This window comes from Mus caroli, unplaced genomic scaffold (genome assembly GCF_978045245.1).
Source record: "Mus caroli unplaced genomic scaffold, Mus_caroli_1 scaffold_11, whole genome shotgun sequence".
Taxonomy (NCBI): Eukaryota; Metazoa; Chordata; class Mammalia; order Rodentia; family Muridae; genus Mus; species Mus caroli.
The window spans coordinates 8093692-8237870 of NW_028227266.1; positions in this window are offsets into that span (position 1 = coordinate 8093692).

Genomic DNA, 144179 nt, shown 5'->3' on the forward strand with positions numbered 1-144179 from the left:
TTTTTCCTGGGAGATTTTGATAATTGAAACAGGAATATCTTTCCAATACATTGATAATGTTGTGGGTTCTACTTGTACTGCTTTTCATTTTAAGTCAAAAGACTGACACTAGAGGTTTGCTGTTCTTGCTCTAAGAGCCCCCTCTAATAGAGAGCTGTCAAACACCAAACTGTAGCCAGTCACATCCTTCTAAGGTGAGAGAAGAGACTGTTCTCAGTAAAAGTGCTAAAATCAAACAGTGTCTTTATTTTTCCATTTCAAAACTGAGAGCAAATGTGGATCATGGCAGGGGCCAAGAGGATGAACACACATGACTCATCAGGGAAAAAAGAAAGAACTTCTCAAAGTACTCATGTTGGTAAAATCACACACAGCCTTGAGTGACTTCAAGGAAGAATATTAACACAATTAAGTTATGTTACATTAACATTGATTGAAATATTCCAAGAAAAAGGAGAGGAAAATGTTTTATGTTCTTTAGTTAACAAAGGCTGTTTTTATATTAAGAAGACACAATAAAAGTGAACTTAAAAAATGAACACCAAGAAATATATTCATGTAGAGAGAAAAGATTGTATTAGATAAAAATACCTTTGGTGCAAGATGAAGTTAAGAATACTGCACTCCTGCATGGGAGCCCTCTGACTTAGGAGCAGGGAGTGCCATCTTGGTTCCGGGACTCCCCCGAACTTAGGAACTTAGTCTGCACAGGTGAGAGTGTGCACCACAGAGGCAGACAGCTTCTGGGACAGGCAGCGCCACAGAGCCGCTGAGGCAGCACCCTTTTCAGGCTGCAGACATCCGGCACAATCCCAGCCAGAGGATAGTGCTCCGCCCTGCATGGGAGCCCTCTACCTCAGGAGCAGGGAGCGCCATCTTGGTTCCGGGACTCCACCGAACTTAGGAACGTAGTCTGCACAGGTGAGAGTGTGCACCACAGAAGCTGACAGCTTCTGTGACCCGCAAAAGCAACACAGCATCTGGGAAAGGTCCTGTTTTGGGCCTTCTTCTTCAGACAGGAGGAGGTCCAAACACCAGATATCTGTGCACCTTCCCTGTAAGAGGAGAGCTTGCCAGCAGAGAGTGCTCTAACCACTGAAACTCAGAGGAGAGAGCCTGTCTCCCAGGTCTGCTGATAGACAGTAATCAGAATCACCAGAAGAACAATCTCTAAACAGAGACAACTATAACAACTAACTCCAGAGATTACCAGATGGCAAAAGGTAAACATAAGAATCTTACTAACAGAAACCAAGACCACTCACCATCATCAGAACCCAGCACTCCCACTTCACCCAGTCCAGGGCACCCCAACACACCCGAAAAGCTAGACCTGGATTTAAAAGCATATCTCAGGATGATGGTAGAGGACATCAAGAAGGACTTTAATGACTCACTTAAAGAATTACAGGAGAACATTGCTAAAGATTTACAAGTCCTTAAAGAAAAACAGTATAACACAATCAAACAGGTAGAAGTCCTTAAAGAAAAACAGGAAAAGACAACCAAACAGGTAGAAGTCCTTAAAGAAAAACAGGAAAACACATCCAAACAGGTGATGGAAATGAACAAAACCATACTAGGCCTAAAAAGGGAAGTAGACACAATAAAGAAAACCCAAAATGAGGAAACACTGGAGATAGAAACCCTAGGAAAGAAATCTGGAACCATAGATGCAAGCATCAGCAACAGAATACAAGAGATGGAAGAGTGAATCTCAGGTGCAAAAGATTCCATAGAGAACATCGGCACAACAATCAAAGAAAATGGAAAATGTAAAAAGATCTTAACGCAAAACATCCAGGATATCCAGGACACAATGAGAAGACCAAACCTACGGATAATAGGAGTGGATGAGAATGAAGATTTTCAACTCAAAGGACCAGCAAACATCTTCAACAAAATTATAGAAGAAAACTTCCCAAATCTAAAGAAAGAGGTGCCCATGAACATACAAGAAGCCTACAGAACTCCAAATAGACAGGACCAGAAAAGAAATACCTCCAACACATAATAATCAGAACAACAAATGCACTAAATAAAGATAGAATACTAAAAGCAGTAAGAGAAAAAGGCCAAGTAACACATAAAGGCAAGCCTATCAGAATTACACAAGATTTTTCACCAGAGACTATGAAAGCCAGAAGATCCTGGACAGATGTTATACAGACACTAAAAGAACACAAATTCCAGCCCAGGCTACTATACCCAGCCAAACTCTCAATTAACATAGATGGAGAAACCAAAGTATTCCACGACAAAACCAAATTCACACATTATCTTTCCCCGAATCCAGCCCTTCAAAGGATAATAACAGAAAAAAACAATACAAGGATGCGAACCACGCCCTAGAAAAAAAAAAGACCATAATCCCTCAACAAACCTAAAAGAAGACAGCCACAAGAACAGAATGCCAACTTTAACAACAAAAATAACAGGAAACAACAATTACTTTTCCTTAATATCTCTTAATATCAATGGACTCAACTCCCCGATAAAAAGACATAGACTAACAAACTGGCTACACAAACAAGACCCAAAATTTTGCTGCTTACAGGAAACTCATCTGAGAGAAAAAGATAGACACTACCTCAGAATGAAAGGCTGGAAAACAATTCTCCAAGCAAATGGTAGGAAGAAACAAACTGGAGTAGCCATTCTAATATCTGATAAGATTGACTACCAACCCAAAGTCATCAAAAAAGACAGGGAGGGGCACTTCATACTCATCAAAGGTAAAATCCTCCAAGAGGAACTATCAATTCTGAATATCTATGCTCCAAATACAAAGGCAGCCACATTCATTAAAGAAACTTTAGTAAAGCTCAAAGCACACATTGCACCTCACACAATAATAGTGGGAGACTTCAACACACCACTTTCACCAATGGACAGATCATGGAAACAGAAACTAAACAGGGACACAGTGAAACTAACAGAAGTTATGAATCAAATGGATCTGGCAGATATCTACAGAACATTCTATCCTAAAACAAAAGGATATAACTTCTTCTCAGCACCTCGTGGTACCTTCTCCAAAATTGACCACATAATTGGTCACAAAACAGGCCTCAACATATACAAAAATATTGAAATTGTCCCATGCATCCTATCAGATCACCATGGACTAAGGCTGATCTTCAATAACAAAATAAATAATAGAAAGCCAACATTCACGTGGAAACTGAACAACACTCTTCTCAATGATACCTTGGTCAAGGAAGGAATAAAGAAAGAAATTAAGGACTTTTTAGAGTTCAATGAAAATGAAGCCACAACATACCCAAACTTATGGGACGCAATGAAAGCATTTCTAAGAGGAAAACTCATAGCTCTGAGTGCCTGCAAAAGGAAACTAGAGAGAGCTGGTCACCATGCTGGACCTAAAGCTTTACTACAGAGCAATTGTGATAAAAACTGCATGGTACTGGTATAGTGACAGACAAGTAGACCAATGGAATAGAATTGAAGACCCAGAAATGAAGCCACACACCTATGTTCACTTGATCTTCGACAAGGGAGCTAAAACCATCCAGTGGAAGAAAGACAGTATTTTCAACAAATGGTGCTGGCAGAACTGGTTTTTATCACGTAGAAGAATGCGAATTGATCCATTCCTTTGTCCTTGTATTAAGGTCAAATCTAAGTGGATCAAGGAACTTCACATAAAACCAGAGACACTGAAACTTATAGAGGAGAAAGTGGGGAAAAGCCTTGAAGATATGGGCACAGGGGAAATATTCTTGAATAGAACAGCAATGGCTTGTGCTGTAAGATCGAGAATTGACAAGTGGGACCTCATGAAACTGCAAAGCTTCTGCAAGGCAAAAGACACCATCAATAAGACAAAAAGACCACCAAGAGATTGGGAAAGGATCTTTACCTATCCTAAATCAGATAAGGGACTAATATCCAATATATATAAAGAACTCAAGAAGGTGGACTCCAGAAAATCAAATAACCCCATTAAAAAATGGGGCTCAGAACTGAACAAAGAATTCTCACCTGAGGAATACCGAATGGCAGAGCAGCACCTGAAAAAATGTTCAACATCTTTAATCATCAGGGAAATGCAAATCAAAACAACCCTGAGATTCCACCACACACCAGTCAGAATGGCTAAGATCAAAAATTCAGGTTACAGCAGATGCTGGTGAGGATGTGGAAACGAGGAACACTCCTCCATTGTTGGTGGGATTGCAAGCTTGTACAACCACTCTGGAAATCAGTCTGGCGGTTCCTCAGAAAATTCGACATAGTACTACCGGAGGTTCCAGCAATACCTCTCCTGGGCATATATCCAGAAGATGTCCCACCCGGTAAGAAGCACACATACTCCCCTATGTTCATAGCTGCCTTATTTATAATAGCCAAAAGCTGGAAAGAACCCAGATGCCCCTCAACAGAGAAATGGATACAGAAAATATGGTACATTTACACAATGGAGTACTACTCAGCTATTAAAAAGAATGAATTTATGAAATTCCTAGCCAAATGGATGGACCTGGAGGGCATCATCTTGAGTGAGGTAACACAATCACAAAGGAACTCACACAATATGTATTCACTGATAAGTGGATATTAGCCCAAAACTTAGAATACCCAAGATATAAGATACAATTTGCTAAACGCATGAAACTCAAAAAGAATGAAGACCAAAGTGTGGACAGTATGCCCCTTCTTAGAATTGGGAACAAAACACCCATGGAAGGAGTTACAGAGACAAAGTTTGGAGCTGTGATGAAAGGATGGACCGTCTAGAGACTGCCATATCCAGGGATCCATCCCATAATCAGCTTCCAAACGCTGACACCATTGCATACACTAGCAAGATTTTGCTGAAAGGACCCAGATATAGCTGTCTCTTGTGAGACTATGCCGGGGCCTAGCAAACACAGAAGTGGATGCTCACAGTCAGCTATTGGATGGATCACAGGGCTCCCAATGGAGAAGCTAGAGAAAGTACCCAAGGAGTTAAAGGGATCTGCAACCCTATAGGGGGAACAACATGATGAACTAACCTGTACCCCGGAGCTCTTGTCTCTAGCTGCATATGTATCGAAAGATGGCCTAGTCGGCCATCACTGGAAAGAGAGGCCCATTGGACTTGCAAACTTTATATGCCCCAATATAGGGGAATGCCAGGGCTAAAAGAATGGGAATGGGTGGGTAGGGAAGTGGGGGGGGTATGGGGGACTTTTGGGATAGCATTGGAAATGTAATTGAAGAAAATACATAATAAAAAAAATTGTGAAAAAAAAAATAAGAAAGCACGGCCAGGCATGGTAGTGCACACCTCTTATCCTCTCACTTGGGAGGCAGAGAAGAGTGGGTCTCTGAGTTCAAGGCCAGCCTGGTTTTCAAATTAAGTTCTAAGCTACCCCAAAATATCCTGTCCAAAAGAAAGGAAGAAAGAGAGAAAGAGAGAAAGAGAGAAAGAGAGAAAGAGAAGAAAGAAAGAAAGAAAGAAAGAAAGAAAGAAAGAAAGAAAGAAAGAAAGGAAGAAAGAAAGGAGGGAGGGAAGAGAGAATGAAGGGGAAAGGAGGGGGAAAGAAAAAGAGAAAAGAAAAAAAAATACTGCACTCATTTCTATGTAACTTAAATGTTGCTACATTTTAAAGGCCTCTTCTAAAAATTGCTCTAATATATATTTTTGTTTTTATTTTTTAATACTATAATACAGTTATAAAATTTCACACATATATGATTTTCCTGACTGATCACTAAATGCAGGCAGGGAACTCAACTCATAAAAAGGCAGAGATCAAGTGACATTGTGGTGCTCATTTATAGCTTTTCCATTTATACAGCACATCTACTGGACATGAGGACTTCATGGAAGAAGATGCAGAAAGTTTATCAAAGCCAGAGGAACAAGACACTTGCTGTGAGTTTGTCTATTTGAAATGTCAGGGAAGCTATGAATTATAGTCAAGATGACTTCCTGCAGAAGAACTGTATGAGGATGATTTCAACAGACATGCTATTTGGAAGAGGAAGGCTCATAGGTTCTCAGACTTACAAAAAGAACTGCGGGCAACTAAGGAATTCTGAGAGCGGGAAAAATAGTATTCTCTAGGAAAGAAGACCCAATAGTTATCCTTTTGGGAACTTCTATGCACATAATAGATTACTGCCATGAATTGTATACTTTATTGTAGGTTTGTAACAACAATCAAATGTAAGGAAGTTGCTAAATTTGAATCATTATAATGATAGGTAAATAAACAAAGCACTTCTCATATGGCTACTGAAAAGGAACTAAACACAGTTAAGTAGTTAGCAGTATTTAACCCTCAAGCATAAAATCAAATCAAGTCTAAAATTCACAACATCAAGGCCCTAGCAAAACAGAAAGTCTTTAATGGTAGAAACTAGTTTCTTAAGATGATGGTGGTACACATGTTATCATGATTAATGATAAAATTTCAGTGCTTTCATTAAATATTGATGCCATTGCTGTTGCCATCATCACGATTGGCAGAACTAGGGATTGCATCTAGGGCTTCTTGCATAATAGTATAGATCCTATTAGTGAACATCAGCCCCATCCAATTGTAATTTAGTAGTTAACTAGCTGAGGCAGTTTTGCAGGACATAAATTAACCATTGGTTTGAAGATGTCAGCTCAGGAACTTTGGAAAATTTCACCAGACCCCTCCCCTCCTAGAAGAGAACCCCTCAGGAAGGGAGAGGCTAATTAACATTCCTCATACTACAATGGGGAACCTACCATCAGCCATCTGCAGGTGGGGGAGGTACAGAACAAGTAGACACATTCCACAGGACAGACAGACCATTGGCCACCTACAGACAAGGAAAGTCCTTGCCACCTCATTTCCTAAAAACCAATCTGTTTATAAAGTTACCCTGTTCTGCCAATCCCATTGTGGCTAGTGGTTGCTGCTCTGAAAACTGTATAAAAAGCTCACCATATGAACTGTGTGGGTCACCACTTCTCCTTCCGGTATAGGATGACCCCAGCACATTGGAACAATATATTCCTCTTGCTTTTTGCATCAATTCCAGGCTCCATGTCATTCACTCAGGGGGTCCCCGGTAAGCTAAGGCTCACCAGAGACTTGTGAAAGAAACCAATAGTTCCCTTGTGAAACCTGCTGGTAAAGGAATATATGGAGTTTTAGAGAAGTGTGGTATGAGGGATGACCTAGGAGTTTGAATGGCATGATTTGCATGATAAATGAAATAAGAAAGTTACAGAAGAATTTGGCTGTTTTTGTTTCTGTGAAGAAGGCATGTGTAAAATCAAATTTGGCAAAGCACACATGTAGTAACCCATACAGACAGGTATACACTCGTCCAGTTTCAAACCATACAAATTCAAATGGAATCTAGACAAAGTTTACTTTACATTATCCAGCATGATTTGTCATGGACATTTATAACATATCTACTGTTTTTTTTTTATTAAGGCTATTAAAATCATTAACATGACATTTCTAAAACAAATAACATTTCTTCCTGGTCACTGTGGTGCCATGATCAGAACAGGGATCTAAGTAGGCGGTGCTTGGCTGGTCCTCTAACATCCAGATTGGCTTTGTTATTTTAGCATCTATTCTAAAAATAAATATATATTTATTTGAGTTATTACATTGTAAAATTACTGCTCCAGGTTTACACCTTTCTTTTATAAGTCAGAGTCTCATCATATAACCCTGAGTGGTTTGGAACTTACAGAGCCTACCTCTGCCATCCAAGTGCTAGGATTAAACCACACTCAGACCTGCTAGAGCTACAGCTTTTATTTCAAATTTCTATGGAAGTTTTGAAACATAAGGCTCAGTTATAAACAGTTTATGCTATAAATATTATTCCTGAGTTCCTTAAAGTGAAGTTAGTTGAAACTATAAAGAGGTACAGTCAAGAATCATGAGATTGGGGTATGTGGTTTATAAAATAATAGGTATAGATTATTATTTTTCAATTACAGTAAATATGTGGCCTTAAAGTTCTTTAATAAGATAGATTAATTCTATTATCCCAGGGTAAAAGTTTTCTCTCTCTCTCTCTCTCTCTCTGTATATATATTAAACCTGAAAACAAAGGAGATCAATGGTCAGTTCCAGATTTTGGATGGTGATATTTTAAAAAACTGATTAAATAATTTTTGATGAGATCAAGAGGCAAAACAAAAAATCAATTACTTGGAGATAAAACACTAAATAATTGAACATCACCAGTTATCAGTGTGGCCTCCTTTCCAACAGACACAGAGGCAATGCTTACATTTTGGAGAGGTCCCATTTGCGCATCATTGTGATAAGTCAGCCATCTTTCACATTTTCTTAAACCCACCTTGAATTTCAATCTCTGCCTTGATGAGTGCAATGTTTGAAGACTCAGCTTTGCATGTCCAGTCTCTGAGGGAGATCCTCTGCAAGTATCTCAAGCATAGTTTCCCTCCAGGCAACATTTTCTTAACTGTGTCATTATAATTTGTCAATTTTTTTTTCATTATAAATCTAAATGACCCTTGGATGCAGAGACATTTACAGCCTTAGTTGCCATTAGAATGAGACAATGGAAAATTAGCAAGAAAAAAATGGAAAATTAGAGTTTACAGTGAAAAGTATTTATTCTACATTAGCTTTGCAAAGTTATACAAAGGCATTGGAACACACATCAAAATGATTGTAAAGTAGACACATATTCATGATCACATTCAATAGTCTTTTGTAAAAAAACTATTTATAAATAAATAATGAAAAATAATATTCAACAGTGCATATTACTGTCCAGCTAAAATTATTTAATTTTTTAAAAAAATTAGCATTTTCTAGAAATTCACATTAAAATCAAAGTGGGTTTTCAACTAGATACTGTCACTGTTACAAATAAATAAATTGAACAAGGAAATAAATAAAAAATAAATATAAAACAAATGAGTAAATTTTAAGTCCCTTTCCTGACATAGAGTTTATTTAAATCCCAAGTCTACCTCTTAGGAAAATGAAAACAGTAGCAAGAATCAATGAGAGGTTCAGAAGCCAAAGTCAATGAAGAAATAATTTGTTGTTTTCAAAGCCCAAGATACCAATTATCATCAAGGTGAGAACATTTCCCACGTACTGAAAATTATTTGAACCTAGATTCCCTATTAGGTGTCACTGAAATGCATATTAGTTGACTCGAAAATCAGAGGCAATTGAAGAAAGAAAGGTGCCTTAATTATAAAGCCTCCCACTCTGGGATCTTGGAAATAATCAAAACTTCTAACTTCCCACTTGACTGCACTGCACATATACAGCTCATTTTTCTCATTTGTCTTCGTTTTGATGAGTTTAGAATCGTGTTGAGGTATTTGTCACACCTGTTACTATTTCATTATGAAGGAAATAAGTCACAGGAAAACGCATTCAAGTAGACAGAAATAGAGTTGAATATTTCTCTGTACCACATAAATCAATATTGATTGTCTATGCCTAAAAGTGCACTTTATCATGAACAACCAGAGCAGTTTCTAAAGGATCATTTTACATTGAGTATAGAAATCCTAAATTTCCAAAAATTTCCAAGGTGATCAGGTGTTGAAGTTGCTGACTTAAGGATTAGTCTGTAAGAAATAAGGCAAGATTCCTTTGTTTTGTTGTTCTCTGCTTTTAACCACTGAGTTATATCCCCAGCCATTCAACCTCAATTAAAGACACAGGATCCATCATTGACCAAAACACTCAGTGGTTCAGCTATTGTTGTAGGGTACCCAGTCCCAAGGAGTCACCTGTCTTTACCTCCACAACAGTGGGACAGTAGGTGTGTACTTCTACTGTGCACTCAGTCCCGGGCACTCTCCTCTCTTCACTGCAACAACAATGGGGACAGTAGGCATGTATTGCTGCTGGGCATATCAATCTTTATGTGGGTATTATATCATGATGCTTTTATAGAAAGCACCTTATTATCAACCACCATGTTGATCCTTATTCTTAATATTAAAGATATTACTTTGAAAATGTCATAATTGAACAATATTGTTTTCTTCACCTATTCATTTTGTTTTGTAATTCTTTGTTTAAAATTTGGGTTTGGGGCCTCATTTAGTCCAGGCTACCCTCAAGTTCTCTAGGCATTCAGTACTAAACTTGAACTTCTGGTCCTCTGCTTTTACTTCCTGAAAGTTGAGTAAATAAGCATGTAAAAGCAAAGTTATTTCTTCAAGGATCAAACCTAAGATGTGCTTAGTGGTAGATGAACACCTTTATCAAGTGAGCTACAGCCATATTCCTAGGCAGCTATACATCTTTTAGACAGGGTCTCACTATTTATCATTGATTGACCTGAAATTTTCCAGGTAGATCAGGTTCCTTAAACTCACTCAGATCACCTTAAACTCACAGAGATTCTCCTGCCTCTGTCTCCTCACTGCTGATATTAAAGTTACTTACATGCCACCAGGCCTAGTTCAGCTACATATTTTTAATGACACTTTTCAAATAGATTAGGATAGTCTCTTTCAAGTTGTAATTGGAGAATTATATCTTACATAAACTTATGCCTATTTTTTTCAAGTGATTATGTATTATATTTTCACATTTATTATCTTGAGAGTTTGTTCTCTGATAAATCAGTCACATGCTCTTAAAAATATTTGTCATTAAATTAGGTACTTGGTTACCTAATTTGGATCATTCATTTATAAAGTAATGGGATAGTACTATCTAATTCACTATCATGCGTGATTATCCACAAGCTAAGCATCTACTATCATGGAGAGTTCAGCTGTGCTCTCCTCTGCAAAAGATCATCCCAGCTGGAGACCTTGACAGTGGGCAACCCCTCAAGAGCAGTGGAGTAAAATGGACCCACATCTGAGAACCAAACTTCTCTGTACCACCTGCACCCTGCACAAGGTCTGGAGTGTATAGAACACTAGAGGATAGGGAGGGTGTCTACCAGGAAGCCTTCCTAGGTTGTGGGTCAGGCTTTCAAAGGCAGACTTTTTGGACAGCCATCATAAATAGCAGCTCACCTAGGCTTTGAAAAAGAAGCCCAACAAGTTAATTGGTATCCAGAGTGAATGGTAGTGAGAATGGGCCTCAGTTTGTTCAGTCATTTTGAGAATTTTTTAAATTCCTTGGGAATTTCTTATTAACATATCATTAAGAAAATATTTTCTGGATCTTCATTATATCAGCACTATTGTAAGCCATGCTTATTCCTTAGCATTATAGTTTAATGGCATTATTATACTCAAGTTTGGTTACAGTGATTCTCATTTCTTGACATTAGTTGTGATTTTTATGCATTTTAAAGATTTAAGTTTTCTGTGCATAAGTGTATGCAAACAGTGTACCATGTGCATGCACTTGTCTTGCTGAGCAGGCCTGAAAACCATATGAGAATCCCTGGAATAGGAATTAAAGGCAGTTGTGAGCCTCTTAAAGTAGAAGCCTAGGAGCAAACTCCAGTCTGCTGAAAGAGCAGTAAGTACTCTTACCCACTGAGTCATCTTTTCAGCTCCATGAATGAAATACAAAACCAGCAGATTTTGTCATTATCAGCTTGAAGGGGTTGGAATTGAGCAGGAGCTGAGAAGGGAATGGTGAATTTCACATAGGCATTACTCGGGGTGGTAATGATTAAATGTGGGCTAGTGGTACCAATTCTCTTCGCAAAAGTAAATTTACTTCCTAGATCCCTATCTACATCTTCCCCTGACTTTCATGCCTCTGCCCTCCCTTGTTCCCCCATCTCCCTTTCTTGAAGAACCTGTTATTAAGATAGCTGTCTCCTATGACTGGATGGCTTTCTGAGCCTGATGCAAAACAACAAACTTCCTTTCTTAGCAATAATTCCCAGCTTCTGCTTGTCTTTGTGTAGAGAGTGTCCCTGAACACAGGTGGCTGATCATTGGTGACCTTATCTGAAAAGTGTTCTCTTACAGAGCTCTCTGCTAGGCTGCATAACACACACATCCCCCTGTGTTTCCACCTACATAGTTAAGTGCTATATAAGAACCAATTAGCGCTTCCTGCTTGCTTCATATATTGTAAGTGTGTGTGTGTGTGTGTGTGTGTATCTATCTGTCTGTGTGTGTGTGTGTGTAGTGTATATATACAATAAAGTAGACTCATCTTGCTTCAGCAGTTCCCGGAGGTAGTTCAGTGCATACTCACAGCCTTCAGTCTGAACTCTGCTCTCTGTCTCTGCCGACTTTATCACTTCAGGCTGCTAGCTAATAGCCTCCTGGGAGAAAAGAGGGCTATACTTCTTAACAAACAAACAAACAAAATGCAAAAGCTGATTCTGGTTGAAGCTCCTTCTTTTGTTGAATTCCAAACAGTTGATGCTTTCTGGATATTTAAATAGTACTGGCTCCAAAAGTGCCATTTTCTGTTGGTCATCTATTGCAGGGTAAAACAAAGAGGCTTTGAGGGACAATAATAACATAACATAAAATGAAATAAAATAAAATATAGAAGAAGAAAAAAAGATTAAAAGATAGAATTTCACAGAACAAATAGAAAAGAGTCTCAAATAAGGCACAGGAAACAGACCCCACTAGTCTGCACATTCAGGAATCCTATAAAAACACTAAACGGGAATACATAAAGGACCTTTTGTGGGCATCAGGACACTCCAAATCTATGTTGCCCAGACAACAGACACCATATTCCCAGAGTCCATTTGGCCTACCTCCCAACTTTACTTGTGTTACATCATTTTCCATATAAAGAAGGAGAATGTCCCTTCCTTGCTCTCTCTTTCTTCTCTTTCTCCTTTGTCTACCCCTCTTCTCTGACACTCTGTCTCTCCCTTTCAATAAAACCTTTTCCACGTGGAACTGCTTTGGCCTAGAGTGCTGCTGTGGCACCACCTGCCATTCTAACACATCACATTTATTATTAAAAGATAGAATATTCATAAATAAACAAGATACTAGAATATAATAAGTTAAATTCAAATAACAACAACAATAATAGTAATAGTAATAATTTAAAAAGCAAAAAGGGAAATCCCTAACAAGACAGTCAAAAAAGAACCTTGAAAGATAATGTTAAGTTCATTTTCCACTTTATACTTACTGCTGGGCATGTAGAAGGTAAAAATCTAAGTTTTTATTTGCAAACAGTAACCAGTTATAATAGTGTCCACATCTCCTTTAAGCTCATAGACTATCTGATACAGACCCTGTGCATGCTGATTCAGTCCCTGTGAGTTCATACGTGCCTCAATTATGTTGAGGCCTTAGTTTCCTTGGTGTCCTCCATCCGTTCTGATTTAATATTCTTTCTACTTCTTCACTGGTGTTCTCTGGGCCTTGAGTGAAGTGATTTGACTGAGACATCCCCTTTCTTTAACTCACTGCACACTGTCTGGATATAAGTCTCTGTATTTGTTCCCAATGTCTCTTTTCTTTTTTTCTTCTTCTTTACTAGTTGTGTTTGTTTTTACCCTGGGTCCATTGACTATCTACTCTCAGGTTCTTTGTCACTCCAGTATTGTCAGGTGGGTTTCATTTTGGAGGAGGTCTTCTATTGGTTGGTTACTCCCACAAGATTTATGCAACATTTACCCTAGCATAATTTCCAGGCATTGCAAGTCAAAGAATTTGTAGCTGGGTTGTTTTTTACATTTCTTCCTTGGTAGCTTTCAGAGTACATTCCTGTAACAAAGATGTTATCCCCTATGGGTAAAGGCTCTATGTAGGCACCTGCTCAACTTCTCCATGTTCAATGAGTTGTGTAGGTGTTGACTTCAGTAATACAGCTTTTTTGTCAGCTTTACAGAGCAATATTTTGTGTTGGTAAACACCTGGGTTGCTTGAGGGTTTATATAGTTCCTCTTTAGTGAACAACTTAATTACATGTAATCCAATGTCAGGATTTGGAGCTTCATTTGATGACAAAGAATGGTGAGTTTCATCCTATTATTTGGCAATGTATATTTTGTAGTAGATTTTGTCTGTATGAACTTTCCATACTATCCCTCAGATGGCCCTTGCTTTTAGCTGTCTCTGAGCAATCCCTCTTTCAACCTCCATATCCACACCATTCCTTTCTTATCTCTATGTGATCTTCCTATTCTAGGCCCCCATCATCACAGCTATTTATTCTATTTTACTTTCCTGGGGTGATCTTTTTAGTCCTTTACTCTATACCTAACTTCATTTGTTCAACAGATTGTAGATTCATTATCATTGACCAAGAAGCTAATAAGAGACAGATAGGAAGTGTTTCTGAATAGTAGCAGAATTGTTGAAAGGCAAAATGGGATAAATGGAGTGAGGGAAGTCTGGTATCAGCATATATTTTGTAAGAAAAGAATTGACTTTCAGTAAAAGAGGAAATTAGCACTGTTTTGGGTGACTCTGATTACCTGGACATGGCATGTCTATGTGCATAATAATATTCTTTCTAATTTTTGATGAGTAGGATAACTCATAACACTATGAGATGTTTGTCAATGTTCACATTTTTAATAGTTTGGGTTTTTTTCATGAATATGTATTTTCCCAGTTAGAAACTTTACCACCTGCTGGTAAAAAGACATTTAATCCCCATATTAGGAACATCTGTATCTTTAGTGTCTTTTGAAACTATGATGTGGTTGGATTTATTACTGACAGCTACTTTAATTCTTCAAGTTTTTTTTGCTTGATATACATTGATTTGTGGCTTTTTATTTCTTGGTTTTATTTAAATATGGAGTTTTATTAATAAGATATGAAATGATACTTTGTATTTAATCTAGGCTTAAAACAGCATGGTACTATGAAATTAAGGTCTCTTGCCTTTTGCCTCTCCTGGCATACTGTTTATTTTATCAGCTCTAGCCAGTGTGTTTTGTTCTTCTTTCTTCTCTTCCTTGCTCTTTCACTGTTTTTAAAAACCATAGTCTTATTATAGAAGATATGAAAGTTTTTACCTTTGTGTAACACTCCCAAAGTTTGGGGCTCTTATTAGTGTCTCCTTGATGTTAACAGGTCCTTAACCACTCACTATGTTTTAGAAAAATTAATCATTTAAAAGTTTTTATAAAGTAAACATTATTGTTATGTCACCAAGTTGGAATTGTGTCTGTCTTAGTCAGGGTTTCTATTCCTGCACAAACATCATGACCAGGAAACAAGTTGGGGAGGAAAGGGTTTATTCAGCTTACACTTCCATACTGCTGTTCATCACCAAAGGAAGTCAGGACTGGAACTCAAGCAGGTCAGGAAGCAGGAGCTGATGAAGAGGTCATGGAGGAATGTTCTTTACTGGCTTGCTCAGCCTGCTCTCTTATAGAACCCAAGACTTCCAGGCCAGAGATGGTCCCACCTGTAGGCTCCTCCAGCTTGAAGCCAGCTGGTACAGACCAGTCTGCCAATGCAGCTTTCCAACTTGGCTGGCTTCTTTTGACTGGCTCCTTTTTGAAGTGACAACTGCCCTGCTCTTCTGCCACCTGCTGAGAGGCTGAACCTGTTTTCCTGAGAGATTCCTGAATAAACCACCAGCCTGGGGTCGAGTGCTGAAGAAATGGCTCCAGGCATCAATTGTGGAACTGTGGGAATAGTGCTAACAACTTGACAGCGAGGGGATGGGCCTTCCCCCTTATAAGCATGGTCTCTTAATAAACTCGAGAGTCTTGATCAGAACATTTGTCTTGGCTCCATTATTTCTCTCGACCGTCTAGTTTCTCTCTTTTCAGCCCCAGCCTGCCTCCCAGGAGTACAGACCTGGCTGCCAATGCAGCTTTCTGACTTGGCTGGCTTCTTTTGACTTGTAAGCCACAGGCAGGCTTGCTACACCCATCTACAAGAGGCCTTTCCCCTTTGAGTTGGATCTCATGGAGGCATTTCCTCAACTGAAGCTCCTTTCTCTGTGATAACTCCAGTTGTGTCAAGTTGACACAAAACTAGCCAGTACAGTGTCACAATGAATTTTGATGAGCAGTTACCACACACTAAATTTCTTCTTTCAGTGTGAAATATAAAATTAAATAAAAGCCTAGCTTTCATAGAGAGAAAATGCAGGTAGACAAGGTTGTGTAGAGCAGGTCCATAGGGTAGGAATGAGCTTTTACTCTCTTGCTATTGAATCCTTTCCGGTACTCCCAACAATGGTCTAGTTTATACAACAATGTGGACAATAATGCAGCTTTGTTTTTACGACAGTGAAAACAATGATTTTCGGCCCCAGACTATTGGCCCCAATTCCTTAATGTTAACATTCCCAAGCATCTTTTATTGTTGTCTTATGACCCATATTCTTTCTCCCTTTTATGTATTCTTAAACAGTCAAGGGTCTGCATCACTGACAGGAAATTTGATGTATTTGTCTGAGTCCATATGCACAGGAAAAAATGGTCATTGCTGACTGTCATTTGCTTTTTGAGATAAAGTCTCTTTCTGATTTAGAGCTCACAGGTTCATCCAGACTGGTCAGGTATGGACCTGTGACGTCCTGAATTCAATTCACAGTGTTAAGATTAGGGACATACATAAAATTCTAGGTAGGATTTTACATGAGTGCTAGGATCCTGTATTTTGATGTTTCACAGAAAACATTTTATTCAAGTTGTTTCCAGTTCATTCAAACTAATTTTGGGGTGAATTTGTTAATTATAAAAGAAGGTAGACTTGTTAAATATTTTTCCATTTCCACTGGAATGATCATATATTTACATTCTTAATCCTTTCTATGTCCTGTGTTACATTTATGGATTTGTGTATTTTATTTTCAGTATTTATGAATTTTCATATTATAGACTGCTATGAATTCTTGTGGTAACTTTGACTTAATAGTTCATGGATCTTTATAAATGTATAACCCAAAACAATTTCCTAATATTTCACTAGACATTTCTTTATACACTTATATCCAATAACCATTTTGTAATGTAATTTTCTTTTCTTTAGTTTTGATATTAGAGTAATTTGAACTTTACATAAGAAACTTGTATGGATTGTTTTTGTTTGTCTTTATTCACAATGGGTTTTTAAGTATTACTTCCTGGCTCAGCATTAATGGGTTTTGCTTATTTAAAATTTCACCTATTCTTCTGTGTTACATAATATGATGTCACATGTATATTATGACCCTTTTAAATTCTATGGTATCAGTTATCATACCCTTCTTTCAAATTTTCTTGTAATATTTCTGGTTTTTTGTGTAATTGTACTAATTTTGCCTATTTTCATTTAGAAAAATTCTATTTTGCATGATTATTCTGCAGTTTGTCTATGTACAATCAAAATTTTAATAACACTTGATAAAATTATTCTAGTTTTAGTTTTTGTTGCCTTCTTACTGGTTTGAAATTTAATATTAACCTTTGAAGTCTTTGTGTTTTTCCAATCTAGTCGTTTATTATATATTTTTCTTGTAGAATTTCTATTGACATGACCACAATTTTGATGGCTCTCTGGGATCTTTTAAATATTTGTCTTAAGATGTTTACATTTATCTTTTTTTTTATTGATTTTTTTTTTCAGAAAAATGATGTAGGAATTTCTATGCTCCTAGGAATTTTCTAAGTTTATTTCTGTTATTGATTTCTAGTCCATTGCCATTATTGTTAGAAAAGAGACTTGACCCAATGCCACTCTCATTTATTTGCTAAGACTTGGTTTCTAGCCTTAAAAGCATGTGGAGTGTTCCAGGTATGGCTGAACAAAATGTTGATCTTGCTTTTACTAGAAGACAAGTCTACATTTGTCTGTGCATGCATTAAGTTTGAAACCTCAAATCCAAGATCTCAGCAAATTCCTATTTAGACTATCACTATCACTTCAAGTGATATAGCCTACTCAATATTTCAGTTTTTCCATTCTTTTTATATTTAGTAACATTTGATGCATAGATTTAGGTTTCACAGTGTTAGGTTGGTATGTGTTTATATCTTTTCAATTAATGGGCTTCTGTGTGGCTATTTAACAACTGTGGGATTAATGTAGAGTATGTTACATTTATATTTTGTAATTAAGCCAAATTAAGCCAATCTAAATAATTTTTATTTCCATTTTTAAAAAATCACCTTTTAAATTTCCTCACCTTTGATCCATATGTGCCCTTGAAATGAGGTTTTTCCAAGCTACAAATCATTGATATACTTCTTGTCCATTCAGGTGCCACATACCTTATGATTGGAAAACATAATCTACTCATGTAAAGGTAGCTATTGATAGGTAGAAACATCCTACTGCTCTTTTAGTTTTCTGGTTTTATTATAGATTTTGTGTTCTTTTATTTCCTTTTTAAGTCATCTTCTTATGTACTTAGATTTTTCTGCATTAGCACATATGATTATAATTTGAAACCTTATTTTCTTAATTCCTTAGGAATTTTGTGTAATTTTTAACATATCTTCTTTAATTTCTATCTATTAAAAACTACATGAGTAGTACAAACACTATAGTTTTTAAAAATAAACTATGTATTTATTACACTTCAGTTTTATAGTTACTATTAAGCTTACTTAAGACAACACATAATTATAAAAGGCTGTTTTACTCTGATTAAAGAAAATATTCTTTTTAAAGAAAACATTTTAATGACATTAAAGAAAACCTCATACCTTAACTTCATGAACTTCATTTTATATTGTATGCCAAAATTGAAATATTTTACACTTTAGCTATCTTAAAATTTATAGCTATATTTAATAACCTTTTGTTTCAAGGGTTATAGCATTGACAAATATAACTTTCAAACTTCCATGATTCACTAATTTCTTTTACTAATGAGTAGGTTGTTCTTATACTGTATGCCTTGCAGCCCATCATACTTCTGCCTACAGTTTTGAGTAAGGAAAAATGCTCATGTACTGAACCTGGAATTGATCATGGAAGAAGATAAGGGATGATGGCGCTGCTTTCTGAGTTTCAGGTTGCTAATTGCACTGGGTACCAGTGTACTATCATCCTTGCTGCTGAATGGGCAATTATAAGCCAAATGTGAGTGCTTATGAAGCAATAGGTAAACAGGAGATAAGACAAGCTATAGTGGCTCTACAGAGCCCAGCTTAGCTCTTTGTAGTAGTTAGTGGCAACACGCACCCTGTTGCAACCTGTCACAGTCAGATATATTTTTAATAGATGATACATATGCTAATGTATGTTGTCCTGGTGGATGTTTGAGGTGTGATAGCAAATAGTACATATTTCACATAAAAAAATAATGATAGCTGCAGTATTTGTGGATGTATTCCACAGATAAGCACCATGGCAGCTTAGCTGGAGAATAGGGCTTGGAAATAAGTAGAGACACTACACTGTAAAGATATGAGGTGGATTGCCACTATGATGGCTCTTTTCTAAAGCATGGATTGCTGAGGAATAGCCCTGGGAATGAACACCTGCACATGGGCACTTGTAGAGGATTGCATAAGGAGTGGGAGAGGTGATAGTTCAAGTCTGAAACTTATCCCGCTCTAACTGATTCTTGCTGGGTTGGACTTGCAGCAAAAAGTAACTCTTTGATCTTTCCAGGCAAACATGGCATTTGACTCTCTCAGTTTCCAACATTCTGATAGTACTGTTCTTTTCAGAGTACTCACACGGAATTTGGGTATGGTGCACTATGATTGATGTTAGCAGCTACTAGACTCTACTCTACCTCCCTGTATTGTGGGGTTTCCATTATGTCTATGACCTACTGTGTATATATATATATATATATATATATATATATATATACATACATACATATATATACAATGTCCTTCTCTTCATTTTCTTCTTTACTGTGTTAGAATAAATTTGGTATCTGTCCTCTCTTACCTTGCTTGCCATCCTTACTTCATCACATGTTGTTTTCTCTTTATCAATGATAGGTCTCTCTGTCTCAGACTTAGGGCTTGGATTATTTTGATGCTGTGAAAAAGTAAGATGAAGATTGTCAAACCTATTAGCCACTGCTGATGAATTTTGTTATAGAATCTATTTGATCTAGGAAGATGGGATGAGGTGATGAGACAGAAATGACATTCTCTTGTTCATTGATAAAATGCCTTTCAGAAGTTACTTTAGTTTTGCAACATGCATAAAGGTAAGAAATACTGCCTCATACAATGACACAGTTTAATTGCATGATGCCAGGATTGCAGAAAGATAATTAAAGCCCAAAGATGCATTACACCTCACTGCTAGGCCACAGGATATAGGAGGTACTGGCAAAATATGAATTGAAAGGGAATTACATTTTTCATCATTATCAGTTCCTTAAATATTTTCTCACTGTCATGACTTTTATTCCCCAATGTCAATAAATGCTAGTATCAAAATTATAATTTGCACTCAGTACCTCCAAATAATGCACATAACGCCAGAAAAATGGTTCAGTGTGTAAACACACTCACTAACAACCCTGAAGACCAAAGTTTGATCCCAAGGACTCGTGTTGCAATATGTTCTCTGACCCTTACTTGAAGGCCATTGCAGATATAAACCTACAAACTTAAACATCACACACACACACATATTCATTACATACATATAATAAATTACAGGGCATATATAAACGTATGTACACTTTGTATACATTTTAATGACTTTTAACAAAAACAAATTAAGAATAACATGAAGGACTCTAATAAACAGTTCTTCACTTCATATTCTTCCATGCACAAGAAAGAAGGAGACAGATGTCACAAGGATTAAATACAAAACATTCCAGATGGCCAGCAAAATTTTCACAATTCATAATTTCCAATTTATATAAACATAATAACATTGAAATGAAACTGAAGGAGCAGACATTAATTTATTTGATTGATAGACACATGAAGCATATGCTCTTCTCATTTGCATTTTGAAGGCATAGGAGGAATCAGCAATGCCAAATGAAAACCCCATCACCTTCAGCTTCCCTTACTCTGAAAACACATGTTACTCCTACTTCCCGAATATGATTTGCTACAGACTTTCTATGCCAGCCCTTTCCTGGTGAGATTTCCCATCCACACTACCCAATAGTGGGAAATGAATTCTAAAACAATACTGATTTAACAAGAGCCTCTTATTTGTTATTTTTATTGCTTAGCATACCAAACAATAAATTTAGTTATGATATGTCATGTAGCTATACATAAAATTATAGCACATTCTTAGCATTTCACCACCATGCCCTATGTCTAGTACTGCCTTATTTCCCGTCATTTTCTCCCATGCACATAGACATCTTTTGGCTCATGTATGAAGGCATGTGTTTGCAATGTATTTTTATTACATGTGTCTATACACATCCTAGTTTTCACTGTCAACTTGACATAGCCTGGAATCACTTGGAAAAACTAAGTGTCAAGAGAATAAATATCAGGTTGTCTGTGTATGTTGATGTGAGATTGTCTTGATTATCTTAGTTTCAGTATGAAGTCACCACCCACTGCAAGGACTTCATGCATAGGATTCAGGGTAGAACATGAGTATAGGAACATGGAGTAAGGGGCCATATAGAAACACTCACCCTACATTACTCACAGGTTTTCTCTTTGCTAACTTTGTCATACACTGCAGGACTCCATCTTTGAAGCAAAAGATCTATAAGGAGAAAATGTTCCAACAAAATACTACAGGAGAAAGAAATAATGAAAGATAGATGATAGAAAGATAGAGAAAATAGATTTCCTAAATATACTGTTGAGTTTGTTTTGTGTTAACATGTGCTGCTGAGCATGAGGGCTGCTCAAAATTATGGTGTGTACGCCCAAAAGAACTTCATCAGAAAAAAAATTCATTTCCCTTTGCAAGTGGTCAATCTTCAAGACATCTTCTGTGTTAGTAAGTGGGGCTTCTGTTCACTTCAACTCTAAGAGTTGGGACCTAATCTAGTTTAGACCTGTGCAGACTCTGTGCATATTGTCCCTGACTGAGTTTATAAGTATGCCAGGCCTTTTGTATTTGGGAAATCTTGCTTCCTTAATGTTCTCTCTCCCCTCTGGCTATGATGATCTCTCCACTATAGAATTCCCAAATGTCCAATTTAAGACTGAGTGTTCTATAGTCTCTTACTCTCTGTACTTTGTCCAGTTGTGGATCTCTACATTTGTTCCCATCTGCTACAGGAGGATGCTTTCCTGTGGAAGGCTGAAAAAAGCCACTGATCTATACTCATTGCAGTCATTTTATTGCTATGTTTTCTTTTAGCAGTATTTGGTTTTTGCCTTGGTCCACTGCCTCAAGTTCTTAACCTCCTGAGCTACCTCAGGCATGGGTTCTATTGTTGTGTCTACTCTCAACAAGCAAGAATGACACGACACAGTTGGATTCTTCTCAACAGCCTTTATTGCAGGAATGCCTCGATGCTTCTACGGGGACTCCGGGTCCCCAGGGAGCCCTGCTTATATGCACTCAGCCCCCATCCTCTCATGGCAGGCCATGTCACCTCACCAGGCACACAGCTTCAGCCAATCAGGGTGGCAGGGGCACGTCTCCACCAAATATGGACTTGTTTACACTCCCAGCATCATGGTGCATCTGTGCAGCTCTCAGGATGGTCTTGGCTTATTTTCAGGTGTATGAGGAAGTCAGGTGCAAGTCATAAGACTTAGCTGCAGTCCCTGGCTCAATCTTGGGACTGCTGCCATACCTGCTCCTCACATCTCCCCCTTTTTTCTTTTTTGGCAGAGAGAATGTCTGTCTTAGATTGCTCCCTGTGGCAATGCCCCTTACCCATCCTTGGGAGACAAACAGCATTGGTTTGATCCCTGTCTTAGGTTGGTGACATGCCCAGGGAGTCTTATCTGTCACTGACTACTTCTCTAGCATGCCAAGCCACACATGGGGAGATTGTCCTGTCTGCATGCGGCAGGTGCACCAGAAGGCCAGGACGCTGATTAATCTATAGCCCAATTTTGATTGCTGCAAGCAAGCCTCATGGGTGAAGGTAGAGGTCTGATCCCCAGTGTGCAAGCATAGGGGCCCTACACAAAACCATCCCTTGGGCTCATCACCCAAAGAGGTCTTGGCCAGCTCCTATGTCGTTTTTCCTGGGGGAAGGGAACTAGGACACTGAACCTTCATGCAATCAGACGTACCTTCCACAGGATGCCAACAGCAAGCTATCCTCTGTGCAGTGCTTAGCCTCGCAACCCATGGCATAATGCAGCATTATTTCTTTAGAGCAGCAAGCCAAATCTGAGGAGATTGTCCTGCCTCCACTGCTGCAAAGACCTGCGCTACCATGGCGTAAATGCGGGCCTGTATACGCTGCACCCAACACATACACCAAACACACAATACAAACACTATTACAAGCATACATCCCAGGGCTCCCATCAGCCCTGAGGCAAGGAATCTTATAAACAATAAACACAAAAGGAGGCCACATACAAACAGGCATAGCCTGAAAAGAAACATTACTTCCTCCAGCAAATTGAAATAAAGAAGTTTCAAACACATTAGAACCATTCCAATAAAATTTGCATTATCCCAGGCTCATCCCGCCACCTGGCTTAAGTGGGAAAGATCAGTGCAACTACAATTCACCCCACATAACAACCATACATATAAGGGGCACTGCCCAAGGTGGAAGGGAATCAGGAACACTCCTACAAAAAGGAAGGGGGGCCCATCTAGGTTGGGAGGGTATAGTGCCACTGCCCTTGGATATACTGGCAGGCCACACCCCTCGAATCCAGGTAGCATTAGCTTTAGTAGATACAGATGAACACAATTACTCATCTGTGAAATATTTTGAATCATCTGAAAACACAATACCTTTTGCTGAAGCAGCATAGAATAAAGGCAATTGTAGCGAAGCATTAGATGGAAAGAATAGAGGAAACACTTGAATGCATCAACGGCATGGGTTTCAGGAACACAGATATAATTCCCCAATGTAGCTCTTCAGTTCTCACTAGCGGGAGGATTCCCAGCCACAGGAACATCCATGTCCTCATAGCTCTGCTTGTTTTGAATTGCTCTGGTCAGCCATTCTGGGACCCACAGCTGTTGTTGGTGATCCTGGGGAAACAAACAAACAGACCCTCTTGCCCACGTCAACACTGTCAACACCGGTGGGCAATGATTTCCACGCCCTTATGGCAATCTGATTCACCTGCTCAAACACCTGCACTGGATATCCTGTCTGTTGTTGTGCAAATCGACCTTGACCAAGCAGCATACCCCATTCTCATGCTGGATTTCCTGCAGCAGCCTTAGCAGTTGCCTGTTCATTTGCAAATTCAACAAGGAAGGCTTTCCAATCTAAATACTGCCCAGGTGAAAGGCATTCCTTTACTGAGACTGCCCAATCAGACATCGTCATGCAGTGTTTATTCAAGTCCTCTACTTGAGCCACAGTATAGGAGGCAGTTAGGCCATACGTCCGCACGGACTCAGCCAAATTCTTGATTACTTTGAAATCTAGAGACTCATGATATCTCTGACCTGCTTGGTCAAATAGGACATCCCAGCAAGGAGAATCTAACCTCTCTCTAAACCTCCGGACAGAAGGTCTGTCTATAGGCGGCTGCTGAGGAGGCATAGGGAGGGGGCAAGGAAGCAAATTCACCTTCCTCTTCCGCCTTGGCTCTTTTATTTTGTCCTTTCTGTCCACCTGATAACAGTGTCTCCTTTCTTTTCCTTTTTTTCTTTTTAAGACCTTCTCCTCTTCTGACATACTCTCTTGTTGCTCTGTAAGGATTTTCTGACCTGTCTTGACTGCCTCTACACACAGTTTCAAACAGTAACAGAGTCCATATATCAGAACAAACAAGACCAAAACTATCAGACCTACCCACAAAGGGTCAATGGGAGAAAAACGCATAACTCATGAACCTTAACTTATCCCAAAGCCGGGAACCTTAACTTGTCCCAAAGCCGAGAACCTTAACTTGTCCCAAAGCCAGGAAACTTATCATCTCAATCCTTTCTTTCCTTCCCTTCTCTCCTTCCCTTCTCTTCTTCCTTCCTTTCCTTTCCTTTCCTTTCCTTTCCTTTCCTTTCCTTTCCCTTTTCCTTTTCCTTTCCTTCACTATTTCCTTTTCTTTATCACTGATTCCTTTTATTTTTCCTCCCTTTTCTTTTCCTTTTTCTTAAAAAACATATCCCCCTTTAACCCAGGGATCAATTTGGGAGACTTACCGGTACCACCGTTCCTCAGCTGAAGAGTTCTGAGTCCAAGAGATCATCCTTGGGTTCCCGTACAGGCTACCATATGTCGCATCTGCTCTCAACCAGCAAGAAGGACAGCCTTTATTGCAGGAACGCCTCTATGCTTCTACGGGGATTCCGGGAGCCCAGGGAGCCCTGCTTATATGCACTCAGCCCCCATCCACTCATGGCAGGCCATGTCACCTCACCAGGCACACAGCTTCAGCCAATCAGGGCAGCAGGGGCACATCTCCACCAAATATGCATTTGTTTACACTGCCAGCATCATGGTGCACCTGCACAGCTCTCATGATGGTCGTAGCTTATTTTCAGGTGTATGAGGAAGTCAGGTGCAAGTCATAAGACTTAGCTGCAGTCCCTGGATCAATCTTGGGACTGCTGCCACACCCGCTCCTCACATTCCATTTAATGAAGAAGGCCTTATATCCAGTCAGAGGGTTGATAAATTGTTTGCCACTATTTCACTTGTGTATCTTGCAGGCAGATACACTATTGCAGATCTCAGGGTTTAGGGCTGAGTTGGTATCTTCCATTCTTCTCTAATAGGATTGAAAGTTCCTTCCAGTATTGTAAAAAGAAAGAGTGAAGAATGGTCAGTAGTGGTAAAGGCTCTAGATAGGAACCTGCTCAACTTATCTAATAGCCATCATTAAATTGGGTATATCATAATTTGCTTTTGTCAACTTGATACAATCTAGATGTATTTGTACAGAGAGAATCTTAATTGTGGAATTGACTACATCAGATTAGCTGTAGATTCCAGTTGAGTTGCTGACATAACTTTCCAAAATGGTAGGCAGAATCCTGTAACTCAAGTGTATACTTTCCTATAACAAAGATGGTTGGGTCTGTGTTCTATCACAACATAATCTACATATAAATTCATCTGCCTATTAATTTTATTGAATGATGATTTTTGGATTTGAATTTTTGCCAATTATTTTCAGAATCTGTGTATTAACCCTGCATGAGATTTGTAACTGGAAAACCACTTTTACATTCAATGAGTTATTTCTTTTATTCTGCTAATCCCTTCATTAACCTGAACATAAGCATTTTAATTCTATGTAGTCCCATTTGTCAGTTTTGTTTATTCCCTGTGCTAGTAGGCTGTTTTTTGTACATTTCTTACTTGTGCTTACTTATGAGAAAATTCCCCTACATTTTAAACAAGAAACTTTGGATGTCTAGGTCTTATATCAAGAACATTGTGGCATTTTAAACAGTTTTTATTGTTTTTTTGTCCATGGTGATTTATGAACCAAATATTACTCTTCCATAAGTTGATTCCAATGACTATTTATTAAAAGGGAGATATTATACCTTTGACAATTCCTAGGTGACTCTTGCCATGTGTATTAATTTATAGCTGCTCCATTCTGTTCTATTGTTTTGTGACTGTTTTTGTTATAGTACCACAATGTTGTTGTTACAGTGTCTCTGTAGTACAACTTGAGATCTAGTATTATGATAAGTCTAGCATGGCCCTTTCCACTTAGAATTGCCATTGACAATTAAGGTGTTTTGTATTTCTATATAAAACTTATACTGCTTTTTCTAGCTCTGAGGAGAATGCTGAGATTATGGCATGCTGGGGAGATGGCTCAGTGGTTAAGAGCACTGTCCCTTTTTCCTGAAGTCCTGAGTTCAATTCCCAGCAAAGCACATGGTGGCTTACAACCATCTGTAATTGGATCTGATGCCCTCTTCAGGTATGTCTGAAGACAGCTACATTGTAGTCATATACATAAAATAAATAAAAACATTATGTTTTTAAAAATGTTTGAAACATTTTCACTTCTAGGTATGTTCAGTTATATGTGAAAAATAAAATATTTTCCACCCTGAAGAATGTTGGGGATCAGTAGAAAGAAAAATAAAAAATTATAGGTCTTTATTCTGTCATTAGCCTATGGTCACTCAACAGTCATTGATTTCCACCAGGCACCGAGAATTCAAACATCATTCTAGATTTGATTAGCTCAGATATCTATTGTGTACATTTTAATACATTTCATTTTATGTACACATGTGTATATGGCAGTCAGAAGACAGCTTATAGGAAATGATTCTCTCTGTTTAACATGTGGGGCAAAGGAAGTAAACAATGGCCATCCAGCTTCCTGTCAGGTAGTTTTCCCTGCTGAGCTGGCTAGCTGATCCCCATTGTGATTTTAGTTTGGTTTGATTTGTTTTCACATGTGAGTAGGCAGGACAGGGCAGTGGTTCCTCCATTTGTATTCTTCCTGAGGCCATTTTAGATTTAACTAGACTTTGATCTCCTTGATGGAGAAGTCCATGGAAAATCACCCAGCTATATTCTAGGGACCAAAAGTCGGGATGTGCTAGCTAATTTAGCTTCTGTTAAATCATCTCTTTGTGTGGAACTCCTCCAGCTAACTGCTTATCTGAGCTTTTGTTAAAGTTGCCTGCTTCAAACCACTTGCTTTTGCAAAGCCCTCTGAGCCTCCTGACAGCTGCCTAGAGAGAAACCCTTTCATGGTTTCTGCCTTTAAAAACCGTGTTCTGGACATTCAGGCCACTGCTCGGTCCCTGAATACGTGGGTATGATCCAGCTAGCTGAAATAAAGACTTTCCATTGTCTACACACTGTGTTCCAGTGCCTACTGCTGATGAACTCCCTGTAATATATAAAAATTAGTTAATCTTAACTGTGCACCCAATTGCTTTTTTTTCAATCAGAAATAAAATAAAAACCCAAGATACTTAGATAATAAAAGCAAGTAAAAGAGAAATAGAACACCTTGACTGCATAAGCAGACAGAAACAGAGAAATATTTCATAAATTGCTCTCCTCTGTCAGCTTTGATAATAAAACAGCAACAACCCAAAGCCCTGTTGCTCTCTCAAGCTCCTTAGCTGAAGTCATTTCCGTCAAGCACGTTGTACCAGATTTTAAACTCAGAAACCTCAGTGGGAATGCAAATTTACAATTTGATTAAAAACACTCAGGGTCCCTGTTTGGCAAAATTTGATTTACCTCTGGCCAATTCATATCCTGTCATTCCAAGAACTCACTTTGATATTGAATTGGAAAGTTTAATTTTCATTTTGTAAGATGGCTTTCTATGGGTGGCGTTGAGCTGCATGCAGTTAGCTCACCATGCCCATGCTGAGTGTTAAAGATGAAATTTTAAATGAAAAACAGTTCATAAGTCAACAGTCTGTACTTTATGAAGGGAAGGGAAAGAAACTTTTGATACTAGCAGGGATTGAAATGTAAGAATTCCATAAAAATGGTCCTTTTCAATATGAAAACTAAACTTTCTAGTTGCTGTTCCTTTGCTTTCTGTTGTGAAAAAACCTTTGCTCTCTCTACACTGTACCTATACTGAAATGGAATCTTCCACACTGTACTATAGCCTTTCTTCTGTCTACACAGGCACATGCAAATATGACTTACACGTTAAAAATACAAAGAGATAAGTGAGCTTTGGGGAGACAATCAATAATAACAGCTTTAGAGTGAGTATTAAATACAGTAGTTCATCTATTTTAAACAGTACAAATGCTTCACACTGTAGATGGCTGAAGACATCTTAGAGTTGTTGTTGAATGAATATCTGTAATGTCATCACATTTACACTAATAACATAACCAAATGGTTGAATCTACAGAAATGTTATTAACTTATTTAAGAGCCAATTTTACAGTATAGAAGGTCCCTGGGTAATTATAGAAGTTGTTAAGTATATTCTGGACAAAATGATAAATATCCTGTGTCATAGGCTATAAAATGGTAGATACTAAGCACTGCTCATAGGAGTGTGTACACATTGTCATTTGTTACACATTGGAAATACAAAATTTTAAGAAAGCATTAAGTAAAAAACAATACAAAAGGTTTTAGTACTGTTCTCTTATTAAATGTTAGCATGATACAATTGTTTATGAGTTTGGCTAGATATGATCATATAAAAATGATGTCATATGACATGCGTCTTAGTCAGGGTTTCTATTCCTGCACAAACATCACGACCAAGAAGCAAGATGGGGAGGAAAGGGTTTATTTGGCTGACACTTCCATACCGCTGTTCATCACCAAAGAAGTCAGGACTGGAACTTAAGTAGGTCAGAAAGCAGGAGCTGATGCAGAGCCCATGGAGGGATGTTCATTACTGGCTTGCTCAGCCCGCTTTCTTATAGAACCAAGACTACCAGTCCAGAGATGGTTCCACCCATAAGGGGCTTTTCCCCCTTGATCATTAATTGAGAAAATGCCTTACAGTTGGATCTCATGGAGGCATTTCCTCAACTGAAGCTCTTTCTCTGTGATAACTTCAGCTGTGTCAAGTTGACACAAAACTAGCCAGTACAATTGACTGTTTGTCAACTTGACACACAAACACATCATTAGTAAGTCTCAACCTTTACATTCTTATTCATCCCCAAGGTCTAAATAACTTTAAATGTCCCACAGTCTTTACATATTCTTAAAATTTCAATCTCTTTAAAATATCCATCTCTTTTAAAATCCAAAGTCTTTTTACAATTAAAAGTCTCTTAACTGTGGGCTCCACTAAAATAGCTTCTTCCTTCAAGAGGGAAAATATCAGGGCACACTGACAATCAAAAGCAAAAATCAATCTCCAACAGTCCAATGTCTGGTATCCAACTCGCGATCTTCTGGGCTCCTCCAAGGGCTTGGGTCACTTCTCCAGCCATGCCCTTTGTAGCACATGCATCGTCCTCTATGCTCCAGATTTCTGTACTTCACTGCTGCTGCTGCTCTTGGTGGTCATATCATGGTGCTGGAATCTCCAAAACACTTCATGACCCCTTCAGTCCTGGCCCGTCAATTGTAACTGAGGCTGCACCTTCACCAATGGCCTTCCATGACCTCTCACAGTGCTGAGCCTTAGCTGCTCTGCCTGATCCCTTCATGCCTTCAAAACCAGTACCACCTGGATGACCCTTATATATTACTAAGTCCCGCTGCAGCAGGAGTACAACCTTCGCTATCTCTGGAACACAGCCTCTTTGTGCTTTCAGAAAACACTTCCCAGAAGATGTCACCTCAATGACGCTGGTCTCTTCTTAATCACCACTAATTTCTTAGCTCCAGCTAACTAGCATCAATAGTCCCAGTAATGCAAAGTTTTTACTTTAGTAGTTCTGGTATCTTGTTAATCACAGCTGATTATTCAGCCCCAGCAAACCAGAACTACAGAATCTTCACAATCAAAATAGCAATGGCCCTGAAAAGAGTCTTTAATTTCCCCTCTGAAATTTCACTAGCCAGACCTCCATATTCTGAACTGTTCTCAACATTATCTTCCAAGCTCCTACACAACATATGGCAGAGCTCTTAACAACGAATGGATCTTCAAGCCCAAAGTTCCAAAGTCCTTCCACAGTCCTCCCCAAAACATGGTCAGGTTATCACAGGAATACCCCACTATGCTGGTACCAATTTGTATTAGTCGGGGTTTCTATTCCTGCACAAACATCACAACCAAGAAGCAAGTTGGGGAGGAAAGGGTTTATTTGGCTTACACTTCCATACTGCTGTTATCACCAAGGACATCAGGACTGGAACTCAAGCAGGTCAGAAAGCAGGAGCTGATGCAGAGCCCATGGAGGGATGTTCATTACTGGCTTGCTCAGCCTGCTCTCTTATAGGACCAAGACTACCAGTCCAGATATAGTTCCACCGACAAGAGGCCTTTCTCCCTTGATCACTAATTGAGAAAATGCCTTACAGTTGGATCTCATGGAGGCATTTCCTCAACTGAAGCTCCTTTTTCTGTGATAACTCCAGCTGTGTCACGTTGACACAAAACTAGCCAGTACAACATGTTTTCAAGGTCATATGCAGCTTTAAGAAAGCTCATCATCACTAGTGGGGACTCACATTATAAATCTACACTATTATGCTACCTTAGACAAGCCATATGGTCAGAAAATGATACTAAAATGAGAATGTAGACACTGATCAAATTTTATCAAATAATAATTCTGAAGTTTCCAAATATGACAGGATACACATTTATCAAGTTATTTTGTTTGTGGATGTATGCAGGGTTTATGGAACTGTCAGTCATTATGTAAATCTATCTGCCATATATTTTAAAAATTAATTAAAAATAGTAATTTCTTTCCTTATATAGCATCTTTAACTACCTTTCTGCTTCCTGTACATTCCTTCAGTATGTATAAATATGCAAATATGTAATGAACATCAACAATAAAATACAACCAGGTAATTACTTAACCGGTTTATTTCCCTAGGTCTTAGGCAATGCTGCAATTATTTCATGGCTTGTAATGGGACAATATTTTACCAAGGAAATTCACCTTCCCATTTATAAAATTCATGTGGATAAGGAATGTATCTCAAATAAATTATATGAAACTTTTATTGGTTATCTTCATAAAACATCTTGGTACTTCATAGGTAGAGTTTAAAAGAGATTTTATATGAGTATGAAGTGAAGATTTTGCTAAGTGTTCAGGTCAGAAATATGACTCCATGAGATCTAGAGAGATGATTCAGTGCTAGTCCCTCTGAGAAGACCTGAGCTCAGTTTCCAGCATTCAAATGGCAGCTGTCTACAACTCTAGTGCCAGGGGATACAATACCCTCACACAGACATATACATGCAGGCAAAATACCAATGCCCAGAAAATGAACAAGTTAGAAATATGAGTTTGTAGAGTTTATAATGCAAAAAGTAATAAGATTACTATCAAAAATGAGTCAATAAGTCAGTAAATATACATTTGTTGACAACATTGTTCAGGACTGACACTGCTTTAGGTAAAGTTAATATTAAGATGGAAAATAATTTTATTTATTTCCTTTGTCAGCTTTATATTACAAAGAGAAATAAGCATACAAATACATAAAATAATATGCTTAGTATTATATATATACTAGTATTTATACTTTATATGATGTATATATAGTATAAATATCATGTTATATGGAAAAATACATGAGAAATAATTGAACATCCTTAATAAATATTTTGTTTCAACATGTGATAAATTCAATGATGTCCAAATATAGCAATGCCTCTTAAAATTTTTCATACTGGCCAGGCATTGGTAGTGCACACCTTTAATTTGAGCACTTGGGAGGCAGAGGCAGGTAAATTTCTGAGTTTGAGGCCAGCCTTGTCTACAGAGTAAGTTCCAGGACAGCCAGGGCTTCACAGAGAAACCCTGACTCGAAAAACAAACAAACAAAAAATTCATACTGGTTCCTTCAGGCAAACATAGGACATGTTGTTGACCTAAAGTCTGTTGCTTCAAAGCCTTGACATTGTGTGATCACATGTCAGAGGAAAGAGTACCAACAACAACATTCTCTTGTGTTGTGCTGTGTTGTATTAGGAGGCCTAATGTTAACTCAGCCTTTCTTTCACTATGAGTTCTTAAAAATATTAGCTGTACTTTGTAGTCTACTTCAAATCAATGGTTCAGAAAGAAGATAGTTTGGTAGATAATTTGGTGGTAGGATTCCTGTGAAAGAATTTTAAAAGGAATTGTCCTCTGATGTGTTCTGTCTGAATGTTCACTGCCACTGTTTTAGTTAAATGGGTTTTCAGAAAGTGGGGACAGCAAACAATAAAAACATTTAAATTATTTTCTTCCTGAGGAAAAGTACCTTGAAGCAGTAGAATCAAGCTGATAAAGACATTTTTGAGAAAATTCATGAATTGTGGGTAGGGAATCTTATTGTATCAACAGTTTATTGCTTACTTGATAAGAACTGTCAAAATTTGAAGCTGAAAAATAGGATATGAAGTGATAATTCTTGGTAGATTCTAGGAACATCTGTGATAGAGACTAACATCATGACAATGGTTTTAATTTCATTAACATAGAAACAATTTTACATGAATCAAATGTAAATGAACTTTCACTGGTCAAATGTAAAGAAGACAGTTGGTATCTTTTGGCCAAGACTATGACTGCTACAAGAATCCTCTTGGAAAATATAGGTCTCCTTCTTTAGCTGAGGCTGGCCCTTGTGTCTTGTGCCATGTCATATGGGCTCACAACGGAAGGCAAAGTTTCCCAGTCAATACTAGGCTGTGACTGTCTTCTCTGAAGAAATAAAGTCTTCAACATTCTCTACCTGGTGCAGTTTGAAAGGTCTTTTGAACTATATTGACAAGAGCTTTGCTAGGTGCTGCTGTCTTGACAGCCCTTGCCAATTTCTTCCTGTCACCTTGTGAGAGGAGAATGTGGAATGATTAGATTGTTGCTACTTTGTTACAAAAAATGAGTTGAGACAGGAGTGAAATTCATTGTAACATTTTTATGGGCCCTTGAGATGGCTTATATAGTTGGCTGTGTGACCTCAAACTTGAACTAAGGAAAATATAGAGTACAGGAATTTTGCTGCCAACTTGAGTTTTATAAACAAAGAACACAGTCTCAAGACAGGATAGAGTTGTTTGAAAATTAAAAAGCATGTCTTTTTATTAATTCCATGATAAAAACCAAGCCACTAGAAGCCATATGCATATGTATGTATATACATTGTTACATATGGGCCAATATTAAATAAACCCTAACAATACAAGCTAATTATCTTCATTTCTAAATGAGAAAATATGGCTATACAAGTTTGGCTGTGGTAACATAGTAACCTACATTAACATCTTTCATTTAGGCTTCAGCCATTATTTTTCCTGGCATCCCAGAGTTTAAGGAAGATGAAAAGAGGAATGATTAAAATTTTCTCAATTTTAATCATTTGAGCCATATTCCTCAATATGGCTGTTGTAAAGCAGAAAAGATGCAATCTTACTTGTTAAACTTTCCAGACTGATGCTTTTAACAACAAAGTAGAATACAGTTGAATAAAGTAGTGTTGGGAGGGTTTAGACAGTTTATTGGAGATTATTTACAGACTGAAACAAGAGAAGTAAAAACCTCAAGTATAAACCCCTTCTGTAAAGATTGCCTATCATAAAGATAGATCAATTGTTGGAGCTGTCCAAAATAATGGGATGGGAAATACACTATAAGATCAGAGAATTATTGCCTGTTGGTGCAAATATGGTAAAGAAAATGATTTAAAGAACGGGAATAGTTTTCAGAGCTGTGTGTGTGTGTGTGTGTGTGTGTGTGTGTGTATGCACATGTGCCTGCACATATGTGTGTTATACATCTGTATATACAGGTAAATGAGTATATGTGGTTTACTACTTTGTATGTATGAGTTTATGTGATATACTCCTGGATTAATGTGAGAGTATGCCTATGTACACATGAATATGTATGTGTCTTTTTGTGATTGTTTTTTCCACCTGTGATTATAGAGCTCAGAGATCAATATCTGGTATCTTCTTCTGCCACCTCCTATGTTAGTTTCTGTTGTTGTCTCAGAAATCAGTACAATTTTAATCTTTAAATAGGATTTTAATCTTACTTAAAATGTGCGGCTTCAAAAGTTATATAGTGTATTCTCAAAATGCCCCATCACAATCTGTGTGGAGAAATCAGATGCATGCCACAATAAAATAACAAGTTTATTTTAGACATAATTTTCTTGAAGAGAAAGGCACCACCCATTCAGAAAGTACAATTGCAGAGTAATTGTCTGTCACTAAATTGCATAGTCAGAAGGAAGGATCACATTTATCAATGAACAAAAGTGGCTGATAAATTGAAGAAATATTTACATGGGGTAAATATATGATGTCTGAAAAGAGAACTAGGTAAGATGGTTAAATGCTTATTTCAGAGAATGTGGACTTATTACTTATGTTCATGAGATGGGAGGAAATTACAAAGGCTGGGCTTAGATATGGTTGCAAGCAGAAAAAAAATATGTTTTTTCAGTAGAAAAGTTAATGGTAAGTTCCACTAGCATGTCAGCCACATATTCTTTATGTTGGGTGCTTTAATGAAAGCATCAAAATGTTAATGTAAGTCAGACACAGTAAAAACAATGACAAGTCATCACTTGGACACTACTGTGCATTGATTGAAACAAAAATAAGAAGGAGGCCTCTCAGGGCTTCAGAAGCCAGGCTGGTGCAAATTTCTGTGAGAACATGAGGTATTTTCATGGCTAGTATATGAATATTTGTGGATTCCTGATGACACTGTCATCTAAGGATTGCATGTATACCTCCCTGATATACAGAAGATTTTATCTGGGGTAAATACATGAAAGCAATTATTTAAGACTATGAGAGAAAGTAGTTGTGAACTTCATGTAAGATTTCTAATTCTGCCATAATGCTGTTATGGTGTCTCAACAACATCATGGGGACAATAAGTATGTAATCGGTTTTCTTGAGGAATTGTCTTTTACTACACAGTCTATTAAAATAATGTGTTGGTTTACATTATATGTTTTCCAAATATTTTTTTTAAAGTCATCCAATCCTTTCTTCTGTAGGTGAATGCAGGGCCAGAAAGCCAAGGTCAAAGGTTGTATGAGGGCCAAGCAATTGATGAGTTCACTCCTAGCACTTGCCTGGCTTAAGCACAGAATTTGTTTTTAATTAGTCAAAGGAAAAAAATGAATAATCACCTGTAAACAAGTTTCTCAATGTGCTTTTTATGTCTCCTGCCCTTTGTATGTCTAGGAAGGACCTGAGTGACTTTGCTGGAGACACTGGAGTAATGGAAACAAGAAACTGCTGACATTTAACTTTCCACCCCCTTTCTTCTGCTTTTCCACCTGTGTGCAAGGGAAGTAGAAGCACTACCTTAGAAAATGTGTACCTCATGGCATCCTTGTTTTTAATAGCTGAATAGCTGTCCATTATTCAAATGAATCACATTTTATGTATCTATTCTTTGGTTAAGGTATATCTGTGTTGCTACCAGTTCCGGGCTATTATGAATGGAACTAGAAAATATCATTTTGAGTGAGGTAAGCCCTACCCAAAAGGACATGAATGATAGGTACTCACTAATAAGTGGATATCAGCTAAAAGATAGAAAATACTCATGATACCCCACACAGACCCAAAGAAGTCACACAAGAAGGAAGGCCCAAGTGAGTATGCTTAAATTTCACATAGAAGGGGGAACACATTACTCATGGGAGGCAGAGGGAGAGAAGGATATGGGTTGGAGAGGGTAAAGGAGAGGCAAGATCAGGTGTGTATGTTGAGGGGCATTGGGGGGACAAAAGAAAGGCCCAGAGGTCCAGGAAAATGAATGGATATATGATACTGTAGGGAGAGGGCAGGGGGAACCTCCAGAAAGTCCCAAAGACCTGAGATGGGGGAGGCTCCCAGGATTCAATGTGGGTGATGTTAGCTGAAATGCCCAACATTGGCGAGCTGGAACCTGAAGGGACTACTTCTAGAAGTTACACAAGGCCCCAGCTAGAGAGATGGGGCCGCCAATCCATCTTGGAATTTTTTGACCCAAAATTTTTCCTTTCTAAAAGAAATGAAGGGGAAAACCTGTAGCTGAGCTTGAGAGAATGGCTGCCTGTTGTCTGGCCTAACTTGGAATCCATCCCTTAGGTCAGTATCAATGTTGTGCCTGTAGACAAGAGTCTAGAATGGCTATCCTCAGAGATGCTCTACCAGCAGCTGACTGAAACAGATGTAGATACTCACAACCAAACATTGGATGAAGGCCAAGAATACTTATGGAAGAGTTAGGGGATGAATTGAAGGAACTGAAGGGGATGACAACCCTATAAGATAACCAAAAGTGTCAACTAACCCATGGGAGCTCCCAGAGACTGAGCTACCAACTAAAAAACACCTGATCCGAGGCCCGCAGCGCTTATGTAGCAGAGGGCTGCCTAGTCTGGTCTAAGTGAGAAAGGAGGCACCTAATCCTCTAGGGACTTAATACCCCAGGGTAGCAGAATACAGGGGTCGGTTACCCTCTTAGAGGCAAAGGGGAGAGCAGGGAAGGTATAACTCTGTAGGGGGAACCAAAAGGTGGGCAACATTTGGGATGTAAAGAAATAAAATAATTAATTAATTTTCAAAAGTGTATACCTCATCCCTTACCCTACTTATGCTTCACCTCCTGACATAGCTTTGGCAGTGGGCATATGATTTCATGTATGTGGACCGGGAGCTGTACCATGTCAAACTTTCATCCATACAATATCTAAGATTAAGCCTGTAACAATTTTATCTTTTTTTGTATAACTTTGTTTTTCTGAAGCCAAATTATAATTATATTCTTCATCTCCTTTGCATTCCTTTTCTCTGTCCTCCCCATATACCTCTACTCTGTGTCAAACACATATACCCAACTTCATTAATTGTTGCCTCATATTTGTAATTATATATATATAATTACACATATTCAAACCTGCTCAGTATCTTTAATGTTACTTCTATGTCTATGACTTCAGGGCTGGCCACATGATGTTGGAAAGCAACTTCAGAGCTCTCCTCTATGTGCAAGTATATCTAAGTGTAAGTATGTGTGGTTTATCAGGAAACCTAGTCCTCAGAAGTCTTTCGAGTAAGAGCCAGTTTCAAAATTCAGAGTCCTATGTACAAAACTTATGATGTCTTTAAAAATAGGTACTTATCTTCTACTTGAGGAGGAACACAAGGGCAATTTTTGAGGAATCTCTTAGAAACAGAGATCCCTGATCAACAGTTCAAAGGGAGACTTCTCATTTCTTTCATTAGGCTTTTTGTTACATGGTCTTTGGCTCTTGAGTCATTGTCAGCCCAGATGGATCATTCAATTGAAAGTATATATGTATATTTATATTCAAATATGCATTTATTGTATTTAATTTTAGGTAGACAAATAATAAACATTTTTTACTTTTTCGGACAACATTGCTTTTTCATTCTTGCCCCTTCCTTCTATGTTAAACTTTCCCCCCTTATAAAGGCTACCCATTTTTTACATGTCTACACTGAAATCAGTTTTACCCAGCTGTTCCTCTCCCCCATGGTACCTTTTTACTTCTTTGGGCTTACTGAACATTCAGGAAGTATGTAATGCATTAACGTTTGTAGAAAAGTGCTATTATTTTCAGGGTATTGTGTTAAATGACTAATTGACTAAGTGCCATTGTACAGTTGTGGCAAATTTTAATTAAATTTGATTATTGTACTACATGTATTAGTGAGTAAAATATCTTTACACTAAATGAGGAGCTTTCAGGATTCAGCAAGTTCTAGCAATGGCCTCATTTACATTTTGTGCATCTTCAACTTCCATGCCTTATCCATTATGAAATAATTTTTAAAAAGAACAATATCTTTTGTTTAACAAGTAACCTAATCATAATTTTGTACTTAGCATTATAATAAAGTCATACATTAATGTTTTGTTGTCTTTCTATTTATCATTTATTGCATGCTGTCTTAGTTTGCTCAAAGAGTAAGCCTGTTTTGTCAGCTTTCCTGATGTATGCTGGGAGGGAGAAACAGAGACTGTTAAAGTATGCCTATGAATATAACTGCCTAGGGAAGGAGAAGTTAAAGTCAAACCACATGTCAGATGTCTGATGGAAGGTTATTTATCTCAGAGATATGCTGTTTGAGCAAAAGTGAAGATGTATACAGAGTAATCAACAAACCCATTGAAAGGGGTTCTCTAAAATACTCCATGTAAATGAGGAAGAGCACTGCTTGACCACCCTTTGAGTACAAAGGTTCTGTGTCCTTGGCCTCTAGATAGCAGAGACTTACAGTTGCTGATGGTATGCTCAGAAGTCTGTTTTCCTAGGCCTTTAGTATCAGCAGTCTCATATTTAGTGATCAGTGATCCATGGTTCAAAGCAGCTGTTAACAGCTGCAGGTACTGCTCAGTCTAATATCTCCCATGCCTTTTGTCCTGGGAAACTTGGTTCTAAACAGAGATATTCTTATACGCTCTGAGTGTTGGGATCGTGGGCCCTTATGACATGCAGCTAGCTTCCTGGAGCTCCTCTAATGGCAAGCATCCTGTGGGGCTGGTTTATGATCTCTTATCAACACTTCAGTTCTGTTATCTGTGAATCTTTTCACTGCTTCCTGCTTCACCCCCTCTAAAGATCAAAAGAAAGCAAGAAAAGACAGCTTATAAGTGGCTTTGATCAAAACTTATGTGGAAAAAGTCATTAGAAAGTGTGTTCTCGTTATGCAAAACTTTTAAAGGAACACCCTTATTATTAGGCCAGAGAGAGACATGATGTAGATATATAGATATAAATAAGGGTTGTAACTCACAGTTTTCATAGGACATCTTGCAGTTTCATCTTCCAGTCATAGCTGTTTGCAGGCACAAACTTTCCATGAGTAAATCATAGATTAAACTCTCAGTCTCTAGGGACATGTTCTTTGTCCCTCAGGCCTGCTCGGTGATGACCATTGAAAGGTAAGCTTCAACCCTCTGGAACAGCAGTTACAGAGGATTTCCTATGAAATTGAGAGGCTAGCCATGCCTAGAATGTAGGATCCTGGCCTTGGTACAGGGTGGGAACCAAACAGTCTCCATGAAGCAGCAGTGAAATATGAACGGATTATATTGTCCCATGAAATTGGAGTGTCACTTAATTCTAGAGAATTCTCTGAACAAGGCTACCAGGCATAGCTGGCGGTGTGGTCTGTTCAATAATCCACTCCCTGTAGTTTTCTTTAGTCATAGGAAAACATGAAACTGCTTACAGAAACAAAACTAACAAAGTCATAACTAACAGCACTATAGTATTTAATAGTATTCAGCAGAGTATGAAGGGCCTGAGACTGTCCCTAACCCTAGACAGAACTGGATGCCTCAGAGCTGTCTCAGTTATGGTATAAATTAAAAGTCTTATTTTAATTAGAGGCCCAGAAACACAGAGCATAATGGCCAAGTTTCCTAAATGAAGACACTATTTCTTTGCACAAAATATTTATAATCTGGTCTCAATTAGACAACTACACTAAGTTATAAAGAGAAGACATTAGAACAAGCTAAATACAGTTTCAAAATTGTCCAATGAATCATTGAAAAAAGTTATCAACAACCAAGGAGGAGTATAGCAGTTAATGAATTTGTCAATTAATTAATCCATTAAACTAGGTAAACATTTTAATTAGAGATAAATTGAATTTTGAAGGACATATCAATTTCATTGTTACTAAATAACAGTTCATATAATCTAATCAAAACACTGAAGCTACACAATTAAAAATATATTATAGAAATTATTTTAAGGAAGCTAATAAAGAACTTAATGAAAATGTAATTCTACCCCTTTAATTAAATTCATGTCCATAAACTACTTTTTGACCTATTATGATCACATTTCACATTTTCAGTTAGGTAAAATTTTTGGTTTAGTAAATGCTAGGTTATAGATTTAGTGTGATAGTAAAATATGCATACATATAAATGATATATACCTTTAATATCAATAAATGCAGTATTTTATAAACAAATGACTCTTTATATTCAGGAAAAGTTTAAAACTGTTTCCTGATATTAGTTAAATTGTAGATGACAAATGAACTATTTAAATTTCTATACTTTTTGTCTTCTATGCTGCCTCCTTTCTTCTCATCCACAGGAATGGGCACCCACTCTGATCCTTCCATTGTTGTTTCTAGGTTCAGGCACTAATGATTCACAGATTCCAAGCCAATGGCTCTCGTTTGTATGCACTCAAGAATCATGAATATTACTCAGGTCTAGGAATAAATACTATGATTTTAACTTGTTTAAATTGCAATTTTATATAGTAAAAATTTTGAATACTCAGGCATACAGAACTTCATATGCCACATGATTGAAGGGTCCATAATGGACTTAAAAATTCTGAGATTAGAAATTACAAGCAAGGCAGCTTAAAACTAGATTTTCATTGAAAATAATTTTCCATACAAAAACATTCTTATAATGGTTTCAGCAGACTCTTTCCACTCACTCATCCAAAGTGCATATCTTCTTTCTCTCTTTAGAAAAAAATAGGCATCTAAAAGCAGTCAAGCAAGCAAAAAAAAAAAAAGAAAGAAAGAAAAAAAGCAGTAAAGAAAGGAAGAAAGAAGGAAAGAAAGAAATAAAGGAAGGAAGGAAGGAAGGAAGGAAGGAAGGAAGGAAGAGAGAGAGAGAGCGAGAGAGAGAGAGAGAAAGAAAACAGGGAAAAAGAAAAATCATAAGAAACCCATATACACAAACGCAGAAGCACATGGAAACACATACAAACACACACACACACAAAACCTGTAAAAATACAAAATTAAAAACCATAGTATATAACCAAAATACCAATAAAGTAGAAAATACCTAAATAATAAATTGTTAGGTCAAAAAAAAATCTCTAAAACTTCCACTGAGTTTATTTTTTCTTGGTCATCAAATGAATGTGGTTTGTATATACCGGGAGACTCCATTGGAGAAAACAAAATTTTCCTTTCCAATAGTTTGTACCTTCGTGAAAGAGTCTGGATTAGAAATAAGGACTTGTATACAGTTCAATGCTCAGCTCTAGGATCCCATATGACTTGAACTTTATAGTTTGCCACAGTCTCTGTAAATTCATATATGTGTCAGTCTTGTGTCAAGAAGGTCCTGTTCTTTGGTGTCTTCTATCCTCATTGGTTCTTAATGTTTTTCTGCTTCCTTGTCCGCACATGTCTCTGAGACCTGAGGGAAGGGTTTGATGAAGACATCCTATTTAGAATAGAATGTTTCTTGGTCTCTCAGTCTCATCACTTTAAGAAGTGAGTCTCTATTTGTTCCCATCTACTGTGGCAGCTTCTATGATACTGGCTGAACAAGTAACTGTTATATGAGTAGAACAGAATGCTACTACATATCATTTTATTGCCACATTAATTTTGCAGAATAAAGTAATTTGGTTTTCCTTTAGTCTCTCCTAGTACCATGAGCACAAGTTAGTAGAGATTAAGGCTCTAGTTAAGTGACAGCATAAGTTTTCTATGTCCAATTAGATATGTAGGTCTGTCATCAACAATAGTGCCATACCATCTATTTTTGCACAGCACACAATAATAGCCATGGTAATCATCAGTCATTGGGGGCTGCCCTTTAGGGGAACACTTTTGTCACTAGAGATTTGACTTGGTGATAAGACCTGTCTTGTTGAGATTTTGCTTCTCCTGTTCTTTGGTGATTTTATTTATATTGTTTTCATATATATATATATATATATATATATATATATATATATATATATGTGTGTGTGTGTGTGTGTGTGTGTGTGTGTGTGTGTGTATATATGTGTGTGTGTGTGTGTGTGTTGTATGACATCTCAAGTGGCTCTTAATCTTGGCTGTTACCACCTTTCTTTCCTTGTTTACCCTCATCTTCCTTAACACTCTCTATTCAATCCTCCCATTCAGGTCTTCTCTGTGTCCCTCCATAACTATACATTCCATACATTCCATTTCCCCTTCCACGGAAAAGGGAAACACAATCCCCAACCATAGCCCATAAAGTGATATCTAACTTCTGTGGTTATATGGACTATGCATCCCCATTGAATGTTTAAATCTGACATACACATATAAAAGCATACATAGCATATTTGTTTTTGGGTGTTTTGTTTTGTTTTGTTTTTTAGAAAGGTGTTAGGATTCATGCCACATTCAGAATAATTTCTTTTTCTAGTTCCATCCATTTGCCTTCAATTTAGCACATTTTCCTGATACCTTCCTCTGTTCATGGATATCAGGATATTTCCAATTTGGGGGTATTGTAGCCTCCCATAAGCCTGAAGTAGGCTGAGCCAGAACTTGACCTTGTTGCCACTAAGGAGATTATCTAGGGCGGAGCCTTCCTCCCTAGATCACTCTATTGTTGAGCCACAGTTGCTGTTCCTCTTCAAGATACTGCTACCTGCTGAGAGGCCCCAGAGCTATTCTGGAAATTAAACCCTATCCAGCAAATCATCACCTGCAGCTGGTTCCAGGCACCAAGAATGAATTGGCAGGAATAGACTCCCCCCCCCTCTTTTATAAAGCATGTCCACCATTAAAAATTTGAACCTTGAGCATACTAGTTGTCTTGGTTCCATTATTTCTCAACCCACCTAGGCTCCCTCTTTTCTTCCAGATTCCATGATGCCTTCCAGGCTCGAGCCCAGACATGAGAGCTGCAAGCCGGCCACAACAGGGTATTCTGAATAGAACAACAAACTTGAATAAGAAAGTGTCTCTGTAGTAGGATACAGAGTCCTTTCAGTATATTCCCCAAAGTAGTATAGCTACATCTTGAGGTAGATCTATTCTCATCTTTCTAGGAACTGCCTCACAGATTTCCATAGTAGCTGTGCAAGTTTGTACTTTCATCAGCAATGGATAAGTGTCTCCCTTATTCTACATCCTGTAGGCTGTCATTTGTTTTACTGATCTTGACCATTTGACTGGTGAAAGATGAAATCTTGAAGTAGTTTTCATTTTGCATTTCCCTAATGACTAACAATGTAGAACATTTCTTTAAGTTTTTTCTAAGCCATTTATGTTTTGTCTTTTGAGAACTCTTAAAACCTTCAAAGGCTTACTTTTCAGGAGACAATCTTCAAACTCTTTATTGCTGCTCAGAAAAAATGTCCTGCCACAGACTTTCCTCAGTCGGCCCCCCTCAATCCATGAGAGAAATCAGGGTCCCAGTCAGGTGGGCAGGAGTCAGCAAGAAATGACAAACAAATATAGACACAAGGGAGTGTGCTGTATCTGAATGTAATTTTTCAAATTGAGCATTAAACATTTAATACAGAAGAAAATAGGGAAGTTAGGTGACACATCGGCAAGGTACAATGATGTTACCGGATGCTTAATGACTCATACAGAACAGAGGAATGCATACATAAAGACTAGCAGGAACTGGGCAATAAAACTATTGAGACAAAGTCAGCTCTATCTAAGGTCAACCATACTTAGAAGCCAGGTATGAGGTCTTTACACTCCCAAGGCAAGGGCTTTCATGCCCAAGCCATAGTTCTAATTAGGGAGTTCTGCTCTAGCTAACCTCATGAATAATGCAATATTCTAGTTCCTCCTCAAATCACAGCCTGATCTACTTCCTAAACCACTGTAAATTGTTGTATATGGGAGTGACTTGGCTTTTATTCTAAGTGATAATGTGGGAGGACTTTCCAGTAATAAGAAATGTAGTCTGCCATACATAACTATAATAAGAATTCTAAATTTAATTTGCTAAGTTTGCCCTGAGATTTCTAATCCTACTTAGTAGATAGTAATGCTTGATTTCTTTCACTATCTCTCTTACAATACTAGCGGCAATTCTGAATGTCACTGAATAGGCTACATTCTTACTGAATTCCAAGCCCAGGATTGGCTCAAGGACTACCTAGGGCATTGGTGAAGGCCAGGAAGCAAAGTTCAATTTTGCTTAGGTATTGGGCAAGTCATTGCTTGGAGGCACCTATAATAAAACAATACTGAAAAAAAGCACACAGACACATTTACAAACAAGTTTGGAGCATTCATTATATGGAATGCCACAGTTCCAGAAGGCTAAGTTTCTGTGAAACACTTTGCCTCAGGACTGCTTCCAGGTTTCTAGGCCTGTCATTTGAGTCACTACTGGAGTAGATGTAGCAATGTCCCAGAAAAACATCTCAGGAATGTTAAATGACAAGTGTAAAATTAGTCTATCCTAGTGGCATTAAATTATTTTAATGTCAGCTTTAAGTATGAGTGAATATCATAAGATATCCCCAGTCTCAAAAACCCACCCTTGATTTTGTGAAACATGAGCAATATTTAACTGACTGTAAATTTTCAGCCAAGAGTAGTAGATAGAATGCATGTATTTCTTCCAGAACTGGTACAAAAAGTCAGTTGGTTTTGTGTCCATAGCTCCAGTCATCCTGGGCAAAATGTAGTTTTCATTCATGTTTCAACAAAAGCTACAGTACATCTCAGGATGGACAACTGTTTTGTTCAAAGTCCAGTTCTCTCTCCATGCTTTCTCCCTAAAGATCTACCTGAATTCCAGTTTTGTTTCTTTGAAAATATGCCTTCTATTATGGTCTAGAAAAGTGATTTCAGTTCTTCTTTACTCCATACAACTTCACCAAATTCCCTGGCTTTCCAGAACTTTCCATGACTTTGCTTACATATAGAGTCTTACAAAAAGGAATTTATGGAGGTATGTATTTTTTAAAGCTTTTCCTGTAGTAGATTTGTGGATATCTCAACTGGCCCTTAGTCTTAGCTCAAAAGAAATTATTGAAAGTTCATTACTGGAGCTCTTGTATGGAAACAGAAATGATAATCACAGGGAACAGACCATCAGAAAATAGGATGAGAAGATTTTCAAAAGTGCTGCTTTTTAGTATGTTTTACTGAACTGTCAGAACAAAAGCAAATATTATTAAAGCTGACATATTTAAATGATTGTTTGTAATGGATCTGCTCTAATTAATGAGTGAATGCAAGTAAATTATGGAATTTTTTTAGTGACCAGCACTCAAATATATGTCAGTGTACTGGGCATTCATCTAAGTATTATACACAGAGATACACATGCACACACATGCACACACATACAGACATCAATATGAATACAAATGTAGGCAAAAGATACACACAGAGAGACACACATAAAGACACAGGTGCACTCTTGCACTGATGTAACTTATGTACCTTTGTTTTGACTTCTGGGTTCACATGTTCTTTTGTGTTAGAGTCAGAAAACAGAAGTACACAGTATGTCTCCTTGTTTATTAGTTCATGCAGTGCTCAGAGTAGAAAGGGCCTTGACCACCTGGCCTGTGATGGATGCAAAAGTCATCTTACATGCTTATGCTATTCAACATCCTTTGAAAGACACATGGAGAAATTGATGTTTGTGTGATGGATTGACTGTTTAATAAGTGCCAATTTTTTATAGAACTGAAGAACCCAGCAAAACTAGTAAATGTTAGACAAATAAATAAATACAATTAACGAAAGTGTAAAGAATAAACAAAATGGCAATACAGAATAATTAAAAAAGAAAAAAAGAAGAAAACATGACTACTGGTCAACTCATACAACATACAACACTGACCACATTTGTGCTGTCATGACCTGGACTGTACTTTTTATTATGTTCATGAATGCTACTCTTCTTATCTGGCTTTGTTCATAAAATTTAATCCCCCACAGGTTTAAGTTGTATTTCCTATGAGCAGTTATGACAGAAAACAAAATAAAACAAAACCAAACAACTAAAACTCTAAAACCAGAAACATAATTAGTAGGTTTTTTATTAACTTCTGTAGGAAGACTCTGGCAAGCTTCCTGTTCTTTCTTTTCTTTCTCCTTCTTCTTCTCTTCCTCTTCTTCCTCCTTTTTCCTTTCTAGTTCTCTTTTCCATCTTTCTTCTCCTTCTCCCATCCTTCCTTCCCTTCTCTATGTATAGCTGTGATAATCTGTGTTTCATGGGTAAAGCCTTCCCAAACACTCACAGATAACTACACATATGTCAACAGGCATACACACAGGCACACTCCAGACAACTACAGATACAAATTTTTTTTAAAGATTTCAATAAACATTGCATATGTTTTGGAAACATCTAACCGTGTTATATAATAAAAATTACGTAAGAATAAAGAGACTGTCTAGCTAATCAAATGCTGGAAACATTTTATATTCTCTAGAAAGTATTGCTTTGAAATGCTAAGTAGAGAAACAATGTAAATACATTTAAATACTCTTAAATAAGAGTCATTAATCTCAATTAGCTTCATTTTCCACCAGAAAGTTTTTCATATGACCTCACCTGTTCAAATTAGTCCTAATTACTTTCTGTAAAAGATCTTCATTCAATTACCTGCAATCTTGGAGTCTGGCCAGTGAATTTTGTCTCAAATACTTCAAACTTGGAAGTTCATTTAACATCTCTTTCAACAAAATGCCCCTGATGGCAGCTGATAGCCACAGAACTCCGGCATCTTTTAATTTGTGATTTACTGCACTCTGGTTTATCCAGATATCTTCATCATGGCTTTCTTCCAGCTAAAATTCTATAATCCAAGACCTTCCTGAGATAACAGCACAACTTCATTTCAAAAAGAAGAAATAATAACCTGAAAGAAATAGGTGTAAATATTTGTGAAAGAAAATAACCCTTTTGCATTTAACAATCCAGTGTTCTTGGTATTTTTTTTTTCCAGTGTTTGGTCAAGGGAAAGGTTTCTGTATTTCTGTCTGTCTGTCTGTCTGTCTGTCTGTCTCTCTATCTCTGTCTCTGTCTCTGTCTCTCTCTTTCTCTCTCATTCTGTGTTCACTATCTCAATGACTTGTAACATTTCAACCTTAATTTTCTCAAACTTGAACTTGAGACTATCATGGTATATAATATTCTATCAGACTCCAATGGGTGATTCATGGGAGTGTTTTTAGCACAGTATTTCATGGAGGGAGTGTTCAAGTAACATAATCTATTATTATAGCTATTTGATAATGCAATTTCTAGATCAGCACATAGTTGATCTTGCCCTGTGAAACTCATCTTGAAACATCATGGAGTTTGAGCACAAAGTTCAAAAACCCATAGAACATGTATTAGTGCCCTTCAGGACTCAGATGAAATGAAACTATTCCAAAGAGGCAAATGCCTCTTAATTCTTTTAAAAAGTGGATTTGTGTGTGTGTGGGGGGGGGGGGGGGGATATTAACAGTTTTCCTTCTAACATTTTATGATCTATTTGACATGGAAAGTCTGGAGGCTTCCCTCATATCTGTCACCCTTGTAGCTGCTAAAAAGGTGTGGAACAGATGCCTATGTTTCATGAATAGTTTAGATTTCAGTTTCCTAAAATAAACCTGTCATTGAATATGGACACATTGGCAACGGTTTAGAAGAGGCCACACTATTTTAGATAAAACTGAAATTGCAGCTCGAAGACCCTCTAATGTTAAGAATATTAGTGTGTTCTTTCCTGAGACAGGGTAATATCCAAATTGGTTTATCCTCCATAGCAAATGAAGTCTTATGGTGACTTTGATGCCATTCAGTAACTTACTGTAACAGTAAGAAAATTCAACATGCCACAAAAGATGTACTTCTCTGAATTCCACAAACTTGAAGCTCTGCAGTCATTGGCATTCTGCAATTGTAATTAAAGTTGGAGACATGAAAACAGTAAGAATATTCCACTGGGTCATAAGTAATAACATGATCTTTTAAAATTTAAAAGCTTCCATATCCATAAACCCAGTATAAAGGGTACAAAGGGAAGATAAGAGATATTCGAAGCTCAAGAAGCACTTGAGATTTTAGTAGTACTTAGGAGAAGAAAAAGATAAAATAGACCCAAGAATGAGGGTGGCATTGGGAGCATGGACATTGGGTTTAAATACCTAGGGCAATGAATCCTGGACCTTAAAACCACATGGTAGTAATTTCTTCCTCTACCACACATGTTTGCAAAGGGTTTATGCACACTGTCTAGGAAGAAACACAGACCTGGAGGGTGTTTTTTTTTTTAATTTCTTCATTATGAAACTTTAAAAAGATTAACAGTGGGGTGATTTCCCACCCATGCTGCAAGCTGCACAATGGGAGACTGAAAATGGATGTTAGCTTAAACACACAATCTGTGGTCATTTGTTATCATAACAACAGGAGATTCAGCTTACTTACTGTATTTCCTCCTTTTCAGCTTCCTTGATGCTGAGATTTATGAAGCTTTTGAGATGTGCCACCTCAACAAACACCAAACTGAGATATTGATTAGCACAAACAAAGCACTCAGGCAGATCCAGCTCCCTAAAAAGCCATTTCCTCTGCATCCCCAGAGCTAGCCAATTACGTTAATTCTTCTGGGAGAAGAATCTTCACTAACTAAGGCTAGAAAATAGTTGTCATCACAAGACAGTGGCAACTGGGACTCCCGAGTCCAATTTAAAAACAAACAAGCAAACACCTCTCAACCCTCAAGTTTGGTAAATTTGTGCACTACCTAGTATCTCTCTCTAAGCATCATCTCCAGAGTTCATTATCCTAGTCCACTAAACTACTTAACCTCTAAGTCTTCCTCAAATTTACTATTCTGTGTGAAAGGTATGCATGGATCCTACTTTGGTTCTTCGACTTCACATGCAAAGATACATTCACACATGCAAAGTGAATAAAATTAAAACATTTTTTCTTTAATCACTAATGGTATATATGGTATAAGAACAAACAACTAAGGAATTCTTCAATCTGATATCACTTATATGTAAGGAGGAGTGTAGAGGCTTCCATTTTTCTTTTATAACTGCCATAATGGATTTTGCTTTGTAAAATACTTAAAGCAATTTTCATTTTTTTTTCTAAAATGTCTTATACACAGTTACTATCTGCATATTACCTTTACAGCATTTTAAGCAACTTAGCACTTTGAGATATGGTGTGGATCTAAACCACAATACACACTTATATAATGAGAGCCTACATTTTTAAAGAAGGGCCGAGGCTTCTTAGATCAAATAGGATTCATTAAAGGTTATGGGGTTGTAAGTAGTTGCACACATCATGATAGACACCTACTTAGGTGATGCTGTGTCTGGCTTGTTGGGAAAAGAAAGAGAATAGCTCACAAAGAACAGTGCAAAAGTCACAATTTGGGACATGTATGTCTTTTGAGAAAATACATCAGTCAAAACTACAGTTTCTGGTGGCACCTGGATGATAGGGTTATAAAAATGTCACCAAAGAACATAGTTAAGATATTTTCAATGTCCTGATCCAAGGATTCTGAGATGTATAGAATTTGTGTTGTTTTAAAATGCTATGCTATTGGTAATAACCATAATAATGTGCTTCTACTGATCATATGAAACAATGCTTCTCTCTGCTTCTCTGAAGAGATTACAGGTACAGAATTTCCAGAGTCTCTCCTCCGTACTTCATTCCTGTATTTCATTTAGACCATCCAGAGACTGCTCCACCTGGGGATCTATCCCATATACAGACACCAAACCTAGACAGTATAGTGTGGGAACTAAAAAGTGGGCCCTGGGGAAGAGAAGGAAGGGGGGAAGGCCCACACCCTGACAGAGTTCCACCTATTCTTTGGTCAGGTGGGAATGAGAGGGCTGCCACACTCTTTCCACTCAGCCTTGGGTGGTCATCCAAGCCTCTGGCCCACTCTTCGGTGGGTGGACAAGGGACAGCCCAAACTGGGAGCCCCAGGGCTACTCTCTAAAGCTCCGGGGTTATGGGAGAGAGGGATGAGGAATGAGAAGGTCCAACACCAGCAAAAGTGAGCGCAGTGGATCTTGACTGGAGCACAGGAAGGCCTTCCATCAGAGATTAGAAAGGGCTCATTAGGAGACAGCTTATCCCATCTTCCATGCGCAGTGGGCCTTGATGAGCAGAGACATTCTATGGTTTTAGAGGTTTATTGTAGAAAGGCAGGGAGAAAGAGAAGTTAGAAAGGAGACACACACACACACACACACACACACAGAGAGAGAGAGAGAGAGAGAGAGAGAGAGAGAGAGAGAGAATGCTAGATAAGAGGAGAGAGGAGAGGAGAGGAAAGGAGAGGAGAGGAGAGGAGAGGAGAGGAGAAGACAAAGAGAGAGGAGAGAGAAGTGAGAGGTAAGAGAACAAAGGAGTGAGAGAAGTGAGAGAGGAGAGAAGACAAAGAGAGACGAGTGAGAAGATGAGAGAGAGGAGTAAGAGAGAGGTGAGGAGGGGCCTCTTATGATCTTTACTGTTGCTAGGTAACTGGGGTGGAGTTTGGGGCCTCTTATGATCTTTACTGTTGCTATGTAACCGGGGTGGAGTTTAGCCTGAAGGACAGAAGCTTGGGACATTGCCTGCATGACTTCTAGCCATGCTTCTCTTGTGGCTGTTGTGGGGTGGGTGGTAACTTAGGCAGGAGCCAGAGTTCCAGGAGCATGAGGGAATGCCTACCTTGTCATGTAGGTGAATTATCACCCTTACGGGGTTCAGACCTCAGCTCAACTGGAGACCAGCCTGTCTGTGCAAAATCCAATGCCCCACACTATAGCTGATGCCAAGAAGTGCTTGCTGCCAGGAGCCAGGTATAACTGTCTCCTAAGAGAGTCTACCAGAACCTGACAAATACATATGTGGATGATTGCAACCAACCATTAGACTGAGCACAGGGACCTCAATGGAAGAGTTAGGGAAAGGGCTGAGGGGCTGAAGGGTTTTGCAACCCTGTAAGAAGAATAACAGTATCAACCAACCAGACCCCACAGAGTCCCCAGGACTAAACCATCCACCAAGGAGCACACACTGAGGAACCTGTCTCCAGCTGCATATGTAGCAGACAATGGTCTTACCTGGCATCAATGGGAGGAGAGGACCTTGGTCCTGTGAAGACTCGATTTCCCAGTGTAGAGGAATGCCAGGGCATTGAGGTGGAAGTGGGTAGGTTGGTGGGTGGGGGAGCACCCTCATAGAATCAGGGGTAGGGGAGATGGGATGGGGCTTTGCAGAGGAGAAATTGGGAAAGAGGATAGCATTTTAAATTTAAATAAAATATCCAATAAAAAAAGAGGAAGAAAACCTAAAACCAAACAAAACAACAACCAAAAAAATAAATAAAAATTATCCAGCGTCACCCACAAAGAAAATTAGTAATCCCACTGTGAATTTCTACAACAGCTCAGAGTCAACTCTTCCAACTATTGTTCCATGGGGAATATTTGTATTTCCTTGGCATGTAATGTAGTAATTATTCATGAAATACAGTTCTATTAAGGGTTTGTTTTAAGTTCTACTAAGTTTTGAGATAACCTTCAGGGCACGATGTGTAAGTTTAACTCTGTTTCCAAAATTCAAAGAAGTTGCCTTGTTAAGTAACTGAGAGTCATGAGTAGATGATGTAAAGCCAAAGATCACCTACAGAAAGAAAGAGACAGATCAATAGACAAGGACCATGACATCTTGAGAAAACACATGTAATGATAGATTTTTACATACAACTGTATGTACTTGCTGTGATTCCATTATATTCTCACAGTGATTTATCATTATTTTAGAAATCACTGAAGACCCTGGTTTTATAAAAGGAATATCGGGAGGCTAATACACAATTAGGCAGGAAGATATTACATTTCATTTTCATCTATGCAGTGCTTAACAAGTAATGACATTTAGAGTGAGACATTATTAGTAGTGTGAATTCGTGTAAAGAAGAGTTGACACTGAGCAGTGCCTCTGCCATTTAGAGGCTTGTATACAGACCAATCTAGACCTGCACTACATCCTCCTGTCTCAGCTTCTACAGAACTGAATTATAGGTATATTACACCACACCCAGCCCAGTTCATAGTGGTTATGTAAGATATCTTTGAGATTAATAAAACTATCATAATATATTTCTTGACATACTATTACAAGATGAAATATGAAGAAAAGAAACACATTTACTAATCGACATCAATGTAATCCATTATTGGTATTCTCAGAATTTGTTAAAATTCATACTGAATTAAAATTAGAATTAAACATTTGCCACTGCATTGTTGTTGCTGGTTATAATACAAAATAATATGGCTAAGAAACAATGTTATTCTATAAACTCTCAAAGGAGATGTAATTCAAGCATTACTATACATTGTAGATTTTGAAAATGAAATACTGTTAATTTATATCAAAACACTGAAATTTTCAGATAAAATAAGCATAAAACTAGAAACTTTAGTAATTGCTACAACTTAAGATTTAAAAGTCAGTTTCTATATAGAAAAATAGTATTTGTTGTAAACACAAGATGGGGCACAAGTATACTTTGTTGCTAATTTATTTTACATTTATCTTTCATATTTTATTCAGTAATGGCACTCAAGATGAAGAATAAACATTAATTGTGGCTTTCCCTTTAGGACATCTTGGTGAAAAATATAATACATTAAACAGAGTAAAGAAAATAATGTGGAACCACCAAGACACTTTTGGTGTTACACATGCTGATGCCAGACAGTCTTTATGACATAGTAGCAGGCTTTGAAAATACAGGCAGCATACATGCTCATTTCTGTTGCTTCCTACACCACTAAAAGGGGCCATAGAATGGAAAGTGAGCCAAAGTAAGATCAAGGAGGAAGACATGAAGTGATGTAACATCCTCAAGGTTATCAGAACATTTAATTTAATCTAACTTTCACAGTAGAAAGAGTAAGGCACAAATACATATCCCCTGAAAAGAAGGAAATCTTCCAGATAGAAACTATTTCAAGTATCAGTGCTTTCTGTTCAGATTATTGCATTCTGCTTCTATACACTCATTTTAATGGAAATAGAATTATTTAAAACTTCCAATATTCACTCATGATATTGGAAATAAATAAGAAGCCATCTCTTAATAAATTGTGAAAACAATTTAATCTGGTAGATGGAATCTTGTGTGAAATCAGAGATAAACTAATGTGTATGTTAGAGAATATTCAAAATAAAATTGCCCCCATCTCACGTAGCAAAGAATATAAGCAGTTACATCACCACATCCATTCATTGCCATGATATTGTCCTGACCAAAAAAATAGAAAATTAGAAATATAGGATATCGGTAATTGGGATTCACGTGAAAGGGGGAATAAACGGCTGACAGCACTGTGAATGAGCATCATTGCTGTTTCAATAAAGACAAGAACTGTTGGTGTCAAACAGATGTCACAGGCTGATTATGGTCAGAGTTGTACAACTGTGTCCTGAGTGAACACTCATTAAATATCTGTTAAATGAACAGATATCATTATATGTATGTGGTATATTGCCATAGCTACTTGAAAATAGAAGCCGTTCAGTATCTTTTCTGCAGAGTTAAAGAAACAAACGTCCATTCCCAGTATCACCTAATTAGAATACTTGAGGGAACTAAAGGGGTGAAGGAAAGGAAGGGGAAGGTAGGATACCCCGGGCCCTGCCAGAGTTCCTCCTATGCTCTGGGCAGGTGGACTCGGGTGCGCTGACAAACAGTTTCCACTCGGCCCGGGTGGGCACCTAAGCCACTGACCCCACTCGGGGGGGGGGGTGGGATGGTTGGTGAACAAAGGGCAGCCCCCAACCAGGGCCCTGGGAAAACACCCTGTAGCCCCAGGATTATGTGAGAGAGCGCATAGGGAGAGAAGTTCCCACACAGGTGAGAGTCTGTGCAGTGGGCTTTGAATAGAGATAGTCTATGGTTTTAGAGCTTTATTGTAGAAAAGCAGGGTAAAAGGAGAGAAGGTAGAAAGAGAGAGAGAGAGAGAGAGAGAGAGAGAGAGAGAGAGAGAGAGAGAGAGAGAGACCAACCATAGCCAAGAGGTGACAAAGTGGAAAGGGAGAGAGAGAAGAAAGGCTAGAGAGTAAGAAAGAGAGTGAGAGGAAGAGAGTGAGAGGAGAGGAAAAAGGAAAGTAAGGGGAGTAACGGGAGTAAGAGCAAGAGAGCAAGAGAGTGAGGAGGGGCCAAACAGCTCTTTTTATGACTTTACTGTTGCTAGGTAAGTGGGGAGGAGTCTAGCCTGAAGGTCAGATGCTTAGGATATTGCCTATGTGACTACTAATCATGCTTTTCTTGTAGGGGCTGAGAGGGCGGTAACTTTTTTGTTTGTTTTTTGTTTTTTGTTTTTTCTGAGTGCAGTAACTTTGACAGGAACCAGAGTTCCTGAAGACATGAGAGAACTCCTTCGGTCCCATGTAGGTGAATTATCACCACCAGTCCCAGTTCAGACCTCAGCTCGACTGGAGACCAGACTGTATGTACATAGCCCAATGCTCCACAAATACTGATCTATTATGAGAGTTTTATAATATCTAAAATGTTACAATTGTAAGAATCCATTTTTGCCATACTTGCATTGATTTTTCCTTCCTTCATAGACATTGGACTTGCTTTTCTGTACTGAGATTTTCTTTGTTTCCTGGTACCTTGAATTTAAGGCTTACATTGAAAGGAATGTGTTCTCAGCAGTTTTATGGTATTGTAAGTTTATCATGTGTTATTTGGTATATCTTTGGCATTTAAGAATTAAATTGGGAAGCCCATGGGATTCAAAGTCTTTTTCATATTCCTAAGATGCAACAGTTGTCCATTTTTAATATATCTACATGTCTGTCTGTCTCTGTGTTATTGAAAATCATTTCTTCTTGAAATGCATGTTGGTTTGGCATTCCCGTGTCTTCTCTTTTTATTTGTGAAATATCAAGGCCCCTTTGTAGTGTGACATTTAAATTGAATTATCCATTTCTGGAAAGTGTTCTGTGTTCTGTGTCTTTAGTTTAGATCATATTATTTTGGTCCTTTTATTTTATTGGCTGATAGTTTAAGAGGATGTGGATTCTCTGGTTTTTAATCACAATAATTCTACCCTTGGGCCTAGAAAAAGTTCTCAAGAGGCTATTTTTGGGGGGTTCTCAGAGGAAAAGCCAGCTGATCTCACCTACCACACTTTCTGTTGTCTGATGGACCCTGGGGAACTGTGTCATCATTCAGAATGTCCTTGTGCAAAGATTGGAAGTTATCTATATGTGGATGCTGAATGCTTAGCCCCATGCACTGCCTTCATTCTGCTCAGCTGCCACAGAGTAGTCTGTTTTTTTGTGTTTTTGTTTGTTATCATTGCTCAGTATATTGTAAAACTCTGGCAAGCCTTAGCTTACCGGGGATCTCCTGAGTGAACGACAAGGAGCTGGGAATCAATACAAAAAGCAAGATAAATTTATTGTTCCAACTCACTGGGGTTGTCCTATACCTAAAGTAGAAGTGTCAAGCCAGAGCAGCTTTTACACAGTTTTCAGAGCAGCAACCACCTGCTGGAAGTTGATGGTAGGTACCTCACTGTGGTCTGAGGAATGTTAATTAGCCTCTCCCTTCTGGAGGGGTTCTCTTCCAGGAGGGGAGAGGTCTGGTAGAATTTTCCAAAGTTCTCTTCAGTATCCATTACTCTTAGCAGGGCTCTGTCTTTATAGACTGTTAAAGAGCTCAGAGCATGAAGAAACATATGTTGTTCCCTTCATTTCGGGTGAACCAAGCATTATATAGTTTTAAGAAAGGGGTTAAGAATATTCACAGTGGGCAAAAGTCGTAGGCTATAGGTTATGGTACAGAGATGCCTCATTAGCATTAGCATAGGGAGGAACTCCATAAATCTCAGGTACAGGGCTACATGACTTTTCTCAGGTAGGGAGTATAGTGGCCAGGATCCCCCAGAAAGAGAAAAGATAGTCCCACTGAAGAAGGGAGTCTGCTATTTTGCACTAAGAGCAGAGCTTTAGGCAATGTCAGACTTTGATCAGCAGGGTTTCAGTCAGGAACCAGTACCCTGGAGCTCTTGTCTCTAGCTGCATATGTATCGAAGGATGGCCTGGTCGGCCATCACTGGAAAGAGAGGCCCATTGGACTTGCAAACTTTATATGCCCCAATACAGGGGAATGCCAGGGCCAAAAGAATGGGAATGGGTGGGTAGGGAAGTGGGGGGTGTGTGTGGGACTTTTGGAATAGCATTGGAAATGTAATTGAGGAAAATACGTAATAAAAAAAAAATAAATACATAAAAGGAATTTCTTCTAGTTAAAGTCCCAGTCTACCAAGTCCAGATAGCTGTTCTGAGGGAACACAACACAAAATGGAGGACTCCCTTTAACAGTAGGGCTTCCATTTTTCTGTCCTTGTCTGGGGAGCCTGAACCCCCACCCTCTTTACCTGGGGAAGGTCGTGTGGTCCTTGACAGACTTATAGGTTCAACGCTTTTCCCCAAATCCCACACCCCCCATATAAGAACCTTCTGAACAAGTCCTTGAGATTCCTTGAGTGCTTCTTTATACAAATGAAGCATTCCCAGTGTTGTGTTTATAAAAATAAGGAGAAGGGGAAATGTTTGCTGGAAGTCTAGTCAGGTATAGGGGAATGGGTGCATCCATGGATCAATGCTGAGGCATCCCTTCCATGTGAGGTAGAGACAGAGAGAGAGAGAGAGAGAGAGAGAGAGAGAGAGAGAGAGAGAGAGAGAGAGAGAGAGAGAGAGAGAGAGAAAGGGAATGTAGAGAGGGGGAAAGGGAAGAGAGGACAGAGTGAGACCAAGAAGGCAAGAGAGCAAGAGAGAGAGAAGGGGGCAGGCATCCCCTTTTATAGTTAGTCAGACACACCTGGCTATTGCCAGGTAACTGTGGGGCAGAGCTTAGACAAAATGTTAACACCAAGTACTAGACCCAGAGATTTTACCACTACCCTGAAATCTCCTTCCCACTCTCCAAGATTTATATATAGCCTTTGCCTATCCGGAATAAAGTATAGGAGCATAAGTTGTTTCACTGAAGGTCTAAGAAAGCTGTTTGATTAAATATTGCCTAAAAGAGCTTTAATGTTAAAATCCTCAGAGAAGACTCCCCCAAGCCTCCTTTCCCCACACTCAACAGCCATCCCTGTTTCAGACTGTACTTCATCCTCACAGTCTGATGTGCAGTGGAGCCTGGATGAGGATAGAGAAGTTCCCAACAATCCAACAGACTCTTATGGCCTCTGTCAGACCCTCATATGCTTGCACACACACACACATCCCACATTAAATAAATAAATAGAAAATATCTTGTAAAGGTGGAACTCTTAAAAATGTGATCTGGAAAACATTTTCTTAGGTGTGCTATAGGAAGCAATATCCACCATTTGTCATTTGTCAAGAACAATACTAAACTTTCTTTCCTAGCAGATTTTTCTGGACTATTACTCCATGCTCCCTTACAGTCTAGCACTCATGTCTGCAGTGAGGCCTTTGCCTGGGAAATGTGATGCCAAGACAGATTAAGCTAAGAAGTGTGGTAGAAGCAGGTGATGCTGCAGGAAACTTAGGCCTTGACGTATCAGAGACTGGTCATAAGCACTTGCTTTTATCACTGCTGTTTTTTTTTTTTTATTGTTCGTTTTTGTTTTGGAAAATGGTATGACTAAAAATGAGAGTGATGAAGAGAGCATCATCAATCATATTTAGGGAAAATGCAATTTTTCAATGACAATGAAATTTTTTCAGATTTATTTTAATTTTCTTATCATCATCATGTTTGAATGATGTGAAAGCAGTATTTGTAGATGTCCATTTGTGTTTCTGTGCATGTATATGAAGAGGCCTATCTATATCAAAAGTTTATGTCAGATATCTTTTTCAACCAATCTCTACCCTAGCTTTTGAGCCAGGTTTGGTGCTCCCTGTTTATCTAGGCTGACTAGACAGGGATTCTTATGTCTCTACTTTCCCAAAACGTGGGTTTTAGCAGCACAGCACGGCACTTGACTTTTATGTGTGTTAAATGTCCAACTTAGGCATCATGCGTCTGTAGCAATCAATTTACAGAGTTAGCCGCTTCCCTAGGTTTTTCCTTTTCAAACTTGTTATTTTGTAGATGACATGCAATTCATCTCAAATGATCAGAGTAAAATAAAGTTGCTGAATTGTTGATGTGTACACAGATAAATGAAACCATCACTGTAATCATTGAGATCAAATTACAGAGAATTCCACCATCCACATCAAAGTCTTTGTGTTCTTTTGAAATTCCTTTCAATCTTCAGTTGTTTTGACCCCGAATAGCAAATTCCTAACAATGAGCTTGGATCTCATGTTCTGGATTGCTATTTCAATAGCACTGCATACCAGAAACACTTTTTTTTTTTTAAATCACATCTTTTGTTCAAACTTCATAGTTTTGAAATGCATTCAGTCCTTGCATCTCTCTATATTATGTTGCTTTTCATTGTTGAGTATAGTCTAAATCCAAAATTTATTTCTGAATACACAGCACCAGTATTATCCCTATTCTTGGAAACAGTAAGTCATCTGTAAGGATGGACATCCTTTGCATCCTTTGGCAAACACATAGGAGCCGAGGGACTTGGAGGATCTTTCTGTGCCAAATCTTGTCAAGCTGGATGGTTTGATGATATAATTTCTGCTCACTTCTTGGAAAACCTTCCTAGCATCAGTCTTTTCGAACTTATTCAGTAATTGGATATGGTTTTCCTTCATATTCACTGGTATTAATCATTACTTAACATTCATTAATTGGTCGGTCGGTATACTGACTCATTCATGTCCTTAATAATGGAAGTGGTATTTAAGTTTATTACTGCTTACTATATGATTTCAATAAACTATATTTCAAGAAAATTGTCAAATTTGTTTGCATGAATTTGTTTATAACTTTCAGTATTTTATGGTAATTGGACTGCCAAGAATTAAGGCTTGCATTTTTGAAATTCTAGCATGTCGTTTTGTTTTATTTTATCAGGAGAACTACAAGTTTCTTAACATTAGAAACTCATCAAAGTATCAGTTTGTCTCTGATTAATTTCTGTTCTCAGTTAGTTTATATCATGTCCAAAATCTGCTCCTAAAATTTACTATTTTTACTGTCATTATTTGTCTTTGTTTCTCCCTTCTTTTCTAGATTAAGGTTCAAATTTGAGTTTTGATATTAGACTTTATATTTGTTCCCTAATATGAATATTTAAAACTGTAACTTTCCTCCTGTTACTGAATTAACATTTTATGTTATACATACACTTTAGCATTATTTTTTTCAATGTCCCTTGTGACTTCATCTTTGATTCATTAATTATTTAAATGTGTTTTCAATAACTTGCCATTTTAAAAGCAATTTAACAATTATGATTTCATTTTGTTTTCATTTGATATGCACAATTTTTCATGCATTCTGACTTTTTCGTAGCATGGTCCATACACTTCCCCAGTGACACTAAGATGTACATAGGAAAGAAATGGGTATTCATTTATTCTGGATGCAGTTTCCTCTAAAGGTCAATTAGGTCAAAGTGATTGATTGTGTGTATCTTGATGTTGGGACAACAGAGACAAGTAACTTACACAAATGACATTCACTTCTCACAGCTCTGCATGCTGGGAAGGTGGGGCACACGATACCAGAGTTGTTGGTGTGCTGAACATATTAGAAGTCAATTGAAACAGTCCATCTTGTCTTTGTATTCAGAAGTAAATTCCCTAATACTTTGATTTGGTGTAATAATTCTATCATAAATACCCTACCTTGATGAGCTCATGTAAATTGATTCTTATGCATATCTTATCAAATAGAAGATCTTGTGTTTTACCTGCACATACACACATACACACACATCAGTTTGGTGGTATTGTTTTTATTTTGGGGGCAAAGAAAAAGAGCGTAAAGTTGGTGGGTAGGGAGGGAATATTTGAGAGAAACTGGTGGTAGAGAAAGAATATAATCAAAATATGTTGTATGAAAAATTTTAAAAATGTAAAAACTAGAAAAAAGTGGTTAACATTAGCATATGTGAAGTGTGTTTATGCTCCCAACATCCAGAAATCAATCCATTCCTTCCACCACATTACTGAGATTCTAGGGACTCTCCTTGCTGAGATCTTTAACAATGTACAGCCAAGAATGTCAGAAACCAGTCTGTGTTTATTCAGAGATGATGCACCAAACCGTTAAGCGACTAGAGCACCCAGGGAGGTTAGAGGTCATGTGGGGTGGGGAGTGGGGACATCCACATGGAGACAGGGGGCTGGGGAGGAGATATGGCATGTGGAACAGTTGGAGGGTGGGCAGGGGGATGAGAATAAAATATGGAGTGTAAAACAATTAATCAATTAAGAATGTCAAGAACAAATAAATTAACAGGATGATGCTGAAGTGAAACAGTTTCTTACTCTTTTTTTAAAGTTTGTATACCATTTCTTTCATTAAGTTAGAGAAAAATATTTATAACATGTTTAGTATATCTCAGACAGTCTCAGATTTGGATGTTTTTAAATTTCATTTGCACTGAAGTCATTTGATTGTTTACTATCCTGTCATAAGCTGAAGAGATTTGTAATGGGCATGCAGTCCTGGCCCCCTCTTTGGACATGAAGGCCTGGCATGCTCTGTGGTTATGGGAAAACTGATCTCTTTCCTGATTCGCATCCAGGGACTAGACAGCAATAAACTGAGCTAATTCATTATATGCATTTGCCATCTTAGTTCATTTTGACAGAGGACAATCTGACCAACTAAAACCAAGTCAGCCAGGTTTGTGGCCAATTAGAAATCTTGAGGATTCTTTTGAGATAATAGTATTGTCCAGGGATGCCTTATTCTGGAATGAATGTCTCAATTACTCTGTTTAGTTTCAGAGACTGTCCTGGTTTATATTTTATCAAACTGATTCTTTTTCCTAAATGAAATTGAGAAGACTTCTGCTTCAGTCACCATAGTGCCAGAATTGCTCTCAACTAGAAAACCAAATTAAATAACTGATCTAACTCCATCAAATACTGAACATCACAACAGATAAAGCAGGTTTGTGATCCCTGAGGGAAGTAAGCAAATGAGATACAAGCTATCATTGTCCATAGTCATTTTCTAGAGGCAGTTTGGAGTCACAGAGCAAGAAAGGACAGTCAAAATTAGCTGTTTCAATGGATATTGGAGATCACTGGACGCTAAGAGAGCTAAAGAGCTCAATTTTGATATGAGCACTGGACTAAAGAAAAGAATACTTTCACAGAGAACTTTAGAGATCCTTGTGGCAATGAAGGTATTTCTTTATAGTCATAATGGGTATACTGATCTGAGTGTGTGAAGTGAAACTTTTTAGTGCTGTGAAAGTAACACAAGAAATCAGAAACATACCATATCTTTCAAATAGCTAATACCGAGACAGGAATAGGTTAGGTGTCCTTCTCCCATCTTCCAGACTCAAAGAACTTTATTGTCCTATGGCAGAAGAGTTGGGGACTTGAAAAAACAAGCATGGAATTTATTTTATTTTATTTTTTTTAGATTTTTTTATTTACATTTCAAATGTTATCCCTTATCCTAGCACCCCCCAAACTCCCTATCCCCTCCCTCTGCTCAACAACCCACCCACAGAATTCCCTGGGACTGAACTACCAACTAAAGAAAATACATGGTGGGACTTATGGCTCTAGCTGCATATGTAACATGAATTTCATATCTTCTGGGATGTGGATATGACTCAGTGGGTAAAGGTAATTGACAGCAAGCCTGGTGATCTGTATTTTATTTGGGAATTAACGTGGTAGACAATGATATCTAACTCTTAAAGGTTTTCCTTTTATTTCTATATGTACACTCAGGTATCCATGACCCTGCACACACACACACACACACACACACACACAGAGAGAGAGAGAGAGAGAGAGAGAGAGAGAGAGAGACAGAGACAGAGACAGAGACAGAGAAAGAGAGACAGAGAGACAGAGACAGATAGAGACAGAGTCTTGATTAACAAATTAACATAAATAATGAAATGAATACAGTAACATATGCAAAAGTCAATTAGCAGAGAAAGAGTGAATGTCCTTCCCAACCTGGGCTTCATAGAAAAAAAATGTACAAAAGAAAGTCCTTGGTGTATTAGAATGACAGGTAGTCATGATTTCAGTAGCCTGGAGAGACTCATGCATTGAGTGGTCCTGTACTCAGTCATGAGCTGTGCTCTTTACTCACTCCTAGTCTTTAGAATGTTCTCCCTTTTTTAATAAATAGCCTCTAGTTCTATATCTATTCATCTGTATCCTATCCAACACTTCCTGGAATACAAGAGCCTGGAAAATGTATCAGACATGGTGGGGCCTTTAACAAATTGTGAGTATATTCTTCAGAATGTTCACACCTTGAAATAGGGGTTAAATTCACTCTACAGTAAATGCTACATCATATCTAGTTTTACAAAGCAAACTTCAATTTGAGAAAACTACAATCCAGTTAAGCATGAGTGAGATTAAGTCCAATAAGCATTAAATGCTACCTTTAGTCCTAGGTTCCAGGAACAGCAACATCTAGACATCCAGGAGCCATTCGGAGTATAATATGTCAAATCTCTAGAGCTAAATGCAGGAGAGATTTTCAGAAAATAACATAGCTGTATATGATTTTCTGTAAATGTAACATATAATTTAACAAATGGTTTAACAGGTGCCAATGTATATTGCATTTTATGGGTAGATGCTTAGGAATAATAAAAGAATAAATTGTTACAAGCAAATTATAGGTGGCAAAATAAAAATCTGTTTTAACAGAAGAAAGGCAAAGAGAATCTAGGATATAAAAATTAAAACAAAAGGGCTGGTGAGATGGCTCAGTGGGTAAGAGCACCCGACTGCTTTTCCGAAGGTCCAGAGTTCAAATCCCAGCAACCACATGGTGGCTCACAACCACCCGAAATGAGATCTGATGCCCTCTTCTGGTGTGTCTGAAGACAGCTACAGTGTACTTACATATAATAAATAAATAAATTAATTAATTAATTAAAACAAAAACAGAAAACAATAAGATTGTGGACATAAACCTAATTAAGTTTAGACAAAGAAAAATTCTAATGAATAATGTTTATATTCAGATTACAGAGCCTCAAATCCAAACTAAAGAAAAAAAAATTCAGAACAAGTGAATAAAGCAACTGACACAAAACATATTTTCAACATAAGAAGAGGAAATGTTCATTGGCTGGGGAAATGGCTCTCAATGGATAAGCTGCTCAGTGAAAACCTCTTGGCAAGCAGGAAGAAGTCAAAATAGGATGTCTGTAGCCCGCTTAGGAGCTTGGCCAAATGGAGATTTCTTTTCTTTTCTTTTCTTTTCTTTTCTTTTCTTTTCTTTTCTTTTCTTTTCTTTTCTTTTCTTTTCTCTTCTCTTCTCTTCTCTTCTCTTCTCTTCTCTTCTTTTCTTTTCTTTTCTTTACTTTTCTATTATATTCTTTCTTACTTTTTCTTCTTTTTTTCTTTTTTTTTTTGAGAAAGGGTTTCTCTGTGTAGCCCTGGCTATCCTGGAACTAACACTGTAGACCAGTTTGGCCTTGAACTCAGAAATTCACCTGCCTCTGACTCCCAAGTGCTGGGATGCTTATAACCCCAGAAATCAGGTGTGTGGGCATGAAGGCTAGGGAAAGCAGCTAGAATCGGCAAGTTTTGAATTCATAAAAATTCTTCAACAGAAAGTGAGGGTAGAAGCAAGAAAAGTGATATAATTTTGTTAAAACTAAAACATATTAAAAACAAATATAACACAGTAGTAAATGGATAAGCTAGGAAAAGTTGTAGACTATACAAATAGGAAGAAAAAAAACATCTGTTGAAAGAACAGCTGTGTTAAGTACAGCCCAAGAGGACACAATGGCAGATGAAGGAAAAGCAACACTTCAAGGAAAAGCATCTGGTAACCTATCAGTTGAGAAAATCCCCATCACCTGTAATGAAAATTTCACATGTGTAACACATGTGCAATGTAACACAGAAACAAAATCTCAGCTGTGAGAAACACACATTAGCATATGCCAAAAAATCCTGTATTTCTTTGTCATTGCTGAATGCTCTAACATACCTCAAAGGTTGTAGAGCAAGTCCACATCCTATTTTGAATTTATACCTTACCTCTAAGACAATAGAAGAAGCAATATTTGATTGCAAACCAATAACATTGAAACAGAAGTAGATGCTCACAGTCAGCTATTGGATGGATCACAGGGCTCCCAATGGAGGAGCTAGAGAAAGTATCCAAGGAGCTAAAGAGATCTGCAACCCTGTAGGTGCAACAACATTATGAACTAACCAGTACCCCAGAGCTCTTGACTCTAGCTGCATATGTATCAAAAGATGGCCTAGTCGGCCATCACTAGAAAGAGAGGCCCATTGGACATGCAAACTTTATATGCCCCAGTACAGGGGAACGCCAGGGCCAAAAAATCGGAATGGGTGGTTAGGGAAGTAGGGGGGAGGGTATGGAGGACTTTTGGGATAGCATTGGAAATGTAATTGAGGAAAATACGTAATAAAAAAAATTACCTAAAATTATGATACAAAAGGTAAACAAAGCCTATTTGCATAGCACAGGAGAGTTATATGTTTAATATTGTTATGTAAGTATAAAATGCATGTACTATTCATAAAATTTGAGCATTTTTATTACAGATGAACTTAATAAATTGTTTACAATTATTAAAAAAAAAAAAAAAAGAAAGAGCAGAATTAATCTACTTGACCATGCTGGCACATATGCACATTCTTTGAAGTGAAACCTAAAATTTCTTCTTACATGAACAAAGAATATACATTAAAAACAGATTGTATTCATTACTTTCTCTGTTCTGATGAGCAAATACTTGTCAAAAAAAAAAAAAAAAAGCAAGCTCAGGAGGAAAGATTGTGCTCTGGATCATTATTGGAGAGAATGCAGTTCATCATGGCAGAAAAACCATGGCAACAGGAAAGAAAGTCCTCCTCACTTTGCAACTCCAATCAGGTGAAGAGTAGACAGGAAATAGAGTCCAATGATCAAACCATTAACCTTGAACCTGTGACTCACTTCTTCTATCAGGTTAATTCTGATTGAATGTTCTATCTTCTTCCAATATACCCTCATTAGCTGACAACAAGATGTACAAATATATTTGTATCTGGGAGACATTTCATACTCAAACCACAACAGGGGCACATAGTCAATATGTGTTTACAGAATAGATTCTTGCAAACTTTCAGAGCTCAGAATCTAGCTTATCTTTTCTGAGTTGAAATCAAAACTAAAAAGAAAGTGATTTTTCTTCAAATTGCTAATTTGGCTGTGCACCAGCTCACAGGTCAATGCTGAAAACCAAAATAATAATGGGCCAAAATAACAGTGGAAATACATCCAAAACTTCTAGAATGGAAATCAGTTTTCTTAAGGGCTGTTGTACATGTCAGACAATCTCTCCTGAAGAGTCCAACTAAGAATTCAAGGGAGAAAAGAAACAAAAGCTAATTGTACAAGGATTCTGAAAAATAAATAAAAGCCTCAGGTTCCAAAGTTGAAACAATTGGACAGGCTTAAGACTATCAGAAATTTTAGCTATCTGAAGAATATTTTTCAGAATGATATACAAAGAAAAACATTAAATATACAATTATTTAAATATCTATCCCAAATAGATATTTCTTTATTTATAGTAGACTTCTTTGTGATTCTACTTGTAACTATATTAGCATCATCTACAGTTTATACATAAATGCAACACTTAGGGCAATGGTCACATGAAAGTTAGGAAAGAAACCCCAAAAGAAGTGTTCTGCATCTTCTGTGAGGTGGCACACAATTTATAGGTGACCATTAACAAACTTGTTATTATATAATGCAATCATATAAGTGCTAAAAACTTACAGAAAATCTTGATTGATGGTAGTAAAATATGATTGGAATAGCTTTTAGAATTACAAACTTTTGACCCCTCATAACATCTTTTGCACTAATTGTTAACATCAAAGTGAGAAACTAACAATGTTTAAGGAGTCCAAAGGGGGTCAAGAAAGGAAGAGTAAGTGAATGTAAACTAGAAAGTTAAGTCGTAAGTGAAAACTAAAACAGTACAGTTCAAAAGCAGACCTTTACCCTGTTTCCTTAAGTGCTAACTATATAAACATCACCTACTAAAATCCAGATATTATAAAGTGAGAAAAAAACAACAGATTTCTGTTTTAAGTAAATGATAACAATTAAAGCAAAAAATACAGGTTGCAAGAAAACATAGAAAAGTAAAGTCCTTTGTATATTAAGTGTATAGAGATGGATGGTTTTGTTAGCATTTAGATAATAGATTTCAAATAAAAACAGATAATAAAGATCGATAGTCTTACAGCATTAGAAAAACACAAGATTATAATAGAAATCCTTAGTAATAATTGAAAAATTAAACACATGAAGAAAGTTTAAAAAATAGATATGTATAATTTAATAACAATTTTAAGAAACTTAATACATCCTCTCATGAATAACAAACACCCAAAATATCAATAAATCTGGTGAGAATATTAACAGCCTTACTCTATTTTTAGATTAATTAGTATTTTTAGAACATTCTTTTCAACATTCAAAGAAACAGACATTCCTCTGAATACATGGAACTGATACTACAGAGCATTTTGGCTCATACAACATTTTCTGATGAAAGTTAAACCCAACTGAAGTGACGTATTACTTGGCTGCTGTAGCCTAATGAATAAGTGCCCAAACAACAAGATCTCACACACTGTAGTTTTTCATCTTTAAAGTATGTTTTGTTTGTGCAGACATATTTCTACATGGTGTAATGAATTCACATTTTCAAAATAATGATCATAATAAACTTTTAAAACCAATTTCTAGCTTTATGGGTAAAGTTTGTACATACTTCTTTCTTACTTAATCATAGTTGACTTTTGGAAATTACACTGCAAAGTAAATGGTAAAACAACTCCGATCTTTAATATATTTTCCTTATTAGATTTCATTGCCCCTTTTACTATCAAATATATCTATGTTTCCATAACAGACAATTTTGGTTTTTAATATAGATCATGGATTTTGTAACTGGAAGAATCTGGAATTTGATAAGTTCATGAAATGTGCTAGGAATGTGTTAAGCTCCTTTGGATGTGGTTCAGCAAGGACTTGGAACTTTTTGTAGTTGTACTATAGCAATAGAGTGTCAAACAAAATTGGTCTCCTCTAGGAGTAAATAAATCATGGTATGCTAAAAAAAAAAAAAAAGAAAATTACCTATAGTATACTCTCTTAACAAGAGGACCTTAAAAGTGCATGTGATAACAGAGTGCACAGGAAGCCTCAAACATTATGTTAACCCTGTCCTGGTGTGTCATAAATGGGAAGGGTGGCCATTTTGTTGGACATATACATCAGTGTTAGAAAGTTATCATGATTTACTTGAAACATTATTCTAGTTACAGATTTGTGATAACAATTGAATATAGCTTGGTTTTATGAATAAAATTGTCAGGTATCTGTGGCCTAGAGTTTCAGCTTATAGTGATGAGGGAATTGATCTAAAACTCTGAACTTCAGATATGAGTAATCCATCATGCAGGGCTTCATTACAATGAGTTCTCTGGAAGTGGCAAGACCTTTCTGTTTGAGACAGTAATCCAGGGCTTTGGCTTTAGACACTGAGTTTTGGATCACTTCAGTATTTAACCTGTGATTAAGCACATACATGTTTGAAGTTGTTCCTCAAAATGTTATAAATAAGGTATGGACAGACAGTATGTGTCAAATAACAGCAAGTGGATTAGTCCATGGAGTCATAGAATGTAGAAAAGGAGTTGGAATTTTATAAAATATGCTTATTATTCTGTATACAATACACTGATTTGTAGTGACTTTCTATTTTTTTTATCATAGTATGGCTATCCCTTCTTAGAAACTAGTGTCCTTATTCTCTTTGTTGGACAAATGGTCTCAGTTAACACTGATAAAGCCAGGATCACTGAACTATGTTTCTTATTCTACATATAGGAAGAGTCTCAACATCTACTTATCTGTCTAATATATATGTATCTATACATTTATGTATCTATCTACCTATCATCTAATCTACTATTATCTATTGTTTATTATCTATTTGTCATATATTTTTGTATTGTCTATCCATTCATTGTCTATCTACCTATTAACTATCTGTCATCTATGCAGCTCTCATATCTCTCTCTCTCTCTCTCTCTCTCTCTCTCTCTCTCTCTCTCTCTCACACACACACACACACACACACACACACACATTTATCTAACAGCATACATCTATTCTGTGCATATTGTTGTACAGGAGAAACAAGGTTGATAATCAATATTTTATATACCCATATACAAAATTACTAAAGCATTCACATGTATAAGCACTGAGCCAATGTATTTACCTACAAGTACTAATTACATTTTCTGTGCAAAATTTCTTAAGAAATTTTATTTTAACCTATCTATTTTCCAAGAAACACTTTTTTTTTTAAAAAAAATAACAGAATTTTTCAAGATAATAGACTCCAAGAATGCAGGATAATCAAATACAAACTGCTTTTGCTCTGGTACGTCTACTTAGAATCTCAAAATCTCTACAGAGTGTGGATTTTAGAATAAGAATGGCTCACTTCAGCTTATAAAGCATGAGTGCTTAGTAATCAGGGAACTCTACTAGTAGGATTAGGAAGTATGACCTAGTTGCAGGAGGTATGGCCTCTTTGGAAGAAATATGTTACTGGAGTTGGGCTTTGAGGTTTCAAAAGCCCAACCCAAAGCCAGTTCCACAATCTGTTCTGGCTTGTGGATCTGTATGTAGAACTCTTAACTACTTCTCCAGCATTGTACTTGCCAACAAGCACCCAGCCATGATAATAATGTACTAAACTCCTGAAACTCTAAGCCAGCTCCAATTAAATGCTGTCTCTTATGAGTTGCCTGAGTCATGCTGTCTCTTTACAGCAAAACAAAACAAAATACAAAACAAACAAAAAACAAACTCACAACAAAACAAAACACTGAGACAGAGAGCATGTGCTATACAGAATGACTCTATAGTCAATGCTACATCATATAAAGATGCTATCCATGGAATACAAACTAATTTAAATGGAAAAAACTCTTCAATTCTTTGTAGACAATGCGATTAATAGGAAGGAAAAAAGTTAACATACTAGCTAGATATATTGGTATTTTAATCTGTAAGTTCCCAGCTATGTTTTTGTGCTTTGTTTTGTCTTGTTTTTAATAGTATTCGTTTCACTCTTGGTGACACAATGCTGTTTCAGCAAGAGGTAGTCACTTACTTATCAGACAATTTAAATTCCTACTCATTTTATATTTCATATTTATATGATACAAGTAAGACTAATATTTTACTTCCAAAGTACTGCCTATGTCCCTATCACCACCTTAATTTGATGACATTTGAGTTATTCTCAACATGAAAGTTGGATTATGGCTAAACTATGCCATTATGAAACTAGAATGATGGAAGGAGAAAGAACACAAAACACAATGACTAGAAAATTGCAGATATCAGCAAAGGCTTAAATTTCCCCAAAGGAAAAGTAACTTTAAACTTTTTTTTTTAATGGTTACCTCTTGCGAAATTACTTCCCCTTCAGCTGCCAAGCAGTCAGTGGCCTTCCTACCTTTTCAGCTTGGCATTATTGATGACTACTGTCCCTAATGTTCCCATCAGCCCAGACTGCACCTATAGTGGTACAAGAAGAAACTCTTTATAGAAAGAAGCTTTTAGTTGCAACACTAAACAGGTCAGCACTGAAGGGCGCCTTGTAGCAACTTACTACATGATCATGAGGATGCTTACATAACTAAAGAAGAATGTGCCTTAACACCACACACATCACATTCAAATGAAGGCATTTGTTGCTCCAAATCATCACAGTCATAAATCTATAGTACTAATAATTGAAGCCCTTCTTCTAGGCTATCCAGTGGCATGCATAGAATGCTTACAGAATCAATTAATGTTACTGAATGCTGGTGATAAGGATAACCCTGGTACTAACCCTCAAAATCAACTGTGAATGTGTCTGCACCTTCAATGTTAGAAATAAGGGATGTGGTCCCAAACAAATCACACTATGCAGCAGGTCTCACGTATCAGACTCTGGATCCTTATTATGAGCTCCTGAGCAAGGTCTTTCAGACTGTCCATTCTCTGGAGGATGTCTTATGTTATCTTTGTGTACCTTGACCCTGCTATTGTAGTCTGACTGGCTCTTACTAAGGGGAATGGGCTGCAATAGGATGCTTGCTCAGGAAGACTCTGATTTTCTTCCTGGAATTGGAGTTTGGCCCCTGGTCTCACACAAAATGGAGGATATACATACAGGAAGAAGAGAAATTATAGCTTATTATAATTATTAGCTATATCATATGGAATTCATGGTTTTTATTGTTACAAACTTGAGGGATTTACGTATGGGTTAGCAAGTTAGTATTTAAAAACTGTATTATATATTATAATAATAATATTAAATTGTAGATGTTTTTGAAATTAGTATAATAATAAGTTATTTTTATGTTATCTCCAATATCTTGAGTCTTATATGTGATTGTCATGTTCAAGAAACTGTAATAAGATTGTGGTTACTAAAGTACACTGTTCACCAATGATGTGTGCCATAAATCACGGGGGATCATACAAAGGTTTATTCAACCTGGTAGCCACTTTAGATTTCATTTCAAGTATTATTGTAAATCATTAAAGGTTTACTGTTGGTGTTATCCTAATTGATTTACAGTTTTTAATTTCTGTTTTAAACTTTTCGTTATTGATTTTATTTTATGGTTCTATGGTTCTGATTCTAAAGGAAAAAGCAAGGGAAGCAACTACTCTGCTGCTACATAAACTACGTAAGGATTAATGATTGGCAGAATAAAGAGGCCAAAAGGATAAAGGTAAGAGGACATAGTTCAATAGTAGCTCTGCATGTGAGAGTTGGACAAGGACTCGCAGTGTGTAGCAATCCCTCTTGGTACTAATTTGGATCACTCTGTTTATGGACTTCCAGAGAGACATGTTACCTGTTATATATTTTTTTGTTGTTAAGTTTTGTTTTATTTTCATGTTGCTGTTATTTTTTTTCTGTTCCCCAGAATTGGCCATTTTTTGTAGCAGTTCTTGTCCCGCAACAGGTTCAGTGTTCTATTTCCTAAGATGTAAAATATTCTCTCTTCTAAACCCTGTCTCATTGCTGAGATTATAGTACCCATTTTTATCTTTATATTTATGTTAGCCATGACATCTTTCAGTTTCTGAAAAAATAAAATTCACTGTAAATTTTATGTCCCCATCTGTTTGTCTTAAATGCTCATAAAATTTTCCATAAATTGGAAATCTTGCCAGTGGCCACTTTTCAAGTCACAGCTTAAGTATCACCTCTTCATCATCTCTCCTCTGTCATAGCAGAACAGGCTTCTATCCCTGCTGAAGATTTTCATCTACCACAGCTTTCAATCATGACTCTTGCCAGCAGCCTTGTCATTCTCTTCTGCAGCAGGTTTCCTCCCCAGGTGATAAGAACCTGTGATTCCAACAGGACTGCATTGCAATGATTGCAGGGATTACAAGTAGCTACATAAACTCACCTGTGATCAAAATGAAGGAGTTCATGGAAAATGTTTATTATTTTATTTTTTCTTATATGTAATTTATATTTGAGAATCCACAAACAGGTAGTTTGAGGTCTTTTCTGATTTTACTATTTGAAAGCCTGATTATTATTAGTCATTGCACATTATTTTGAAAACAATTTTATCAATTATATTTTACATGGGGTGAGGCAATTGAACCCACAGCCTTTCAAATAGTTAACATTCATGATGTCTGCTTTCTTTGTCTTGATAGGCCATAAAATTTCAAATACTGGATGTGGTTCTAATAATATTAACATAGAGATATAATAATAATAATAATAATAATAAATAAAAAGTGTCAGGAGCCACTGAGAAGGATGTAGTGAGCTACAGCTGACTGTGTAGAATAAGACTTTTATGCTAGAACTAATGGATTGAATGACAAGGCAAGAGAAGTACTCTAGCTTTTCTTTCCTGTATAACATTTACTTCAAAGCCTTTTTCATTGCATCTGCAGACTGAAGAGAAGGTTGGGAAAGAAGAGAAGGTCATGAAGTGATTGTTTTGACCAGGATCCCCACTGAATATATGCTGTGTTTGAATGCTCCATAGGATTTATTGTGTAGAGTCCTGTAGGTAACATGTTAGTTCTATAAACTTCTGCTCTGTGTGTCTGCCTGTGTATCAATATTCAGTTAGAGATATAGATATATATCCTTAAATAATCATGAAGGAATAAAATCTGTAAAAGGAATAAATATCCTCCAGTGAATATTTGAAAATGAACTTCTGTTTCCAGAGGGAAGGTAACTTCCAGCCTCAACTCTCTTAGCCAGGTAGTTATGCAAAACAAAAAATCTGAAGATATACAGAAACTCAGAAAACAATTACATCAGAATCGTTTTGGATAATACATAAGATATATGTGAGAAAATGCTAGAAAAAGAAAATTCATTCCAGAAGAATTGGCTAGAACAATATGAAGCTGAATGAAGTTAGTTTCTATGTATGGAGAAATGCTAAAGTAGTCAGTTCCATGAGAGAAGTCAGGTAGGCAGCAACAACAAACACATATATCACACACATATATACACATACACACATGTAAAATGTACATATTTATACATACATAAATAGCAAGAGGCAAGCATAAGAACATAAGTAACAGAAACCAATTTGACTTGGCAACATCAGAACCCAGCTCTGCCATCACAGCAAATCCTGGATACACAAACATACCCTTAAAACAAGATTCAGACCTAAATTCTCATTTCATGAAGATGATAGAGGGTATTAAGAAGGACATTAATAACTCCCTTAATGAAATGTAAACAAGAAATCGTTAAGGAGGAAACACATAAATCCCTTAAAGAAATGCAGGAGAAATCAAATAGGTGAAGGAATTGAACAAAACTGCCCAGGATTTAAAAATGGAAGTAGTATCATTAAAGAAAACACAAAAGGAGACATCCCTGGAGATTGAATACCTAGGAAATAGAACAGGAGTCACAAATGCAAGCATCATAAGAGAATATAAGATATAAAAGAGAGAATCTCAGAACATACAATGCTGCAGACCCTCTTGGTCCCTTGTCTGCGTAGAACGGGTCTCTGGTTGCAAGTGGACAAGGAGTCGGTGAATGAATGACAAACAGACGCAACATAGGAGATTGTGTAGAATCTGAATGTAATGTCAAGTAGAGCATCAGACTTTTTATACAGAAGAATAACAAGAAACCAGGAGAGATACATCCTCTGAGTTACAGTGATACAATACAAAAGGAATGTATACATCAAAAGATGGTGGGGACCAGGCCACTGCCACTAAGAAGGGAGCCAGGTGTAATGCTAGTTTTTTGTTAAGCCCACCACCAGGGGTTCTTAGTAAATGCCTGGTTTATGCTATTTCTTTGAACCTAGTGAAGAAGCCTGTCTCAGGGAGATTCCCTAACTTTTTCATGGTAAACCCACCTATTCGCTAGGCCATTGGGTATTCCCTTGTCTGGGTAAGACTGGCTATTTTCTCAACTGAACACTCTGCAGACCAGCCCTGAGCTATCCCTGCTCCATTCTTTGTAATGCCTAATTAGTTTCACTGTCTCTACTAGAAGTAAATTTGAATGTTACTGAATAGATAACCTTCTCACTGAATTCCTACCAAATTCCAAGTTTGTTGGCTTCAAGGATTTTCTATTACATTGGAACACTGGCAAAAGCTTAGCTATGTCAAAATTCAATCTTTAAAGGCACTTATAATGAAATAATACTAAAAAAGAGTACTTGGATCCATACACCAGACTAATATGGGGATAGGGTATGAGTATATGGGTTATGAGAACGCCTGGTTCCAGAAGGTTAAGTTTCCATTAACACTTAACCTTTGCCTCGTGAGTGCTTTCAGGCCTCTCAGCCTGCCACGCAGACTTCACTGGAGCGTGTGTAGAAATATAATGGAAGACATAGACAAAACAGTCAAGGAAAATACAAAGTACAAAAGCTCCTATCTCAAAACATTCAAGAAATGCAGAACGCAATGAAAAGACCCAACCTGAGAATAATAGAAATAGAAGAGAGTGACAATTCCAGACTCAAAGGGCCGGGCAAACAGGTTTAACAGAATTGTAGAAAAAAAAACAAAACCAACAACAACAAAAAAACTTTCCTAACATAAAGATATGCCTTTAAACATACAAGAAGCCTATGAAACACAAAAGAGATGGGATCAGAAAAGAAATTGGTGATGCTCGCCTTTAATCCCAGCATTTGGGAGGCAGAGGCAGGCATATTTCTAAGTTTGAGGCCAGCCTGGTCTGCAAAGTGAGTTCCAGTACAGCCAGGGCTATACAGAGAAACCCTGTCTCAACAAACCAACCAACAAACAAAACAAAACCAACCAACCAAACAAAACAAAGAAATTTCTCCTGTCATGTAATACTTAAAATACCAAATGCACAGAACAAAGAATATTGAAAGCAGTAAGGGAAAAAGGCCAAGTAATATATAAAAGGCAGACCTATCAGAATTACACGAGACTTCTCAATAGAGCCTATAATAGCCAGAAGAGCCTGGGCAGATGTCAGTCAGACCCTAAGAGATCAAAAATGCCAACCCAGGCTACTATACCCAGCAAAACTTCCAATTAGAATAGATGAAGAAATCAATGTTTTCCAAGACAAAAGAAAATTTAAACAACATATTTCTACTCATCCAGGCCTACAGACGATAATAGAAGGAAAAATCCAACACAAGGAGGGAAAATACAACCAAGAAAAAGCAAGAAATTAATCGTTTCACAACAAACCCAAAAGAAGAGAAACGCACAAACATAATTCCAACACTAACAACAAAAATAACAGGAAGCAACAGTCATTGATCCTTTATATCTTTCAACATCAGTGGGGTCAATTCCCCAATAGAAAGACATAGATTAACAGACTGGATACATAAACATGATCCAATATTTTGCTGCATACAGAAAACATACTTCAGAGTCAAAGATAGACATTCTCTCAGAGTAAAAGTATGGGAAAATGCTTTTGAAGCAGATGGTCCCAAGGGGGAAAAAAAAAAGCTGGAGTAGCCATCTTAATATCCAACAAAATAGACTTTCAGCCACCACTCCTGGGCATATACCCAAAAATGCTCCAACATATAACAAGGACACATGCTCCACTATGTTCATAGCAGCCTTATTTATAATACCCAGAAGCTGGAAACAACCCAGATATCTCTCAACAGAAAAATAGATACAGAAAATGTGATACATTTACACAATGGAGTACTACTCAGCTATTAAAAATGATGAATTCATGAAATTCTTAGGCAAATGGATGGAACTAGAAAATATCATCCTGAGTGTAGTAACGCAAACACAAAAGAACACACATGGTAGGTACTCACTAATAAGTGGATACTAATCTAAAAGCTTACAATGCATATGATACAATCTATAGACCATATGGAGCACAGAATAAAGGAAGGGGTAGGTGCTTCAGACTTGGATGGAGCAGGAAACCCAGGGAGGTTAGATGACCCAGATGGGGGGGATGCTGGAACAGTGGAGCAGGAGAGTGTGGGTGGATGGGGAGGGCAGATGTAGGATGGGGGCATAGAGGGGTAACTAGAAAGTGGCATATCATGGGATGGGAGGGGTTGGTGGAGGTGGTAACTGGAAAGTAGGGTATAATTTGAGATGTAACTGAATGGAATGATTAATGTTAATAAAAGAAAAAAATCTATTAAAAAAAGAAAGGTTTTCTCTTCAAAATAAGAATGTGGAGTTACTAGTATGAGTATATAAGCACTCTGTACTATAACCTCAGAACATCAAGTTATAAATCTATAAATCTCAGATATACACATATTGTACTATGTATTTACTACTTAGCAAGAATATTATAGCAAAGATTACTTGCTTCTATGATAAATAGTTAAAGAATATGTCATGCTTTATTCTTAACAGAAATTACCCTTGAAATTTAATAACTATTGGAATCTCAATAGAGCAACTAGACACTTCTGCTGAAAGTAGAAGTAACCCACGTTAATCAACAACTACAATGTAGACAGAATCCTGCAGGACTTTTCAATTTTAAAGCTAAAACTAGCATTTAGGATTATATCCTATATATTTAATTACTCTTAAATGTATATAACATAGTACTATCTTAATACCTTAACATATTCTTTATATTTTCATATTTGAACAATAAAGATAGCTAAAATAAAGGCAAAAGCTATGAGAGTCTTTATATTTTATGCTAAGAGAACATAAGTTAATATATACCATGAGTAAAACATCAAAGAGTGTACAGTGTATGGAAAGAGGAATATAAACATGTAAATAATTATTGAATTTATAAAGAAAGGTGGTTACTGTATGATTTTTCTTCTATGATGGCCTAGATTAAAAAATGCACATACATATATGACATAAATCATTATGTCAGAGGCTAGAGACCAGCAAGAAATGGACTGTAGAAGGATATTAGGAAAATGAAGGGCAGATAAATGTGAAATAAAATAATAAACATATACAAAATGTCACAATGGCACATTATTTTATATGTTCAAGAATGTAACAAAATATATTTAAATACATAGCAGAGAAAAATATTATTCCATAACTGCGATATTTTGAAAGAGGCAAAATCATTTTCACATCTATTTCTATGTGCTACATACAGTTGATGTAGATGTTATACTACATCAGATGCTAACCCAATATTAATTAGTTTTCCAGAAACTATAAATCGTTATGCTCTAGAAAATAAAACAGGCTGTGTACTTTAAAACATGAAAATACCTTAAAAACAAGATGAAATAAATATTTGATTAAATGTTTCAAATTGTAATATGAGTTGATGACATCTATTTCCTCTCAAATTAGTCAGTTGATCAAGAAGAAAAGATGTGTGTGGCACATAAAACTATTATGCATAATTTCAGCTCTTCATATCTTTTCATAATGTTATAATGAGTTGTTGTTGTTGTTGGATTGAAACTTTTTCTTCCAAGACAAGGACACCAACTCTTCCCATATCTATTCAATATAGTACTCTAAGTGTTAGCTAGAACAATAAGACATCAAAAAGAGATCAAGTGGTTGCAAATTAGTAAAGAAGAAATAAAGGAATCACTATTTGCCGATGATAAGATGGTATATATAAGCAACTTCAAAAATTCTACCAGAGAACTTCTCCAGCTGATAAACATCTTCAGAAAAGTGGCCAGATATAAAATTAACTCAAATAAATCAGTAGCCTTCCTTTGTACAAAGGATAAACAGGTTGAGAAAGAAATTAGGACAACCACTCCCTTCACAATAGCCACAAATACTATAAAATATCTTATGGTATTTCTAACCAAACAAGTGAAAGACCTGTATGACAATAACTTCAAGTCTCTCAAGAAAGAAATCAAAGATCTCAGAAAATGGAGAGCTCTTCCATGCTCATGGATTAGCAAAATTAACATAGTAAAAATGGCCATCATTTGGTAAGGCATACTATAGATTCAATGCAATCCCCAACAAAATCCCAACACAATTCTACAAATCCATGGAAAGAATTCTCAAATTCATCTAGAAAGGCAAAAATCCAAGAATAGCAAAAACAATTCTTAACAATAAAAGAGCAACTGGGGGAATCACTAACATCCCTGACCTCAAGTTTTACTACAGAGCAATAGTGATAAAAACTGCATGGTATTAGTACAGAGACAGACTCATTGATCACTGGAATAGAATTAAAGACCCAGAAATAAAACCACACACTTTTGGTCATTTGATCTTTGACAAAGACATCAAAAATATACAATGCAAAGAGGAAAGCATCTTCAATAAATAGTGCTGGTCTAACTGACTGTCTGTATGTAGAAGAATGAAATAGAATCATATTTGTCACCTTGTACAAAGTTCAAGTACAAGTGGATCAAAGACCTTATCAAATAACCCCATTAAAAATGGGGATCAGAGCTAAACAAAGAATTTTCACCTGAGGAATATCGAATGGATGAGAAACACCAGAAAAAATGTTCAGCATCCTTAATCATCAGGGAAATGCAAATCAAAACAACCCTGAGACTCCACCTCACACCAGTCAGAATGGCTAAGATCAAAAATTCAGGTGATAGCAGATGCTGGTGAGGATGTGGAGAAAGAGGAACACTCCTCCACTGTTGGTGGGATTGCAAGCTTGTACAACTCTGGAAACCAGTCTGGCAGTTTCTCAGAAAATTGGACATAGTACTACCGGAGGATCCCACAATACCTCTCCTGGGCATATATCCAGAAGATGTTCCAACTAGTAAGAAAGAAACATGCTCCACTATGTTCATAGCAGCCTCAGAAGCTGGAAAGAACCCAGATGTCCCTAAACAGAGGAATGGATACAGAAAATGTGGTACATTTACACAATGGAGTACTACTCAGCTACTAAAAAAAAAATGAATTTATGAAATTCCTAGGCAAATGGATGGACCTGGAGGACATCATCCTGAGTGAGATAACCCAATCACAAAGGAACTCACACAATATGTACTCACTGATAAGTGGATATTAGCCCAGATATTTAGGATACCCAAGATATAAGATACAATTTGCTAAACGCATGAAACTCAAGAAGAATGAAGACTAAAGTGTGGACACGTTGCCCCTTCTTAGAATTGAGAACAAAACACCCATGGAAGGAGTTACAGAGACAAAGTTTGGAGCTGTGACAAAAGGATGGACCATCTAGAGACTGCCATATTCAGGGATCCATCCCATAATCAGCTTCCAAACGCCGACACCATTGCATACACTAGCAAGATTTTGCTGAAAGGACCCAGATATAGCTGTCTCTTGTGAGACTATGCCGGGGCCTAGCAAACACATAACTGGATGCTCACAGCCAGCTATTGTATGGATCACAGGGCCCCCAATGGAGGAGCTAGAGCAAATACACAAGGAGCTAAAGGGATCTGCAACCCTATAGGTGGAACAACATTATGAACTAACCAGTACCCCAGAGCTCTTGACTCTAGCTGCATATGTATCAAAAGATGGCCTAATCGGTCATCACTGGAAAGAGAGGCCCATTGGACTAGCAAACTTTATATGCCCCAGTACAGGGGAACTCCAGGGCCAAAAAGTGGGAGTGGGTGGGTATGGGAGTGGGGGGGGGAGGGTATGGGGGAATTTTGGGATAGCATTGGAAATATAATTGAGGAAAATACGTAATAAAAATATTAAAAAAAGAAAAGAAATGGAAACCTGGGGGGGGGGCAGATACACTGAAGGTAATAAAAGAGAAAGTGGGAAAGAGTCTTGAACTCATTTGCACAGGGAGACATTTCCTAAATAGAACTCCAATGGCTCATGCTCTAAGATCAAGAATTGATAAATGGAACCTCATGAATCTGGAAAACTTCTGTAAGGCAAAGCAATAGTCAAGACAAATTGACAACCTACCGTTTAGGAAAAACTCTTCACAAACCCAACATCCAATAGAGGGCTAATATCCAAAAACTCACATATAAAGAACTCAAGAAGTTAATCACCAAAAACCCTAGCAACCTAATTTTAAAAATGGGCTATAGCACTAGACTTCACAACTAAGGAATCTTGCATGGCTGAGAAACATCTAAAGATATCTTCAAAGTCCTTTGTGATCTGAGAAATGCAAATCAAAATAACCCTGAGATTCCACCTTACAACAATCAGAATGGATTGGATTAAAACCTCAGGGGATAACACCTGTTGGAGAGGATGTGGAGGAAGAAGAACTCCTCCATTTCTGGTGGGATTGCAAACTGGTGAAACCCTCTGGAAATCAATCTGAAGGTTCCTCAGAAAATTGGAGTTAAATCTACCAGAATATCCAGTTCTACCACTCTTGGGAACATACCCAAAAGATGCCCCAGCATGTCACAGGGGGAACTGTTCCACTATGTTGGTAGGGGCCTTATGTGATAGCCAGAAGCTGGAAACAGCCTAGATATCCCACAACAGAAGAATAGATACAGAAAATGTGGTTCATTTATACAATGGAATACTACTCTGAATGAGGACATCCTAAATTTTGTAGGCAAATGGATGGAACTAGAAAATATCATCATGAGTGATGTAACTCAAACCCAAAAGGACATGCATGGTATGTACTAACTAATAAGTGGATATCAGCCCCCCCCACAAAAAAAGTACAGAGTATCTAAAGTACAGTCTACAGAGCTCAAGAAAATCAAGAAGCTAAAGTGCCCAAGTGAGGGGCTTCAGTCCCACTTGGGAAAGAGAAGAAAACAATCACAAGTGGGGAGGGAGGGAGGAACCTAGGAGGGAAAGTGAATGCTGGGTAAGGGAGTTGGGGGAGGGGGAAGAACTTGATCTAGTATTGGGTGAAGAAAAGGACTGAAGCCCTGAGATCCAGCAGAAAGAATGGAAGCAGGCAACCTCAAGAAATAGGAGGATGGGGGATGCTCCAGAATGTACCATAGACCTGGGAAATGAAAGATTCTCAGGACTCAAAGGGAAACTTTGATGAAATCAGAACCATAGATGAAATGTCTGGAGAGTAAAAAGAGGGAACTTATAGAGCCCACCTCCAGCAGGAAGACAGAACATCAAGTGAGGAATGGAGTTGACATCCCACAGTCACATCTCTGACCCATAATTGTTCCTGTCAGAAAGAATTACAGGGATGGGAATGGAGAGGGGCCTGAGGAAAAGAAGGTCCAGTGACAGGTCCAAAATGAGATCCAGCTCAAGGGGAGGTCAAAAGGCCTGACATTATCACTGAGACTATAAAGTGCTCACAAAAAGGAGACTATCATGACTGCCCACTGAAAGACCCAACAAGCAGCTGGTAGAGTCATATGCAGATATTTGCACCTAACCAAAGGACAGAAGCAGCTGACCCCTGCTGTTGAATTTGACAAGGCTGAAAGAATCTGAGAAGGGAGATCTTGTAGGAGGACCAGACGTCTCAATTAATCTGGACTCCCAAGAACTCTCAAACACTGCACCACCAAAGAGACAGCATACACTGGCTGACATGATTCCAATTTGGGTCTTTTCGTGAACCTCCTTTTCCTCAGGCCCTTGTCCAGGTCTGTCCTTAGAGTTAATTTACACAGCAAAAGTTATGAGTCAGAGGTTTGTTTGTTTATTTATATATTATATTATTTATTTTTCTGTGGGATGACAATCCTATTCCTCACTTGATGCCCTGACTTTCTGCTGGAGGTGGGCTCTACAACTTTCCTCTCCTAACTGTAGGGCATTTCATATAAGGTTCTTCCCTTTGAGTCCTGAGAGTCTCTCACCTCCAAGGTCTCTGGTACATTCTGGAGGGTCCCCCTACCACCTCCTGAGGTTGCCTGATTTAAAACATGTTAGGCCTGACCCAGCAGCCACTACATCAGGAAGCAATCATACCCACAGCCATTTAGACCAACATTCACTTATTAGAAAAAAAAAAAAAACTTTTTAGTTATTCTCTTTTAATTGCTGAAAGACTTGGAGCTAGGGAAATTCACATAAAATGTGTGTGCTCCTTACTTACTAAAGTAAGGATTTTGTGACAGTATCTATTTTAAGACTCAATAAAAATTGTACAATTTTCTAACTTTTAATTATATACAATATATCAGTATTTACTTTTCATTTATTTTTAATTACTACTTAATTTTTACTTTTCTTTTATTAGATATTTTCTTCATTTACATTTCTTTTTTTTATTAGGTATTTATTTCATTTACACTTCCAATGCTATCCCAATGCTACTGGTTTGTTGTATATTGCTTTTGTCATGTTTAGGTATGGGCCTTGAATTCCTGATCTTTCCAAGACTTTTATCATGAATGGGTGTTGGATTTTGTCAAATGCTTTCTCAGCATCTAACGAAATTATCATGTGGTTTTTGTCTTTGAGATTGTTTATATAGTGAATTACATTGATGTATTTCCGTATGTTAAACCATCCCTTCATCCCTGGAATGAAATCTACTTGGTCAGGATGGATGATTGCTTTAATGTGTACTTGGATTCGGTTAGTGAGGATCTTATTGAGTATTTTTGCATAGATATTCATAAGGGAAATTGGTTTAAAGTTCTCTAACATTGTTGAGTCTTTCTGTGGTTTAGGTATCAGAGTAATTGTGGCTTCCTAGAATGAATTGGGTAGAGTACCTTCGGCTACAATTTTGTGGAATAGTTTGTGAAGAACTGGAATTAGATCTTTTTTGAAGGTGTGATAGAACTCTGCACTAAACCCATCTGGTGCTGGGATTTTTTTTGGGGGCGGGGGAGACTATTAATGACTGCTGATATTTCTTTAGCGGATATAGGACTGTTTAGATCATTAATCAAATTCTGATTTAACTTTGGTACCTGGTATTTGCTTAGAAACTTGTCCATTTCATACAGGTTCTCCAGTTTTGTTGAGTATAGCCTTTTGTAGAAGGATCTGATGGTGTTTTGGATTTCTTCAGGATCTGTTGTTATGTCTCTCTTTTCAGTTCTGATTTTGTTAATTAGGATGCTGTTCCTGTGCCCTGTAGTGAGTCTGGCTAAGGGTTTATCTATCTTGTTGATTTTCTCAAAGAACCAGCTCCTCCTTTGGTTGATTCTTTGAATAGTTCTTGTTTCCACTTGGTTGATTTCGCCCCCGCATTTGATTATTTCCTACTGTCTACTCCTCTTGGGTGAATTTGCTTCCTTTTGTTCTAGAGTTTTAGGTGTGTTGTCAAGCTGCTAGTGTGTGCTCTCTCTAGTTTCTTTTTGGAGGCACTCAGAGCTATGAGTTTTCCTCTGAGAAATGCTTTCATTGTGTCCCATAAATTTGGGTATGTTGTGACTTCATTTTCATTAAACTCTAAAAAGTCCTTAATTTCTTTCTTATTACTTTCTTGGCAAAGGTATCATTGAGAAGAGTGTTGTTCAATTTCCACGTGAATATTGACTTTCTATTATTTATGTTGTTATTGAAGATCAGCCTTAGTCCATGGTGATCTGATAGGATGCATCGGATAATTTCAATATTTTTGTATCTGTTGAGGCCTTTTTTGTGACCAATTATATGGTCAATTTTGGAGAAGGTACCATGAAGTGCTGAGAAGAAGGTATATCCTTTTGTTTTAGGATAAAATGTTTTGTAGGTATCTGTTAGATCCATTTGTTTCATAACTTCTATTAATTTCACTCTGTCCCTGTTTAGTTTCAGTTTCCATTACCTGTCCATTGATGAAAGTGGTGTGTTGAAGTCTCCCATTATTATTGTTTGAGGTGCAATGTGTACTTTAAGGTTTAGTAATGTTTCTTTAATGAATGTGCCCTTTTATTTGGAGCATAGATATTGAGAGTTGAGAGTTCCTCTTGGAAGATTTTACATTTGATGAGTATGAAGTGCCCCTCCTTGGTTTTTTGTTTTTTTTTTTTATTTTATTTTTTTATGACTTTGGGTTGGAAGTCGATTTTATTAGATATTAGAATGGCTACTCAAGCTTGTTTCTTCAGACCATTTGCTTGCAAAATTGTTTTCCAGCCTTTCATTGTGAGGTAGTGTCTGTCTTTTTCCCTGAGATGGGTTTACTGTAAGCAGCAAAATGTTGGGTCCTGTTTGTGTAGCCAATCTGTTAGTCTATGTCTTTTTATTGGGGAATTAAGTCCATTGATAATAGGAGATATTAAGGAAAATTGTTGCTTCCTGTTATTTTTGTTGTTAGAGTTGGCATTCTCTTCTTGTGGCTGTCTTCTTTTAGGTTTGTTGAAGGACTAATTTCTTGCTTTTTCTAGGATGTGGTTTCCATCCTTGTATAGGATTTTTTCTGTTATTATCCTTTGAAGGGCTGGATTCGTGGAAAGATAATGTGTGAATTTAGTTTTATCATAGAATACTTAGGTTTCTCCATCTATGGTAATTGAAAGTTTGGCTTGGTACAGTAGTAGCCTGGTATGGCATTTGTGTTCTGTTAGTGTCTGTATAACATCTATCCAGGATCTTCTGGCTTTCATAGTCTCTGGTGAAAAATCTGGTGTAATTCTGATAGGCCTGTCTTTATATGTTACTTGACCTTTTTCCCTTACTGCTTTTAGTATTCTATCTTTATTTAGTGCATTTGTTGTTCTGATTATTATGTATTGGGAGACATTTCCTTTCTGGTCCAGTCTATTTGGAGTTCTGTAGGCTTCTTGTATGTTCATGGGCATCCCTTTCTTTAGTTTTGGGAAGTTTTCTTCCATGATTTTGTTGAAGATATTTGCTGGCCCTTTAAGTTGAAAATCTTCATTCTCATCTACTCCTATTTTTCGTAGGTTTGGTCTTCTCATTGTGTCCTGGATTTCCTGGATGTTTTGAGTTAGGATCTTTTTGCATTTTAGGGACATCTTTGAGGCTTTTTCATACTTTCTCCTGTATACGTTTCAGGGTCTCTGGTTTTGCTTTTCTTTAAGGACTAGTAACTCTTTAGCAGTGTTCTCCTGTATTTCTTTAAATAAACTAATAAAGTCCTTCTTGATGTCCTCTACCATCATCATGAGATATGCCTTTAAATCTGGGTCTATCTTTTGGGGTGTGTTGGGGTGCCCAGGTTTGGCTGAGGTGGGGGTGCTGGGTTCTGATGATAGTGAGTGGTCTTGGTTTCTGTTATTAAGATTCTTATGTTTACCTTTGCCATCTGGTAATCCCTGGAGTCAGTTGTTATTGTTGTCTCTGGTTAAAGCTTGTTCCTCTAGTGATTCTGTTCGCCTCTACCAGCAGACCTGGGAGACTAGCTCTCTCCTGTATTTCAGTGGTTAGAGCAGTCTCTGCAGCTAAGCTCTGTTCTTGTAGGGAAGGTGCACAGATACCTGGCATTCGAACTTAGCTCCTGGCAGAAGATGAAGGCCAGAAACAGGGCCTGTCCCTGAAGCTGTTAGCTTCTGTAGTCCACACTCAAACTTGTGCAGACTACTCTCAGAGGGATTCGGGAACCAAAATGGCTCCCTCTGGTGCTCTGGCAAAGCCCTCCTGGGCAGGGCAGACACCTCTCCTGTGGCAGGGAATGTGCCTGGTTGTCTGGAGCCCAAAATGGAGTCTGCCTCAGAATCTCTGTTCCTTCCGCCTGTCCAGAAGCTGTTAGCTTCTGTAGTCCACACTCTCACTTGCACAGACTAGCCTCAGAGGAATCTGGGAACCAAGATATCTCCTGCTGGTGCTCCAGATCATTTAAATTTCAAATGCTATCCCAAAAGTCCCCTCAACACCCCCACCCCTGCACTTCTCCCCAACCAATGCACTCACACTTCCTGGCCCTGGAATTCCCCTGTACTGGGGCATATGATCTTCCCAAGAGAACCAAGGGTCTCTCCTCCCATTGATGGCTGCGTAGGCCATCCTCAGCTGCATATGCAATCAGAGACACAATTCTAGAGGATACTGGTTAGTTCATATTGTTGATTCTCCTATAGGGTTGCCAAACCCTTTAGTTCCTTGAATATTTTCTCTAGCTCCTTCTTTATGGGACCTGTGTTCCATCTGATAGATGTCCGTGAGCATCCACTTCTGTATTTGCCAGGCACTGCACTAGCCTCACAGAGACAGCTATATCAGAGTCCTGTCAGCAAATCTTACTGGCATTTGCAATAGTGTCTGGGTTGGTGGTGGTTTATTGGATAAATCCCTAAGTGGGTCAGTATCTGGATGGTCCTTTCTTCCTTCTTAGCTCTGAAATTTGTCCTTCCATGGGTATTTTGTTCCCCATTCAAGTAAGTAAGGAAGGAAGTGTTGTGTCTGGCCAGTAGATCACAACCTGGGTTCTAGCCTGGAAAGGCATTTTGGAAACCTGGAAGAGAAGAGGGGCTGGGCTGCGTGAGGTAAGGAAGGAACCAAGACAAAAGTCTCTGCTCAAGGTTCAATTTTTTTTTTCTTAAGGTTCAATTTTTACTATTCTGGCACTCAGTTATGAAGGAAGGGGGAGGGGCCCAATTCCCGCCAAATAATCTTGGGGTCCAGTAGCAAGGTGATCACGTGATGGCTTCAGAATAGCAAAGCGGCAGTTTCCAGCAGTGGGCGTGGCAGAATGATTGAGTGGGAAGCTCCATCCAGGTGTAAACAGTGGAACCATTAAGGCTGGGGGAGGGGAGGCTACAAGGAAGTATTTACCCTTTAGTATTCCTTCTTCTTGAGTTTCATGTGTTTTACAAATTGTATCTTGGGTAGTCTAAGTTTCTGGGTTAATATCCACTTATCAGTGAGTGTATGTGTGTTCTTTTCACTCAGAATGATATCCTCCAGATCCATCCATTTGCCTAAGAATTTAATAAATTAATTATTTTTAATTTCTAAGTAGTAATCCATTGTGTAAATGTACCATATTTTCCATATCCATTCCTCTGTTGAGGGACATCTGGGTTCTTTCCAGCATCTGGCTATTATAAATAAGGCTCCTATGAACATAGTGGAGCATGTGTCCTTATTACAACTTGGAACATCTTCTGGGTAAGTGCCAAGGAGTGATATTTCTGGGTCTTTCTGTAGTACTATGTTCAATTTTCTGAGGAACTGCCAGACTTATCTCCAGAGTGGTTTTACCAGCTTGTAATCCCACCAACAATGGAGGAGTGTTCCTCTTTCTGCACATCCTCACCATCATCTGCTGTCACCTGAATTTTTTATCTTAGCCATTCTGACTGGTGTAAGGTGGAATCTCAGTGTTGTTTTGATATGCATTTCCCTGATGATTAAGGATTTTGAATATTTTTCAGGTGTTTCTCGACAATCCATATTCCTCAGTTGAGAATTCTTTGTTTAGTTCTGTACCCCATTTTTAATAGGGTTATTTGACTTTCTGGAGTCCATCTTCTTGAGTTCTTTATATATATTGGATATCAGTCTCCTATATGATTTAGGATTGTTAAAGATCCTCTCCCAATCTGTTGGTGGCCTTTTTGTTTTATTGTTTTATTGTTTTTTGCCTAACAGAAGCTTTGCAGTTATATGAGTTCCCATATGTTGATTCTTGATTTTACAGCACAAGCCACTGCTATTCTGTTCAGGAATTTTCCCCCTGTGACAATATTTATGAGGTTTTATGTGTAGTTCCTTGATCCACTTGGACTTGAGCTTTTTACAAGGATATAAGAATGGATCAATTCCCATTCTACTACATGATAACCACCAGTTGTGCCAGCACCAATTGTCAAAAATGCTGTCTTTTTTCCACTAGATCGTTTTAGCTCCCTTGTCAAAGATCAAGTGCCCATAGGTGTATGTGTTCATTTCTGGGTCTTCAATTCTATTCCATTGATCTAACTGTCTGTCACTGTACTAGTACCATGTAGACTTTTTTTTTTTTATCACAATTGCTCTGTAGTACATCTTGAGCTCAGGCATGGTGATTCTATCCAAATTTCATTTATTGTTGAGGATAGTTTTTGCTATCGTATTTTTTTTTTATTCCAGATGAATTTGCAAATGACCATTTCTAACTCAATGAAGAATTAAGTTGAAATTTTCATGGGGATTACATTGAATCTGTAGATTGCTTTCAGCAAGATAGCCACTTTGACTATGTTAATCCTACCAATCCATGAGCGTGGGAGATCTTTCCATCTTCTGAGATCTTCTTCAAATTCTTTCTTCAGAGACTTGAAGTTCTTATCATTCAGATCTTTCACTTCATTAATTAGATTCACACCAAGGTATGCTATATCATTTGTGATTATTTTGAAGGGTGTTGTTTCCCTAATTTCTTTCTTAGCCTGTTTATCCTTTGTGTAAAGGAAGGCCACTGACTTGTTGAGTTAATTTTATATCCAGGTACTTCACTGAAGCTGTTTATCAGGTTTAAGAATTCTCTGGTGGAAATTTTAGGGTCATTTATATATACTATCATATATATATATATATATATATATATATATATATATATATATATATACTATCATGATCTGCAAACAGTGACATTTTGACTTCTTCCTTTCCAATTTGTATCCCCTTGATATCCTTTTGTTTGGCTATGACTTCAATGACTATATTGAATAAGTAGGGAGAAAGTGGGGATCCTTATCTAATATCTAATTATAGTGGGATTGCTTCAAGTTTCTCTCCATTTAGTTTGATGTTGGCTACTGGTTTACAATACATTGCTTTTATTATGGTTAGGTATGGGCCTTGAATTCCTGAACTTTCCAAGACTTTTATCATGAATGAGTGTTTGGTTCAGTGAATTCTTTCTCAGTATCTAACAAGATGATCATGTGGTTTTTGTCTTTGAATTTGTTTATATAGTAGATTAAGTTGATGGATTTCCTTATATTAAATGATCCCTGCATCCTTTGAATGAAGCCAACTTAATCATGATGAATGATTGTTTTGATGTGTTCTTAGATTTGGTTAGTGAGAATTTTATTGAGTATTTTTTCATTGATATTCATAAGGGAAATTGGTTTGATATTCTTTCTTTATTAGGTCTTTCTGTAGTTTAGGTATCAGAGTAATAGTTGCTTCATAGAATGAATTGGGTAGAGGACTTTCTGTTTCTATTTTCTGGAATAGTTTAAGGAATAAGGTCTTCTTTGAAGATCTGGTGGAACTAGGCACTGAACCCATCTGGTCCTGGATTTTTTTTTTTTTTTTTTTTTTTTTTTTTGGTTGGGAGACCATTAATGACTACTTCTAGGGGATATGGGACTATTTAGATCATTGATCTGACCTTGATTTAATTTTGGTACATGGTATCTGACAATGAATTTGTCCTTTTCATCCAGGATTTCCAGATTTGTTGAGTATAGGCGTTTGTAGTAGGATCTGATGATTTAATTGATTTCCTCAGGTTCTGTTATTATATCTGCCTTTTCATTTCTAATTTTTAAAATTAGAATACTGTCCCTGTGCCCTCTAGTTAGTCTGGCTAAGGGTTTATCTATCTTGTTGATTTTCTCAAAGAACCAGCTCCTTGTTTGGTTGATTCTTTGAATAGTTCTTTTTGTTTCCACTTGGTTGATTTCAGCCCTGAGTTTCATTATTTCCTGCCGTCTACTCCTCTTGGGTGTATTTGCTTCCTTTTGTTTTAGAGCTTTTAGGTGTGCTGTCAGTCTGTTAGTGTGTTCTAGCTCTAGTTTATTTTTGGAGGTATTCAGAGCTATGAGTTTTCTTCTTAGGACTGCTTTCATTGTGCCCTATAAGTTTGGGTATGTTGTGGCTTCATTTTCATTAAACTCTAAAAAGTCTTTATTTTCTTTCTTTATTTATTCTCTTACCAAGATTTCATTTAGTAGTGTTGTTAAGCTTCCACATGAATGTTGGCTTTCTATTATTTATGTTTTTATTGAAGATCATCCTTAGTCCATGATGATCTGATAGGATGCATGGGATAATTTCAATATTTTTGTATCTGTTGAGGCCTGTTTTTTCACCAATTATATGGTCAGTTTTAGAGAAGGTACCATGAGGTGCTGAGAAGAAGGTATATCCTTTTTTTTTAGTATAAAATGTTCTTTAATATCTGTTAAACCCACCTGTTTCATAACTTCTATTAGTTTCATTGTACCTCTGTTTAGTTTCTGTTTCTAGGACCTGTACATTGGTGAGAGTGGGGTGTTGAAGTCTCCCACTATTATTGTGTGAGGTGCAATGTGTGCTTTGAGATTTACTAAAGTTTCTTTAATGAATGTTGCTGCCCTTGCATTTGGAGCATAGATTTTCAGAATTGAGAGTTCATCTTGGAAGATTTTAAATTGATTTGTATGTAATACCCCTTCTTGTCTTTTTTTTGATAACTTTGGGTTGGAAATTTATTTTATTCAATATTAGAAAGGCTACTCCAGCTTGTTTCTTCAGACCATTTGCTTGGAAAAATGTTTTACTCTGAGGTAGGTCTTTGTTCCTGAGGTCGGTTTCCTATAAGCTGAAAAATGTTGGGTCCTGTTTGTGTAGGCAGTCTATTAGTCTATGGTTATTTATTGGCGAATTGAGTCCACTGATATTAAGAGATATTAAGGAATAGTAATTGTTAGTTCCTGTTATTTTCATTGTTAGAATTGGGATTCTGTTCTTGTGGCTGTCTTCTTTTAGGTTTGTTGAAGGATGACTTTCTTGCTTTTACTAGGGTGTAATTTCTGTCCTTGTGTTTGTGTTTTTTCTTTATTATCCTTTGAAGAGCTGGATTCGTGGAAAGATAATGTGTGAATTTCGCTTTTTCATGGAATACTTACGTTTCTCCATATATGGTAACTGAGAGTTTTGCTGGGTGTAGTAGCCTGGGGTGGCATTTGTGTTCTCTTAGGGTCTGTATAACATCTGTCCAGGACCTTCTGGCTTTCATAGTCTCTGCTGAGAAGTCTGGTGAATTCTAATAGGTCTACCTCTATATGTTACTTGACCTTTTTCCATTACTCCTTTTAATATGCTATCTTTATTTAGTGCATTTGTTTTTCTGATTATTATGTGTTGGGAGGAATTTCTTTTCTGGTACAGCCTATTTGGAATTCTCTAGCCTTTTCGTTTGTTCATGGGCATCTCTTTCTTTAGATTAGGTAAGTTATCTTCTATGATTTTTTGAAGATATTTACTGGCCCCTTTGTTGAAATTCTTCATTCTCAACTACTCTTATAATCCATAGGTTTGGTCTTCTCATTGTGTCCTGAATGTTTTGAGTTAGGATCTTTTTGCATTTTGCATTTTTTTTATTGTTGTGTCCATGTTCTCTATGGAATCTTCTGCATCTGACATTCTCTCTTCCATCTCTTCTATTCTGTTAGTGATGCTTGCATCTATTGTTCCTGATTTCTTTCCCAGGACTTCTATCTCCAGAGTTGTCTCCCTTTGGTTTTGCTTCATTGTTTCTACTTCCATTTTTAGATCTTGGATTGTTTATCTCAATTCCATCACCTCTTTTGTTGTGTTTTCCAGTAATTCTTTAAGTGATTTTTGTGTTTCTTCTTTAAGTACTTCTACCTGTTTAGCAGTATTTTCCTATAATTCTTTAAGGAATTTTTGTGCTTCCTCTTTGAGTCATTCTACTTGCTTATCCATGTTCTCCTATATTTCTTTAAGTGAGTTATTAATGTCCTTCTTAAAATCCTCTACCTGCACCATGAGATATGATTTTAAATCCAAATCTTGCTTTTCAGGTGTGTTGGGCTATCCCGGACTTTCTGTGGTGGGAGTGCTGAGTTCTGATGGTTCTGAATGGTATTGGTTTCTGTAAGTAAGATTGTTACATTTGCCTTTCACCATCTGGTAATCTCTGGCATTAGTTGTTATAGCTGTCTCTGGCTGGAGCTTTTTCCTCCTATGATTCTGCTAGCCTCAGTCAGCACTCCTGAGAATCCAACTCCCTCCTGAGTCTCAGTGGTCAGAGTACTCTCTGCAGGCAAGTGCTAAGAGGTCTGGAGCTCAGCTCTGCTTCCTGGCTGAAGATGAAAGCCTGAAAGTGACCCTGTCCCAGAAGATATGTTGCTTTTGCTGCCTGTGCTCTCTCCTATGCAGACTGGTCTCTTTCAGATCTTGGATACAAGATGGTGATTTCACCTGGCCCCATGGACAGAGAGCCCTCCCTGGAGGCCACCTTTCCTCCGGCAGGGAAATTGCACAGAGGTCTGGTTCTCAGCTCTTCTTCCTGTCTGAAGATGAAGACTCAAAATGTACCCTGTCCCAGAAGCTATGCCGCTTCTGTTGCCTGTGTGCTCTCCTGTGCAGACTGGTCTCCTTGGACCCGGGATATAAGATCACCAGTATTTATTTAAGACTTGTTTAATATTATTAGAAAGCTGCTCTCAGGTGTGTTCACTGACATCAAGAACCAAAGTCAGGCAAGTCACCATGGGGAGAGAGAAAAAGGGAAGAAAGAGGGAAGAGAAAAGAAAAGGGAACAAGTAGATGAGAAAGAAGCAATTTGTCTGGGTTATATATGGAGAAGCCTCTGGGCAAATGGCAGCACAGTCCCTGAGCTCAAAATTTCAGGGTTGGGAGCAGGGTGTGCCTGCTAGGCATTGAGGGAAACTGGGAGAACCTAGAGACAAGGTCAGCTTTGATATGTGAAATATGCATCTCATTCCCTTTTCCTGGGGTCTGAAAACCAACAATTACTAAGCAGAGGAAAATACGAAATAGTTAATAAAATATAAATCATTTCCCAAACCTGGAAAAGATGCTTTTAACAATTCAAGCAATCCTTTTATCATGTATGTAGATACATCAATCTATCTGAAATCAGGGATTACAGAAGAACATAAGACTTGATCAGAATGCAAAAATTTACTCTAAATGATGGAACTATAAATAAGATACCTTTCTAAGTCTTTGCAGTCTTACCTATTACCCACAATGTCAGTGAGACTGGTAAAACCCCTGTACCCTACAATGCTTTCTCAAAGCTATGTAAGAACAAGGACAGTGCCTTATCTGAGAACAAGAGCTGCAAGGCAGTTTTTAACTTTGGACCAATTAGACTAGTAATTAACCTTGAGATTCACAGTCCTTCCCAACAGTGCAATGAAGCCTCAACTGCACAGTGTTGCTATTTGCCCACACTAACTGAATATTTAAACATGAATGGATTTGAAATTAATGGTTAACATATAGAAAGATATACACATACAATATTCTTAAGCACTACGATTTGAGTTTTAAACAAACTAGTGATTTTTATAAATAAATAGTACTTAAAACAATAAGAATCAAGTGATATTAGAATAACAAAGACATTTGTGCAAAATTTCACATGCCATGTGGTATTTGTCTGAGGTAGTGTATATGGCTGTTAAAGGTCTGAGCTCTTCACAATCTCTTATTCTCTGTATTTGAACAATTGAGGGTCTCTATTAATTATCATGAACTGTAAAGAAGAGTTTCCCAGGTTAGTGTTAAGATGTGTTATAATCTTTGGGTATGACAATAATCATCAAGAATGGTGTTCTACTCTTGTCCTCTGAGCAGCTTAGTCACCAATGATTGCCATGTGGGGGCTTTTAAAGTTTGGACCACTTTAGGTTTAGTATGTTGGAGATAAAACAAAATTCTTCACTGCTCATATTTCATAACTTTTTTTCTTAGAAATCAAGCCAGTCAAACTATATTCATTTATCAAAAAATCCTTAAACACTGGCAGCAGTGAAATCTTACAAAAACTGAAGGAATCATGAAGATCTATGACCTTGAGAGTAAATTGTAACTTAGAGTTTCTGCTGAAGATAGGAGTGCAGAAGACATGATCTTACACAGCTCACTTCATGGTCAAAGCCTGCCAATTCATTTTGTTCATAAAGCAAAATAGAAACAAGAAAATATACTTCAATGTAAAAAATGAAGAAAGGAATTTTTAAAAATAGTCTTAGATGATGTCGACATAGTGTGGAGTGATGTAACAAGTTTTAACCTTGTATTAACTGCTGAAAATGAAAGCAGAAGACACAAAAACATGATATTCGGGATACATAACCAAACTCAGCATTCTGTATTGAGGAAAATCTACTTGCTTCAGTGAAAATCAGAAAATATAAACAGTCAACATCACAGGGTAATGTGAGAGTATAGGTTGAGATAAATGTCTTAAGTAAATGGGAGAACAGGTTTACTTAAAATTACATCAAAAAAAGTCATCTTTGTAGAAACACGCAAGAGACAGGGATTTCTCTAAACAAAGCATACACTGACAGAAAGGACTACAGACAGAAAATGAGATTCCAGGTGTGTAGTCTTGGGCAAAATATGTTGAATACTGAATACTCTGTATTCAAAGAAGACTTGACAATATTCCTTAATGAGACTGGCAGTCACAAAACAATTCCTTTGCCGTAAAATTAATAATGAACCAAAGCAACATATTTCTAAGATAAAGGATATCAAGTCAGGGAAGAACTGTCTGCCTCCTTGAGTCATTTTTAACTTTAAAAATCAAAAGTAGTCCATGGATGAAATAAAAGATATAAAATCAGATTCTCCAGATATTTTCATAATGCTTTTGAGAAATGTTAAATAAATTCTCACTTGAATTAAAGACAAATGTGTTTTCTCTTGTCTATTTGTTTATTTGTTGAATTGCAAATTAATTAAAAACCTATGTTTTTTTCATTCATTCATTTTTTTTTAATTAGTATTTTCTTCATTTACATTTCAAATGCTATCCCCTTTCCTAGTTTCCTCTCCAAAAGTCTCCTTTACCCTCCCCAGGCCCTGCTTCCCAACTTATCAACTCCTGCTTGCTGGCCCTGGCATTCCCCTGTACTGGGGCATATAATCTTCTCGAGACCAAGGACCTCTCCTCCCATTGATGGCCAATAGGCCATCCTCTGCTACATATGCAATTAGAGACACAAGCTCTGGGGGGTACTGGTTAGTTCACATTGTTATTCCTCCTATAGAGTTGCAGACCCCTTTAGCTCCTTGGATAATTTCTCTAGCTCTTTCACTGGGGGCCCTGTGTTCAATCCAATAGTGGCATATGCAATAGTGTCTGGGTTTGGTAGTTGTTTATGAGATGGATCCCCAGGTGGGGCAGTCTACACAATGGAGTACTACTTGGCTATTAGAAACAATGAATTTATGAAATTCTTAGGCAATTGGATGGATCTGGAGGATATCATCCTGAGTGAGGGAATCCAACCACAAAAGAATATACATGATATTCACTCACTGATAAGTAGATATTAGCCCAGAAGCTCAGAATACCCAAGATGAAATTTCCAAAATACATCAAACTCAAGAAAAAGGAAGACCAAAGTGTGTACACTTCATTCCCTCTTAGAATGGGGAACAAAATACCCATGGAAGGAGTTACAGAGACAAACTTTGGAGCTGAGATGGAAGAACAAATGTGTGTTCTTACAGTTCCTGTGAGTAAAGGATGTAGAGGCTGCCTGTGGGCTTGCACAGAATGAAAGGATTTAGAATTAATTTGAGGGATTTGGTTTTGTGTGCTTGAGTACACTGTTATCATTTCTGTGTTTGCAAGGCATCAAGCCTCCCATACCTCCCGCTGATGTCAGCTAAGGCCACCCTCTGCTACATATGTGTTTGGAGTCCTGGATTCCTCCATGTAAGGTTCAAATCTTTGGTTGGGGTTTTAATACCTGGGAGCTCTGGGTGGTCCAGTTAGTTGAGAAGGTTCTTCTATGGGGTTGCAATTCTGTTCTGCTTCTTCAGTCCTTTCCCTACCTCTTCCATTGGGGTCCCCAGGCTCAGTCTGATGATTGGCTGTAAGTATCTGCATCTGTATTGGTCAGATGCTGGTAGAACTGCACAGGGAACAGCCATATCAGGCTCCTGTCAGTAATTGTTTCTTGGTATCAGCAAAAGTGTGGGGATCTGGTGTCTGCAGATAGGATAGATCTCTAGGTGAGACGTTTCTGGCTAAACTTTCCTTTAGACTCTGTTCCATTTTTGTCCCTGTCTTTTCTTTGGACAGGAACATTTCTAGGTTTAAAACTTTAAGATGGGTTGGTGGCCCCATTCCTCAACTCAGGGTCATGTCTATATACTACAGGTGGCCTCTACAAGTTTTATCTTCCTTGTCTTGGGTATTTCAGCTAAAGTCATCTCCAGTAGGGTCTGGGAGCTTCTCTTGTCCCTGGAGTCTGGGACTTTCTAGTGGTTACCCCCACTACTACATGTTTTTATTCAATTCCCTGATCCTCTGTACTTCTCCCTGTCCTTTCCAATATCTGTTCCTACTCTTCTTTTCCCTCACCTGCTCATCTCTCTCTCTTTGCTCCCTCTATCTCTCTAGGTCCTGTGATTACTTTCTTTCCCATTTTATGTAGGGTTGAAGCATCTACACTTTTGTCTTTCTTCTTCTTAAGCTGCATACAGTTTGTGGATTATATCATGGGTATTCTGAATTTTGTGTCTAAAATCCACTTAACAGTGAGTGAATACCTTGTCCATGCTTTTGTATCTGGGTTGCCTCACTCGGGATGATATTTTCTAGTTCCATCCATTTGCCTGCAGATTTCATGAAGTCATTGTTTTTAATGGCTGAGTAGTACTCCACTGTGTAAATGTATCACAATTCTTGTGTAATTTCTTCTATTGAGGGACATCTGGGATGTTTCCAGATTCTGGCTATTATAAATAAGGCTGCTACAAGTATAATGGAGCATGTGTCCTTGTTATATGTTGGAGTGTCTTTTGGTATATTCCCAGTAGATGGATCTTCAGGTAGAACTATTTACATTTCGCTGAGAAACTGCCAGATTGTTTCTCAAAGTGGTTTTACCAGCTTGCAATCCCACCATCAACGGAGGAATGTTTCTCTTTCTCCACATCCTTACCAGCTTCTACTGTTGCCTGAGTTCTTTATCTTAACCATTTTGATTGATGATCTTAGGGTTGCTTTGATTTGCATTTCCATGATGATGTTGAATATTTCTTTAAGTGCTTGTCAACCATTCAAGATTCCTGAGTTGAGAATTCTTTGTTTAGCTCTGTACCCCATTTTTAATAGGATTATTTGGTATTTCTGGAGTCTATCTTCTTGAATTCTTTGTATACATTTGATATTAGCCCTCTATAGGATGTAGGGTTGGTAAAGATCTTTTCCCCATCTTTATCACAGACATTCTATTATCTCCTTTTCTATTTTTAATTGTGTTACAAGAGCATGGATTTCCATGTGGTTTCACTTTTCACTCTTCATTTAGGTTAGCCCTTCCCCACTACTCATTTTTCCATCCCCAATCATCTATGAGTTGCTGAAATTTTCCTGCCACAGCATCCTCCCTCTTTTCCTTCCATTTCACTTGTATTACAGATTTCCCTTCCTTAAATGTTCCTTTCAATCAATAATGAATTTTCAATTACTTAGATTTTACACACACACACACACACACACACACACACACACACACTGCAGAATAAACACCCAAAGATTTAAATCTAGAACTCACATACAAACAAAACAAAACAAAACAAACAAACAAAAGAAAACATGATAATCACCTTTCTGGGTCCAAGTTACACAACTCACTACAGTTTTTCTGCATTAATCCAGATTAATCCAGGGCCTGAAATTTTCATAAATTTCCACACCGAATTCCCCATATGAAAAGAACCAGTTGGAGTCATTAGATTATTTAAAAATAATAAGTAAAAATGTTGGATACATTCTGAGGAGATCTCCAGCAGAAGGGCACATGGAAAGAGGGTATAAGGAGGTTAATATAATAAAAACACACATCTATATCTATTAAAGTGGCAAGTCATTTTAAAATGAGATATAAGTAAAATAGAAAGCCAAAACAAGATCTTACCACCAAACTATAAGTTTGCAAATATCCCTCCAGAGGGTTCATATAACATCATACAAATGTTCTACTTGGAAGTCTCACTAGCTTCTTAGTAAACTTTTCCTGTCATTATCATTTGTATGTAAATAAATCCACCATCTTCTGGCATTTTTAAATCATTTTTTTAAAAAACATAACAAGAAAAATTATCTTGATAAATGTTCTCATTTACATAGTCCACAAATATATTACCCTTCTCATTATCAAATCAATGTGTTAATTAATTTTAAATTTTATCTGTTAATAATGTGATTGGAGGCTGAAAACTCCCCTGAAATGTATATTATATATTTATTAGTTTGGCAATTTTATTTTGCTTAGTCTGATCTATCATCAGAATTACAAATTAGTCACATTTCAGTATGGAAAGGGATTCTTAGACAACAAACATCGTAAGCAAAATAAATCTTTACATAAACTAATATGCAACTAGTAAAACATTCCACAGTCTCATATTCAGTGCATGGCATCAAGAAAATCCAAGTGGACAAGTCCCTTCCGGTCAGCGGCAGCACCGGGTCACCTTGGGCGCAGAGTTGGCAGACACCCTCCAAGGTCCCCTAGAGGACTCTCCACACGATCTTAGGACCACCAGTGAGTAGAACACAACTTCTGTTCCAATCCAATCACAAGGGACCTGACACAGCATTAGAGAAGCAGGAAACCTGGCCTGACCAGGGTCACAAGTCCCTTCCAGTTGACTCCAGCACCAGGTCACCTTGGGTGAGGAGTCTGCCGACACCCCCAAGGTTGCCTAGAGGACTCTCCACAAGATCTTAGGACCACCAGTGAGTGGAACACAACTTCTGTCCCAATCCAATTGCGAGGGACCTGAGAAGCAGGAAAACCGGACTGACCAGGGTCACAAGTCTCTTCTGGTCAGCACCAGCACTTGTTAACCTGTGTGCAGAGTCGGTGGACACCCCCAAGGTCCCTAGAGGAGACAGACACCTTTTCGGGATCCAGACATTCGGGCACCTTCCCTGCCAGAGGAGAGGTATCTGCTATGCCCCGGAGGGCTTTGCTGGGGCACCTGGAGGAGCCATTTGGTTCCTGGATCCCTCTGAGACTAGTCTGTATAGGTGAGAGTGTGGACTACAGAACCTAACAGCTTCTGTGACAGGCCAAAGCAACACAGCTTCTGGGACAGGTATTGTTTCGGGCCTTTATCTTCTGCCAGGAGGGAGGTCCGAATGCCAGCTATCAGTGCACCTTCCCTGTAAGAGGAGAGCTTGCTTGCAGAGAGTGCTCTGACCACTGAAACTTAGAGGAGGGAGCTAGTCTCCCAGGTCTGCTGATAGAGGCTAACAGAATCACGAGCGGAACAATCTCTAACCAGAGACAACTGTAACAACTAACTCCAGAGATTACCAGATGGCAAAAGGCAAACATAAGAATCTTACTAACAGAAATGAAGACCACTCACCATCATCAAAACAAAGCACTCCCACCTCCATATGTCCTGGGCACCCCAACATACCCGAAAAGCTAGACCCGGATTTAAAAGCATATCTCATGATGATGGTAGAGGACATCAAGAGGGACTTTAATAACTCACTTAAAGAAATACAGGAGAACACTATTAAAGAATTACAAGTCCTTATAGAAAAACAGCAAAACACATCCAAAGAGGTGAAGGAAATGAACAAAGCAATACTAGACCTAAAAAGGGAAGTAGACACAATTAAAAAAAAAAAAACCCAAAGTGAGGCAACGCTGGAGATAGAAACCCTAGGAAAGAAATCTGGAACCATAGATGCAATCTTCAACAACACAATACAAGAGATGGAAGAGAGAATCTCAGGTGCAGAAGATTCCATAGAGAACATCAGCACAATAATCAAGGAAAATGCAAAATGCAAAAAGATCCTAACTCAAAAAATCCAGAAAATCCAGGACACAATGAGCAGACCAAACCTATGGATAATAGGAGTAGATGAAAATGAAGATTTTCATTTTAAAGGGCCAGCAAATATCTTCAACAAAATTATAGAAGAAAACTTCCCAAACCTAAAGAAAGTGATGCCCATGAACATACAAGAAGCCTACAGAACTCCAAATAGACTGGAACAGAGAAGATATTCCTCTAGACACATAATAATCAGAACAAGAAATGCACTAAATAAAGATAGAATACTAAAAGCAGTAAGGGAAAAAGGTCAAGTAACATATAAAGGCAGGCCTATCAGAATTACACCAGACTTTTCACCAGAGACTATGAGAGCCAGAAGATCCTGGACAGATGTTATACAGACACCAAGAGAACACAAATGCCAGACCAGGCTATTATGTCCAGCCAAACTTTCAATTACCATAGATGGAGAAACCAAAGTATTCCAAGACAAAACCAAATTCACACATTATATTTCCATGAATCCAGCCCTTCAAAGGATAATAACAGAAAAAACAAAATAAAACAAACCAAAACCAAAATGAGGACAGAAATCATGCCCTAGAAAAAGCACAAGAGTAATCCTTCACCAAACCTAAAAGAAGACAGCCACAAGAACAGAATGCCAACTCTAACAACAAAAATAATAGGAAGCAACAATTATGGTTCCTTAATATCTCTTAATATCAATGAACTTAATTCCCCAATAAAAAGACATAGACTAACAGACTGGCTACACAAACAGGATGCAACATTTTGCTGCTTACAGTAAACCCATCTCAGGGAAAAAGACAGACACTACCTCAGAATGAAAGGCTGGAAAACAATTTCACAAGTCTGAAGAAATAAGCTGGAGTAGCCATAATAATATCGAATAAAATCGACTTCCAACCGAAAGTCATCAAAAAAGACATGGAGGGACACTTCATTCTCATCAAAGGTAAATTCTCCAAGAGAAACACTCAATTCTCAATATCCATGCTCCAAATAAAAGGGCAGCCACATTCATTAAAGAAACATTACTAAACCTAAAAGCACACATTGCACCTCAAAAAATAATAATGGGAGACTTCAACACACCACTTTCATCAATGGACAGATTGTGGAAACAGAAACTAAACAGGGACACAGTGAAACTAACAGAAGCTATGAAACAAATTGATTTAACAGATATCTACAGAACTTTTTATCCTAAAACAAAAGGATATATCTTCTCAGGACCTCATGGTACCTTCTCCAATATTGACCATATAATTGGTTACAAAACAGGCCTCAACAGATACAAGAATATTGAAATTGTCCCATGCATCCTATCAGATCACCCTGGACTAAGGCTTATTTTCAATAACAACATAAATAATAGAAAGCCAACATTCACGTGGAAACTGAACAACACTCTTCTCAATGATACATTGGTAAAGGAAGGAATAAAGAAAGAAATTAAAGACTTTTTAGAGTTTAATGAAAATGAAACCACAACATACCCAAACTTATGGCCCATAATGAAAGCATTTCTAAGAGAAAAACTCATAGCTATGAGTGCCTCCAAAAAGATATTAGAGAGAGCACACACAAGCAGCTTGACAACACATCTAAAATCTATAGAACAAAAGGAAGCAAATTCACCCAAGAGGAGTAGATAGCAGGAAATAATCAAACTCGGGCAAATCAACCAAGGGACAGCACCCTAATTAATAAAATCAGAAATGAAAAGGGAGATATAACCACAGATCCTGAAGAAATACAAAACACCATAACATCCTTCTACAAAAGACTATACTCAACAAAACTGGAAAACCTGGATGAAATGGACAAATTTCTAGATAGATACCAGGTACTAAAGCTAAATCAGGATCAGGTTAATGATCCTATATCCAATAAAGAAATATCAGCAGTCATTAATAGTCTCCTAACCATAAAAACCCAGGACCAGATGGGTTTAGTGCAGAGTTTTATCAGACCTGCAAAGAAGATCTAAATCCAGTTCTTCACAAACTATTCCACAAAATAGAAGCAGAAGGTACTCTACCCAATTCATTCTATGAAGCCACAATTACTCTGATACCTAAGCCACAGAAAGACCCAACAAAGATAGAGAACTTCAGACCAATTTCTCCTATGAATATTGATGCAAAATCCTCAATAAAATTCTCGATAACTGAATCCAAGAACACATCAAAACAATCATCCATCTTGACTAAGGAGGTTGCATTCCAGGGATGCAGGGATGGTTTAATATATGGAAATCCATCAACGTAATTCACTATATAAACAAACTCAAAGACAAAAGCCACATCATCATCTCATTAGATGCTGAGAAAGCATTTGATAAAATCCAACGCCCATTCATGATAAAAGTCTTGAAAAGATCAGGAATTCAAGGCCCATACTTCAACATGATAAAAACAATATACACCTAACCAGTAGCCAACATCAAAGTAAATGGAGAGAAGCTGGAAGTATTCCCACTAAAATCAGGGACTAGACAAGTTTTCCCACTTTCTCCCTACCTATACAACACTGTAATTAAACCTATCCTGAGCAATTCGACAACAAAAGCACATCAAGGGAATACAAATTGGAAAGGAAGGAGTCAAAATATCACTTTTTGCAGATGATATGATAGTGTATATAAGCGACCCTAAAAATTCCACCAGAGAACTCCTAAACCTGATAAACAGCTTCAGTGAAGTAGGTGGATATGAAGTTAACCCAAACAAGTCAATGGCCTTTACACAAAGGATAAACAGGCTGAGAAAGAAATTAGGAAAGCAACACCCTTCTCAATAGTCAAAAATAATATAAAATACCTTGGTGCTACTCTAACTAAGGAAGTGAAAGATCTGTTTGATAAGAACTTCAAGTATCTGAAGAAAGAAATTAAGAAGATCTCAGAAGATGGAAAGATCTCCCATGCTCATGGATTGGCAGGATAAATATAGTCAAAATGGCTACCTAGCCAAAAGCAATCTACCGGTTTAATGCAATTCCCCATCAAAATTCCAGCTCAATTCTTCACTGAATTAGAAAGAGCAATCTGCAAATTCATCTGGAATTAAAAAAAAAAAAAAAAAAAAAAAAAAAACCTAGGATAGCAAAAACTCTTCTCAAGGTTAAAAGAACCTCTGGTGGAATCACCATGCCTGACATAAAGCTGTACTACACAGCAATTGTGATAAAAACTGCATGCTACTGGTATAGTGACAGAGAAGTAGACCAATGGACTAGAATTAAAGACCCAGAAATGAACCCACACACCTATGGTCACTTGATCTTTGACAAGGGAGCTAAAAACATCCAGTGGAAAAAAGACAGCACTTTCAACAAATGGTGCTGGCACAACTGGTGGTTATCATGTAGAAGAATGCAAATTGATCCGTTCCTACCTCCTTGCACTAAGGTCAAATCTAAGTGGATCAAGGAACTTCACATAAAACCAGAGACAGTAAAACTCATACAGGAGAAAGTGGCGAACAGCCTCGAAGACATGGGCACAGGGGAATAATTCCTGAATAGAGCAGCAATGGCTTGTGCTGTAAGATCGAGAATCAACGGATGAGACCTCATAAAATTGCAAAGCTACTGTAAGAAAAAGACACTGTCAATAAGACAGAAAGGCCTCCAACAGATTGGGAAAGGATCTTTACCTATCCTAAATCAGATAGGGTACTAATTTCCAATATATATAAAGAACTCAAGAAGGTGGACTCCAAAAAATCAAATAACCACATTAAAAAATGGGGCTCAGAGCTTAACAAAGAATTCTCACCTGAGGAGTACCGAATGACTGAGAAGCACCTGAAAAAAATGTACAGCATCCTTAATCATCAGGGAAATGCAAATCAAAATAACCCTGAGATTCCACCTCACACCAGTCAGAATGGCTAAGATCAAAAATTCAGGTGACAGCAGATGCTGGCGAGGATGTGGAGAAAGGGGAACACTCCTCCATTGTTGGTGGGATTGCAATCTTGTACAACCACTCTGGAAATTGGTCTGGTGGTTCCTCAGAAAATTTGACATATTACTACTGGAGGATCCCACAATACCTCTCCTGGGCATATATCCAGAAGATGTTCCAATTGGTAAGAAGGACACATGATCCACTATGTTCATAGCAGCTTTATTTATAATAGCCAGTAGCTGGAAAGAACCCAGACTTCCGTCAACACAGGAATGGATACAGAAAATGTGGTACATTTACATAATGGAGTACTACTCAGCTATTAAAACGAATGAATTTATGAAATTCCTAGGGAAATGGATGGACCTGTAGGGCATCATCTTCAGTGAGGTAACCCAATCCCAAAAGAACTCACATGATATGTACTCACTGATAAGTGGATATTAGCTCAGATACTTAGAATACCCAAGATATAAGATACAATTTGTGAAACTCATGAAACTCAAGAAGAATGAAGACCAAAGTGTGGACACTTTGCTCCTTCTTAGAATTGCGAACAAAACACCCATGGAATGAGTTGCAGAGACAAAGTTTGGAGCTGAAACGAAATGATGGACCATGTAGAGACATCCATATCAGGGAACCCATCCCATAATCATCCTTCAAACGCTGACACCATCACATACACTAGCAAGATTTTGATGAAAGGACCCTGATATACCTGTCTCTTGTGAGACTATGCCGGGGCCTAGCAAACACGGAATTGGATGCTCACAGTCAGCTATTGGATGGATCCCAGGGCCCCCAATGGAGGAGCTAGAGAAAGTAACCAAGGAGCTAAAGGGATCCGCAACACTATAGGTGAAACAACAATATGAAATAACCAGTACCCCCCAGAGCTTCTGTCTCTAGTTGCATATGTATCAGAAGATGGCCTAGTCAGGCATCATTGAAGAGTGAGGCCCATTGGTCGTGCCAACTTTATACGCCTTAGTATAGGGGAACGCCAGTGCCAAGAAGTGGGAGTGGGTGGGTGTTGCAGACCTTTTGGGCCCCTTTGTCTGCGTGGAATAGGTCTCTAGTCTCGGGTGGGCAAAGTGTCGAATGAATTGACAGACAGATGCACACAGGAGAGTTTGTGTGGTATCTGAATGTATTTTGTCAAATCGAGCACCAGACTTTTTATACAGAAGACAATAAGAAAGTTGGGTGACACACTCGCAAGGTACAAAGAGGTTACTGGATGCTTAATGACTCTTACACAGAACAGAGGAATGCAAACACAGAAGGTCTAATGGGAACCACCTGGGATAGAATTCATTGTTAACAACTGGGATCAACAAGGGCTCCACCTAATATTCACTTAATCTTGGAAGCCAAGGTCAAGGGCTTTGTGCCCTTGCCATAGTTCCTATTTTAGTCTATTTTATAGTCTACCTTCCCCTTAGGCCATTGTAAATAAGCATGTATGGGTGTAACTCTGCTATAGTTCTAAGTATCTATTCTGGTTTCTCCTTCGGTCTGAAACTTCCTTCTTCCTTAGTGATGGTAAATTCCTGTGTAAGGAAGTGACTTAGCTTTTACATTCTTACTGAATTTCAAGCCCATGGTCTTGCTCAAGGACGTTCTAGGACTGTTGGAACACTAAGGCTTTAGCTATGTCAGAATTTAATATTAAAAGATTTAATTATAAATCTTTATATAAATAATTATAAATAATTATAAAACACTTATAATAGGATAATGCTAAAATGAGAGCACATGGATCCATACACTAGACTAACTGGAAAATGGAAAATTAATGTATGGGTTAGAGAGAACGCCAGACTCCAGGAGCGAGTTTCTGTGAAACTCTTTTGCCTCGAGAGTAGCTTTTAAGCCTCTTGGCTTGTCAAACTGACTTGATCAGAGTGCATAGCAGGTGGGTAGGGGAGTGAGGTGGGAGCTTATGGGGGAACTTTTTGGACAGCACTGGAAATGTAAATGAAAAAAATATCTAATTAAAAAAATAAAATAAAATTCTTCATGTTTTACGTCAAAAAAAGAGAGAAAGAAACAAAAAAAGAAAAAGAAAAAGAAAAAAGGAAATTCAAGTGGAATGCATCTGTGCAGAGATTTTGAGTGACAAAGTAGTCTGAGTAATGATCTGCAAAGCTTGGTGTTGCACACATTCTGGTGTAACAAATCTAACAAGACTATCAAGTTTATTTAAATGCTAGGAGGAGTATGAATTAAAACAGTTGATGTATTACCTGATCGAAGTTGTCATCCAATGTTCTTTGGCAGATTAGTTATTCAAGGCATTTTAGCAGAATAGTTTTCCAAGGTACAAGAAGAATAGCATGTTAGGAATTTAGTTTCTGTCTCATACCTTCAAACAAAAATGTGGTTCTTTCTTCTAAACCTACCCCTGCTTTAGCTATTGGATAGAAATATTTTTATTTAATTTTCAATAAAGGATTACAGCTTCTAAAATCCCAGTGGTATTTATTTTCATAGGTAGTTTAACTTTAATTTTACATTTTATTTTTTAAGAACACTAGAATTGACATCAAATTTATTGTTGTTTTCTGAGTTAAAATACCTAATTCATCTTTCTGATTATATGTGTTCCATCAGAAATAAGTGCTTGTGGCTACTCCTTGTTCCTATTATCTATGTTTTTAGAGGGAACCCAGGACTCTCTTTCTATAGGTAAATAAATGTCCTGATTTTACATTCACAGGCCTTCACCAGCTATTAGGTCATTAGGGCTAATTGCTTTCTGCAAATGTGTAGACCATATACAAATTTAGAAAGACTGCAGTCCTATCCTTGGAGGGTTGTCTACAGATTTCCTAAAATAAAGTTCTTCCTCAGCTAATGGTCTAGATGGTTATTTGCCATTAGCCCTTATATCTTGCTTTCACTATAGGACAGCACCATGGGGGAATATAGGACTCATTCCTTACCTATCATTCACAACATTCCTGGAAACCATCACCAGTGCCAAATTCTAGTAGGATTAACTGGTATCTCAGTTGCCACTGAGTTAGTTTGGCTTCTTTATACACCCAATCCTAATAGTTTTACCTCTTTTTTTTAACTTTAAAAACTTTACTATAAAAATATCTTGCAAATAATCAAAAACACCAACTTTAGTCGACCCAAAAATCTATGTAACTCAATGAATGTCTACAAAGACAGAACAGGCATTCTGAATGGAAGCTGAAGCTTCCACTAAATTGTATATTTCCAGCATAAGTAAGTAACATTTGAATTGCACTAATCAGAATATATCCCTGTGTGCAACAAGTTTTACTCACACCACAAGAGCTTTGTATGTTGGTGTTGGATTTGACTTCAGGGAACCAATCTAACTGAGATTATGAAACAGAAGAAAAGACCTGATGGCAGCTGCTGGCAGGAACTTCCCAAAGCCTCAGTTATCATAGCTCCTGACTGTAGTGAGCTGTAGCTCTGGTTGTTATTAATTAATCTGATGATAAGTTACATCCTTGACCCCACTAAAATGTAAGTGGCCTCATTTCTGATCATCATTTAGGTATGGCACCATCTCACATCAGAACAAGATGGAGTGTACTGAATACAACAGGATATTCTGAGACAGAGGGGTTGGGTTTTTCTTTTTCTTTTTTCTTTTTTTTTTTTTTTTTTGCAGAACACTGTAATTGTTATCTTATTTTATCATTATTAATCTCTTACTGTGCTTCCTAAATAAATAAGTTTATTAATTTAACTTTATCATAAGTATGTTTATTTTAATATATACTTACAATACCAAAGTTTGACACAGGTACTGTAGTCCTGTATTTCAATGGATAAAGAAGGAATAATATTTTACTGTATTATTTAGAATTATTTACCTTACTTATATATAATGATATTAAAATTTCTACATATCAAGCACGCTATTATCACATAATAAGGAGCAAATTGGGTATTCAGAGTAGACCCAAAGTTATCAGGCCTAGCTTCTTAAAAAACAAACAAAAATTTTTAAACATTCAATTATTTTATTTCATATCTATAGATGCTCTGTCCACATATATTGTTCAGTATCCAAAGTGGTCAAAAGTTAGCATCAGATTCCCTAGAATTGGAGTTAGATATGGCTGGCAAGAATCACATGGATTGTAGGAACCAAATCAAGTCCTCCACCAAAACATGCAATGCTGGTAATGCTGAGCCATCTCCCCTAGCCAAATTTCTATTCAAAATTCAACTTCAAATTAATATGAGCATGAAAATGATGAAAACAGAAAATGACCCTTCCAAACGTGGCTCACATAAACCCTGGAATAAATGTCACTAGGGCTACTGTGCAGATTTTCAAGTAGGCAGTTTCTCAAAATAGTTAATAATGTTCCAGTAGTTATGAAGAAACAGCATTTGAAACATTTGCAATTAAATTTGTCCAAAAAACTAAATGCCATTTTCTAATTGCTTTTCCTTTAAACTTGGAAGCTGCAATAGAAGAGCTAGAGGCCTCAGTTTTCTCCAAGCAGTCATTGCCTCTTGAGGTCGGCAAGGCAGATTCATCCCCTTAATAATGGTGGTGTATCAGTTACTACATTGCTGATCTGTTTACCAAGAAACCCAAAACCAGAAATTTATACGTAGCTCAAAAATTTCATAAAACTAAGTATGTCTTCAAACTATAATAAATAGTAAAAATTATGAAAAATCTATAAACTTGTTTTCTGATTTTTTCCTTTCCTTCTTTCCATTTCAGGTATCAAAACACACATGGTCTCTCTGTTTCTCTCTCTCTCTCTCTCTCTCTCTCTATATATATATATATATATATATATATATATATATATATATATATATTATTCAATTATAAACTTTTTGATTTATAAAACACAACAAATGTTTAACAGCAAATAATGAAAAATCTATAGTAAGAACATTCTTTAAGAGTGCCTCAGTAATGAGAATGTGTGAGGTTAGTGGCATTGAAATAAAGTAAGTCACATGATCTTTGACATGGAGATCATAGTAATGTAGGCTGTAAACCACACACAGCTACTAAAACTTGGCAATGAAATCCTCCCATCAGGATAACAGTTTGTTCTGCTTCAAAATCACACTTTGAGGCAAACTTCCAGGGCCTGAAGAGAAGACTCAACAGCTAATAATGCATCAGCCTGTTTTACAGAAGATGAGGGCTTAGTTACCAGCAACCACATAGGGCAAATCAAAAGTACCGGCAAGTCCAGTTCCAGTAGATCCAACAACATCTCCAACCTCTGAGAATACATACATATACAAGTAAATAATAAAAATTCAAATTAAAATAAGTATACAAATAATGAGTTCCTAGCCAACCAATGACTTTCCTGACTTGAGATCCATCGCATGTAAGAAAGCAAACCCCTGAGACCCTTAATGATAACTCTGCTATGCTTGCAGACAAGAACCTAGTATAAATGTCTTCTAAGAGGCTTCATCCCGCAGTAGATGGAGTCAGAAGTAGAAACCTGCTGCCAAACATCAGTCAGAGCTCTGTAGTATTGTGGAAGAGTTGGGGAAAGAAGTGTGCAAGGTGGAGTGTTAAAGGACACTACAAAAAGACCTACAGAGTCAACTAAGCTGGGGCCATTGTCTTCATTTTACTCAAATAAGTGAGTAGCCTCATATGGACCTGATCAGAAAAGAAACAGACTACTAGCCTCAACTACTCACTCTAGTTTTGCCATTTTTATTTCGCAAAGCAAACCAACTCTTTCCCTAGCTATCTGAGTTCTTTTAGAATACAAATTAATACAGCGGAGTTGTAAAGCTGCATTCTGTTTAGCATGAGCTTGGGTGGTCAAACTTATGTTCCACACTTCTGCTTGTGATTTCTTTGATTGCTGATTTAATACTTAAGGTTAAGTCAGCAGTGCAAATTTGTACGAACCTTTGCTTGTGACTATTTGGTGGTATTGGAATATACTTGAAGCTGTATTTCAAGGAGTGCTGGAAAGTTTTATATGGATTACCTGGCTTGCTCATCGCAATAAGAGGACTCACAGAATGACTTGGGAAGTAATCATGTTTTTATATACACGATTATTCTCCACACAGTAGCTACTCTCATCTTTACCATCTCCTTCCTGGAAGAATTATTTGCTTTCAGGTTTCATTTTGTTTTGTTTTTCTATTTGTTTCTTTGTTGTTAGCTTCGACACTGACCTATAATTTCAACATTTGATGTTATAAGTTCAACTGTCAGGTCATTGATGTGTTTTATTTTTATACAGTTCATTGTCTATGTAAGTGCTTTGAGTTACTCTTCTTTCCATAACTTCTTCACATATGTCAAATTTTTAAATGTTTGAGGATTTTCTTTCAGATTCTGTTGAAAATTTCTAACTAAATTCTATTGTAGTTAGACAATATAATTTTGTTGTTAAATGATTTTGTGTTTTAATACCTATCTTATAGTCTTACAGATTTGTGGAATCCTTCACAAATATTAACACACACACACACACACACACACAAACACACTTCTTATTCCTAGATGATGCGATTTATGACTGTCATCCAGATCAGTTTGATTGTGGGTACTGTGCAAATGGTTCAAGTGCCTGTTGACATTCCCTTTGCTTATTCCATCACAGATTGTTGAGTATTGAGATTTTTGACTCTAATGCTGTTTTGTTCTTTCTGTCTTTCACAAACCTCATCTTTGCTCTGTAGATTGTGAAGCTAGGAACTACATGTATTCTTTTTTTATTTTGGTGATATATTTATCATTGAATTGATATCTCTAAACTCTTTAAATAATTTTATCTTCTTTGATGGTAGCCTGTAAACTTCACTATAATTTATATGAAAGTCACTTAACTGTTAAATCTTTATTCTCCTTAGGAACACACTGTAGCACAGTTGAATTACATCTTTCAAGTTTTATTTATCTCTATTTCTTACTGATAAGTGTGGTGAGGATTTTGGTAGATAAAATAGTTTGATATTTCTTTATAAAACAAATAATCTGTCTTTATCTTTTATCATACCAATTACTTTAAATTTTGTTGTTAATATGACTATACTTCAATATATCATCCTGTAATTCAACTATTTTTTTTCAATTTTTTTATTGGGTATTTATTTTATTTACATTTCCAATGCTATCCCAAAAGTACTCTACACGCTCCCCCACCCACTCCCACTCCCCCTCCCACCCACTCCTACTTCTTGGCCCTGTCGTTCCCCTGTACTGAGGCATATAAAGTTTGCACTACTAATGGGCCTCTCTTTCCACTGATGGCCAACTACTAGGCCATTTTTCTGATTCATATGCAGCTAGAGACAGGAGCTCCAGGGGGGTACTGGTTAGTTCATATTGTTGTTCCACCTATAGGATTGCAGATCCCTTTAGCTCCTTGGGTACTTTCTCTAGCTCCTCCATTGGGGGACCTGAGGTCCTTCCAATAGCTAACTGTGAGCATTCACTTCTGTATTTGCTAGGCCCTGGCATAGTCTCACAAGAGACAGCTCTATCTGGGTCCTTTCAGCAAAATCTTGACCTCTCCTGGGCATATATCCATAAGATGTTCCAACCGGTAAGAAGGACACATGCTCCATTATGTTCATAGCAGCCTTATTTATAATAGCCAGAAGCTGGAAAGAACCCAGATACCCCTCAACAGAGGAATGGATACAGAAAATGTGATGCGTTTACACAATGGAGTACTACTCAGCTATTAAAAAGAATGAATTTATGAAATTCCTAGGCAAATGGATGGACCTGGAGGGCATCATCCTGAGTGAGTTAACCCAATCACAAAGGAACTCACACAATATGTACTCACTGATAAGTGGATATTAGCCCAGAAACTTAGGATACCCAAGATATAAGATACAATTTGCTAAACGCATGAAACTCAAGAAGAACAAAGACCAAAATGTGGACACTTTGCCCCTTCTTAGAATTGGGAACAAAACACCCATGGAAGGAGTTACAGACACAAAGTTTGGAGCTATGACAAAAGGATGGACCATCTAGAGACTGCCATATCCTGGGATCCATCCCATAATCACCTTCCAAATGCTGACACCATTGCATACACTAGTAATTCAACTCTTACTTGTCCCAACTGATTTTATGATTTTATGTTCTTCCTTTACTAGTAAATAAATTCTTATTATTTTATTTTTTCTAATTTCTTATAGTGTTAAGAAAAATAATTTTGTCTGTTATTAAGTAGTTGCTTCAGGGTGATTATACAACTGTTTCATTTACTCTCTCAACAATTGCTTTTATGTATGCCTAACGTATCTTAAAAACTAATATTTGGCAATTTTTGCTAATTTTTCGTTATCATGTTAAGTCCATCCCAGAAAACCTATATTTTTAAAATTCAAGCATGCATTGTTTTTTTAAATGTGTTGAGAAATATGCATCTTGACTTATGCGAGTTCACAGAACATACTTTAATTCATTTTTCAAAGTCAATTCTAAGTTTAGTATCTTAGAAATGTTCAGCATTAAGTCAAATTCTAAAATTTATAACTACATCTAGTATCTTTCTAGTCACAGTTTTAGTAAATATTCAGAATTAATAACGTCCAAATAGTATGACTTAAAAACTTCTATACTGCAGTCATCCAAACTTCACTGTGTCAGATGCTGTTAGTTCTATAAAAGTCTGTCCCCAGGTCATATTGTGAAAAATACTTAGCTAAAATGGGTTTTCATTGATTGTCAAATTTAAGTTTCTTTTCAATGTTGTCATCTGACATAATTTTTATGTGGTCATTTAATGTAATTTCAATGTAGTCACTAGACATAACTCACATGTGAATGCATGCATGTGCATACAGAATCATGTCTATATATTCTACACACTTGCACACAGACATATACTTTTAAATATAACAAATCTTAGCAGTTCTGGTTAGAGAGTGTTTCCAAATATCAAATCCAGTATAAAGGCATCAGGATAACGTCCTATAATTTTCAGTGCTAAATACTCATGAGATGACAGAAACAACAATCCAGTTGGTATAGGTAAATTATTTTATATCTGTTTGCTAATTACGACAAAGAACTTTATATACATTTACATAATTGGAATAGCTTTTGCCTTATTTTAGTGTCCACTCTATGTTTAATTATGAAAACTGAAAGATTTTAAAGACTGTGATAGCGTTCCACATTATCTTAAAATCTTCCAAAATTGTTTTCATAAATACCATTCGTTTATCTCAGATATGCACATATAGGCATACATCCATTTGTAGCTTCAATTTTTTACCACAATAATTTTTTCACAACTCTTTCCATATTCAAGAGCCTTCTCTATTATATTTTTGTTTCAAGTTCATAATAGTTGTCATTCTTGTCATTATTGTATTTTTTAAAAACTATTTCTCTAACAACCATCCCATTTTTTGCAAATTTCCTTTTGCCTGCCTTCTATAACACAGATGGATGTCTTTTTGCTGTAATAATAGACAATATATTTTAAAACATCCAGAACACTAGAGATTCATGAACACATATAAACAGTTAATATTGAGGAAGTTGGAAATGAACAATCTTTTCATACTTTTGGAGTAAACCCATGTGGATGTACAGACATGTCCTAATAAAAGTTAAAGAATCTATGAAAAAAGACCTTTAAAACTGTAAATTTAATGAGTTTTTAATGTAATTAAATTGTTTAGATATCTAAAATTATCTTATTTATTATCTCTTTGTGTTTCCTCTTCTGCATACTCATTGGAGCTAACTTATGCCAAACACAATTCATTCATCTTATCATTTCACCCAACGTATGCATTCCATTAAATTCTTGTTAATTCCTGGAAACTTGTGAAGTTTATATTCTACCTTACTTCTGTTTTATGTGACAATTTTACTATGTGTCACAGGGAACTTTATCCAGGATATCAAATATTCTGGTTCATCTTTATATAGTTTAAATCTGTTGTCTTAGTATAAGAGCATACTTTAATATCATTACTTATTCAATGTCCATGACTTATGATAATAAAATAATACCTCATGGAACACTTCTTACATAACCATCTACCTGTTATAACAAAATTGATTCCTAACTATAAAGCACCCTTAATTTTCAGAGTAATGGACAGAGTTAATGATATGAAAGTCATTACAAAAATCAATGTGAGCCAGGTGTGGTGGTATACGGCTTTAATCCCAGTACTCAAGAGGCAGAGGCAGGCAGATTTCTGAGTTTGAAACCAGCCTGGTCTACAAAGTGAGTTCTAGGACAGCCAGGGTTATACAGAGAAACCCTGTCTCAAAAAAACTAAAAACAAAAAGAAAACCAAAAACCAAAAAACAAACAAACAAACCAATAAACAAAACACAAAAAACAAAAAACAAGAAAAAAAAACAATGAATGGTAACAGAAATAGTAACCTTTTAGGAAGATTTAGTGGCTAATATGAGCTCTGCTTTCAGTTTTTTGTTGGTTATTGAAAGATAGTGTCAAAATGAGCACATGTGAACTAGGAAGATAATTTATGAGGTCTGGATTCAGCTCAACATGACTCCCCTGTGGAGGGAAATGCTTGGCGGTAATATGGGAGTTCTGAAGGGAAACAGTAGATCAAATTACAAAGGCAAAAATAATTCCATATACTTTAAACATTATGAAGAGTGTGTAAGGCAACTGACACATGTGGAGAAGAGATATAATTAGCCTGCACTGAAGCAATGCTGAAAAGTAGTCAGTAGAGATAGTAGACTTTATTTGTGTATGCACAAAAGATATCTGCAAAATTATCCTTGACTTTTTAAAAGAACTAATGTGAATAATATATAATGATCTCTTTCTTACCTGGAATTAACTGTTTATCATGCTACACTGCCAAAATCCCTCTGATAATGTTAGATCAACAATATGATACCTTACTTCCAGTTAAAGGAGCTATATCACTAGAAAAAAAAAATCAACTAAGCATTTTAGTTTCAACATAAGAAAGACTTATATAGCTTGTTAGCTCTCACCTTTCTTACTCTCCTCTCTAGTCCTCTTGCTTTCTATCTCCCCCCCCCCTCCACATGGCCATGGCTGGTCTCTCTCTCTCTCTCTCTCTCTCTCTCTCTCTCTCTCTCTCTCTCTCTCTCTCTCTCTCTCTCCTCTCTTCTCCTTCTCTCTGCCTTTCTACAATAAAGCTCTAAAACAATAATAAAAAAAAAAGACTTATATAGGCTATAAGAAAGATTTCCCTTTCCTTAAAAGTGGCAGAACTCTTGTTAGTAGGGCAAATAATCATAATTTTCAAATTATTTGAAGTCTAATTAATTCCAAATAGCATTGCAGAGATGATCCAAAAGGAGAAATTTCTCTGGTGATTTAACTTTCTCTTACATAAGCATTCTCTAGAAAAGCAATTATCCTAATTAACTTAAATGATCATTCCTAGATTCCAGGGCCCAATATTGGATGAGACTAAAAGCTCTACCAATAGACAGAACACAAGGTTGTGGTGATTTCTAGGTGACTTTTAGCATGGTGGTCCCAATGAATTTATCATCTGTTCTCTAGGCTAAACTTTATACAATATGCCCAAGTAATGATTTCTCAATACTGACTTTTATGTGAGTTAGGTGAGTTTAGATTTGGCCTTTCCATCTTTATAATAAATTAAAGAAACTTTGGACATGTTCTCATGATTTCTTAAAATTTATTCTTTAATTTTTTTTTTTTTTTAGCAGTCCAGACTTTATACCACTTTCTGTTCACTCTCCAAATGTTCCACATCCCACACCTCTTATAAGTGGTAAATCTCTTGGCTTTGATGGAGAACTAGGAAGATATTCACATGGAGGACTAGGAGTTCAGATTGTGACAATGATATAAGAAATATATTTATTCAAGTTAGCATGGAAAATGTTAATATTGTCACCAAAAATAGAAATAAGAATTGTACACTTCAAAAAATTGAAAATAAAATATAATAGACAAATTTATGAAAAATAAGAAGAAATAATAACGCAACATATAATTTCTGATTAACTGAGAGCATTGGACAGAGAGTTTAGAATACATACATCAAGACAGAGACAATATATCTCTTTCATTTCCTCAGCTATCTTTGAGCTTCTGGATATTTACTATAAGTTGTTAAAATGAGTTTGTGACTAATATTATCTGTGGAACCCTGGTTCACAGGCTATCATTTCCATTTAATAAAATTGTGCTGTTGTTCATTATTAAGTTTTCCTCTCTATATGTTGGTGGCCATTAAATACATGGAGTAGAACAGATGAACATATCTGGCAGTTAAAGAACAAATAGTTAAGGATAGGAGAATTATTTTCACAGCTTCCTATTCCAAATACCCTGCATTCCTGTCTTCCATGTTTTTCTGGAGTCTCCTGCATCTACAATTTCCAATTCCCAGCATAGAAACTAACAATCTATTGCAAATCAATTAAGATTTGAGGAAAGAGTACAAGCCAGTCCTCCAGGTGTGCTACATAAGAACCCAGAAATGGTTCATAAGACAGTACATAAGGCAAGCCAGCAGGATTGACAAGGAGTGTAGCTTTAATTCAGATAAGGCACAGAAGAAAAATATTTTTAAAAAGCAGCACAGGGCTTGAGAGGGGACTCAATAGTTAAAAGGTTGCTGCTTTTGCAGAGGACCTGGTTTTATTTCTCAGGACCCACAACCAGTTGATAATAACTACCTGTATCTCTGGCTCCCGACATTCCAACTCCTGGCCTCAAGGAGTCATGTGCTTTAGGGGTACATGCACCAGAAGTCAGGCACACAGATGCACACATAAATAAAAGTAAATTAAAATAAAATACAATGTTTAAGTTCTGTTGAGTAGCTGTACAGTAATCCTTGGAAAATCATTTACTATTGTGGTCATAAAGATTAAATCTGATATTACTGATTAGAGGTGAAGCCAGATATTTAGAAGAAATGCTTTATATGCATAACATTGGAATAGAAGTACAAATATATGCCTTTTCGCATAGTACGGACTATACAACATTTACAAGAAAAGTAATACCAGACGTTCGAGGATTTAAAAAATGGTACCCGAAATGATATGAAGTAACAGGATCCAGGGTGGAATTTATGGACACAAAAGGAACAGTGAGGAGAAGAGGCTGGTGAAGAAGGTATCTGAGGGACTGCTGGCAGATCCTGTGAAGGATGAAACCAGAGGCACAAGATAAAGAATATGGACTGAATATTTCAAACATAATGAGTCTAACACTTTTCCCCTAGGCTTGAAACATTTAGTGTCAAAATGTGTAACACTCAGTCATCAGCACTTCTGTTCATTGATATATCTGGGGACGTAGGTGAAGAAAAATAAAAGGAAAGGGAAAATTAAACCAAAACAAGAACACCCTTTATCACCAGAGCAGAACTTATTCTGATGATTGTTGGAATTGTTCATGGAATTTGCATAACTATTGCCTCATTTGCTCTCACAACATTAATCTTAAAATCAATTTTATTTGTAGGACCCTGCCATCCATAATTCATTGATTTGTTCTTTAAGCTTCTTGATTGTGGGAATCTAGTTTTACAATGATCCTAAATTCTCCTAAACAAGACAATGGAGCAACAAAGTAGTATGAATAATGGCACTATAATGCATTTGAACTTTTGCAAAGGAAATAGTGTTATGAAACTTTATTACATAGAAGAAAAGCACCACAGGGCAAGCACTGTGGACTGCCACTTAATCACAAGTAATGGGTGCACGGAGATATCAGCTTCCTACAAAAGTATTAAAAGAATTATGGAAATAATTTGATAGCTATCAAATTTCAAATAAAGCTCTGTCCTGTGATTGATGATCTTGAGACTTCAGAGGTAAGCTATACATGTATAATATATTTTATGTAAAAACACATAATAAAGATGTGTATTTTATGATTTATAAATTGCTATGTAGCTTGTAAAGATATATTATAAAGGTCATGTTGATTGATCTCCTAAGAAATCATAATGTAGTTTCATAGGCAGTACTTGATGGTTCTCCTGCAAACAGCTGTGACAAAAGGATGTGGGAAGATGGAAACGTTAATTTTTGATATGGAGATAAAGAAAGCACTCAAGCTGGAATCAAAAGTGAGCACCATCATGACTTGACACATGGAGCAGCAGGATTGTCCACGATGCATAGACCAGTCACTGCAGGCAAGCTTCTCCATGGATGGCTGGTTTTGTGTAGGGGAGTATAATCTCCATATCCCAATTATGGATTGGGACCAAGTATTTTGAAAGAAGCAACTTAAGGAAGGGAAGATTGATGCTGGCTAAAGTTCAGGGCTACAATGCAAAATTGTCAGGGAAGGACTTGTTATGGGACCATTTCATGTTTGTGGTGTCAGGTAGGTCCCAGTGGCTGTTTCCCTCAGCCAATCAGGATGGAGAGAAAAAAGAATACATAGCTATAGAAGTTTGGAGCAAAAATCAGTTAAGCTTCTCTGGAATCACTTTCATAGATACACCCAGATATGGATATAATAGTGTCTTATGCATTGCTTCATACAAAAATGTTGATAATCACAATTAGCCATAGTTGGCAGCTGACCTTTAGATGTTATAAAGAGTCTTTTATACTGGGCTCCAGGGGGATATTGCTTTATGTTATTTAAAACCATGGCTTCTGAGTCTGTTTTTAAAGTAAATTATCCCTTTTGCTTCAGGTTCTGGGTGTATAAATAATCATGTAATTCTGTGTCCTTCTCCCAATGGGTGACGTGAGGTGCTTTGGTTTTTCTGCCAATCTAAAACAGCATACAATTGATTTGTAGAATAAAGTTTTGTGGGACTGTAGTACTATTTTAATCACAGGCTCAACTTATAAAGCAACTATTTTATTATAAAGACATTAACAGTATTGGAAAAATATATATTGAGGTTGGCAGATCTCCTATAAGTAATATGAAGATGAGAAACACAATTGATGATAGTATTCCAACTATCCTATCATCATCATCATAGATCTATACATATGCCTGTGTATCCCAACTAGAACATGGATTCTTGGACCAAGCTACACTGGACAGTAATATTTGCATTATAAGCAAATTGTCCCAAATATCCCTTCCTGAATAAGCAGGAAAATGAATGTGTTTCCTCAGTTTGGAACTTTGAGTTTTGGAAAGTGTTTTAGTATATGGTGTCAATTAGATTTCTCATTCAGATAATTTTCTGATAACGAAGTATTTAAAATTAATTCATACCTTTAGTGTAAAGGTAAAATAACTGTAAAATGTCATAATATTAAACTGAAACTATTGTATTGGAGGAACAGAACTAATGGAATCTATCTATCTATATCTATATTTATCTCTACATCTGCATATCAAAAGTGAATTTGGGGAAATCAGATGGTTTTGATTCATGAGTGGAAATCTCAGCTAGTCATTTGTCTGTTTTGGAACCAGAAAAAGTAAACTCTAATACAGCAAAGGAAGACCTCAGCCACAGCAGAGAGAATTTGCTATGAAGAGCGGCGGATAGCAGTCAATGAAGCAGCAGAAGCTGCTTTCTTCCAGGTCTTCTTATTTATGGTCCACACTTAGATTCTTCCAATCTCAAATGATTTAGTTTCAATATCTGTCTCTGTCTCTTTCTGTCTGTCTCTCTGTCTCTCTCTGGCAGACACACCCACAGACACACACACAGAGAAAAACACACACAGACACACACAGATACAGACACACACACAACACACACACACACACACACACACACACACACACACACACACATAAAATCCCTCACAGTTGTGCCCATATGTGTAGGTTTTAGTTGATCCCAGATGAAGTAAAATTGACAACCAAGATTCATCACCACAACAATTATTATAACACTTAGGTAATGGTTGATATTGAGCATTTTTAAAAATTGTACATAATTGCTGACCTCAAAATGATTATATTTTACTCTACTATATAAGGTATAATTAAACAACAGTGAGGGGAAAATGTTACTGATAGCCAAATTAAAAAATCATTAGGAAATCTTGGAAAATGTGGGGAGTAGCTGAGATGTCAAGTTTGTGGAAAATTCATGAGATACAGAATAAACTGAATGTACCCAAAGAAAACATTCTGATTCACTTTGTTTTAAAAACATGAATTTGTTAGGAATTAATAATTAATTAATTAAAAATGCACATGTATGTATCCATATTCTATGTATGCACACATATGTATACAAATGCTTTATACACTCATGAACATACATAGAATATATGTAATTTATTTATCAACAGGTCTGTTTGTCTTGAATTCTGGGAAAGGAAAGGATCACCTGTCATGCAGAAAGCACACAAGACATGATAAAAGTGAATCAACATAACCAGAGTTACAGAACATATGCCTGGATTTTACCTGCAAATAGCCTTCAAAACTTTGAGTTTGCTATAAAGTTTTTAAGGATAAAACTAATCTCTTTGAAAATACTTCATAACGGAAATGTAAAATACAAGGACCATTATTGACATCATGAAAGAGCAGTTTTAAAGTGATCAGTCTAGTGGTTCAGGTTTACTATGTAGGCAGAAACATTTTGAAACAAAAATGAATAAAAACATTTTTTTCATTTACTTCCCTGATATAGTGTAGAATGTCCAAGTATAATCTAGTACTGCAACTGAAAATCTTTTTGTCCTACTGGTCATTTTTTAGTAGCAATGAAGGAGATGGTTAGATCACTAATATTTCTACAACTTTGTCTTATCTAAGGAAACAAACTAGAAGAATTTTGAGTTTATTACACAATACACTACTGGGAATTTGACTAGCAAAGAAAGTTTCTTTGTCAAAAGCAGGCTTAAATAGTGCTCAAAATCGTTACATATTTGCCTTTTATGTAAATATTTTACTTTTATGAAATATTTGCCTATGGCTGATGAATTTAATGTGAACAAACGTAATTAGCTAAGTATAAATTATAATGCTCTGGTGAGGGTAAGGGGGTACCTGACAGGCCCGTGCCAAGATGTCTCCCTGAGAAATCATGCTTTGCAACAGAACCGCTTTAAGTGAGGTTTATTGTGAGGGAAAAGAAGGGATTGAGGACCTGAAGAAGGGACAGAGCCAGACAGAGTCATGAGGGTGGGGAGGGGGGAGATGGAGATAGGGGAAGAAGAGAAGCAGAGAGGGAAGAGGGAGAAGGAGAAAAGAAAGAAAAGAAAGAAAATGGCGTGGGTGGCAAGCAGAGGGAGAGAGGGCTAGAGGGAGAGAAGGAGAGACGACGGAGAGATGGAGAGAGGTGGAGAGGGGGAGAGGAGGGAGGGAGAGGGAGAAAAGAAAGAAAATGAAGAGAAGGGGTTGAGGTGGCATGCAGTCTTATATGCGGTCACCAGCACCTGGCAGGCAATGGCCGCAGATGATGGTGCAAACTATTTTTAGGAACCAAGCTATTGCTAAGACCCTGTTGCTATGTCTCTGGGAGGAGCCTAACAGAATTGTCTATATGCCAACACTGAAAATATAAATTGCCTATTGTGTTCTGATTCTATACACTTGGCTAAATGCTATCAAACTATTGAAATGATTACTTGAACATTGCATCCTATTAATGAAAGAGAGGAAAGAAAGATCGATAATGTGAATACGAAAAATCACAATCAGTTTCTCATGTATTTTCATATTGTTACTTTCATGTTTAGATGAAAGGCCAGTTTATGCAGCATGTCTTGGAAATTCACATTGAATTTAATTTATTTTCGAGTTTCAATCTGCATAATGTTGTCATAAACCTAAATGTGCAGAGTAGTAATATTTCAAGTATAGTTTTATACAACAAAGTTACTCTTGTCTCTATTTTAATTTATGGTGACCCCATGTTCTAATTCTTAGCCTGCTACAGAAGATGCATCACTGACTCTTAATTACTCTCTGCTGGCTCTTTGCCAAAGTATTGGAATGAAAATATGACTACAGTGTGTCACACAGTGGGAAGACAGTAAGTCCACTCTTATGACGAGCATCTTGTATTCTTTGTATTAGAGGTGAGTATTTGACAGGAAGGATTAATATGGAATAATCACTACTGTGTTGATTAAATTGTGCATCATTTATTCTGCAAATACTTAAACTTATATACAAAATTTTGTGAAAGTTTACATTTATCAATCTTCCATTAACTTTAATGTTAAGTAAAAGTTTTGATCTCATATAAAATATGAAGATTAGGCTATTAACCTTACACCCAAGCAGGGATTCAGTAATCATACTTTCAATAACTCATTTTCCTTTATATTTCTAGCTCTTTTTAAGTTTCTGATCATTTTGAATTAAATTGAAGACTGTTGGATAGAAATTCTTCTCTAACAACTCCCTCTTAAACAATTCTTTAGTATCTTAAACATACCTGCAATTTTCATACCATAATTCCAGAGTAATGTTCATGCATCCAATGACTAAGCCTATTCAAGTATCTTTTAAGATATTATCCATCTGTATTTGTTGGCTTTTTGTTGCTTTTGATGATCAATTGTTGATGAAATGAATCACTTTTCCATTAAAATTATGCCTTTTCCTAGTGGATAAAATAAAAGGGCATTGACCAGAGTTACAACTCTTCCATTCCTCAATACAGTTATGAATTCTTTTGTTTTCTCTGAATGAAGTAGGGAAAGAGTAGGTGCAGCAAGGAGGGAGTAAGGAAGCAAGGATGGAACTCTGACAAGATATTGAGAGAGAAAATACATACTCACTCCCCACTGACACCCACCTGACATGCTTATTCCAGTGATAACCTTTTGCTGTGGACATGTCACTTTGGGAATAGGGTGCAGTGACCAATGTTGCCATCAGATGAGAATGGTTGACTTCTGTCCTAAGGTTCCCAGGGTATGACTTGCTTTCTGAGGGATCTTACTATACTATGAGTTCCTTGTGACCTGTCACCATGCTCATAACCTGCCACAAAGCATTTCTGTAAGACAGAGGCTAGACAGAATTCAGAGTACACGGGAGTGTCTTAGGACTCAGTCACAAAGCAGTGAGTGAAATCCAAACCCTTTAATGAAGCAGATGAGCGGTGATATTTGAGATTAAGTATCAACTTTTCTCCCATATTGGAGAGCCTACTTTTATGGAAAATACATTGTCATGTGTGAACAAGCAAGTTCAGTCAACTGATACATTCTGAGTTACAACGTCTTTGAAGGAAAGAGGAGAAATCAGAGAAAACAGACCTCTTGATTCAAGAGAGTAAGGTTAAGGATGATCAGTCCAGGACTCTGTGAGGATGAGATGTACACAGAAAATGAGAATGTGCTTCACACTGGGATGGTAGAATCCAGAATGCCTGATAAAGTCATGTCAAATGCACAGTGTTAGCATGAAGGTTTTAACATTCCTGGAAAACCAGGTCGCCAATGAGGAAATTAAAGCTGAATATTCTGTCACATGTCCTGGTCTGGAATTCTGAGACAAAGTAGATTTTGTTTAAATCCACCTCTGCCCAGTGAGATTAGGGCCGTTTTCCTAGTTTCTTCCAGTCTCTCATACAACTCCTCATAGCATTATTTAGGCATTCTTACTTATGTGCTAAAGTTACTTTTATCCTCAGGGACACATAATTAGTATACTTTGATCTGTTTTGAACATAAGACTAAAAAACCAGGCATTGTGTTCAAGGATATTTAAATTGCTCTTACTACTACCACATAATTAATCCTTTACTTCTTTAAGACTTGGTCTCATTACATAGCCCATGCTGACTCTCTGTGTAGACAATGCTGACCTCAAACTCAGAGACCTGCTTGCCTCTGTTTCTCCAGTATTTGGATTAAGGATGAGTATTAAAGCAAGTTCTCTGTGACTTCTCATTTTCCATTTTCTTCTCCTTACATAGATCATACGTCTGTCTATCTATACTCCACAAACATTTCTTTGAAAATTGTCTTTTTCAGCTTCCTGACCTCAATTGTATGCATTTCATCTTAAAAATTACTTTAGGCATGTGTGGTGACTACTTTCTATAACCCCAACCTTTAGTTTAAGATGTTAATATTGATATCCTGTTTTAAATAATCAAAACCCCAAAGAAATGTAAAAAAAAAAAATAGCCACTACCACCGCCAATAACAAAATCCAAAATAATAAACAAAAAAGCAAAACAAAAACAGCAAAAGAAATAACGGCATGTTTTGTCTGATTTAACAATTGTTTTTCTCCAGTAGATTTTGCTGAAAGGACCCTGATATAGCTGTCTCTTGTGAGACTATGCTGGGGCCTAGCAAACACAGAAGTGGATACTCAGAGTTAGCTATTGGATGGATCACATGGCCTCCAATGGAGGAGCTAGAGAAAGTATCCAAGGAGCTAAAGGGATCTGCAACCCTATAGGTGGAACAACAATATGAACTAACCAGTACGTCCCCAGAGCTCGTGTCTCTAGCTGCATATGAATCAGAAAATGGCCTAGTCGGCCATCAGTGGAAAGAGAGGCCCATTGATCGTGCAAACTTTATATGCCTCAGTTGAGGGGAATGCCAGGGCCAAGAAGTGGAAGTGGGTGGGTAAGGGAGTGGGGGGGGGGGAAGAGTATGGGGGACTTGAAATGTAAATGAAGAAAATACCTAGTAAAAATAATGATAAAAAATAATCCTGTACCATTTCTTTCTGCTCATCTTTCCCATTTTGTGATTTACTGGATATATATATATATATATATATATATATATATATATATTTCTTGTGTTATTAATGAATTTTTCAGATACCTGCTATTTGAAAATGCATTTTTTTCCTCCTTGGAAAAACACTGCAAAATGTTAAACTGAAGTGAAAACTTAGTATTATTTCATAAGAGAATTCCCAGTACTTTCTTTTTTTGGTTTTATTTTTAGAAATCCTATTTCCTGGTTATATTTTGATTCCGTCTTTATCACACAAAGATAATTACATCTCTGAGACAGTATCTGTTAAGAGAAGTTATCTAATGTTAAAATAATGATGGTAATTCTCACATTGATTCAACTACAATGCAAAGCTATGACGTGGAAGTAATGGTATTTCTCAATAAACACATTTTTGTTAGATATTTTCTTTATGTACATTTCAAATATTATCCCTTTTCCTAGTATCCCCTCTGAAAATCCCCTATCCCCTCCCCCCTGCTCCCCAACCCACTCCCTTTTGTGATCCTTCCATTCCACTACACTGGGGCATAGAACCTTCACTGGACCTAGGGCCTCTCCTCCCATTGATGACTGACTATATACAGCTAGAGCAACAAGTACCACCATGTGTTTTCTTTGATCGGTGGTTTAGTTCCAAGGAGCTCTAGGGGTACTGGTTAGTTCATATTGATGTTCCTCCTATGGGGATTAAGACCCCTTCAGCTCCCTGGGTACTTTATCTAGCTCCTTCATTGGGGACAGTGCTCTGTCCAATGGATGACTTTGAGCATCCACTTTTGTATTTGCCAGGCACTGGCAGAGCCTCTCAGGAGACAGCTTTATCAGGTTCCTGTCAGCAGGCTCTTGTTGACATCTGCCATAGTATCTGGGTTCAGTAGTTATTTATGGGATGGATCCTCAAGTGAGGCAATCTCTGGATGGTCATTTCTTTAGTCTCTGCTCCAAAATTTGTCTCTGTAACTCCTTCTGTGGGTATTTTGTTCCCCATTCTAAGAAGGATTCTGAGCTTCTGGGCTAATAACCACATATCCCCTTTTAAGCAAAGAATTATATGACAACTCATAAAGGACTCACTGAGCAATATTATTGGTACTCACAGTAATAGGACTTGATCTTTTTCAAGCATTGCTACTGGAGCAGAGTAATGATTCAACCACCACTCTTGGAAATATCTTAGTGATATAGATTATTAGCAATGAACACTATCATTAGAAAGAATTTGGAAAAATGAACTGTTGTACATTTCAAATATACATTTGCCTAAGAATTTCACAAATTCATTGTTTTCAATAGCTACGTAGTACTCCATCCTGTAAATATATCCACATTTTTCTGTATCAATTCCTTTGTTGGGGGACATCTGGTTCTTTCCAGCTTCTGGCTATTATACATAAGGCTTCTATGAACATAGTGGAGCATGCGTACTATCTCTTGTATTCTGTTGTTTATGCTTGCATCAATGGTTCCTGACTTGTTTCCTAGGTTTTCTATTTCCAGAGTGGTCTCCCTTCATGATTCCTTTATTGTTTCTATCTCCATTTTTAGATCCTGGTTGGTTTGGTTTGGTTCAATTCTTTCACCTCTTTGGATGTTTTCTCTCTCTCTCTCTCTCTCTCTCTCTCTCTCTCTCTCTCTCTCTCTCTCTCTCTCTCTCTCTCTCTCTCTCTCTCTCTCTCTCTTTAAGATATGGTTCCTCTGTATATCCCTGGCTGTCCTGGAACTTACTTTGTAGACCAGGCTGGCCTCAATCTCAGAAATCTGCCTCCCCAGTGCTGGGATTAAAGGCATGTGCCACCACACCCGGCTCTCCTGTATTTCGTTAATGGAGTTATTTCCTTCTTATAGTCCTCCATCATCATCATGAGAAGTGGCTTTAGATCCATATCTTGCTTTTGTTGATGTGATGGTGTATCCAGGATTTGCTATGATGGGAGTGTTTGGTTCTGATGATGTCAAGTAACCTTGTTCTTATGTTTGCCTCCTGCCATCTGATTATCTCAAGTGTTCTCTGCCCTCAATATATCTGATTGTAACGTGTCTTTCCTGTAATCCTGGTTGATTCAGAACTCCTCAGAGTCAAGCTTTCTCTCTGATCCTGTGATTCTGGGATCCTTTGAATCTGAGATTCTGGGTGTGTCAGAGTTCTTGACAGTCAGGCTTCCTCTAAGACTCTGAGATACTGGTGTGACCAAGCTTCTGGGAATCCTGGGATCCTGGAATCCTAATATCCTGGAAGTGTTACAGCACCTAGAAGTGGTACCTCTTCTGGGGACCATGTGGTTGTCTGCTTTGTTTAAAACCAAGGTAGACCAGTGGTGACCAGAAGGAACCTGAGCAGCTGGTAGGGCAGGTTTACTGTGTCTCTGCTCCTTTTGGAATAGGCCCCTAAAGATTGTTTTGTAACAAATGTTGTGTTCCACTGGCCAGTGATCCTAAGATCTTGGGTGTGCTAGGGTACTTGTGGTGTGGAGAGTCCTCTGGGGATGGTGGGACCATCCACCAAGTTCATGCCCAAGGTGGCCAGGGGCTGGGGTTGACAGTAACCACATTTTAAAATCTACTGTGCTGACCCTTCAGGTTCCTGAGAAAAGTAGGATCACTCAATGTTCTATTCTTACTGAAATAAAGACATGCTTCTGTTTCTTCATTTTGCTATACGACTTTGAGATTTCAAGATTTATGTTAAGTTGTCCAGGATATTTACCTGTCTACTTCCTTACAGTGTGTGTCAGCTGGACCTGTTGATGTGCATGTGCTAACATTTTCTAAGCACTTTTCTGTTTGATCTTTGTTCAGTAACTAAATGGCAAAGCTCTCATTATTTTCTGGTTGCTTTTTTTCCCTTGTTATAACAAAATTAGTCAGGCATAAAATAATCATTTCTAATTGTATCATCATTAAAATGTCTTTTTTTTAGGAAATATTATAAGTAATATTTACATTTGGATATTTATAAACAGAGAACTTTTCTATTGAATAATAACTTCATAGTGTTGAAGAGGATTGATCTTCACTTCTGGCTGAATCTTAGATTAAATCATTATTCTGCCCAGACCATTTCAAAATAACTTTCTTTTAAAATTCAAAGCGATGTAGAATTACATTGTTTAATTTCACTCACATGGCCAATTTCATTTGAACAAAAACCTCTCATATTATCCATGATATTCCTTCACAGGTTAGTGATGAAAAGTGTTTCTTAATTAAAGCAAAAATAGTGTTAGTAAAAGGGAGCCCAATGAAACAACTGTTTATGAATAATCAGTCAAAGCTGTATTGACTATAGAATTCACATTTTTACTTACTTGGGTAATAATGTGACAATGTTCACTATGACAGAAAACAAATGTTTTTCCTCCTATAGCTTTAATTCTTTTGGGAAAAATTATCCATAGTAAAATGGTGGTATGCACAAGCTCTCTTAGAGTTTCATTTCTTTCTGTGGCATTACTACACAGGATTGCCTTTTACAACAATGCTGAGAAAGTGAGGGTTGGCTGTGACAGTGATATGCTGAATAGGGTGACAGGAAATGACTCCATGAAAATGTTTATCCTTGCTCAGGAAAATGAGGGAGTCCCAAGGTGTTCAGAGTTATATGGAATGTGAAGGAGCTTGCTGTATTCTAGAAACTGTGTATTGTGTATACATGGGCTTTAACCACATTGAGAAAAACACCTATCAGAATCACTTTACCCCCCAATTTGTATATTAATATCACTCAGTAGCCTATTCTTCAGTGGTCGCCTACAGAAAATAATCTACCATCCTAATTCTGATTAAAGTCACATACATACACACACAAACACACACACACACACACACAGAGAGAGAGAGAGAGAGAGAGAGAGAGAGAGAGAGAGAGAGAGAGAGAGAGAGAGAACACCAAAATGGAAGCAGAATTGACAAAAACAGCTCCATCAGGAGAAGCTATAGAGAGGAAACAAAGGGTAAAAAGGACTGATCTTCATTATGTAGTTTGAATTGTCAAAAAGTATAAAAATAATATAGAAGATTAAAATGATGATCACTAATTACCAAGATGAACACAGGGAAAATGTATTACAAGTAATCCCGGCACAGAACTACTGAAATATTCTACAGTCCAGAAAGCTTGCTAAACCTTAGAAGTAACATAAAAGAGAAGGAGCAAGTCATCAGAGGAACAGAGAAAAATTGTTCAGTAGTGCCAGGAACAATAAAAGGAAAGAGTCATCAAATGATTGAGTCCATCTTATTTGTTACTATAAATACAGAGATTGATTTATGTACTGACATTCATTGTGATTCTTAGGTACTACTGTGCCTTTGGGATTAAAAAATAGCTAAAATATCTTGTATTCTATTGGATTACTACTCATCTGAGCTATAACTCAAATATTTTCCCCATTATACTCTGGCATATTTTTTTGAATATACAACTGTCATCACACAGATGAATTGCTTAAAGTATTGAAATTTGTTTTAAATTAAAGAACTTAAAAATGAAAAGAGTGGATAGTATAAAAGCAAAGTAGGTCTATAAAACTTAAGTAGGGTCTTTCACAGGGCAGAAAAGAAGGGTACAAGGCTTTATTTGAAATCTCTCCTAATTAAAGGGCATTAACAGTCACATGATTGAACATTTCAGTTTTTCATCATTATTGCAACATAATAAAAGGTTCCAATTAAGAGAACTATCAATGAGTCTAAAAGACTCAGTTCTGGCACTCTAAGTCTTCATGTCCAGTGCACTGCTTTTCTGTGGCACTTGGTCAACTAAGAGGGCAGGGTTCTATGTTCCAAGCTAGCCTAGTCTACATAGTCACATGGCTCTATAGCAATGACACACACATAGTCTGAAGCATACTGACTTGATATTAGGCCAGGTCATTTAGATGGTGGATGGAGGATGCTTGATCTTGGTGACAATGTGTCAGTTTAGGACAATTATGCTGTGTAGGAGAGACAAGGACATGTAGAAGACATCTTCCTCGAGAAAGCCACATATTTTGCTTGTCTCTTCCCTTCTTACTGTGCTCTCTTTAATTTTTTTCTCCATTATTGCCCACAGCCTTTTCAGTCTTTCCTTCTATTAACATGTTTTTGTTTGTAAAATAAGAGAATAGTGCTAAATATAAGAGACCTTTTTTATTTTATTTTATTTTATTTTATTTTATTATTTTATTTTATTTTAAGGTTGAGTATCCTCTGACTCTGGGGAAAATGAAGTGGGTATTTAAATGTATTTGTTTATTTTGTTTTAGTTTTGTTTTTCTTAACTAGTATGTCTGTCAAACTGCGGACATGGGAGTAGTAGACTCCCAGGCATATATTTTGTGTGCCCCCATCTTCTTACTGAGCTAATGGAAACTTTAGAGTGATGGTTTGTCAGGTGAGCATATTCTTGCCTTGTGTCAAATCATTTTTCTTCTCTAGAAATAATGTTGATTAGTCATAGGGTTTCATTTGTAAAATCATGGAGAAGAGGAATAATCATAGTCTTGATTTATATAAGGAATGAAGACATAAATATTTAATACATCATTTAGTAAAATTTCCCTATGAGGACAAATACTGTGATTATGAAGCAATCAGATTAATGTTGAAAATAAATTAATTACTGGCATCTCAAAGCCACCTGCTACATGACTTTCTATAATCACTTCTGTGTTTCTCAGTTGCTAATATTTCCCAGAGAACTGTACTTTTATTCAGAGTTTTCATTTGGTGTAGATATTTTTAATAGGGTAGAGAATAATACAAACCTAAAAGATTATTCTATCTCATGGAGTGTCATTTTGGAATAGTTCACTATTTACTGCATTAGAGGCAGTGGGACTTGGGAAATTGGAGCTGATAAATGGTCAGAATAAAGTATCATGGAAAAGATGACTTCATTAAGAGACTTGAAAATTTTACAATCTGAAGATTAAGGAGAATCACACAGATAAAAAAAAGTGTTCAATCACAGGAGTAAAAAATATATTTGACATAGAGGCATATAAACAAATAACAAAATTTATTTGTAATGAATAATCTGAAGTAAAAAATCTCCTATCCATGATACCTTGGAGGAGCACTAAAGAATAATCCAAGAATAATTTTTGTGGGAAAAAAAACTGATTTCAAAAGACTCTTGTTTTGGTTTCTTGGAGTTTTTTCACAAACACTTAGAAATCTCCTCACACAGCTCCCTTCTTGTATGGTGTTCCCAAAGTTTGCTTAAATCAACCAGGTGTATTGGAAGTTGTTGTGTGTTTAATTCTGAATATAGCGTAGCATTCCTTTATCATGAGTCTTTCAGCATGGATGCAAAGTTCTATTGTACATAAGGACTGCAGGAAAACCACACAGATATGAGTGTTGTGTTGGTGTGTGTGTGTGTGTGTGTGTGTGTATCCATTTGAGTGTTGTTGTGTACAGGTGCATCTGCATTTATAAGTACATGTGCATCTGGGTGGAGAACAGAGATCAATGAGATATCCATTAACATGTGGCATCCAGATTATTGTCTGTTTCAGAAAGGTCTCTCATTTACCTTGACTCTTTAATTAGCCTAGACCCACAGTTAGTAAGTCCCAGAATCTTCGTAATTGTCCCTCCAGTGTAGATATTTGAGAGCACTACTACCATGCTTTGATTTCATTTTTGCTTGCTTTTGAGATTATAATATAATTAGATAATTTTCCTTTTCTTTCTCCCTCCAAGTTCTCCCACATACCTCTCCTTGTTATCAAATTTATGAATTTATGTCCATTTTCCCCACACTAATGTTTGTTATGTGCATATACACGCATATTAATTTCTTAAATATAACTTGTTAATTCTGTATGATTATTATTTATATATTATTTATATGAAATGATATATATAATTTCAGAGCTGCTGACCACTTGGTATTGGATGAATAATTGATATTCTCTTCTCTAAAGAAGACGGTTTCTTCCATTCTCAGCACTTCTTTCTTATAGTTCTTTGTGTAGGGTTAAGTTTTTGTTCCCAATCATTTTCAAGTATTCTGTCGTTGCTGTCTCTGCTCAGGTCACATTTGGCTGGTCATGTTGAAGATACTCAATTGTTATAATTTTTAAGACTATTAGGAGACACAATCTTATAGGAAGTTCTCTGATCCTCTGTCTCTTATAGTATCTCCAACCACTTTTATGCAATGTTCCCTGGACCTTCAGGTGTAAGTATTTTATAGGTGTATCCTTTGGGACTGGACACCACAACTCTGATTTTTCATTGTTATTTGCTGAAATGTCTGTTTATTGCAAAGAAAAATTTGGTATGGGGTGAGGACTATACTTGGCCTGTGGATATAAAGAAAAGTATTTAGTATATAGTTAGATATTATGCTGGCTTAGTAACGTGGCAGTTCATAGATTCTTCTATAAGACTCATGCCTTCACTATGTATGAGTAGTGGGGTAGATTTTAGTAGCTTAACTTATTTCTCTTTTGGTGAACTGGTCTTAGATCTGATCAAAGAGCTGTTGGTTACTACCAATAGTTGTGGTACATATGCTACACCCATCTGTATCGTTAGGGTTATGTTGTCAGCTGGTAATTGTTATGGTATATATGTGCTATTGTTGAGTAGGTAGGTTGGTTGATTCCTTCATTGGAAGCTTTCATGGCAACTTCTTTTTTTATTGGATATTTTATTTATTTACATTTTAAATGTTATCCTCTTTCCCCATTCCTCTCCAGAAACCTTCTATCTCATCTTCCCTCCCTTTGTTTCTATGAGGGTGCTCCCCACCCAGCCCACTCCTGCTTCCCCACCCTGGCATTTGCCTACACTGGGACATCGAGCCTTCGCAGAGCCAAGGACTTCTCTCCCCATTGATGTTGGACAAGGCCATCTTCTGCTACATATGCTGCGGTAGCCATGGGTCACTCCATATGTACTCTTTGGTTTGTTGTTTAAACCCTGGGTGCTCCCGGGGGGTCTGGTTGGTTGATACTGTTGTCATGGCAGCTTCACAAACAATAACTATTACAACTCGGTTGTTTCTGGGCTCCGTGTCTGAAGTGAAGGTTGTCATAAGCAATAGAGACTTATACTCCACATCTAAGGGACAACCAAGGGAAATAGGCTTGGATGGGTTTTTAATATGTGTTCTGGGGATCTAAGGTCTCCATCCTTTTATGGTAAGACTTTTGAGAATTGAGCATGGCCATGTAGACTATTAAGTTGCATTGTTCTTCCCTTCATTCTCCATGACAATTAACCAAACACCTCCATGTTTACATCAGTCCTAGAAGCTTATTGTCAAGACACAGCTACTGACATCAATTTGTTTCTTATGTGAAATAAAGAATTGGTCTCCAACCCCTTTCAAGATTCACTCCTCAACTCCTCCTAAATGTCTGAGCATACTTTTCAAGTTGATGAAATGAATAAAAACCACCCATACATTAATTCCAATAAAAATAGAAAATGTGGAATCTATATAACTCGTCTAAAAGTTTATAAAAACTGTTTTGTTAAGATCTATGTTTATGTGTGTGTGTGTGTGTATTATCACTATATTGTAGTATAATATGTAATATAATATATTAAAAATTGCATTACATGATATATAATACATTCTATATAAAATGATATGCATAATATATACTAAGGATATCACATATAATTTAGATATTAGCTCTATCCAATTATTTATATATTAACAAAATTTGTCCAACACTCTCTCTTTTTATATATATATATTCTAGAAAGTATATATTAAATCTAATATATTAAATTAATAAATCTATATCAACTATATTGTACACATTTGATAGAGATATATTAAATTGATTTAATATGTATTATATATTAAACATATTACTATTGTATATCATATACATATTTGATATAGATTATCAAATCTCTCTACATATTACTTATGTAAACATGTATTTATATATGTACACAAAATAGTCCACTGTTAATTATTTGCTAAAGTTATTGATCAGAATGACTAATGAATAGCACTTTAATATCTCTGATTTATTTGATCTGGAAATTAACAGTATTATGAATTAGGAACATGAAATTTGAGATGAATGGATCCAAGTATAAGCTGAGTTATCCCACTCTTTAAGACTTCTATTTGAATGATTACAATGTTAACCTTCTACTTCTATAACATTGTTTTTGTTTTTGTTTTTTTTTTTCTTTGTGTGATGTCTGATTTCTAGGCTAAGAAACAGGAGTTTTGAAAAGCATTAGTCTCTCACTTCCAGCTCTGCCTAAGAGGGTCTGTTCACAAGCCATGCAATGATTCCTGCCTAGTGCTATTAGTTTACATTGCTTTAGATCCATTATTATTTTATCACTTACACAAATTAAGCTCACCAATCCAAGGTATTCTCTGCATGATATTTTGGTGTATATATCAAATAACAATTTATATCCAATTCTGTAAAATATTGGAGAATGCAATATTAACAATTGAAATCACGTGATTCCTTTCTGTATCATACCTCTACTTTCCTAGACTCTGCCTTATCAATTCCCCTTCAGCTCCATGTTAAAGTATTGCAGTGTGCACAACACTCATGCCACTCAATTTGAAATCACAAACTTCCAAAATCCCTAAATCTAAAGTATTCTCTATCTAAAATCTGTGAACTTTCTTTTTGGAAGCCACTAATATGTACATCAATTATGTGCTTAGCAGTTAAAGTGAAGACTTAAGTAAAGTAAAAGTAAAAACAGGACTTACAGAATTCCCTTAAAGCTTGTCCTACATGGCGAGCCTAGTTTATGAAGCTTGAATCAGTTCCTATTCAGTGAGAAACGAGCAGTGAAGTTGATCCTGTGTGGGGGGTCTGGTCCAGAAGAACTGAGGCAGATGGTAAGCTGTACATGTGTGTGAAATCCATGGAGGAACGAAACCCTCAGATCAATAGTATGAAGAAGGGAAGGGAAAGGAGGCAAGGAATAACAGGAAACTTCTAATATTGGGGAAGAAACAAAATAAAATAAATATTTGGAGCTTTCCAAATGCCAGTTACCAAAACAAGAATGTCAAAATTCCATTAAGTCTCTCTACAAGTTGACTTTTTAAAAATATTTTAATCAGTGTAAGCTTTGCTTTAGCCACAACACAATTTCCCACTGAATCCTGAAAGACAATGATGATTAGCTAATGCACTAGGGTAATTATAAAGCATTAAAGTATTTCAGTAATCACCTTTATTAAGAAATGAAGACAATGATGGAATATTTTATAGAAAATTAACCTGAGGATTTCTGGCTGAGCTGAACACCTGCATCTTTGCCAAGTTAAGAGCCAGCTGAGATTTGAAATGTACAGACCATAACATTTTCTTAACTTTCTATTGACAGAACACCACTATCTTTGAAAATATCTTCTTTCTGCTGTTATTTATAAGACAATCATTTCATCTATAAAATATTATGAATGCTTTGAACATGGTTGTGCATATATGCAAAGCTGGCAATCAGTGCTGAAGCAAACCCATTTCATTCTGGTTTAAACATTGAGATCTTGTCTCAAAATGATGTAAAAATTGGTTGAGTGAATTCAATATTGCAAATTTGCTATTTTAATTGATGAGATGATGAGATTAATTAACTGTGAGGATTTCTACAAACAATGTGTGAGAAGAAAAACAAACAACAACAACAACAAAATATGCTCAGGAAAGTCTCCAATTTCAAACACTATTCTCTTCAACTATTACCATGAGGAAATTTGTCCATCAGTAAGAATATTTGGCACACAGTAGAAATCTCTGTAAAGAAGATATTTAAGCAAACACCTACTAGATGAAAATAATTGAATTAGAGAAAGGACCAAGTGACCCGTCCAGCAGGTCCAGTTATTAGTGGGTCTCGAAGGGACTGCTCCTGAAAACCAAATGGGGGGCGAGAGAGAAAAGGAGACCAAGCACAAAAAAGACACAGAGTCAATCTGGATCTCGTCAAGGTCTCATTGTATTCAGCAAAGCTTGCAGTTTTTATACAAAAAGAACAAAGGGGAAATAACCCTTATGCAGAAGGGCATGGGGGGAGCAGTGGTAATTTTTTCTTTTGACAGCTGTAGCGGGAAGCAGGAACTCGAATATCTAAAGGTACATTCTTGTGGTCTGGACACCTGTTGTTCGTTCAGGGTTTGGCACATCTTGTGGTCTCTCTCTCGGAATTTAGAAAGACGAGGTCAATTCAGAGTGATAGGATAGTCTATTCATCATAAGATGAATGGGCTTTAACCACGGCTGGGGGAGCATTGACCTGATTCCTCCCGTGGGTGCTGTCACGACCCACATTTGTGTCTCTTGCTATCTTTTGGGGAGGGCAGGCAGAGCCATAGGAGATTGGAACTCTCCTGTCGTCTCAGCTGCTCGGCAGACTGGGACTGGAGGTGCAGAAGGCCAAGTTACAACCATATTTTGATACCAAACTCCTTTCCATCGGGTATGACTCTCAGGGAACTCAGAAATGGTCTAAGCAGACCTTCCCTTGCAATTCTTAGCTTGCACCCATACTGGTGCCCTTACTGGGTCCGAGTTATTACAGTCCAGTATGCACAGTTTTGAGTCCAGTGCAGCTCCTAAAGGAGTCCTAATCAACACTAAAGCTAACGAGGCCTCGAGGTGGAACACCTTAGGGCCAAATTAAGGGGAGAGGGGCTTTAAAGTCAGCTCAAATTATTTTAAGAGATTATGGAAGTTGAGCCTCTCTCCCCAAAGTAAGGGATCACATGATGTGGTCAGGGCTGGAGGTTCTCTTTTGTTGGTCTCGGTGTCCAGACAATAATAATGAACTGAAACAAATTTATCGGAAAGAGCAGAATCTCTCTGTAATTTAACAAAATGAGTTAACCGTTGAAAAGCCCAAGAACCAAAAGAAATTAATAGCAGGAATCCCACCAAGGGTCCCAAGATGGAAGGCAATAAGGTGGATAGCCTGGGTGAGGTGGAGAACCAATTCTAATACCAAGACTCTTGTTCTCATTCTCGTTTTCTTTTTTCAAGGCTAGCCTTTACCTTGGCAAGGCTATCTTTCACTAATCCTGTCTTGTCCACATATACACAACACTCTTCTCTGAGAGCTGTGCACAATCCTCCCTGCTGTAAAAAGAGTAAATCTAATCCCCTTCTATTTTGTAACACTACTTCAGAAAGGGATGCCAAAAAATCTGTTAACTGATCTATACCTTCTCTTAAATCTTCTAAATCTTGACTAATAGCTGCATTAAGCTCATGATAGTGCTGCACATTTTGCTGGGAAGTAACTAAGGAAGCAATGCCAGTGCCTGTCCCTGCAGCCCCCAATCCCAAGAGGATCACGAGGGTCACCGCAGTGACAGGCTCTCTTTTTCTTCTGTGGGGCAATTCTGTACCCCTTTCCCCAAACCCTAACAAATCATCTGAATCATAAATTCGAAGATTGGGAAACAATTGGACCAAAACACAATGATCTTTTCTCTTTATAAAATCTTCAATAACTAAATAGCGCGTTAATCCCGAGGAACATGCTAAAAAAGTATCATTCGGTGCCAATATATATTTATAGGTATTATTTACCACAATGATATCATTGCATATATTTTGAAGTCGGAGGGGCGGATCATATGAGGCCCCACAACACAACTTCCAATTCCAGAAACTTCAGTTACGGTGATTTGTATGGGCTCAAAGAATAATTGTTCTGCATCATTAAGAAGGGTAAAATTATTAAACAGGGCTATTCCCTCATAGAAGGGAGGGGTGGTGTAGAAACACATCCAACACTCCTCAAAATCAGGGGAACCATCCTCCTGTTTTTTATTTATTAGGGCAAGGGCTGAGGCATTTAAAATGGAAAGCAATAATTCAGTAGAGAGCTTAGGGCCAGGAAGCATGGTAGGCTGATAAGGAGTGCTCATCTGAACATGCGGGGTAATTGATTCCACTGTGGAAAGAGGCAACCTAGCTGTTGGTTGCTGCTTGGCTGGGGTGTGATATAATTGGGGGTTGGGTCCTATGGATGCCTTATGTTTATTAGGAACTTCTTTTAATAATTTTATCTGAAAAATAAGACCAGGATCCTTACATCGGATGGCCATGGCATCACATTCTTGATGTAAGAGCCCCCATTCTCCTCCTTTATTCCAAAGGGTATATCGTTTTCCTGCCTCCGTAAATTTAATAAGGAGTGGGACACACCAGTCATCTTTGCACAGGGTCTTAAGAGGCTGACCGGTGGTTATTCCTAGCCTCTGTTGTAAATGTATAGGAAGGTACTTCTATCTAACAGTGATAAGATCCCAAGAGAAGGTGGGTTTCCAATATGCATCTCCTGTAGTTTCACATCTCCATGACTTACAAAAATATGAATCACAATAACCACATTCATACTGAAGGGATTTATCACGGTGTTTTCCTGGACACACATAAAATCTACTGGCATGATCAGCCAGAGAGGCTCATTTAATATATGAATTACAAGCCTCATTATGTCCAGTATAATCAGGATCTGGGCTATTAATAGGCTTAGACTGAGGGAAAAAGTGTGAGGGTGTGCCCCTGGCAGCGTCTGAATCAAGTGCAAGGACACAGACATCTACTTCTAGATTGGGTCAATGGGGCTTGGCATCAATTTTGGAGCTGGAATTAACTGTATCATCAGCATGATTTTGAATAACCCAGGTGTAATTAAAAACCTGATAGGCCCGATTCTTGGTTGTCTTCACGATGGAGAACAGGAATAGTATCCAGACCAGGATCATCAGGTTCATCATGGTCATGGTCTGATACCTCCTCCTGTAAGAGAAAATAATTCTTTGTCAGGCATTACCCTGGAATTTATTATAAGGTTTTATTAATCTTTCAGGGAGCCATCTCACTCCACCTTCCTTTATAGTATAGATACAAGCTGAGCCCTTAGCCCAGATAATAACTGGATCCAGTCGACTCCACATTCTAGTCAAGGGATCTTTCCACAAAACTTGAGCATAGCTTGAACTTGTCTTAGGGTGCCACAAGTGATCAGCTGCATTTCCAATGCTATCCCAAAAGTCCCCCATACCCACCCCCCACTCCCCTACCTACCCACTCCCCCTTTTTGGCCCTGGCATTCCCCTGTACTGGGGCATATAAAGTTTGCAAGTCCAATGGGCCTCTCTTTCCAGTGATGGCCTACTAGGCCATCTTTTGATACATATGCAGTAAGAGACAAGAGCTCCGGAGTACTGGTTAGTTCATATTGTTCTTCCACCTATAGGGTTACAGTTCCCTTTAGTTCCTTGGGTGCTTTCTCTAGCTCCTCCATTGAGGGGCCTTGTGATCCATCCAATACCTGACTATGAGCATCCACTTCTGTGTTTGCTAGGCCCCAGCATAGTCTTATAAGAGACAGCTATATCTGGGTCCTTTCAGAAAAATCTTGCTAGTGTATGCAATGGTGTCAACGTTTGGAAGCTGATTATGGGATGGATCCCAGATTTGGCAGTCTCTAGATGGTCCATCCTTTAGACTCAGCTCAAAACTTTGTCTCTGTAACTCCTTCCATGGGTGTTTTGTTCCCAATTCTAAGAAGGGGCAAAGTCTCCACACTTTGGTCATCCTTCTTCTTCAGTTTCATGCATTTAGCAAATTGTATCTTATATCTTGGGTATGCTAACTTTCTTGGATAATATTCATTTATCAGTGAGTACATATTGTGTGAGTACTTTTGTTATTGGGTTACCTCACTCAGGATGATGCCCTCCAGGTCCATCCATTTGCCTAGGAATTTCATAAATTCATTCTTTTTAATAGCTGAGTAGTACTCCATTGTGTAAATGTACCACATTTTCTGTATCCATTCCTCTGTTGAGGGGCATCGAGGTTCTTTCCAGCTTCTGGCTATTATAAATAAGGCTGCTATGAACATAGTGGAGCATGTGTCCTTCTTACCAGTTGACACATCTTCTGGATATATGCCCAGGAGAGGTATTGCAGGATCCTCCGGTAGTACTATGTCCAATTTTCTGAGGAACCGCCAGACTGATTTCCAGAGTGTTTGTACAAGCTTGCAATCCCACCAACAATGGAGGAGTGTTCCTCTTTCTCCACATCCTTGCCAGTATCTGCTGTCACCTGAATTTTTGAACTTAGCCATTCTGACTGGTGTGAGGTGGAATCTCAGCGTTGTTTTGATTTGCATTTCCCTGATGATTAAAGATGTTGAACAGTTTTCAGGTGCTTCTCAGACATTCGGTATTACTCAGGTGAGAATTTTTTGTTTAGCTCTGAGCCCTATTTTTAATGGGGTTATTTGATTTTCTGAAGTCCACCTTCTTTAGTTCTTTATATATATTGGATATTAGTCCCCTCTCTGGTTTAGGATAGGTAAGGATCCTTTCCCAATCTGTTGGTGGCCTTTTTGTCTTATTGATGGTGTCTTTTGCCTTGCAGAAGCTTTGCAGTTTCTTGAGGTTCCATTTGTCGATTCTCAATCTTACAGCCCAAGCCATTGCTGTTCTATTCAGGAATTTTTCCCCTGTACTCATATCTTTGAGGCTTTTCCCTACTTTCTCCTCTATAAGTTTCATTGTCTCTGGTTTTTTGTGAGTTCCTTAATCCACTTAGATTCGACCTTATTTCAAGGAGATAGGAATGGATCATTTCACATTCTTCTACATGGTAACTGCCAGTTGTGCCAGCACAATTTGTTGAAAATGTGGTCTTTTTTCCACTGGATGGTTTTTGCTCCCTTGTCAAAGATCAAGTGACCATAGGTGTGTGGGTTCGTTTATGGGTCTTCAATTCTATTCCATTGTTCTACTTGTCTGTTGCTATACCAGAACCATGCAGTTTTTATCACAATTGCTCTGTAGTGCAGCTTTAGGTCAGGCATGGTGATTCCACCAAAGGTTCTTTTATCTTTGAGAAGGTTTTACTATCCTAGGTTTTTTTGTTATTCCAGAAGAATTTGCAGATTGCCCTTTCTAATTCGTTGAAGAATTGAGTTGGAATTTTGATGGGGATTACATTGAATCTGTAGATTGCTTTTGGCAAGATAGCCATTTTTACTACAGTGTTCCTGCCAATCCATGAGCACGGGAGACCTTTCCATCTTCTGAGATCTTCTTTAATTTCTTTCTTCAGAGACTTGAAGTTCTCATCATACAGATCTTTCACTTCTTAGTTAGAGTCACACCAAGGTATTTTATATTATTTGTGACTATTGAGAAGGGTGTTGCTTTCCTAATTTCTTTCTCAGCCTGTTTATCCTTTGTGTAGAGAAAGGCCATTGACTTGTTTGAGTTAATTTTATATCCAGCTACTTCATTGAAGCTGTTTTTCAGGCTTAGGAGGTCTCTGGTGGAATTTTTAGGGTTACTTACTTATACTATCATATCATCTGCAAAAAGTGATATTTTGACTTCTTCCTTTCCAATTTGTATCCTCTTTATCTCCTTTTATCGTCGAATTGCTCTGGCTAGAACTTCAAGCACAATGTTGAATAGGTAGTCAACCACACCCAGGTTTTTAGGTTTTCAGTGTGTGATCTTTTACCTACTAAGTCTCTCCCCAGCCACCAAGTAGCTCTCAGAGACCATAGTAAAGGAATGTCTCCAATGATCATAATTTTACTAGAAAATAATTTGGTTCCAAGATAGAGGAATAATTTTCTTTTAGATCAGATTGTAGGAAACGATGACTTACATGGGGCCCTTTTATTTATATATAATCTAATATATTTAAATAGGTGTTAGGGCAGAAAATAAATAAAGCCGACTTGTGCATGTTTAGCAACTCAAAAACAATATGTTGGAATGAAATTGAAATTAATAAGCACATTTACCTAGTCCAGTGTGTGAAAGTTATTTTTTTTTCAAAAAATCATATACAGATATACATATCTACCACAAATAATTACAAAATATCACTTACCAACTATTATGTGACTTTCAAAAAACATCACTTGCCTAAATGTAAATTATATGTTGATATGGAGGCACATTGGAAAGTTATATCAGGTATTAAAATGAACAAAAATTATTAATTCTTTTCCCCCTGAGAAATGAGATTTTTCCCCCTAGAAACATTCTTTTTTTATTAGATATTTTCTTCATTTACATTTCAAATGCTATCCCAAAAGTCCCCTGTACCCTCCCCCACTCCCTGCTCCCCTACCCACTCACTCTCACTTGACCCTGGCGTTTCCCTGTACTGGGGCATATAGATACAACTTCCAAAACACAAGAAAATCAAGAGGGAAGACCAACGCATGGATACTTCATTCCTGCCTAGAATAAGGAATAAAATATCCATGGAAGGAGTTGCAGAGACAAAGTTTGGTGTTAAGAAGAAAGGATGGACCATCCAGAGACTGCCCCACCCCTAGGTCCACCCCAAAATCAGCCACCAAATGCAGACACTATTGTATATGCCAGCAACATTTTGTGGAAATAACCCTGATATAGCCCTAGCAACATCTTAGATGTTCTTAAATAATAGGATATGACAGATGAGGCATCTCTGGCTCCAGACTCAAGACTAAAATTTATATCCACATCTACTCTTTATGGTATGAACCACTTGGATTTTTTTTCCATTGTTCTGGGAGTATGGCATGCACAGTTCCAATAACGAAACAAACCTAACAATGACCTCAGTAAATTTAATAGCCCAGAATTCTCAAGGCCTATCCCAGTATGATCTATTCATTTTTCCTTGCCTATCCTGTGTTCAAAGGAGGCAGATGAACTATATGTTCATGGACACCTGCTGTGATTGAAGATTAATAGAGAAAGCAAAATAGGGTGTTTGTTTTGTTTTGTTTTGTTTTCTGCTTGCTTGTTTGGCTTAAGCCAATAATCATGTTCTTAAGGGAAAACAGAAGTAATCATGGCTCTGAGGAGTCAGCATTCTAACAAATCACTTTTCTCCACATTGTTCTATAGACTCACAGAAATCTCACGTCAAATTTCCAGACAAGGAAAAGCAGAGCAGGTGCCATGGCAGTCCATCCATTTAATGTTTAAAGCTTGTCAGAACAAAGGTATGGTTTTAGAACTGTAATGCCGGTTACTGGCGTTGGTATGTGAGGGCCACTTAGGAGAGACCAAAACACAGATCCTTCATGGACAGACATATTCTGTTTGTTAATTTGGATGTTTTTAACATGATGTGTTTGTTGTTAGAAGATTAAACTGAATGTAACCAAATTGAATGTATGTATGTGTATTGATTTAATATTTATTAAATGTTTACTGAGATTAAAAAAATAAAAAGAATCACTCAAAAAGGACAGCACTAATTCAAGACATCAATGGTTATATGAAGCTTTAGTAATAGAAAATAATTCCAGGTATATTTCATTATGTAATATGTAGAAATACAGTTAAACATATGTTTTATCTGCTAAATATGAGAAGCATAGTTGTGGTGAGCAACAAAATACTGAGGCCCTGCCCAAAGGAAGAGCAGGCTATGTAGACAAATAAATAAACATCATGAGGTGCTACTTGTAAGATTCTGGGCCAACAGAGTCACTGTAAGTAATCACTAAAAAACCAACAATTGTCCATTAGTGATATGGGTGCCTACTATCATCCTAACAACCAGAATTCTATCTCTGGGCTCACAAGATAGATGGAGCAAAACTATATACCACAAGTTCTTCTCCAACCTGTTTACATAGGCTCCTATACAAACACACACATGTAGAATTACACACACACACACACACACACACACACTATATATATATATATATTGAAAAAACTTATCTGCTTTATTTTAAAACTATTTTATTAAAAAAATGTTGCTATAAGAATAGTAATTATAGTAAATCCACCACATTAATCTAAGTTGCTCAGAATAAAGACAATTTCATGTATTATAAATTGGAAATCTCTCAGTATATAAAAGACAAAAAACAACAATTGAACAAACTATAATATTACATGGTTCTTTCATTTCTAGATTTGACTTGGAAAATTCTGAAATGCACTTGATGTACTTTAATAAAGATTAAATGAGACAGTCTTGTAAAAAATTTCATGAATGGATAACTTTGCCAATGCCATGAGCATGTGTAAAGCATCTCTCTCCTGAGTAATATTGCTTTACTTCTTTCCACACTGCCCTGGAAAATCTCAATAATTGCCACAAACTGAGAAAATTTTTTCTTCTTCTTCTTCTTCTTCTTCTTCTTCTTCTTCTTCTTCTTCTTCTTCTTCTTCTTCTTCTTCTTCTTCTTCTTCTTCTGGTAAAACTAAACTTCAAAGCAATTGGTACAATGACTACATTGGTTTTCATTAGAGCAAAGAAATCTACCTGATGCAGTCACATTAAAATTGATATCTGAGCAATACAATGTGAATGAGTTCAATAGAAATGGTCAAAATAAAAGGATCTTTCTAAGGTGAGGAAAGAGGAGATTGCTGTTTTCAGTGGCAAGACACTAAGACAGTGAATGAGAGGAGAAAGAGGTTAGAGATCAGGAAAGGATGCTAAGAATGTGCATAGTTGCTGTTTCCATTTTCATGGAGAGAAATCAGGGAGTGGGGATTTGTAAGCAGAACACTTGAAACTAGCACATACTGTCAAGTGGCGGCCTTGATGGCTCTTCTGGAGCAGCTGTAGACTGATACAAAGTAAAATGCCCCTTGAAAAGCTAACTGTGAGAAGTGAGAGGAAAAGAAACCGTGACTCTTGGAAAATGTCTGCTGCCATTCCATTATGTTCCTCTAACTTATCCATATATTGTTTTTACTTTCAGGTGACAACTAACAGTCAACTCGGAAGATGAGAGCACAGGAGTCTCTATCTCCTTTAAAAGCTCTTTTAGCAGCAAGCTCTCTTCCCATGCCCAGTTACACCGTGTGTGTGTGTATGTGTGTGTGTGTGTGTGTGTGTGTGTGTGTGTGTAATTGATACAAATAATGCAATGAAACTGCAAGCAAGAGAACCTCTTAATCATTGCATAGATTTCATTTTAGTTCATTTTCCTTTCTTCCAAAACATCTTACAGCAAAAAGAAGTTGTGAATTAAAGTATACAAACACTACTTTGAACCCATTTTATCTGCACATGTATTAGAAGATTGTTTTATCTGACATCAATGGGAGGGGAGTCCCTTGGTTCTGTGGGGCTCAACTCCTCAACATAGAGGAATGCTAGGGTGCTGAGGCAGTGGTAGATGGGGGAGCACCCCCATCGAAGCAGGGGGATAGGGGATGAGATGGGGGTTTGCAGATGGAAAACCCTGGAAGGGGGCTAACATTTGAAATGTAAAT